Below are 113,572 nucleotides of genomic sequence, written 5' to 3'. Positions count from 1 at the left end.
GAATAGAGAATATGCTATTTATATAATTTATTTTACATATGCAATTAACAAGTCTTATACTTATCAACTAGATTAGAACCCGCGGTACACCGCGGAGCAAAATTATTTATAATTAAAATATTAAAACTATAAATTATATTTGTTTGTTAAATATGTTATAATTATATAATAATTGTTAAATAAGCCATATAATACCGCAATAAAAATTATTTTTTATAGAAAATTTATTTAAATTTAATTACATATGTCTATTCTCTGATACTGACAGTGTTAACAAAATAATGAAATGATGTTTTACCCGTGTAACACCGAATTACTGATATTTTTTAATTTATATAAATATCGATAAAACCTGTCCTGCTATATAACTTCGTCCGGAGATATTTTAACTCACACTATATCATCTTAATTTTTAATATTTATTGTGTATCTACGGTATAATATTTATCATATTTAACTTTTAAAAAGTTTTAAATATTTTTCATATTTAAACTTTTTAAAAATCTTTAAAATAAAGAACCGGAATAAACCAAATAAAAGTTTTTAAAGTTTGAATGTCTGATAAATCAAGGGTGTACTCATTTGTATTCAGAATCATTTTGGCAATTGAGAATATCATTAATGTCATAGTTATTTCAATGTAATTTTCCAGAAATTTTGTCTACAAATTCATTTTCCGGAAATGTCTAGATTATTAGCAAAAGAGTATATTTTCGTAGGTCCTATGAAATTTTGGACATCGTTTTGTCTACAACCTAAATAAATGGAGACCCTTAAATTATAAATTATCAAGAGGCCCATAAAATAATAAGAGGTCCATATAAAATTGCTAGAGGGACAGAATTAATTGCATTAGTAGCATTAATTACAAAAACTTTCCTTATTAGTATTTTTGAGCAAAAACTGCTGCAAAAATACTAGTATAGATTTCTTATACTATAGTATAAGCAATGGAGAGTTAATGCATTGATTTAACTATTTTCAATTAAAATAAAATATATAAATAATAAATGGGACAAGCTAAAGGTGTCAAGTTTCTACTAAGCATCCTTCAACTATTATAATATAGGATTGGATGAAACAAATTCATCAAAAGGTACATATACAAACATATATCTACGAAGGGTAAGAAACTTAACAACCAAATTTAAATTCCACAATCGCGGTTTTAAACTAATTTGCGCACGTACATTCTTATAAAATTTTGTCTTAAAGTATTAATAATAAAACAGAATTATACTAAATATGTCATATGTGGATCGTTAGAAATGGTTGTTCCTAGCTAGCTATGAATGTTAAGAGCAGCTACTTTGTAAGATGTTTTCGGCATATGTGACTCAGTGAAATAGTGGTAGCATTATATAGTCGAGATAGCTTATGTGGTGCGTCACACCTTTTAAGAGCAGCGTGGTTAGCATGGTCGAATGACATCCACATCCCCCATAATATATACTCATTTACAAGTTTTTCATGATCCAAATGAAGAAGATGAGATTGTTGTTTCATGATTCTTTTGGAGTCATGGGGAGAGGTCATGTGGCCCTTGAATTCTTAAACTCTATCCGTTAACTTGGACGTGTCATTGAATCACTGGTTTTTTTCTTAGTAGTCAAAAAAAAACACATCATAGTAATGAAGAGTTTTTGAAAAGATATATTACTATTGAACTATATCTATATGGAAAAATGCCAAAAAAAACCCGAAGTTATTTTTATTTGGACGTTTAATAACCAATGGTTTTGCATTGGAATAAAAATACACCAAATAATAAAATGGTGTCATTTAAAACCCAAAATAATAATTGTTGTTATTTTCATACCTACGATTTTTCAACAAAATCAAAATTCCAATTTTATCCCTGATTTCCAATTAATTATTAAGATTTAACTGAAAAATTTTCGGTTTTCTGTTAACCATATCAAACCGAGAATTAATCCCGGTTATCTATTTTTTTCTCTCTTCTTCCTCCTCTTTCTCTTTTCTTAATCGTCCTCTTGTTTCTGGAAATTTTCTGCTTTCTAAAGCAAAAGAAACTTAATCTTTTTTTGACTGTGTGTGCCCGCGTAGGGGAGAAGATTAGGTGTTTTAGAGAAGTGATAACGTTTGCAGAATGTGACAACAATTATTATATTCAAAGGTATCAGTCAGATTTTGCTCTGATTTTTTTTGTTATAGCGTCTCTCTCTTTTTTTTTTTAATTTCGTTTTCTTATTCTCTGTAGCAGAAATTACTTGATGGTGTTTATGTTTTCGTGTTGGTGCTTGGTCTGAATTTGACGGAAACCCAAAAAATAATATGAAATTCAAACAATCTTAGAACAAACAATGAATCGAATTTATCGTAGGGTGTTTGGGATCCAAAGCAGACGTAACCCAAAAAGGAATCGAACTCCAATCTCAGATTCCGATTCTTCGTCCGAGTATCCATCCCAGACGAGCCAACATTGTCGTCAAGTTCCAGGATCTGTACGCATCGTTAGAAGGAGATGAAACGACGACGATTAGAGAGAGGAGGAGGAAGAAAAAAAGAAAGAAGTAGAATTCCCGGTTTAAAAAGGAATCGATTAAGTTTCTTTTGCTTTAAAAAGCAGAAAATTTCCAGAAACAAGAGGACGATGATGAAGAGAGAAAGAGGAGGAAGAAGAGAGAAAAAAAAAAGATAACCGGGATTAATTCTCGGTTTGATATGGTTAACAGAAAACCGAAAATTTTTCAGTTAGATCTTAATAATTAATTGGAAATCAGGGATAAAATTGGAATTTTGATTTTGTTGAAAAATCGTGGGTATGAAAATAACAACACTTATTATTTTGGGTTTTAAATGACACATTTTTATTATTTGATGTATTTTTATTTCAATGCAAAACCATTGGGTATTAAACGTCCAAATAAAAATAAATTCGGGTTTTTTTTGGCATTTTTCCCTATATCTATATAGTTCAGCTCTTTTTTCTCTTTGGTTTGATATCTTAATATTTATTTTATTCGAGAAAGATGATACAATATGAAACAAAAGAGCAGACGAAAAGGAACAGTGCACGCCCATATCCTAGTCAGGGACGTGACTATGAGAACCTCTGTTTTTTTTGTTCACTCCCCCCAGCCAGAAACTAAATTTATGAAAATTTTCTTATCAGGAAACATTGTTCATCAGCAGATTCAGGACAGTAGTAAAGAAAAAACAGGAAATATATATATATATATATATATTATTTTTTTCTGTAAGAACAAATCACTTGTGAAAATGGAGCCCACAAGCCATACCTAGCTAGCTTTGATCTCTTTTTCGTTTAGGTTTCTCTTCTTTCTTTTTTTTTTTTTTTGCAATTCTTTAAAAAAAAATTCACTTCTCCCAACCCAATCTCTTCTTCTGTCTTTCTCTTCCTCCTTTTGAAACAACAACATTTCAAGAAAATAGAAAAAAAGATCTCTCTGAAAGAAAGAGAAAAGAGAAAAGAGAAAGAGAGAGTGTGTGCTGTGTGTTTTTGTGATTTGACAGTGCCCATGTTTCTGTTTATTGGATAAGGACCTCTAAATTTACTTACTTTCTCTAGATACTTTTTTTAAAAAAGAACACCTTACTATTTCTCTCAGTGCTTGAATTGAAACTCAAACTGGTAAGTCTTTATCTAATTGTGTTCTCACTTCTTGCGGTAATTGAACATAACAAGTCCAAATCTTTAAGGGTTAATTTAACTTCTGGGTTTTGAGAAACATGTTTTGTTCTCTTCTGGGTATATTAATCAAAATTTATTTATTTTGAATATTCCATTATAAAAATCTAAACTTTTTTTTTTTTTGTCTCCCCTGTTTTAAATTTTTTAAACTCCCCTGTTTAAAAAAAAAAAAAAAATTAGAGAGTCCTTTTCAATGTCTATCTGTAAATGGCGATGCATTCGACTACTCTTATGAAAGCTCTCTAGTGTTCTTCTTCTTATTCTCTCTTTAAACTCCTCTCACTTTCATCTCCTTTCTCTTTGATTGTTACTTGAATTTACAAAAACCTCGTTTTAATTGAGTCTTCTTCTTCTTCTTCTTCTTCTTCTTCAGGAGATAGTGCTCTGTTAAACCCTTCTTGCATACTTAATCTTCTGAAGTTGTTTTTGTTTGTTTAAAGATGATCTTGGTGATGGTTGTTTATTCAAGAAGATGCCGAGCTATGTAAGTTTCTCAGATCTGAATCCTCTGTACGAAAATGTATATATTCATTTTTATTAAAATTTTTTTTTAATATTATGATTATTATATTTCCCTTTCTGCTTAGATCTGCAATGTCCTCAAAATCAATTATTTTCCTTAAAAGAAAAAAAATCATGATTTCTTCTATTTTTCCCTTATTTGTGAAAAGAAAAAGAAAAAACTATCCTTTTTAACTATTCAAGATTTTCAAAAATCATCATTTCAACTATTCAAAGAAACAAGCTTTTTGGTATATATACTCTAGAAGATTTCATTGCCGTTAACTTTCATTTCTTACCAAATTTGATTCTAAAGCTGTGTAACCCTTTTTCTAGGGTTCTTCGTATGTCTAAATCTTGAATCTTGAATCATTTTATCTCAATCTTGAAATCTTGAAAAATCCAAAAATCTCTCCTTTTCAACACTCTCTGTTTTGACTTTTTTTTTTGGTTTTCTTGAATCAGATTGGCTTCAATGGATTATTCATAGGCTACATTTATGGGATTTGATAGATTGTTAATTAAGGCAAAGTTGTGGTTATGGATTCTCGAGGTGACGACAGTTCTTCTAGGTTCGGTCAATATCCGACAAAGCCTTGTAGAAACATGTCTTCATCTTCATCAGCTGCTTTCTTCTCAGCTAACCAGTCTCCCTTCTTCTCACCAAGATCTCCTAAACCCAATCAAGAACTCTCTGAATCCACTCGTTCCGATGATCAATGCGATAGCTTTGATCCTCTTAGCTCCAGCTCTGGCTTTCAAGACCCTGAGCTCGGTTTTTTAGCCGCCGCCGCCGCGGCCTCGCCACCACCTCCTCCTCCTCAGTGTCAGAATCTTGAAGCTGCTGATAGAATCGCTTCGAGTAGTGTGATCTCTTGCACTCCTTCTAGATATGGAAGAGGGCAAGGGCAAGGGCAAGACTCTTCGTCGTATACTCAGACATCTTCTGTTTCTGTTTCTTATAACAGGTTGAGATGTTGTGACGTGTTTATAGGGTTGCATGGTCAGAAGCCTTCTTTGCTTAGGTTTGCTGATTGGCTTAGAGCTGAGTTGGAGTTTCAAGGGATGAGTTGTTTTATGTCGGATAGAGGAAGATGTAGGAGTACTAGGAAACAGAGAATAGTCGAAAGAGCCATGGACGGTGCATCGTTCGGAGTTATCATTCTAACGAGAAAGGCTTTCAAGAACCCTTACACGATCGAGGAGCTACGGTTTTTCGCAAACAAGAAGAATCTGGTTCCTGTTTTCTTTGATCTGTCTCCTGGAGACTGTCTTGTGAGAGATATAGTTGAGAAGAGAGGTGACTTGTGGGAGAAACATGGAGGGGAGTTGTGGGTTTTGTATGGTGGGATTGAGAAAGAGTGGAGAGAAGCGGTTCACGGGCTATCTCGGGTTGATGATTGGAAGCTTGAAGCTCATGAAGGTAACTGGAGAGATTGTGTTTTCAGAGCGGTTACGTTGTTGGCAATGCGGTTAGGGAGGAGGAGTATAGTGGAGAGGTTAACGAAATGGCGAGATAAAGCTGAGAAAGAGGAGTTCCCGTATCCGAGGAACGAGAGTTTTGTTGGGAGGAAGAAGGAGTTATCAGAGTTAGAGTTTGTTTTGTTTGGAGACGTTGCTGGAGATTCTGAAAGGGATTACTTTGAGCTTAAGGCAAGGCCGAGTAGGAGGAAGAAGAATGTGACGTTAGGGTGGAACAAAAGCGGTTCAGCGGAAGAACGAAGGAAGAAAGGGAAAGAGAAAGTTGTGTGGAAAGAGTCTGAGAAAGAGATTGAGATGCAAAGTACTGAGTTGCCTTTAAGGAATCAAGTTAAAGTTGGCAGGAGCACGAGGAGGAAACGGTCGATGAAGGTTGTTTACGGGAAAGGTGTTGCTTGTGTCTCGGGCGAGTCAGGGATTGGCAAAACTGAGCTGCTTCTTGAATTTGCTTATAGACATCACCAGAGGTATAAGATGGTTCTTTGGATAGGAGGTGAGAGCCGTTACATAAGACAGAACTATCTAAATCTTTATCAGTATTTGGAAGTTGATGTTGGGATAGAGAATGGTTCGGATAAAACGCGGATGAAGAGTTTCGAGGAGCAAGAAGATGCTGCTGTTTCCAAGATTAGAAAAGAGCTGATGAGGAATATACCATTCTTGGTTGTGATTGATAACTTGGAGAGTGAAAAAGACTGGTGGGACTCGAAGATGGTGATGGATCTTCTCCCTCGGTTTGGAGGCGGGACTCATATCTTGATATCTACGAGACTCTCTCAAGTTATGAATATGGAGCCGTTGAAACTGTCTTACCTTTCTGGTGCTGAAGCTATGTCGTTAATGCAGGGGAATGTGAAAGACTATCCTGTTACGGAAATGGATCCATTGAGAACGATTGAAGAGAAACTTGGGAGGTTAACGTTGGGATTAGCTGTTGTGGGAGCTATATTGTCTGAGCTTCCTATAAACCCTAGCCGGCTTTTGGATACTATAAATAGAATGCCTTTGAGAGAGATGATCTGTAGTGGTAGGGATGGGAGTTTGTTGAGAAGAAACGGGTTTCTGTTGCAGCTGTTTGAAGTGTGTTTTTCGATCTTTGACCACGCGGATGGACCGAGAAGTTTGGCTACAAGAATGGTTGTTGCTAGTGGGTGGTTAGCTCCAGCACCCGTTCCAGCTTCTTTATTAGCTTTGGCTGCTTATAAGCTCCCTGAGAAGCACAGAGGTCCTAAGCGACTATGGAGAAGACTAAGACGAGCTATAAGCTGCGGTTTTAAGTCTTCGAACTCTAAGAGATCAGGAACTGAAGCTGCTTCTATGCTACTTAGATTCAACATTGCTCGAACCAGCAGCATCAAGCTAGGGTTTATACAAATCCACGAGCTAGTGAAACTCTATGCAAGAAATCGAGTACTGGTCAACGAGAATGCGCCAGCAATGGTTCAGGCAGTGATAAGCCGCGGCTCGACGGTTGAAACAGCAGAGCAGATCTGGGCGGTATGTTTCTTGCTGTTTGGTTTCAGCAACGAAGCTCCGACTATTCAGCTAAAGATAACAGAGCTGCTGATTCTTGTGAAGCAAGTAATCTTGCCTCTAGCGATCAGAACGTTCATAACGTTTTCACGGTGCAGCGCAGCTGTGGAGCTACTCAGGGTCTGCACAAACGCTCTTGAAGCAGCTGACCAAACGCTAGTGACGCCTGTGGAGAAGTGGCTAGACAAGTCACTTTGCTGGAGACCAGTTCAGACAAGCGCACAGCTAAACCCTATTCTATGGGAAGAACTAGCTCTGGCTCGAGCCACCGTGCTAGAGACTCGGTCTAAGCTGATGTTACGAGGCGGGCAATTCGGTTTTGCCGATGATTTGATAAGAAAAGCTATCTTCATAAGGACTTCAATCTCAGGAGAGGATCATCCTGGGACTGTGTCTGCTCGAGAGACGTTAAGTAAGTTAACGAGGCTTTTATCCAATGTTCATCAGATTCATAACACTTCACCGTAATAGAATTTAGGACTTTCTTGTTGTAAAAGTTAAAAAAAGGTTAGAGAGTTTCTTGGTTCTTTTTTATTATCATTATTTTTAGCCATAAGAGTTAGATTTATACAGAGGAATCTAGTAATAAAAAAGCTGTTATGTAAGAAATTTGTCAGAGAGTCCTTTTTTTTTTTTACACAGTAAAATCTCTGAACTTTAACAGGCTCTTCTAAAACTGCACTTTTAACTTTTTCCTTGAAGTAATTCAGGTTGAGGAAACAACTCGTGAATATAGAGTTCTTCAAAGAATATCAAACAATCAAAATATAATTTCTACATTAAGAAGAAAAAAAGCAATAGAAAGAACACAAAGCTTGAGAATAATGTTGCAAACGTAACAATGAATGTTCATTATACCACCAGGCTAGCTAACTCCTAATGATGCAAGTTTAATCAAATATTTTGTACCATTTTTCGCACTTCTTGTGTTTGTTCTCTCTGATTATGATTCAGGGAGTACCAATTCCTGTGGAAATAATACAAAAAAAAACACAAGACTCTTTAGTGATTAGGGAAGTCGAAACTGTATGTGAAAAAGGCGGATACAAACCTTGTCGCAAACAGGACACGCCTCGCTTCTTTCCATCCAATCAAGAATGCATGCGAGATGGAAATCATGGCCACATTTAGTGAGCAACTTCGGGTTTTCAATATCATATTCTGCAAACAAAACAAAAACAAATGAACTAAGATATTTACCAAAAGCTAAATTTTTAGTATGTAACTTTGAATGATAAAACAAATATACCTTCTAAGCAAATTGGACATTCATCGATTGTTTCTCGATCCTTTTTCTTTAGATCAAGATCAGTTTTATGGTCATCAACAGGCCATGTTTGCTTCTCTGGAGCAACCTGTGTGATTCCAGGGGCACCTCCTCCGCTCGAATTGCTCTGAACTATTGGTAATTTCTGTGGAGTAGTTTGAAGATTTCTATTCGAGAAGGCTAGAGGAATAGGCGGCGAAAGCGGTGAAGTGTATGTATTAGAGAGAGAGGAAGGCGGCGCAAGAGATAAGGGAACATGCTCATCTATAGTTCTAGAGTTCTGCAGACAACAATCAAAAACATAAGAAAACACAAAACCTTTCATTTGTGTTCTTTAACAATAAAGAAGAAGAAGAAGAAGCTTTACTTCAGGTATACTCGGTAGACAACAACAACAACCCATTGATCTTTAGTATTATAAAGATTTCGAGACAGTTCGAAAGATCAGTGAGTGTATGGCAGCTCAAGACACCTGAAATTGACAAAATTTTATAAAACTCCAGCTTTGTGATCATAATTTGTTACTGGAAAAACCAAACTCAAACACCACAAATATGCAACTTCAAATACACTCAAACCCCTAAAAAGACTATATGATCCTAAGAACACCATGGAGCTTATTTATAAAAAGAATCAAATAGCTTGATTCAGCACAACAGTATATTAAACCCCAAACTAGGTTTACCAAAACAGAGATACTACAGTTACCAAAAAAATACAATCCAAACCCTAGTAGACAAAGAACAGGAAACAGAGTGATTTAAAAATAGAAGACAGAAGAATCAAGAAACTAAACAAGTGGGTTTGAAACAGAACAAAATAATAAAAGAAGAAGCTATTTCCTCAGAAAGACCAAACATAACAAACCAAAACAGAAGAGAAGAGAAGAAGCAAACGAACAGAGTTTGTGATCATACGAAACAAAAAAAATAAAGTGACTTTTGTAACGGAGAGAAAAGGAAGAAGATGAAAAGGGGAAAAGATGAATAAATTACCCAAAACAGAGAAAATAAGCTATGATCTTTGGAAGCTCTTGAGGTTTTGGTGTTGAATTAAGAAAAAATATATGTGAGAATTTTCTGATGGCGAAGACTAAGCTGCGACGAAAGAAGCGACTTTATCAGAGAGAGAGAGAGATAAAATCAAGGGGATCACAATTACTTTAATTGTTATTTTTTGGTTTGTTAATCAAACTTTTTTTTTTAAATTCATAAATCACAAACCATATCGTACAAGGAAACTCCCCAGATATTTTTTTAAATATTTCCTCCTTTTAATCTATAAGGATTGTATGATTTGACCACCAATGGTTATTATTTTATGGGATGTTTGTAATAATAAGCATATATAGGTACTTTATAGCTATTTAAGCAAATTTTAAATTAAATGATTGTATAAGGGATAATCTTAAATCTTAAAGTTATGATTCATATTTATTCTTTTATGAGAATTAAATTAGCAAAATTATGTTATTAGTAAACCAGGAAAAAAACTTTTGTAAATATTTAGTAAAAAATATTGGATATGATTTATTAAAATATTATCTGGAGATAAACTAATACTATAAGAATCTTGGTGGGGCCAAAGACTAATTAATTTATTTAGTGACATATCTTTTGATAACTTTGTGTAGTATTTCAATTTTCAAGTCTCTATTATCTTATAAAAACTAAAAACAATAATAGTAAAGTATGAAAAAACAGCTATTAGAGTTACATAATTATTAATACGTTACTAAAGCTTGCTTAGTATTGTGATGGCTCCTGAATCAACATATATTCGGTGGCATTTCTTCAATCTCACGTTACGTTACTACTCTCAAGTTTAAAATTTTCAATTTGTTTTGATTTTGAAGTTTATTTAATAATCAATCAGTAATTGTAATTACAAGAATAGTTTCATTTAAGCGATTTTGTAACCGAATGTTAGAGAGAATCATGGTTGGTTGCTACGTCGCACTACGGGCCCTTTATCCATCTACTTATTATCTGTTGCTAAGAAAATACCAAATTTTTTCAAATACTAATATGTATAGTATTAGTTTACGTGTACGAATCTCTTCGCTCCACTACGACTACGAGCGACCCTTTTTGATTTCATGTCGGTCACTAAAACACTGAATAGCATTTTTCTGATAATAATAACTATGTCATCATCACACTATTTAATCATCCTTTTTGGACATATACGCAACAACACAAATCAAAGCTCTTTCGAGAAACGAGTGGGGTTCTCCAATACAAAAAAATTAGAAACAAAGAAGTGAGTAACAAGCATCACTTTACTACATACACTAAAAGAAGAAAAGGGGAATCATATTGGTTACCTTTTTGACAGTGTAAAATCAAAATCTCAAGACTTGAAGAGAATGTCGACGGCTTCAAAGAAGAGAGGAGCGATCTCGGGTGTTGGAGTCTTGACCGCACATTTCAAACCAGTATGACCCACCATGGCCGTTAGTTCGATCAAGAGCGGTATGCCTCTAGGGACTTTGGCTGAAAGATACAGCACGTCTTGGTTTCCGTTCTTACGCTTCGCTATAAAGAACATATTTGATGCGGCGAGCATGTCAAGTGTTGACTCTACGCCTGTGATGGTTATCCCAGGGAATTCCTTCTGCACCTCGTTTGAATCCGGTAACGATCTCCATGTCTAATCAAAAAGAACAAATGTTTTATAACTCAGAAGAACTGGTGTTTAAGGCTATGACATATTGGTATGATCAGAAATGGATCAATATCTTCCTTCAACTATTAATGAATCTAGAATCTTAAATCAATAAAATCATATCCTATGTTAAGTTCTAGAGCACCCTAACTCTCCCAGGCTTCTTAAGGCACAAACATCAAACCTGTGACTAATTACTTAACAATCTTAATAGTTAATACCATAAGACCTTTTCAACTTTTACTCAATGTAGCATGTTGTGGCATTGTTATTGAACTCTTTATCATATATTATTGTCATTTACCTCGAGGAAGGTTCCGCGTTCCATCCTACCATCTTCTGAGAAAAGAGCGTGAAGTACAATCTTATCCTCGAAGTACCAGACAGGCTGCTGGTTGTTTTTGACGGCAACTTGCAAAACCGAACTGGTTGGCCCAGCAGAAATGTTCTGGGACAATGCCATTGTCAACATTGTCCTGGCAGATGCTCCTGGTTGCAGAGGCGGAACCTATAATAGTAGAAAACCTAGACATCAGTTTCAGGAATCCAGGATAATAGGCGTGGATGTATATCATATTCAACTAGTAGTACCTGAAGAACTCCAACACCTGCAAGCCCGAATGAGTTTTTGTTGAACTGAATCATGAAGCCATCAAGAAGTGACTGCGAGTTGTTCTCAAGGAGCATACTGTAGAATACTTGACCATCTTGTCGGGTTAATTGAGCGCTGATCTGCAAGCCTTGACCTTTTGAAGCTGGCAGGACAACAGGCAATGGACGACTGCAATCAAATGATCCAACAAGTTTAAATTGTTAAAAGCTAATCCAAATATGTATGATTGAAGAAAACCAGTCCATCGCACAAACAAAATGCGGCCTAAAAAGACTTTCAATGCAATATATTTTGTTCACCATTTAAGCCAAACTCACCCTGACGGAGCTGTGGGTTCATCTACAGGGACAATTGCAGCATCATCTGACCCCATTAGGTCACCTAGCAGATCAGGCACAGGAGCAGGGGCAACTGCTGGCTTAGGGACATAGCCTGTCGTGGCTGGAGGGGAAGCCGCACCATCAACCGGATTACCAGATGTCTCAGGATATCCTGTTTCGCTCCCTTCTATATAGTCCTCATCTTCTGTTTTCTGAACTGTGGTTTTCAAGCGGGTTACAAAAGCCTCTGGCGGCTTGTGATACACAGAGGACAAGGTGGCAATATTTGTAAGCAGCTCATCCAGGAGTGACGGGTCAAGTTGGTTTGAGTCGTCAGTAATCACAGGCTTTTCAGCTAAAACAACATCTTTGGCCGCCTAGTCAAAAGAAGTACACTGATGATTGTTGTTCATTGTCCAATGTGCTTGAACTAGTTAAGTAGTAATGTCGTATAACATATCAAGAAAACATACCTCGGGATCAGTAGATAGAAGACGCCAGTAGATGTATGCACGATCCCTGAGATCAGGATTATCTGTCTCAACAGTAGCATTATTCAAGACAACCTGAAAAATTGAAAACATGGCAAAAGTCAGGCCTGTCATCATACACATGCACTTTTTATCGATTAGAAGCGCAAAAGGGTTTTTCATAATGGTCATGGCAGAACCTGAATCATATGTTGTGGGCCATCAGTTGGCTTCTTCAGAAACAGTTTGACTGTAGCTGTAAGAAGCTGCAGCTGGACCTGTGCTGGTTCCTCAGGGAAATTCTCCAAGAAGCTTTCAAGAAGTTCATCCGCATTGTCGATTCTTTCAGCATATTCACCAATGATCCAAATCATAGATGCCTTTCAAGATGCCAGCAAATGCAAGGGTACAAATTCACTGATTTAAGATTTATTTCGGATGGGAAGCTTACAGCTACTTTACACTATGCAAACGACAAATTTTATTACCTTAGCTTCTGGTTCATCCAATGTATCAAGACTCTCACAGAGTGTTGCAATTATGGACTCATACCTGTACGTTATTTTGAATAACATAGCCGAGATTGAAGGAATATCAGCACTTTCAGAAGCCACAACCAAGAAAATTAACATATATCAAACTTACGTGTTTGGATATCTTCTAAAGATATCTTTGATGACTATAATGGCCTCCTGAACAACATAGTTTACTTTGATCTTGATCAGCTCAAGTAAAACACTGATGCACCGTTCAGCTGCTCTTTCTAGTTTGATGGCACATCGGCCTATTGCACGAACAGCCTTCCGAACAAAATCAACATCTACTTCCGTGGCATATTCTTTGAACTCCAGAAGAACCTGGCACGGTCCAGAAACCATCATGATTTGCACCAAAACAAAATAATTTGAGTAAACTGCAGTGAGAAAAGTGTAGTAAAGATTACCTGGTCTATGTTTCTGTCAGATGCAAGTTTTATCATAATCTCTAACTTCTCCATCTTGACATAAATCGGATCATTATACTTGCAGAAGAATACCTAGAAAAAAAAACATGATAGCATTATCAATAAATATAAGAATATATTTATTGCTTATTGCTTATTCCGAGAGTCTGTCTACAAGACAGGATAAAGCTACCTTGATTTCATGGGCAAGAATAGTGGGTCTCTTTTGGACAATAAGGTTAATGTTACGAAGAGCGACATACTGTATCTCAGGTTCTGCAGAAAGCAATGTAACTAGGGGAGGAGCCATCTTCTTGCAAAGATTTCGAATCACATCTGTACTAGTTATAAGCTCCATCTGCTGAAGGATCATCTAGAAAGCTCGGGAGAAAATGAAAAGACGAGGATACCATTAGAAAACTAAGGGAAATATAGCTGACACTTCACAAACAACTTTGCTAACAGATGACATTCCAGTGAGATATATTTTTTTAAAGTGTCACCTTAACAGCTGAAAGCACAACAGCACAGTTAGCATGTTGCAACCTTGGAGTGACTCGCTCAACAATATTTTCAGCTTCACGAGGATCAGTTGCTTTATACCTCGACAAAGCATCTAATATAAAAACTTGACCCCATCTGCAGTATTATTAAATTTGAAAAGTATAAATATGTATCGAGCAAGCAAGCAAGGAAAAATAGTCGTTTCATGGGTCCCGTTCCCCAAAGTTCAAAACCATGACTCCATTATCCACACAGAAAACCCTCAACTTCAGTAACAACAAAGACATCCTAAACTGCCACAATATTAGGTTTAATACACAGTAAAATGCATAAATAAACTGATGCTATAACACAAGAAGCAAGCCCGCAACTCAACAGACTATCCTATTGTCAATATTTAGGCCAGCGTGTACGTTCTCCAAAAACAGATGATCTGAATAAAATTAGTCAATCAGACACAATCTGAGTGAAAGTAGGATACGGAAATTAGGAACCACTTACTCAGTACATTCATTCAAAGCTGTAAGGAGCTTTGTGAGGGTGGTACTATTGATTTCAAATACGGGACTAGTACTATTCTCTTGTATCTCTGCAAGGGCTGCTACAGCATTAGCTACAACCATTGGATTATTGTCTGATATTAAATCCTTTAAGGCTTCAAGGAACCCCCTATCCTCAACTAATTCAGCATTTATGTCAAACAGTTTAGCAACACAAATAGCTGCTGTCTTGCGGACATATGGATCATCATCCTGAAAAATGAAAATTGCGAAAGGCCAGGAAATACAGAAATATGTCTTCAGTCAAGATAAAAAAAAGTTCTTGAGGGACAAATGTTTTGCTACAAGTGGAGGGACAAGGTAGCTTAAAAAAAAAACTCAACCTTTAGGCATTTCTGAAGAGGATCACACAAATATTCTGTGATCTTATCAACACGAATACATCCCATTGTTCGCACAGCCAAAGCCCGGATCAATGGATTTGGGTCTTGCGAATCCTGCCAAATACAATGCGAAAGTTTGATAATGATGAGTTTCTTTCTTATATTAGGTATTTTTGTTTTGGGTAGGCTATATGACAAAAGTAGCTCAAGTGTTACCTTTACAAAAGTATTTACTGCGAGGATAGCAAGATCCGGCTGGCTTTTTGCATAGTTAATCAGATACAAGTAAACAAGCTTCTTCAACTCTAGATTCTCCGTTTGCATGCAATTGACAACATCAGTGAAAAGTGATGAAACATCCTTTCCAACAGTCATCGCCGCAATAACCTTCTTAACAGCATCTTTCCTCTTATCCTAAAGAAACATAATAAAGAAAAGTGAGGTTAGAAAACTGAAGCAAAATAAGAGAAACGCATGCCATCATCTTGAATCAGTACCATTAGCATCTTATTAAAAAAAACTGTAAACTTGTGCTAGACATTATACCGAATATTTCATACTTGAAGATTACTGTAATCCTACATTTCTAGAGACATTTACATTGAAAGAAGGAAGATGAAATTTTAATTTGATAATCACTGATCGTCCAACCAATGCATTGATCCAGATTCAAAACTTATAAGATCCAACGCCCGAAAAGTGTCTAAGAGATTGCACACATATACGCACTAGCTATTCAGCACATAACTATAATGTACAACCATCATCAATCTTTGCCAATTAAAACAAAAAACCATATCTCCCACCTCAACAATATATACCGATCAATTCGAATCGAGAATCATACAGATCTACCAGAGTAAAGAGTTACGGAAATCACAAAAATTGGCGGATCACAGATCACAAATCGAAAATATGAAATTAGACGATAGAGAAGAAGGAGGAACCTTGTACTGAGAATTAAGCTCTTCCTTGAGCTCAGGGATCTCTCCCTTCTTCGTAGTCGAGAAGTATTTAGAATCGTGGCCGCTCATTTCTCCCTTCTTCTTCTTCAACCACCTCCACACTTCTCCTCCGACACAGAGAGAGACGAAGACGCGAAATTGCTAAAACAAACGACCTTTTGGTAATTTTAGTCCAGCTCTGGGTAGTTTTTGTAATTAACAAAAGTAATAGACCATTTCAAAATAAAACATTAATTACAGTTTGACCCTAATAGTTATAATATTTCTTCAAATTGCCTCATAACTTCTCTAGTCAACGCCAGTCGCCACCCTGGGAGAAGACTGACGGGTTTGAGAGGGATGAAGTTAGAAACACGTTTGTGAGAGAAAAAAAAGTTTTAGATGTGATTTGATCAGATTCTCAAAAGACTTTTTAGCAAGTCTCTGGAGGATCCTTATCGCTTCTCTTTCTCTCTCTCTCTCTCTGGCTTGACCTCACGTCGTCATCGGAATAATCAGATCCGTGAGAAAATGGCGCCGAAGTACGATATGGAGAAGATGGAGCTCCGTAAGAACTTCCGTAACGTTTGGCATACCGATCTCTCCCACAGTATCCAGAACGATACTCCCTGTAATTTCTCACTCCCTCTCTCTCTCTCTCTCTTTAACATTTTTTTGCGTTTGATTAGTTTTTCTTGGGTGTTGATCCGAGCCATTTCTGTGTTGTTGTTCGCAGATTGCTGCTTCGCATTGTGGTGGTAAGCTTCGATTGATCTGAATTTTATTTTCTTAGCTTACTCTCTCTGTATTTGGAATTGACCAAGATTGACTTCGAATTAGGTTGTTAGATCGGCTTGGTTTATGTATTTGTGCTCATCTTTGAGATTGGTACTAGTAGAGAATGTGTAACATGACTTTGACATTGTATGATTTTGTATGGTTTTGGGGTTTGATATGTTTCATGCACATGGATATGCATTGTTTTTATTCTTCTTGCAGTGCCCCTTGTGCATCATATTTGCTTCGCAAGCGTGCTCTTTACAATGACATGTCAAGGTATTTCACACATTCAATAACCTTCAGAGAGATCAATTCTAGTTTGATTTGCTTAGTTTTACAATATCTTCTTTTTGGTGTCTCGCAGGTACATTTGCTGCGCTGGTTACATGCCTTGTAGTGGTCGCTGTGGAGAAACCAAATGTCCTCAATTTTGTCTTGCCACTGAGGTACAGATCTTCTTTAAACCACTAGCTTAGCTTTAAATGAAGTCTTTTCTATAGACCTAGTTAGGCTAGAGATTTCAATTTCAGCATCTGAAAGCTTCCTGTAAAACATATGCATTACAATCTCAGTCATGCCTAGTTATGACTTGTTGTGAGGCAACATCATGAACTGTTAGCACATTTCCGGTCTTCTAAATAGCAGAACAATCGCAGGTCTTCTGCTGCTTTGGAACCTCTGTGGCCTCCACTCGTTTTCTTCTGCAAGATGAGTTCCAAATTCAGACGACACAATGTGACAACTGCATCATTGTAAGTATCCTCATTGCTCAGACCATGCTGGTTACTGACAATCACAAGCAATGTAGAATTGAAACAAACAAGACTATGAATCACGTGTTGTAATATATGCTGTCTTTTTGGCTTTGTAGGGTTTCATGGTTTGCCTCAGCCAAGTTGCTTGCATATTCTCCATAGTTGCTTGTATAGTCGGTATTGATGAGCTTTCTGAAGCTTCACAGTTGCTCTCTTGTTTAGCAGACATGGTGTACTGCACGTAAGAATCCCCCCCAATCCATAGTTTCATTCTTATAAGTATATTTGATCAAAACCCGATTGTAACCTTATATTCCTGACTTATTGTATATTGCTTGTCTGCAGAGTTTGCGCATGTATGCAGGTAAGAGTGATGATATCAACCATTCTGATCTCTCCCTACTTATAAGTCCTGCTTTTAGAGACTCCTGAATAGTATCTTATAACGTCTATGATGCTTCTGCAGACACAACACAAGATGGAAATGGACAAGAGAGACGGTAAGTTCGGCCCACAGCCAATGGCAGTGCCTCCGCCTCAGCAAATGTCACGGTTTGATCAAGCCATCCCACCCACAGTCGGTTACCCTCCACAGCAAGGTTATCCACCTTCTGGTTATCCTCAACACCCTCCACAACAAGGTTATCCTCAACACCCTCCACAAGGTTATCCACCTTCTGGCTATCCTCAACACCCAGCTCCACCAGGTTATTCTCAATACCCTCCAGGGGCTTATCCTCCTCCCGCTTACCCAAAGTAAATCACTCTTTGCCTGGTTTCTATACCGACTTGGAATTTAAATTTCCATCTTTCTTGATTCACTTTCACGTCGTTAATATATATGTTCACTTTCTGGTTACGGGGTCACGCGTTGAACGTTCGCTGATTGTTTTGAGGTCGTTGTTTGTATGAGATTTTGACCTCACACGTTGTTCTTGTTGTTTTCTGAAACGTCCCTCTCGGACTGAGAGATCCGATGAATTTTTCCTTTCCTTTTGAATTATCTCTTTTTCGAACGTTGAGTACTATACAATTTTCTACAAACCGTATATTCTGGAATAAACAACACATGTCCGCAATACTCATAAAAGAAGTATAAGTAACTTTGTGGTTGTGAATTGTATATTATTTGAGAAAATATTGTATGAACTATCAAATACTGCGAGAAGAACTTGGACGAATGGGGGGACTGGATCTCAAAGAATAAATTTTTAATAAGGTGGCAAGAAATTACGAGGGCTAATAAACTCTAATTTTTCTTCCCTTTCAAAAATAAAACAAAATTAATACAAAAACTATATTTAAAAAAAAATTACTTAAGTTCAGTAACTTCACCTGCTCTACATACACCAACATTGATCCATAAAGTATTATTCCTCTTTGTTTGTAACACTCTGCAACAGTTCCTCCTAGGTGACTGTACAAAACAAAACACAAGAATCATTACTTCATAAACATTTACTAACGATTTAATCATATTCTAAATATGATATTAAACATGTTGCTTACCCTCTCCCATAGATGAGGGTCTGGTTTCTTGTAGACGACGATGGTGCTTATCTCAGCTGGGTTAGTCATCTTCCACCGGCAAGACGGATGGGAAACACGGTGTATTTTGTATACGCTAACGGTCGTGTTCAGCTGCTTGTCGAATTTAGTTCCCGACATGTAAAACACAAACGGTTTCTGGCACGGGTTACGACTAACCGGCCTTGTGTTGAATGCGTAAGCAGTGTAATCCGCCCGTTTGTACCAATTCAAGAAAGTTCTAGAAGGCATTTCCATTTCCCGTGGAGAGAATATTCCACGGAAGATTTGAACAGCGTATCCCCACGATACCGAGACAGTCCAGCTCTTGTGCTTATCATAACATATCGACTGCTGTAGAAGCCCGGCCGAGTCGAGCTTCATAGGTTCCGTTAGCTTCTTTAGAGCATTGACACGAGTCATGTTCGGGAAAATCGGTTCCACCACGTCGAGATGGTGCATTGAGACGAACGGCGTCACTGGATGTGCAGCGAGGAGGCCGAAGAGGTTCCCGTATACGTCATACTGAAAACACAAAATAAGTTTCAGATGTTAAAACTTAAAACGGATCGTGGATTACACGCATCAAGAGGTACGCGTAGGTGTAATATGAGGAACAGGTCATTAAGTGTAAAAACAGAAACGCGGGTCCCATTCATTACAATTAGCAATTTAAAGCTTAAGTGAATTGGACGGACATTGAACTACTCACGCGCCGATTTGTCGGTACCAAACCACGGAAATTTTTTTGCCAATATTAGCATCCAAACAAAATAAAATAGAACAAAGAAACAAAACTGTAATTATCAAACATTAAAACGTTGAAAGCTTATTCTAAAATCTTCAAACTTTGAAAGTTTGGTACTACTAAACCCATTCCTCCTAAAACTAGAAACAAAACTCTAAAAGTCTTAAACTTTGTTGTGTTAGATGGATTCCTTTTCCAATGTTGCCACTCAATCATCAAAATTGCTTAAACAAACCAATCAAAGCTATCAAATTTAAGTTCTAGACTCAACATCATCAATACCAACATCATTAACTCCTCAAGAATCTATAATTCCATCCTTAAAACATCAGCAATTACTACCCATTTTGACCAATTGGTAACAAAACCAACAACAATCCGAGTTGTTACCTGATGAAAGCCAAGTTCTTTAGTGAGGGGAACACCAAGTTCAGCCATACAAGCTTGCATGCGATCATCAGAACCATACAAAGCAGGATACCTCTGTATACACCGATCTTGCATCTTACTCAAAGCTTTAGCCAATGGATAGCTAATAGCAAAACCACCTCCACCATAAGCCATACCATACGAGAAAAAAATGTTCTGTAAATGAGATTCCGACAAGCTCCCAATGTAATACATCTGCTCATGGTCATACTTCCTCAACACTCTTATCAGATTATCAGTGACAAACACCGTATCATCATCACCCATCACAAACCACCTCACATTCTTCGGACCTAAACGAAGCATTTCAGACACAATCCTCGAAATCCGTAACGCCGAGCGTTGCCCTTGTTTGTTCGTGTAAGGAAACGAAGCAGTCCCGGCGGAGATTTTCACCGGAGGAAGAAGCTTATCGTCTTAGTCTTCGTTATCATCATCGTCATCATCATTAACACTCTTCTTCACCTCTTTATCTAACCAAACGTAGCCACGCATGTGTTTCGGTTTATACCAGATCTTGATATACTCTTTCCTCTGTTTCCATAGCTTAGATGACGCAGCGATCCCAAACACGACGTGGTTAAGATCCGTAGGCTCATCAACCCCTGTTTCTTCTTCTTCACGCCGCCGTGAAGCAGCAACAGAGGAGGAGGAAGGTAAAGAAGAGACGTTGGAGGAAACGTTGGTGGAGAGAGCAGAGACGGTGGTGAAAGGAGTTGAATCGTCACAGGAGCGTGAGGTGGAGACGAGTTTAAGCATGTAGATAATGTAAGTGAAGACAATGAAACAGATTAGCCAAACCATAAGTTTTGGACCGGGTCGGGTTAAAGACCACATTCCGGGTATTGAAGCACTCGATGAGCTTCGATCCCATATTGGTTTCTCCGACGAATCTTTCTGGTTACCTTTCATCCAAATTACAGAAAAAGTAAACAAAAAAGATCCAAAATTTGAAGAAATAAAACTAACCCTAGTGTGTGAATCTTTAGGAGAAGAAGGAAACAGAGTGTGTGTGTGTGTGTTCTTGAGCTTTGGATTCGTAATCCCAGAAGAGAAACGAACCGAAAAAAATGGATCTTTCTAGCTACAAAAGGGAAAGATCAATGAGAATGAGAATGTTGATGCCAGAGAAATCGAGAAAATAAGGGAAAGACAAAGTTTTTTTTTTTTTTTGTTTTTTTTCAATTTTTGTTGTTGTGAGCTTTCTTTCTCTCTATGGAAGACAGATAAAAGGTGAGAGAGAACGCAAAATACTCCCACTAGAAAGTAGAAACTCCATAAACGCAATTAAAAAATAAAAAAAGGTAAAATAATATTATTGAAAATTAATACAATGTGGTTGTTGTCTTTAATTAAAAAAAAAAAAAAATCAGATTTATTTCTAAATCTAAAGTATTTTGTTCATGTTTTTAATGGTGTTATTACCGTGTATAAAACTGAAAAGGTTTGTGTAAGAGGAAGCGGTCGGATCCATGAATGAGTTTATGGGTCCTGCTCTTTATCGTCTGCCCACGTGGGCCACTAGGAACTATCTACGTGTCACTTTCTGTCCTAAATTTAAAAGCTAAACGTTAAAGCTATGTCGTTTCATAGGTTCGTTTCTCAGATAATGAATAGTTATTTAGTAATAATTAGTGCTAATAAGAGGCTATTATTAACATTGGCTTCATCATCATCACTCATTTGTTTCGGTTGTGATTGTGATACTGTTCATGTTCAATGCTTATATTAGGTTCGTTCTATAGTTAAAAGGAAATACAATAGAAAGATAAGTAAGTTCAAATAATGAAATAAATACTGTTAGATTTGAGTCTCTCCACGTGTTTGTTATATTTCACTCTAGATTTGGTTCTCTTCTGTTGGAAATAACTAGGTATTCGCTTTAGACTGGTTATTTAAAATTTGGACATCTGCATCTAGAAAATTGAAAATCTAGCCTTAGATTTACTCATATCAACGTATTGATTGAGAATATGATGCCCATAAATGTACATTAATAGAACTTCAACATTATAACGCGTTAATGATCAGTGCAATCTTACTAATACTGTACATAGTATATTTATATATAATTATGCCAAGTAATAATATGTAAACATTTACTGTCCTTTGAAATTGCGGAAAATTAAAACTTGAGCTTTTAGATTAAAAGAAAACTAGGTAACACAACCCGCACTATGTGTGGTATTAAATAATTATTAAATATTTTTACTGTAATTTTTATTTACAAAATCTATAATATTTATCGGTAATTGGAATCTAAAATTCGATTGTGTATAATAATTAAAATTTAACCCGTGAGAATTATTATAATATTAATATTATATTATTATATCATATGAACAAAGAGTTCTTAAAATTCATTTTAAAAATTTTATGAAAATATAATTTAAGGATAATGTATAATTAAGTTAAAAAGAGAATATAAGAATTTAAATTTGGGTGTTAATTATATTTTTGGAAAACTGATGTAAATATTATTAGAAACTAATAACAAATAAAGGAAATAGTGTTTGGAGCTCTGTGAGTACGACACGTCATCATTTTGTGTGAGAATGTTTCTGTTTTTAATATATAGGGGATATATATATATATTTACAAATTTATAAAGAATTTGTATAATAATTAAAATTTTACCCGTGAGAATTATTATAATATCAATATTATATTATCATATCATATGAACAAAGAGTTCTCAAAAATTCATTTTAAAGATTTTATGAAAATGTAATTTAAGGATACTGTATAAAAAGAGAATATAAGAATTTAAATTTGGGTGTTAATTATATTTTTGGAAAATTGATGTAAATATTGTTATAAACTAATGACAAATAAAGGAAATAGTGTATGGAGCTCTATGAGTGCCACACGTCATCATTTTGTGTGAGAATGTTTCTCTTTTAATATATAGAGGATATTAGACAATATCCCATATTGAGAGAAATAAGATTTTTGGGGCAATATAAATAATACATTAATCTCTCCACTCATTGCCAATTGGTTTTGGGTTGAATATACATGTTTACTAATATGGTATCAGAGCTTATGGTTAGGTCCAACAAGCATTTCACCACAAAAAATGGTTTCCCACCTATGTGGTCCATATAAGTGGTATGTCTTATCGTGGATTAAAAAATTCTCTCGATTGTGGGTTCACCCGTGGATGTCCAGTTCCATAAACTTCACGCTACAGATGTCTAATCCTGACGTAAGGGGGATGTATTAGATAATATCCCACATTGAAAGAAATAATATTTGTAGAGCAATATAAATAATATATTAATCCTTCTATTCATTGCAAATTAGTTTTGGGTTTGATATTCATGTTTTACTAATAGAAAATAAAGTGGAGAAATATGAAAGTAGAGCAATGATTAGTATGTTGTTGTTGGAGAAGGTGACTGATAATTGTAACCACTACTAATTTTGGTGTTTGACGTTTGTAAAAGGTGTATTAGATGTATTTGGTATGTTTTTGCTGTTAGCTCCATATGAATATGCTTGATTGGAAAAGGAATCCAATATCAAACTTCTCCCATAACCAACTCGTAAAGAATACGATTGGACTCTTTTTTGATTTGGTTCTTTGAATTTCAATAACTATGAACTAAAGAAGATAAATAAATAAGAAGGATTTGCCCCCATTAAATTATTTCATAACATTCTTCTTTGGATTCTTGATTAATACAGTTTTTTGTCCTCTTGTTAATTTGGTTAATCTTAAAATGGAATTATGAAATAAAATAATAAAAAGCTGCCTATACTACCTGCTCTATATTCTCTAATTATTATATTTAGAGATCTTTGGTCCCAGCATTAGGGGCTACAGGGATATCATATTCTATTGTCCACTTCACATCACATGATTTGGTTTATAAATAAATGTTCCCTAGCTATCATTGTTTGCTCCATTTTTTTTTAATTTAAGTATTTAACAATTAGGCTCATAAGTTGATGGATCTGATTTAGGCCAAAGCCCATTAGCTCTGTATGAAACACTAAGCTCATACAGCTCAGCTCTGAATGAGATTGAGAGCACTTGTAAAATCATGACTCAGCTCTTACAGTTTAAGGTCAATCGTTTCTCCAACCTGCAGTAAGAGACAAAAACCAAGTGGCTTGCGGGAAACTGGTATTGGTTTGGTCGTTTGGAGCTAGGGCACATGCCAGCTACAACTTGCAAGTGGTTGCTACAAGATAAAATAGAGGAATATCTAATGGGCTTATTTATGTGTTTTGCTTGCATAAACAATGTAATTTTGATCTTCAGTCTTTATAAAATTGGTGGACAAAATCACTAGTGAATGGAACCATATCAGTTATTTACTTGATGCATATAAAGTATAAACTAGACATTAGTACAAAATTCATCATTTGATCACCATATAATTCACAAAGCACACATGATGCTTCTAAAATACCAAACCAAGTGATCGACTTAAAAACAGCACCAAACTACACAATGTCTACTAAACATCTTACAAGGGTTTATCACGCTAATTAAAGACTCGGTTATTACTTATCAGAGACGATTTATATTAAGAGATTCTTATTAAGAAAGAAAAGTTTGGCAGATGCATGCAACTAGCCATCTTCATCGTGGCTAGACCATGATTGAAGAAGGGAATACATGAGCAGTGGACCAACAAATGGTGAATAAGGCGGTGGTCTACTGAAGGCAACCATAGGCTCTACCGTTTCCTCGATCTTCTTCATAGTTTCTCTTTCCCTAATGTTCCCGTTCACAGGTTTCTTGGGTACAATGGTTCTTACCACTTTACCTGCTTCTCATAAAAACAGAGTCACTCTTTTCGTTTTCTTCCTCATGATAAATCAAAAATCATATGAAAATGTGGAATTTTAGATAAAACGAGTTTACCTTTTGATCCTGAGACCTGGAAGATCGGTTTGAGCTTGTCTATAAGAGCAGGAACACGTCGCATGAGGTTATGATCTATGTTGGTCTCTCTCTATAGCTTCACCTATCTGGAAACCAAATTCGTGAATGTCATGAAGCAAGCAAGAACAGTAGAGTAACGTATCTATCTAATCACTGCAACATCTGAGCAACTCTAAACCATCAACACAAATCAATGATTTATGTATAAATTCTTATCATCAAGAACTTCAAGAAACGATTGATTTTGCAACAGGAATCAAGAACTCATCAAGCAAAATAAGAGCAGGATAAAACATTAAACAACTGAAGTTAATCTTCCTAGTAATCTAAAAACAGAGCAAACTTGATTTTAAGCAAAAAATAAATTAAGATTATAAAGACAACAATAATCAAATGAGAAAAAATAATAATCAGAAATTGTGATCAACGTAAAAGAATACGACCACTTACCAGATTTATAAAAAACTGAGCAAAATCAAATGAGTGTCTCAATTTCTCCTTTTGCAAGAGCGTTTGCTTCAGACTGTGTAGATTTGTTCTAGTTGGGATAATTCAATGTCAGTCTTGGCAGAGGAAGGTTTGAGAAGGTCCGAGACTCTTGGGTTAAGTTACATAATTTTATAAAATAGCCTCTCACTTTTTCATTAATTCTTATTTGCCCCATATATTAAATATATATTTTCATACTGGTCCAGACATATATAGTCTAGGGATGTCAATCTGGCTGGTCCTGCCTGAAAGCCGTAAAGCCCACATATGTTTGAGTCCGGTCCAGTCTAACCCGAAATATTTCCAAACCTATATTTCAAAATCCGAGCCCGACCCTAATAGGGCTACAGAGTTTTTCGGGCTTTTCCGAGCTTATCTTACAAATCAAAAATTTCAAATTTATAAGTCTTGAAAACCATTGTTTAAAGGTGCATTATAAAACAAATCAATCAAAATTTTAATAATTTTATTATATAAAGTTGGGTTTTGAAAATTAGCCATTAACAAGATTTTGACATGTGTCAAATTATTAATTTCAGATTTTGACATGTATAAAAGTAAATATTTAATAGAAGAAATTTGATTACAACAAAAATCAAATATTTTGTTATAAAAAATATTAATAATAGAAAAAGATAATTATCAAAAACTACAGAATTTATTTAAAAAAATACAAAGTTTTTTAAAATAATTATAAGTAGATTATATATATATATATACATATTTCATAAAATTCGAAATTATAATATTATTTACTTATTTTTAATTTTAATTTATTAATTCTACAAAAAAATAGAAAAAGAATTAAGAAAAATATACAGTTAATTATTATTTCTAAATTTTGTAAATACTCACTTCTATATAAACATAGATCGTCTCACTTTTAAATAATTTATTTAAAATATTGCTTTCAACTTTGTTTATTTGGACAATTTTCTTTAATGGAAAGGTAAATTTTTCTTATTTTTTTAAACCAAAATTTTCTCCTACTTTCTTCTTTTTTCAGTTGGGAATAGGTAATAATTAATTTTCTTCTAATTTTTCAACCTTGATTGGTTGGTCATAAACCCTTCCTTTTTTTGCAAACATAATTGTTACCATTATTCATTCAATCCCAAAGTGAGATAATGAGCAGAAGCTCGTCAACCTAATGGATGGATAAAATAGGCTAATAAAACACAAGTTTACAATAAACATAGATAAATAGATTGGAAAAACATAAATCGTTGTTGATAGATCCATAGGAGCTCAAAGACTGTAACACCTACGTTTGTGGAAAGGTTTAAAAGAATTGATTTGGCCACATATGTCACTAAAATGCACTTATTTTTTTGGTCAAGAGTCCTGAGAGAACTTCATGATGAGTGACCTTCCTAGAAGTGATTGTTGGAACTGTGAAAGTAAGGACAAAACACAGGCAAAGATCATTTGTTGATTTGTAGGATCAGTAAACATGTTTTTAAAGCCTCTCAGACATAACAAACCGCTCATCGAATATGGGTCGGTCCACGGGCTGGGAATAGATATAAGGGCAACTTAGGAAGGTGGACCCATGGACTGAAAGTGGACATGTGCTCACTAAGCAAGGTGGCGGTTGAGGTATTACAGAGACAGAGGCTACATCATGGTGTGTCAAAGACATTTCTACGAATACATTGAGAAATTTAATATTAGTTACTATCAAAAGATTTTGTGACGTTAGAAAAAAGTTTTTAATTTCATTGGTTGTTGGAGAAAGCCATTTTGAGATAGCAAGAAGACGTGATCATGTTCTCTCCACACAGGTGTATGGCAGATTTGAGGTTCTCTCTATGGTGGAGAAGGTTGGACACAAGGTTATCTCCCCAAAAGAGGAAGGTGGAGGAGGTTAGACGCAAGGTTCTCTACATAAAGGATGAAAGCGGAACCGAGGTTTTCTCCATGGTGGTCATACATTATTGTGATGATACATCATTGATTAGTATATTATGTAATATATTTTTTATTCAAAATGTTGTTTGAGCCAACAATTTTAGTAATTAAAAAAACTATACATAAGTGAAAGTAAAATAGTTGGCTTAATGTGTTCATATAGACATTTTCAAGGTGGTGATAAAGAATATATTTGTAACACAAAGTATATTTAGGTGTAAAAAACCACACTTTTAAAAGTTATATAATTAAAAAAATTTGTAAATGGATATAAATCAGTGTATTATAACAAAATAAAATTTAGAAATAACATACAACAAATTTTAATATATTTTTGTCAAATTTAATTTAATTTATAAAACTTTAAATCCGCACATCGGGTGGGTCCTCATCTAGTTTATCTATAATCACTACAACCAACTTAATTTAAAAGAAAATTTTTATATCTAAATAAAAATTTTATACTTTAACCAAATAAAACAATATATAATTCATATAAAATATCATAGATAAAAAAATTATAAGTATTAAGTAAGGTTATTAAGTAAATATAAAATTTTTAAACTTTATCTAAAAATAAATAACTAATCAAATATTGCAATCAAACAAAAATATTAACAAAAAAATATAAATATATTTGTTAAAGAGCTTTTCAGGCTGGTTCAAGTCTAGTCGGACTAAGTCTGAAAAACTCTATAACCTGAATGGGCTGAGCCCAAGAAATCTGATTTTTATGGACATATATTTAAGTCTGACCTAATATTTTCCTGAGCTGAATCGGGTCAGCTTGTAGATTTTGACCCTAATTGAGATGTCTAAATAGTCTATTGATTTGCTGGTTTGATTTTTTTGATAAACTACATTTAAATGAAAACATTTCAAAGCTTTTTCAAATTTCTAAACAACTTGCATTAAACGTGGGGAGAGAAACAAGTTTCTTTAATAAAATTATCTTTATAAATTCAAGATTTCAAGTCCGTATCTGAATTATGTATGACAAGAGGGTCCAAAAAACTTAAAAGAGCACATCATTTATATTCTTGTTTAAAGGATTTAGGAAAGAAAACATTAGAACATAAAGGGCCATCATGAAGAAAGTATTTTAAACAAAAGACACATACAAAAACCTTGTTTGTTCTTAAATTTTTTTTTTTTTTAAATTGTCTTTATCTTTGTTTTTTTTTTTTCAAGACTCATTTATTGTACTCAAATTCACGGTTTAGTTTATTTTTGTTACTATATTTTAAGTTTATAATTTTGTGATATTTCAACACCACAGAAATAAAGGTCTAACTTTTATATTTTGCTTAGAACAGTCAAAATACTTTGATCAACCCTCATCTACTGTGACTATATTGATGTTGTAGATACAACGTAATTTCTTGTTGTAGGATACAACGTAATTCCTTGTTGTAAATATCACGAATTGTCCGAGTTATATGATTTAGTTGCATACCCATGTGCAAAAGAAGAAGCTTCACTTTCCGAATTATTAAAAAGGAAGAAACTTCGCTTTGATCCAAATGCAAGCTCAAGGAGTGTCCAAATGTTCAATATATATTTATATATATATTACTGAAAATATCGACTAGAAAGTAGAAACCATTTATATATATTCCACAAGTGGAAAGAAATTAACTGCAAACTCAAACCACACATTCCGTACGTAAATATAATAAAATTACTAAACTGTAGAGATCTCGATAGGGATATCTCTACAATATATATTATATATAAAGATATAGTAAAAGCCGATCACTAGAGCAAGATACAAACCCTAGTTTTATATCTTCACAATTTATTCCTTTACTTTATCTCCGAACAAGTATCCAAGAGATGAGCCTCCACCAGGAACCGATTTCACTTTCGTCGTTGGACGATCCTGAAATTTTAATTCTTAGAACCCTTATTTAATCTGTTTTCTTAAATGTATATATTACATATATACCGGAAAAATCAAACCTGAAGAATCAAGAAAGAGATAGAGTTTAAAGAATTAAAGAATAAGAAGGAAAATAAAGACTTACGGTGACGAAGTTGCCGGAGTTTTGGCCCTGAACTCTTTGGTAGTTGTTGTTGTTAGAGATCTTGGGCTTCTGGTCAGCTCCATCTTCCTCGGTGGAATCTACGCCGTACGGTGGTGCAGGCTTTGGGGCTACCGGTTGAGGAGTTTTTGGAATCTCATCGTCTGACCCAAAAAGATAACCTAACGAGCTTTGTCCGCCTCCAGAGCTCCCACCTCGGCTCATTGTCCGATTGATAGATTATTTAATTTTTAACCAAACCCTAATTAATTAGCAAACAACTCGTTTCGTACGTACGACAGTTTTTGCAGGCAACACTGAGTACTAAACAATAAGTTATAAGAAAGAGATGCTTAAATAGAGGAGGCGGAGAGATTGTAAAGGATTGTGTAAGAGGTGTAAAGTATATAATACATACTCAAATCATCAAATTAGTGATTTTGGTAAGCTTTTAGAGATGATTTTAATCAATTTACAACATTTTGTTATATATTTTTTTCCTATAAAAATCACCTAAACCTTCATTTTCATTGATTTTTTTATAATTTTCACTAAAACTAAATATCTCTCTAAACACACCTTTAAAATAATACTGATATTGGTAAATATTTTATAAATCACCATTTGAATAATCTTAATTAGAAATATTGTAAAACAATTATCAAAATACCACATTTTTAGGTTTAGCAAGGGTTCAAAAACTAAAACATGTGGTAGTTTCAAATATTATGACCAATAGCATGATCAAAATTTTGAAGACTTTTTAAACATTCATAACTATTTAACATAAAATCTTCTTTTTTTGACAATATTTAACATAAATTCTGTGATCAGCACAATATATATATATATATAGTTGATGAACCCACTCAAACCTATATGTTCTCAGCATATGCGCATTTCTTATATACAACCAATATGCTCATGAAAATATGATTTTAAACGTTTACATTTATATTTTTTTTTTTCTTATATGAACTATATACTCTTAGATTTACCTTGGACCAAAGGGCGTAATTTAATATCTAATATACATAACAAAAAATTATGGTTGCCTCTTTGGAAAAAACGAAATGAAAAACACTATATAGTTTTCAGATGTTATCCATGTTGTGGAAATTGGATTTTATATTGATGGTTCATATGTGATGTCAAATCTAAATACTACGAGTTAAGAAAAAAAAAATATAATTATATTTTTCAAAGTCATCGGTTGAAACTGAAAAATATGACTTTGGAAAATATGTATACCTGAATCTATATTTGATGCATTACCTCTTTCCTAAATTACCTCTTTACAAGAAATTAAACTCGTATTCTTCTAAACATCTACGTTTTCGACGTGTTTATATTCAATCAATCATTAGGATCCAATTCTATATCGGTAAGTGTAATATATTTAAGAATCACATATTATGTACATAGATTAAAAATGAATCACGTGATTAATTAGACTCATAAATTTTTTTGTATACATATGTTAATTTTTTTTATCAGTACATGTTAACTATTTGTATTCGTTTGTCCGAACTTGAACTCAATATGCTGGCTGTCTATCTCATCGAATATTTTTTACTATTGGAGAATTTTAAAACCTGCACCAATAGGAAAGGCGGTTAAACTCGTTTGTGACATATATAAAACTTATAGACACACACAATATTCCAAAATAAAATGAAAATTATGTTACCTATAATAAGCCCGTCATGTATCTTAATCGACAAACCCAGGTGGGTTGGGGCCAAAACTTTATTAAATTATTTAATTTTCATGTCAGTCTTTTTATCATTTAGTGAAGGGACGAGAAAATAAAGTATCGTAAATAGTGGGGTTAAATCGAAGAGTGTGATTGCAACTTAAAACAAATGGGAATGGCTACTACTATAACGAAAGATAAAATTACTAAAAAAGTAACATTTCCTGATTATCTCTAAAGGCCAAAAGTCTAACTAAAGAAAAATTTCCTACACATATATGTACTAAACCATCATTTCTTATTAGGACCTTCATTGTCTATTTGAATGATTGTGTTTGGGTTTATTGTTCATATTTCATTTGTAAAATATATTTATAATAATCGTTTTATCTTTTAACTGCATGGCTGAATCATTTTGACTATCCCATTTTATATTTAATAAGTGGTAATGTCTGGTAGTAGTATGAGAGATTGGTTGTTGTGGATCTCATATTCAATCCTTAATACAAACGTTTAAAAGAAAATTTATAATATCTAAAATCTGATTCTAGATACTAAAAAAATATGGACCAAAGTTTGGAACAATAAAGCTCTTTTGATTAATCAGACAAATATCCTGTTTCATCCACATGTTTGATTGAAAATTCGAGGAGACTGTTTACTTCCACTCACCTCCTATACTTCCATTCAGAACCATATAATAACGAGAGAAGTATCAAACTATCAATATATAGTAAAAGGTTACATAAATGTTTCCAACTCTGGTCGGCTGCAGAGCAATCTAGGAAAACAACACAAAACCTTCGAACAAAATTAACAAAATAGGATAGGTCAATTCTAAAACTCCTTCTCTCTCTAGAATTTCTCTCCTCCTTCTCTCTAGACAACTTTTTCTGGGCTCGTCGTTTGCCTTTCCGGTTTGCCCTTCCGGCGACGGAGAGGGCTTCTCCTTTTTAATTTTTCTTTCTTTTAAGCCTTCCTTCTCCGTCCCATCCTCCCTATGCTTAGCTGTCCTTCGTCTTCGGTCTGGTCTTTGGTCTTCTTAGCGGTGGTTTCCGGTGAAAGTCTCGGCGCGTGAAGCGAAGTCTCGTCGGGGTGGGGTCGCTAGAGCTTCTACGGTGAAGTTGCTTGAAGACGGTGACGAATCTATGGATAGATCTGGCAGATCTGGGTTGGCGACTTCGTGCTCCGGTGGTCTCTCTGGTGGGTTTGTTTGTCTGTGGTGAGTCGTGAGAGTCGGAGGGCTTCTTGTGCTCTCCGTGGATCGGTTTTTGGTGTCTCTTACGCCGGATCTGGTCCTCTCTCCTCCAGCCGAGGCGTGGCTTTGTTGTAGGGTTTGGTTCGGTGAAAGGTAAGGTTGGCCGGCGCTTAATGGAGGTCTTGAAAATGCAAGGAGAAGGTAGTGGTGGGTAAGTCTTCTTCTCCGGCGACTGCGGTGTGGTTGTGTCTCCTCCCCGATGCGGCTGTGGCTTCATTTTTTGGTGGGTCAAGAAGCTTCTGATCAAGTCGCGTTTGTTCGCGGTGGAGCTTCTTTCGGGGCTCACTCACCCAATCGAAGCTGCGGTTCGCGGCGGAAGTCGGTGGGAGACAGGAGGGTGTGTTGCTTTGTTGTGGTGGTTAGCCAAGGATGTTATATCTCTTGGGCTTTCGTGGGTTTTGGTTTGTGGAGGGTGAAATGAGCCACCATCCTCTATTAGCTGCCACGAATTTGCCTCCCCGTGACCGGATCTGAAGAGTCTTACCTGGGGTCGCGGTGGTCGCTGTAAGAAGAAGAAGGGTGTTAGTTCTGAGTGAGCGGGTTGCTAGGTTGGGACCTGTCTTCGCGGAGCCTTTGATCGGTGGCTTGAGCATGCCGGAAGATCGGTAGCGGGTCAGGAGGGTCACCGGAGAAGAAGCTGCGATGGAATTTGGTTGCTTCCGTCAAGGTTTTTATCTGGTGTTCCCGACGCAAAGCTGTCGTTCTTGCACCCACTGGCATTAGTGTTTGAGCCTCTGTCATCGGTTATCAGCAAGTTCCGATCCCCTTTTCCGGCAACAGATTTGATTTTCCGATGTACCTCTTTTTGTAACTATTGGATACTTTGTAATTTTTCAAGGCCTAGCCCACTTTCGTGAGAGGCTCATTAATGTGAATATAAGTTAAAAAAAAAAAAAAAAAAAAAAAACAAAATAGAAAGAAAAAAAAAAGATTATTAAGAAAATATGATGGGACCGTACAAAGGCGTATAAGCTTTGTTCCACTACAATTAGTTGGGTAGGAAGGGCACTGGTAGGACATCAGTAGACTATATGAGTGAACCGTTACATTAACTACATTATTTATTTGTTAATCTCCTTAATAATTAACATATTTGTAGGTAGATATGTACCTAATTACACCTAACTAGTCTTTATTAAAGCCACTTTAACCACCTAATTACTCTATATATTTAATATTAAGAGTCAAACCATATATCATGTCATATTTAGGTTTTTTTACTTTGAATGCAAATACGATAGTTTCAATTCAAATCTTTTGATTTTTTTTAGAAAACGGACGGAATGAACTGAATTCATAGAGCAAACAAACAAAATTCTTGTTTTGACATATTAAAAAAAGTTTATATAGAAAAAATCAATTGATATGAAAATATATATTTTTAATGACCAATATATATATATATATATATATATATATTGAAGTGAAAAAATCTAGTTAAATCGGATCGGGCTAGTTGTATGACATTAGAAGATTGACTCCAACATGGTTGGGCAGATGAGACGTTATATTGATATTCTTAACGTGACTATTTGGCACAGTGGTGTGTAATGCCATTCGAGCTAAGGAGTGTGCTTGATATTGCCAAAACGAATGAGTTATTCTATATGGTTATAGTTTTAAATTTTGGTGGTCGGTTACGTGAGAGGTTGTTTTTGCACAAGCTAGCTTAACTGATGGCCCCAATTGAAAATTATTCAAGATAATCAATTTATAAATGGGCCTAACTTTTAATCAGTGTGGCCTAACATTATAATGCTGGATCGTACGAGCCTTTAACTACATCTGTCCATGTATGCCGATCAGTTTTTGGATATAAGATGCATTTTCGTGTTATTGCAAAAACATTTCACATTTTAGATTAGGAAAACATTTACAATAAACTCAGTTTACTATTTGCGATGCAAAGAAAACTACAAATTATATTTGAAGTAAGTTACTCATACAGTCATACTTATGAAGTTTTACGAGGGGAAAAAAGGGAGAAAAAAATCGCGTTAAGGTTGGGCCGCATAATGGAATGTTTTTTTGTTTCTTTTCCTTTTCTATAATATAATATTAGAATTATTATATCTCTTTATCTCTCGTGCACTCCACCACCATCGATCAAAACGCTTAGGTCGGTTGCTTCCAAATTTCCCGTGACGTGAATTTCCCTTTTCCCAATTATCATTATACCAACCCCACTTTCGTTATACGATATATAATACATTCCAAAAGAGAATCAAGATTCTATATCTGTAAATGCTTATGTGACATTATTCCGTTAATTAATGTATATCGATATAATATAGTTCCACTATGTTTTGTGTTAAATATAATTTTTTGGTTAAAGTTTTGTCATGTAAAAATATGCACATATATCCCATATAAGAGAGAGAGAGAAAAGAAATTACAAAAAGAAAACGTAAAATTCTCTATAAAAATATGAAAATGCCGAGAAAATTGCGTAGCCGTGAACTATACAATATAGAAAAAAGTGAAAATGAAGGCATGGTGATATTTGATATTTCCTTTGGTTGTACTTTATCAAAGATACTATTAGACATCTTGCAGATGATGGAAGATTGGATAACTACAAACAAAATAGATATTCATGGGATCATGCTATTGCTGAGGCTAGCTCACGGATAATGGGCAGAGTAATCGTGGCGTGCAAGCCGACATAAAAAGCACACATCATGAATCAGTATAATTTACGGTCCCTTTTCAGGCTATTTTTTCTCCCACTTCTAAAATTGCAGTTTCTCATTTATCAGATTCATCCATCTCATGACTTCTAATTTATCCAAGGTTGTCTATTAGGTATAAAATTAGACATTGTTGATACATAATCACATATAATTAAACACATAATCTATAAATTATAGACTATAATCATATATTGAAGGCATGAAGTGTATATGAATTCTGATTTAGTCGGATCACCAGCTTAATTAAACTAATCATACTTGACAATATTATAGTTTCTCATAATTATTTTTTCCTACGGTTTACATTATCTACTGTCAGTTTGTGTATATGTGTGTTAGTTTTAATTCGTTGATTCCCTTGCGTCTATTTTGCTAGCCATTTATTTAGATTGACTAGGTTAAATTTAGTCTATTAGGTTTAGTTTGGTGTTCTCTTTGACCTTTGAGTTTTGACATTTTTGATAGGTTGTTAGAGGGATTAGTTAGAGATTTTGACTAGGAGGCTTTTAGTTAGAGATAAAAAGTCTCAACCACCAATAACTTATCTCGTTTAATATAGTACATACAATTGTTCTCATAGACACATGTGCATACGTAATATGATATTTAAAACCGTTACAGAGTTTGGCAAACGACATTGGACGATTAGGCCGTAATATATATATATATATATATATATATATATATATATCATTAGTGTATCTTTTTATAAGTTACAGTTAAAAAGGTTTGGCTATTTTGTAAGGTTTGCATGTGCAGTGAGAATCTGATCGGTCACATATACATGCCAATGACATGCGAACATTTTGAGATTAACGGGGTTGGTGTGCCGTGAACAATATTTTGGATTATGATCAATTCTTATATATTCTTTTATTCTGCCTCGATTGGCAGCCACGTATTTTTTTTTTACGTATTTAAACATTTATTACCATCATGATATGTTAAGTTTAGAAATTGAGGAAAGGTTATATCAGAGTATAGTGAACCGGGATTAATTAACTGGTTTATATATTGTATTGTTTATGTAGGATTAAGCTTCCTTTTACTTAATCTTAATCTAGTACATATACAGCTGTAATCATTCATTTACAGATTAATGAGAATAACAAACTTTCTCTCACTAAGCTCAGCTTTCTCTTCACTCTCTCTCTAGTTCTTGCTCGATTCTGTGTTCATCTTCTTCTTCTGTTCAATCCTGATATGGTATCAGAGCATCATCGATCATGAGCGCTTCTTCAGCTGAGCTTATTCTCATTCACATCATCTCTTTCATCATCTCTTTCTTTTTTGATTTTTGTTGTTTCATCGTATTAGCGATTCTTCAACTCGTGTTCGCATACGATTCTCTCTGAGTTCTTCTTTCTTTGACCTAATTGTTTTTCCGATTCTTATTTTGCTTTCAATCGGAACAATCTCTTATACTCAATTCGATTCTTCATCAATATGGGATCAAATCAACGTCCGACTACTTCGACGAATCAAAATTTGCGAAATCTGGGTGATGCAGGTACGGATCTCTACGAGAATCCTTATTTCCTTCATAGTACTGATCATGCTGGGTTGCAATTGGTTTCGGATCGACTTGTTTCGGGTTCAGATTTTCATTCTTGGCGTAGATCAGTACGGATGGGTTTGAATTTTAGGAATAAATTGGGATTTGTTGATGGTTCGATTCAAAAACCTCCCGTAGATCATCCGAGTCATGGTTCTTGGTCACGTTGCAACGATATGGTTTCCACTTGGTTGATGAGTTCAGTTTCAAAGAAGATTGGAGCTAGCTTTTTGTACATTCCAACTGCAGAAGGTATCTGGAAGAATCTCTTGTCTCGTTTCAAGCAAGATGATGCGCCTCAGGTTTATGAGATTGAACAGAGGCTTACTTGTATTCAACAAGGTTCTTTGGATGTTAGTGCGTACTACACTGAGTTAGTAACACTTTGGGAAGAGTACAAGAATTACATAGAACTTCCTGTTTGCACTTGTGGTCATTGCGAATGTGATGCAGCTGTTCTTTGGGAACGTTTGCAGGATCGTAGTAGAGTAACTAAATTCTTGATGGGGTTAAATGAGAGTTATGAACAGACGAGAAGACACATCTTGATGCTGAAACCAATACCAAGTATGGAGGAAGCATACAACATGGTTACTCAAGATGAAAGACAACGCACTGTTTCTCTCAAGCCTCTTGTCAAGTCTGATAATGTCTCTTTTCAGACGACTGGTAGTTATGAAGGTGATCCTTCTAATGGATCGTATATGGTGGAACCGTGTGAGTATGTGGCAGCTTACAACACTTATAGACCAAGGGGTAATAGACCGATGTGTACTCATTGTGGGAAGATGGGACACACGATTCAAACATGTTTCAAGGGTCATGGTTATCCACCTGGTTACAAATATCCGACTCAGAACAACTCAGGTCAAGGACAGAATACTCAGAGACCTTCCTTTGTGCCTCGTGGTCAGGCTAATCAAAACAATCAAGGTCAACATTATCCTCAAGGTCAGTCTAATCAGAATTTTGGTCCACGATCTGGTATGTCATAACCAAGGATGGTGGCGAATGTTCAGGTTGATGGAGGCATGCCGTATTATCCTCCTGCTCCGGTTAATGCTTTTAATCTGGATGTGAGTCAGTTGACTTAGAGTCAAGCTCAGGATCTGATCAGTCAACTTTCTCGAGTTCAGATTACAGAACCAATGGTCAATCAACTATCACATGTTCAGGTTTCCGAAGCTTCAGCGCCTAAAGTTTCTTCTTCTCGTGCATCTATTACAGAATTAGGGGTTATGGCTCCTCAATCGTCTTCTGGTACAGTCTTCAATATCTCTTCTAATCTTAGATATGAGAATAGTAATCTCACATATAAACATCACGTTCTCTCTTCTCTTCATAGTGTTTTGCCTAATGGTGCTTGAATTATTGATAGTGGGGCAACTAGTCATGTTTGTTGTGATCTCTCTAAGTTTAGTGAAACTTTTTTAGTCTCTGGCATCACAGTAGCTTTACCTAATGGAACTAGACTCCCTATTAACCAAACTGGCACCATTCATTTGTCTGATTCATTGATTCTTTATAATGTTTTCTATGTTCCATCCTTTCGTTTTAATCTCATTAGTGTTTCGACTTTGCTGCATGATAATCAATGCTCTGCCCATTTTTATCCTACATCATGTTTCTTACAGGAGTCTTCTCAGGGATGGATGATTGGGAGTGCTAATCTTTTTCACAATCTTTACATCTTGAATGAACACTCCCTATCTACACCTGCTAAGTCTCCTGTCATCAATCAAGTCTCTGGATCCTTTGTGGATGAAGGAATTCTTTGGCATCAACGCCTTGGGCATCCTTCAAACGCCAAGTTACAGCTTATGTCGGGTAATATTTCTCTTAATAAAACAAGTGTCTCTCGTCTAGATCATTGTCCAGTTTGTCCATTAGCTAAACAAAAACGTTTGTCTTTTCCTTTTCATAATCATGTCTCTGAGAAACCATTTGATTTGATACATCTAGATATATGGGGTTCTTTCTCGGTAGAGTCTATAGAAGGATACAAGTATTTTCTTACCATAGTTGATGATTGTACAAGAGTGACTTGGATATATATGTTGAAAAATAAAAGTGAAGTTACTCATGTCTTTCCTACGTTTATGAAACTTATTGCAACTGAATTCAATACAAAGATAAAAGCAATTAGAACTGATAATGCCCCAGAATTAGCTTTTAAGGATCTTGTTAAAGAACATGGCATGTTTCATTTCTTCTCTTGTGCTTATACTCCGCAACAAAACTCAGTAGTGGAAAGAAAACATCAACATTTGTTAAATGTGGCTAGAGCTTTGCTTTTTCAATCAAATATTCCTCTTGTCTATTGGAGTGATTGCATTACTACTGCTGCTTTTATCATAAATAGAATACCATCTCCTTTACTTGATAATGTTTCTCCTTTTGAAAAGTTAATGCATAAGAAACCGGATTATAAAGCTTTTAAGTCATTTGGTTGTCTTTGCTATGTTAGTACACTGCAAAAGGATAGAACAAAGTTTACACCGAGAGCACAGTCTAGTGTCTTTTTGGGATATCCTTCAGGATACAAAGTTTTGGATCTAACTACGAATGTTATTTCCATTAGCCGTAATGTTGTTTTTCATGAACATATTTTTCCATATCTTGCTTCCGAACCACACACTGCTGATCTATTTTCGCATACCATTCTACCATATCCAATTCCTTTTGTTCCTGATATGCCATCTACATCTATTACTTCAACTGGTTTGCCTGATGTCATTAATTCTGCACCGCATCCTATACATTCATCATCATCACCATCAGTGCCAAGTAGGGAGAATAGGGAGCCTAGGGAACATAGGGAACCTGTTACTGTTTTACCATATACTACATCTGTTTCTTTACCTACGGAGAGACCAAAACGAAATGCTAAAGTCCCTAGTTACTTATCTGAGTATCATTGTGCATTGGCTACTGTCTCATCTATTCTTCCCCCTAATCATACTACCCCATATCCACTATCTTGTGTTCTATCATATGATTGCTTCAACCCAAATTATTGTTCCTATATCTTATCCTATTCAATGGAGACTGAACCAAAGACCTTTGAAGAAGCCATGGCGTCTGATATATGGAAAGGTACCGTTAATGAGGAACTGGATGCGATGGAGATAAATGGAATCTGGTATGTTACTTCTTTACCCCTGGAAAGAATGTTGTTGGCTGTAAATGGGTATTTACCATCAAATATAATTCTGATGGTACTATTAAGAGGTATAAGGCACGTTTGGTGGCTAAGGGATATACTCAGCAGGAAGGTGTTGATTTCAATGAGACTTTCTCTCCTGTGGTGAAGCTAACGAGTGTCAAACTTATGTTAGAACTGGCAGCTACACATGGATGGGAGTTATCTCAAATGGACGTCTCTAATGCATTTCTGCACAGTGAACTTGATGAGGAGATATATATGAGTTTACCTCAAGGCTATACTCCAGGTAATTCACAAGTCTTACCTCCAAATGCTGTATGCCGCCTTCGTAAGTCAATATATGGGTTAAAACAAGCTTCTAGGCAGTGGAATCGCTTGTTTACCTCAGTCTTACTTGATGATGGATTCTTACAATCTCAGGCAGATACATCTTTATTTGTTAAGTTCACAGCAACCAGTTTTCTAGCAGTCTTAGTGTATGTTGATGACATTGCTATTGCTAGTAATAATGCTGAGGATTTGGCTGCACTTAAGGCTGTCTTTGCTCGCGCTTTTAAAATCAAGGACTTAGGTCCTCTGCGATTTTTTCTTGGGCTGGAGATAACAAGAACGAGCAAGGGTATATCTGTTTGTCAGCGAAAGTATGCTCTGGACTTACTGGAGAACACTGGATTATTAGCGTGCAAGCCGGCTATTGTTCCCATGGATCCATATGTTCACCTTACGAAGGACACAAGTACTCTTTTGGATTCGGCACGGCCTTACAGGGAGATTATTGGACGCCTTCTTTACCTCACGATCACAAGACCTGACATCACATTTGCAGTACATCATCTCAGTCAGTTCTTACAATTCCCTACTGATGCTCATATGCAAGCTGCACATCGGATTCTCAAGTACATCAAAGGTAGTCCAGGTCAAGGTCTGTTATACTCTACATCTAATGAGACTTGTGTGAATGCTTTTGCGGATGCGGATTGGGGAACCTGCACTGATACAAGGCGTTCGATTACTGGATTTTATGTTTACATTGGTAAGTCACTTGTCTCTTGGAAAACCAAGAAACAGCATGTTGCGAGCCATAGCAGTACGGAGTCTGAGTATAGGAGCATGGCTGAGGTTACTCGGGAGGTCCTATGGATTCAGCAACTTCTTCGGGATTTTCGAGCTCCAGTTACCTCGATTGCTAAGCTCTTCTGTGACAACAAATCTGCAGTGTACATCGCCACAAATCCAGTGTTCCATGAAAGAACGAAGCACATAGAGATTGATTGCCACATTGTGCGAGATCAGATCAAGCTTGGGAACCTGAAGACACTGCACATTGGAACAGAGAACCAACTTGCTGATATCCTGACTAAGCCTTTGCAGACACGACAATTCCATTCTTTACTTAATCGAATGGGTTTGTCAAACCTTTACAATCCTTCTATGGATCCGGATTGAAAGGTTTGAGGGGGTGTATCAGAGTATAGTGAACCGAGATTAATTAACTGGTTTATATATTGTATAGTTTATGTAGGATTAAGCTTCATTTTACTTAATCCTAATCTAGTACATATACAGCTGTAATCATTCATTTACAGATTAATGAGAATAACAAACTTTCTCTCACTAAGCTCAGCTCTCTCTTCACTCTCTCTCTAGTTCTTGCTCGATTCTGTGTTCATTTTCTTCATCTGTTCAATCCTGATAGATTAGGTTGGTGGGAGTGACTCAGTAAACCATATACCCCAAAGTAGATCAGAAGGCCGTGCTCTAGTTGTATAGTTTTTTAAGTCAATAGTCTATTACTTAATGTATATATCTATGTCCATGCCAAATGATGAAGTAGTCTAGCTTATTTAGCCAACATAGTATAGTACAAAGGAATTTGATGAAATACTATTTTTCATGGACCACTTTTTCAAAAGTAGGATTAAGGTAAAATGTATAATAATTAATACAATACTCTACCATAATGTTTTTTAGGGAGTGAAACTCTTAACTTATAAAGAAAAGATTAAAAGGGTTGTTTATTTATTTTTTACGATCAATGAAATTGAGTGTTTTTCATAAATTTTGTCAAAATAAGTACTATCATCCATCTTATTTGTTTTGTATCAACTTTTTGTTTCACAAGAACTTTTACCTGAAATCACAATTTTTATCAAAACAGATATTGATATGTTTAGTGATCTGGGGTAATTAACGACATTCTCAGTTAACAATATTTAATTGTTGTTCTTTAAGAGATGGCAGACAATAATAAAATCTTCAACGCATTTGCTCAAATTGGGGAAATCTCATCCTACACTGCTGGTTTCAAAGTCAAAAGAAGTTAGTGGTCACATTTTCCAAATTTGTTGTTGCTCAATCAATTGAAACTTTACGTAGAGTACTGTTAATTATAGTAGTTCTGTTATGTTTTTAAGACGATAACGTCGCCTTGTAAGGCATAGTTGTATTTAATAAAAACATAAATTCTTGATAAGAGGGTTATTTATTTTGATGATCCAAAAATAATTTAATATTTTTAGATTTTGAAATATTTATTTACTTATTAGGCTAGCTCAAATTCCACTACATTTATGATACAACATTCTCTAAAAAATTCCAAAATATATACACCGTCAGTCCGTTACCCTATATAAAATTAAAACCAATAATGATGTTATCAAAAATCGAATTATTTATGTTTGTCCCTTATATAAATAAACTCCTCCTTTCATAACAACAACAAAAAATACATTTTCATTTCTCCCCTAGAAAAAACCGCCATGCCAACCTCTCTCTCCACCTTTGGTTTCCTTCTCCTCCTTCTCTTCATCAGCCACGAGGGTGGCTTCATAGGAACCGCCGATGCCGAACATGACCTCATAGCCACTGATTCCCATAACCATCGGGTCCATCGCCATCGTCGTCACCGTGGCCACCGTCGTGGAGAAGAGTTTGAGTACTCAGCAATATCGTGTAGAGCTTACTCAGCCTCCTTGGACGAGTTTGGCGCCGTGGGAGACGGTGTGACCTCAAATACGGCGGCGTTTCGTGACGCGGTCTCACAACTTAGCCGTTTCGCTGATCACGGTGGCTCATTGTTATTTGTTCCCGCTGGACGGTGGCTCACCGGAAGCTTTAACCTCACCAGCCATTTCACGCTCTTTCTCCACCCTGATGCTGTTATCCTCGCCTCTCAAGTAAGTTTTATGTAAAAAAAAAAAAAAAGTAAGTTTTATGTAACCATTATAAAATTGTTCATTAGTCTATTATAATTATATAAAAAATTAACTAGGAACACCCGTGACACAAAACTCCATAAACGTCTTAGATGAAATGGTATTCTTTCTCTGTTGCTAATTTTGTGTTGTTGCAATTCATACATACAAATTAAACATTCACGTGACATTTGCTGGCCAGCTTCTTCTTATGTGGTTGGGCCATTCAAGCTATGCTTTTTTTCGTTATACCAACAAAAAAAAAAAGTCATGGTTCTATTAATTAGTAAATAGTTTGTGTACATAAAAAGTAGTACACATTCGTAATTGTGAGATTTGAAAAACATTAAAAAACATTTATTAGAATGCGTTACTCTAAATTCTAAAAGTAGAGGGTATAGGGTAAAGTGGTGGTTACGCAAAGACAAAAAATAGGCAAACGTAGTGGGGATCAATATTGGACGGTTTTAACTTTTAAGAGTATGTGACCCATACTTGTTTGGAAGATCTCACTCGTCCATTTCGATTCCAAAACTGAGCCACATGTTACTTTTGGCCTTAGCCTAAAGTAGTTCTTTTTATTTCCTAGGCCTAAAGCTAACCAAAATTAAGAGAGACCCTTTTCAGGATTATACTTGTTGAAACTTATTCTAAAGTTGTTGTAAATGTCATATTGTTAAATAGACAAAGTTTGACTTGAAAGCTAACTATGAAATAATTGTTGGTTCTAACGTTATTAATAGGAAGAGAGTGACTATGAAGTGATAGAGCCATTGCCTTCGTACGGGCGAGGGAGAGACACAGATGGTGGAAGATTCATCAGTCTACTTTTCGGTTCAAACTTAACCGACGTGGTTATCACCGGTTAGTACTTCCGAACCAACTAAAATATCTGAAAAAAACTACACCTTAGCAAACTGATAAAAATTGTGATTATTGAATTTTGAAAGGTGAGAATGGGACAATTGATGGACAAGGAGAGCCATGGTGGGGAAAATTCAAGAGAGGAGAACTAAAATACACAAGACCCTATTTGATTGAGATCATGCATTCTGATGGTATCCAAATCTCCAATCTCACTTTCTTGAATTCTCCTTCTTGGCATATTCACCCGGTCTACAGCAGGTTAAAAAAAAAACAACCCGGTTTAACCATTCGGTTATCAAATTATTAACCTATTATAAACCGGTTTTAATTATTTTCTTGTAAAATGCAGCAATATATTAATCCAAGGTTTGACAATATTAGCACCGGTCACGGTACCAAATACCGACGGAATCAACCCCGGTACGAACTCATTTAACTTCCAATAACCGGTTTTTCTAAAGAGCTGGCTGAAATTAACTAATTAGTACCGGTTTTGTATCAGATTCTTGTACCAACACGAGGATCGAGGACTGCTACATAGTCTCCGGTGACGATTGTATCGCCGTAAAGAGTGGATGGGATCAGTACGGAATCGCATACGGCATGCCTACGAAACAGCTTTTGATCCGACGGCTCACATGCATTTCCCCAGACAGTGCCGTGATCGCTCTCGGCAGCGAGATGTCCGGTGGAATTGAAGATGTTCGAGCTGAAGATATCGTCGCCATTGACTCTGAATCTGGAATCAGGTATGTAACCACCCGGTTCACTTAAATCAACCGGTTTAGTTTGGTTTTGGTTAACAAGATACCGTTATTTCAATCTCTACAGGATCAAAACAGCTATTGGACGAGGCGGATACGTGAAGGATGTGTACGTAAGAGGAATGACAATGAAGACAATGAAGTATGTGTTTTGGATGACCGGGAGTTACGGTTCTCATCCGGACGAGCATTACGATCCGAAGGCGTTACCAGTGATTCAGAACATCAACTACCAAGACATGGTAGCGGAGAACGTGACGATGCCAGCTCAGTTGGCTGGTATATCAGGAGACCAGTTTACAGGAATCTGTATCTCTAACGTGACGATCACTCTATCCAAGAAACCTAAGAAAGTGCTTTGGAATTGTACTGATATTTCTGGTTACACCAGTGGAGTGACTCCTGCGCCGTGTCAGTTGTTGCCGGAGAAGCAGCCGGGGACGATTGTGCCGTGTAACTTCCCGGAAGATCCGATGCCTATTGATGAAGTGAAGCTTCAACGTTGCTACTCTAGAAGAAGGAATATGTGATTATGTTTTTTTCTTACATATATATTTCTTGGGTTATAAGTAAAACGTGTTATCAAATTTGGACAGATTTGATTGAATAACAGACAAAGCTTTATTCGAAACGTGTTATCAAACGTGTTATCAGAGCAAAAGGACAAGGCTCGTGATAAAGCCAGTGAGTCCTGGATACGTCCCTCTCTCCCGCGGGATTCTAAGACAGCACATAAGGTGATTCAACAAACTTCTTCTCAATCATCTAGGAATCCTCCTAGGGAGCAGAAAAAGAAAAATGCTCAAAAATCAAATTAAATGTCCTTGTTTTTTTGGAATGTAAGCGGTCTAAATAAATCTACAAAGCATTCCATAATAAAGAAGTGGGTGGATGATAGTAAATTTCAGTTTGGATGTCTGTTGGAAACTCGAGTAACAGAAGGAAAAGCTATGCGGCTGAGGAAAAAGGTGTTCAAAGACTGGTCTTTATTGACTAACTATGAGCATCATCCTTTGGGGCGTATTTGGGTTGTTTGGAGGGGTAATGTAAGACTTACTCCGTTTTATAAAAGTAGTAAACTTATAACGTGTTCCGTCAAACTAGAAGAGCAGGAGGAGGAATTTTTTTGCTCTTTTGTTCATGCGGCAAACAGTGTAGAAGGAAGGAAGGAGTTGTGGACAGATTTGAGAGCACATTACGCTTCTCCAATTGTTCGTAACAGACCTTGGTTGGTTCTGGGAGATTTTAATGTGACTTTGGAGCTAGACGAGCATTCGGGAGTGGACACTCGACCTACTCTCTTTCCGGGGATGCATGATTTCGTTCAGTGGTGAATGACTGTCAGCTTAAGGATTTGGCCTATCATGGCCCTTTATTTACATGGAGTAACAAACAGGATGGTAACTTGATTTCGAAAAAACTGAATCAAGTTTTGGTCAATGACAACTGGTCCTCCTCTTTTCTGCAATCTTACAGTGTGTTCGAAGCTGGAGGAATATCGGATCATTTACGATGTAGAGTTCATTTAAGTGGGGTTGCAGGTACAAGTATCTCCCGACGACCATTCAAGTTTGTGAATGGTATTGCTGAAATGGAGGAGTTTAAGCCTCTTGTCAAAGAGTTATGGGAGCGCACGGATGGGATTTATTTGTCAACTTCATCGCTCTACCGGTTTTCAAAAAAGCTCAAGCTTTTAAAACCGCGTATCTGATGTTTGGCAAGGAAGAAGATGAGTAACTTGTACAAACGGACTAAGGATGCGTTGGAGGAGTTGTGCCGGAAGCAGGAGGCCAATTTAGCTTCCCCTTCTGTTTCTGCTATGGAAAAGGAGAAAGAGGTTTACGTATGATGGGATCATGTCTCTGTTCTTCAGGAGAAGTTTTTGAAACAGAGATCAATATTGCACTGGCTCCAAGTGGGCGATCGGAACAACAAGGCATTCCATCGTGCTGTGGCCACTCGAGAGGCTGTGAATACGATGAGGGAAATTGTAACTCAGAATGGGCGAATGCTAAAGACCACAGAGGATATTAAAGCGGAGGCTGTGTCTTTTTTTCAATCCTTTCTCCAAACTATATCTGCTGACTATGAGGAGATGTCAGTGGACTGTCTTGCTGATTTGTTGCCATTCCGTTGTTCAGAGGCAGATTGTCGCTGGCTCACTAGGGTTGTCACGGGGGAGGAAATTAAAAAAGTTTTGTTTGCTATGCCAAGTGACAAGTCACCGGGCCCAGATGGCTACACAGTCGAATTTTATAAAGTCGCTTGGGACATCATTGGTTATGAATTCGTTGTTGCGGTCCAGTATTTTTTTGCCAAAGGCTTTCTACCAAAGGGACTCAATGCCACGATACTAGCTTTCATACCGAAGAAAAAGGATGCTAAAGAGATGAGAGATTATCGACCGATCTCCTGCTGTAATGTTCTTTACAAGGTTATCTCGAAGGTTATTACCAATAGACTTAAACGCATCTTGCCTGAGTTTATTGATGGGAACCAATCAGCGTTTGTGGCGGATCGGTTACTTATTGAAAACGTACTCCTTGCAACAGAGCTGGTGAAGGACTATCATGCGAATAATATCTCTACAAGGTGTGCGGTGAAAGTGGATATTTCAAAGGCCTTTGATTCAGTTCAGTGGTCTTTTCTGTTCAATGTTTTAAGCACTTTGTAGTTCCCTCCTGTCTTTATCCATTGGATCTCTCTATGTGTCACTATGGCTTCATTCTCGGCTCAGGTGAATGGAGAGCTTTCGGGTTACTTTCGCAGTGCTAGGGGACTGGGTCAAGGCTGCTCGCTCTCGCCCTACCTGTTTGTCATTTGTATGGATGTTCTATCCAAGATGTTGGACAAAGCCGCTGACTCGCAGGACATTGGATATCACCCGCGATGCAAAAATCGTCGGTTAATGCATCTTTGTTTTGCCGACGACCTCATGATATTATTGGATGGTAAAGTTAGATCAGTTGATGGTATTGTCCAGGTTTTGAATATTTTCGCTAAGCGTTCAGGCCTAACCATAAGTATGGAGAAAACAACTTTGTATCTTGGAGGAGTTTCCCTGGATAATACTGCACTTTTGGGCAATTGGTATGGTTTCGGATTGGGACAGCTCCCTGTTAGATATCTTGGACTCCCCTTAATACCTCACAGACTCACTACAGCAGAACTCTCCCCTTTGTTTGATCAAATTTGTAACAGGGTAAAAACGTGGATGGCATGCAACCTCTCCTTTGCGGGTCGTCTCGACCTCATACGCTTGGTGTTATGGTGTACAGCAAGCTTCTGGATGAGTGCTTTCAGGCTTCCGCGGGAGAGTATTCGAGAATTTGACAGTATATGCTCTGCTTTCTTATGGTCTGGTCCGGCTCTGAATGCTAAGAAGGAAAAGTTGTCATGGACTGATGTATGTAAACCTAAGTGTGAGGGTGGATTAGGATTGAGATCACTGAAGGAGACGAATGACGTGAGTTGCTTAAAGTTGATTTGGCGGTTGGTCTCTGGTGGGGATTCGTTATGGGTTAAATGGTCTCGCATGAATTTATTTAAGGATGGCTGTTTCTGGTCTGTTAAACCTGCATCTCTCTCGGGCTCCTGGATGTGAAAATGTTTGCTGAAATATAGAGACTTGGCAGAAACTTTTGTAAAAGTGGAGGTTAATAATGGGGCTCTCACATCGTTCTGGTATGACAACTGGTCGAGCCATGAATATTTGTTGGATAAAGTTGGTTCAGGAGGCATGATTGATTTAGGGATAAGAGAACATATGTCTCTTCATGATGCTTGGTATAATCGGAGACGACGGCGTCACCGTGTTGAGTTGTTCAACGAAATTGAGGATGCTCTGCATCAAGCGTTTCAGACTAGAACTACTTCTCAGGCTTATCGTGTCTTATGGCGAGGTAAAGGTGATGTTTATAAGGCCACCTTTTCGACTAGGGATACATGGAACCATATTAAAACAACCTCCAACCTGGTTGCTTGGCATAAGGGCGTTTGGTTTGCTCATGAAACACCTAAATATTCCTTCTGTACTTGGCTTGCAGTACACAACCGACTGTCCACAGCCACAGGTGATCGAATGGTTTATTGCATACAAAAATGGAGAAGGAGAAGATGTTTCTTGGACATTAAATATACTTAGGTCAACACACCAAAGTCTCTCTTTGGGGTTTTTATTATTATTTTCTCTTACCTGATGTCCGCGGTTAAGAAAGTCATGGGTCAATTTGTGCAAGGCTTGCCTTGAAATTTCAAATGCCTAAAACGACAGAAGAAGAAAATGTAGGGAAATTGCATGTGTTATATTTGTTCATCTTAGTTGAGTTATATAATGTGCATGTGTAAATCAGTAAATGTACCACATTAACATTTTACTGTTATTTATCTGTTCCAAACATCCAACTCATCAAAATTGTATTTTCTTCAACAATTTACTGTTATTAAAATTGAAGTTTCTTTTAATATTTTACTGTTGAAATGTTATGAAAAGTGAAGTTTCTAGTAAAATGTATTTAAAATTTCATATGAAAATTGAAGTTTTTTTTGTCTCCATCTTGCATTTTCAACTACTACATCAATTACAAACTAGGGTTCACACCTCTGAATTGAAATTTCAATGTAGTTGCAAAATGAAATGTGTCGTTATACAGAAGTTTCATAGAAGAAATGTGTTGTGTAATGCATGTAGATGTATATTATGGAGACTTTGGTCTTTTGGCCATACACAATAATATTGCAACCGATCGAGTATTTCTTCATCTTACATATATGTTTGTCAACCAATCCTTCTTTGTGTTATTCATTTTGGCCAAATTGTATGTTTTATATTGGTCCAAAATGCACATAAAGGATCCATATTTTTGGTATAAAGGAATCAACACTTAATTTTTTTTTTTTTTTGAATAAAATGTAAATCAACACTTAATCGATCTACTCAGGCAAATAGAGTGTTTAATTTAGATTCATATTTGTGCTGATTTTTTGAACTTATGAAACTTTTGATGTCAGGAAGATATCACACACAAAAACACATGTTTGATAGCAGTTGATAGTTAAGCCTCGAACTCTCTTTTATCATATATTATTTTATTTTCGACGTACAACTAAATTGATATAGCTAAATCCTAACAAGGTATTACACTAGCAGACAACAGTCATCGCTAAACATATAGTTTGATAATGAAAAACTCAAGTAAAAGAAACAAACATAGTTTTATGAGAAAGTAACGCAACAAAAGCGAAGTACATAACTCAAATCTTCTTGATTCAGAATGTCACATTTTCTTATGATAACCGGATTTTGACCCGGGTAGATTTCATCTGCCGGATTAAGAATTCAAGTCGTTCTTCACTAGCTAGCCCAAACTACGAAAATTTATATCTCAAAGATCTGAACTTACAAGGCAAAGGTTAAAATCGATCTCTGTTGCCAATATTCTATCTGTAGGCGGCTTATGTTTTAACTTCTGATCCCATGTATCTACTTTGACAACGGAAGGCTTCAAAATAACATCATGTGGAGTCTCCTATTCATAAGCATACACATCAAAAACAGAAGAGGTTCCTAGAAAAAAAGAACTCGGATAGAGGCAGAGAGACAAATGGAGTTACTCTATTATAGCCCTTGAGTATCTGAGATATATCTTTTTTTTTTTTTTTTTTCTTCTAGTAGCTAGATGATACTGGTTTTGGCGATTTAGAGCGAAGTAGAGATACCGACTCAATTGGCTATAATCGAGAGACCAGTTTACTGAAATCTGTATCTCTAACGAGACCATCACTATCTCGAAGAAAGAGCTAAGAAAAGTGCTTGCTAAGATCCCTTGTATAAAATAATATTAATAATCTAAAGCCCCCAAAAAAAAAGAAACAAATTATAAATAAAGAGCTTCGGGTCCTCTATAATCCCTAAATCTGAAAACCCTAGAACTGGTATCTTTTGTCCATGTGTTAATAATATTATCCTGCAGAGTAATCCAATAACGAATGTCATGACATGAGAAGTTAAAAGGAAAAGAGCGTTATCCCCCTGAAAAAGATAAAAGTAAAAAATAATATAAATAAAGAGCTTCGAGTCCTATGAAATCCCAAAATCTGAAAACCCTAGATCTGATATCTCTTGTCAACCTCTCTCTCTCTCTCTCTCAATGCATAACGTGAACAACTACTCTGCCGGGAAACTCCCCGACGGCATGGACAACGAAACCCCGTACCCTAGCGGTGGCTTCCCGGTAATCATCCTCTCCTTATTGCTCTCTTTAATTCTCTAATTAATGATAAAATTATTTTATCTTTGAAAAACTCTAATAAATCTCATATCTATTGTCATCCTAACGTGAATCAGTTCGCTTCCACGAATTTCGGCTATTACGCAATCCCGCCGGTAATCATCCTCTCCTTTGATTCTCTAATTAATATGATAAATGATTTGTAGTTTTCAAATCCCTACCTCTGATATCTCTTCTTTTCATGTATAACTCTAGAAGTGTACGTGTAACGCATACCAGGTAATCCTTCTGGCTCTTTGATTGATTCTCTAATAATAATCGTTTTCTTCATAAATTTAATTTTTACCTACCTACCTACCTATATCATGTGACAAAATTATTACACCTTTTGTACTGATTATTAGGGTTCTGGGTTAAAGTTCTCCTTTACGAGAGGACAACAGTGGTAACTTTACTACGCTTTTTTAATTTCGAGATTTTTATATATATATATAATATATGAGGATGTATGTACGATGTGTTAATTACATTAATAATAAAATTTGTTATCCAACAGTTGGGTTATTGGTGTTGATGGATTCGACACCTCCCTTCCTGCGGATGAAATCAAGAAGGCGTTGAAGGATCACTTCCGTTCATGTGGAGTAATCCTTAAAGTTGAATTGCCCGGACTCACCAGGTTTGTTTTGTTTTTTTTTTCTTTCTTTTTGCGATAACAAAACCTTTTAAGCTCGAACGAAACCAGTTTGTGAAATGTCTTTTTGTTTGTTTTTTGTTTTGTTAACAGTCCTGCTTCTGTTATTATCGTCGGAGATGACGCAAATGACAAGGCCTTGGAACTTAACGGAAGTGAAGTGGGAGGACGGAAGCTAGTTGTTACTGCTGAGGTTTGGCCAATGGTGAAAATATCGGATGGTCCTCTTTCTTTCGGCGCGGCTAATCAGATGACGGAGGACTAGAAAGCTTCTTAGACGAAGCTCAGAATCTCTGCTCTTTGGTGTTTTCAGATCGTGTGATACAATGCATAAAATAATCGTCAAACGCACATATATATATTTTGCATATATCCGCCTATATATATTATTAATTAATTATTTGTGAACAGAACAAAACAGAGTCTTAAGTCTTAACTTGACACCTAAGTAACCAAATAACAAGTGCTTCTTTTGCGCCCTGTCTTTAACTGAAATCATCTGAAATTAAGTGTTTATCCGGTTCTGTCACATTTGTATCAACTGTGTCAGTTTCAGTTTAAGATATATTCAAGTAGGTCCACCCAAACTGATGGCACCTGAAGGATTCCAAGCAAAAACCCTGCAGAATGATATTAAGTAAATAATGTCATGACAAATTGACAAGCCACAGAAGACTCTTGAGATTAAGATAAGAAATTTAGAGGGTTGGGGAACCAACATTTGTAAGGAATTTGAGTGAGTCCGAACACTGAAATCCGACTAGAAGTTCAGGACTCAACTTGAGAAACACTAGATTAGGAAGCTACACGTTCAGGACTCAACTTGAGAGTGGACTTCCTTTAACCTCGCATTTATCCTTGAAAATATTGATATCACCGATCTCATCTAATTTTTGCTTTAGGAAGCTCATCAATGTGTTTCGTAGATCTCACCCCTAAAATTTATGAACAGTTGAGGCTTCCGCGACCGCGACTGAGAAGATTTTGTCATTTAGGTTAGGATTATGGTTAAAATATGAATGTTGAAGAGTTAGACAAAGCTTGGTTGCAGAGAAAAATGACAACACACCAAAGTCTCTCTTCTATGTTTTCATAATTTTATATTACCAAATGTCCAAAACGCGATTAATAATAAGTCCACATGGGTCACTGTCAGTTTATATATGTGGAAGTGGAATGTGGTAGTAATGAAATTCAGAGACCAATGTAACTCTGCTATGGTTCAAAATATGAATTTACTACACAGATTTACAAACGAGTGAACGACTAATGTTAAATTTATACACTTGATTCGTACAAAAATCTTCTTATTTTACATTGATATAAATTCTATATATACAAATCTACCTTAGTAAAAGAAGTTTATATCTAAGAGATATTATCTCCAATCCAACAATGTAGACGTTTTAGATAATTGTGTCCATCTTGCATCTTTAACTGCTACATTAAAAAAATTAGGTTCTTTACCTTAATTGATTAGTGTGACAACGAGAAAATCTGTCGTTACGCAGGATAAATTATGTAATCGAAGAATTATATATTGCTTCATGTTTATTATGGAGTCTCTGGTCTTTTGGTCATCATAAACAAATAATATTGTAACCACTGAGTCTTTCTTTTTTTTTTGTCAACCAAATCTTTCATTGTCTTTATTCATTTTGGCTAATGGATTATATATTATATGATAACGCTGTCCACAAATGCGTACCAAAGGATCAATTTGTTTGGTAGCTAGGGAATTAAGGCTTACTCTACTCTGAAACATATGTTTGATCGCAGTTGACTAGTTAGGCTTCACAGATCAGAAATTACAGGTAGCAAACAAAGCTTCAACGGGATAAATGAAGAAACTACTCATATACACGTAGATTGTTTTAATATATCCGTCCACGTTCATGATTATTTGAGAGGCTTAACTTGATACCCAAGGAAGCAAAGAAGAAGTGTTTTATGAGCCTCATCTCTCCAACTAAATCCATCTGAAAACATTTGTTTCTGCCAAAATTGTATCATCTGTTAATTTTAGTTTAAGATGAAGCATTAATACTTGAAGCATAGTAATTATTTAATGTGGTACGCATTTTAAGACCATTGCTGAGATTGATAGGACTCTAATGCCAAGGCCAGAGAAGGCTCGCTAAATCTGATAACATCCATAGAATTCAAAGCAAAAGCCTGGAAGAGTAATAAAGACTGAAGAAAGTCATGAGAAGCCACAAAAGTTGTTTGAGACTAAGAGAAGAAAATTAGGGTTGGAGAGAAACCTCTGTAATGGATTTGAATGAGTCAGAACTCTGAAACCGAACAAGATTTTCATGAGAACTCAGTTTGAGGAACACTAGATTAGTCTGTCCTTTAAGCCTCAGGAGTACAAGATCATTGGGGATATCTGTGAAGCCTTCAAAGTCTGTAATGTCACGGTTTAAAGCTTGTAAAAACGAATTTTTGGAGTAGAATAAGTCAGCATCAGGGGATTTGACTAGTGTTGTTGCTGCTTTTGTCTTCTGTTTCTCCCTAGAGGCAAATAGCTCCTTGACCTTAGTCACAATATCACTGACGAACACGTCATCAGTGCTGCAAAAAAGATAGCACACTAGTGAGACAATGAAACAAGTTCGTAGTTCATAGAAGCAACACACACACATGCATATATTTGTATACCTAAGTTCATAGCTCAGACCCGGTCTTGAGGCAATGGATGAGATCGCTTCTCTCCATCCCCAGATTTTTTTTTCAGTTTCAATCACAGACTTATCATCTCTCGTCTTGATGTTGTTACGCACTTCATTCTCTATCTTGAGAAGCCTATTAAGGAAACATCCGTTCAGTTTCCTAACTGGTTCATGCTTCAAGCCGTAAAAAACAGGGAAGGCATCGATTTGCCCTGCGTCCATCAGTTTCTTGATCTCAACGAGCTCATCAAGACACTTTTCTGACTTAGGGTACTTATTTGAGAAGAATACTACTGCAACCCCTGACTCTTGGATCCTGCTCCTCGTCTCATCCTCTAAATAGTACACTATTATCTGGTTCGTTTCCAATTCTCTTTTCAAAGAGGTCACTAGGAACTTTCCTAGATGCTTTTCTCCGAGACCGATGAACACTCTTGGAGATGGAGGGTCTTCGATTTTCATTTCAGTACGTTTTAGTATGTTACATAAGAATGACAAGCAGCAGGTCAAAGCAGCATCAGAGTAGCTTACTTGGGGATTATTACGCAGATTGTCATTACTCTCTACCATATCAGAGTAGCTTACTTGAGGTTTCTTAGGTAGAAAGAGACGGTCAAAAGTAAATCCCTGCAGAGCAATAATACGAATTAACTTGCTACAACAATTCAGAAAAATGTTTTTTTTTGAGAGTTTGAGGAAACTAACATTATTGTAGTATTCTAGAGAACCTAACAACACCAAGAGAATCTTTCTAGCTTGAACTAGCTCCATTAGTCGTTGAGTAAGGATAGGATTCTGAAGAGAGATCAGGTCAAGAAACACCAAACGATCAGTGCCTTGGGAAACCACGCCATTGATATCTTCAAGATCAGATTCCTTAAGGTTTAAAGCTTGTAACAACGAGTACGACGTTACTTCTTCCTGAGGATGCATCTGAGGTCTCTTTATGATTGTAAGACCATTTCTTGGAGACAAATTGGCTAACAATAACATTTTCTTGACCTGGACCACAATATCATCAACGAAATCGGAGTCACACTTATGATTATAAGTTAACCCCATTATGCCGCCTATGGAAACTAAAGCTTGCCTCCATCCCCAAATCATATCCTCTGTTTCAAGTATTGACCTAGTGTTTCTCCGGTCAACGTTTTTGCGAATGGCATCTTCAGTCTTGAGGAGATTATTACCGAAGGGACCAGTCTGGTACTTGACGGACTCAGGTTTCACTTTGTAGAAAATTGGAAAAGGAACGATAGATCCTTTGTCCATTTGGTTCTTGATCTCAACGAGCTCGTCTAAGCACCAGCATGACTCGGTGTACTTGTCTGAGAAGATGACTAGTGCGATACTTGACTCTCTGATTCGTTCGAAGAGTGTTGTGATTGGCTTCCCTCTAATCTCGTCAGCGTCCATGAAAACTTTGATTTCTCTGATTGCCTCTAGTTTTGGCTTTAGAAAGCTCACCAGGTTTTTTCTTTGAGCTTTACCCCTGAAATTGATGAACACTTGAGGCTTCTGAGACTTGGAAGAGTTCTTCATTTTTGGTTATGGTTGCAGTATGAATATTGAAGACCGGAGAGTAGTTACACAGAGCTTGATTGTACAAGGAGAAGGTGTATGTATTGTAATGTGTCTTGGATGTTATAACTATTGAAAGTCAAACACTGAAAGTGTCTCAAGTTTTTGTAATTTTTTATTACCAAATGTCCAGATGTGGGTGATACGTGCACATGGGTCCATTTATGTAGCAACCGTAGCTCTGCTGAAACGTGTCATCCTCAATAATAAAAAAAAAAAGATAAACAAACGGTACAGTTTGAAATCTCTACACTTGATAAATTGTCACACACTATTTTGGATCTACATTTGCTTGTTAGGGAGAGAATCCTTAATTATTCTAGAATCAAGCAGTTCTTCTATTAGATGTAATCATATAACCGAAAAGGTTGGAGAGTGACAGAAAAAAGTCAACCAAATAATGAAGGTTTCATATATATATATATATACTTGAATATTACGAAACAAAAATAATAATCATGCAGCAGTTTTATCTTATAATTAAAGAATCTGATCTAGTTTGAGCTGTGCTAGACTAATGTAATCACACAATGCAAATAAGTTAGTAGAGGAAACAACTATTAAAATCATAAACTAAAACAAAACATAATTAATTCATCAGTTAGATAAGCTTACCATTAAAGTAATATATAAAGTATTGAGAGTGATGATGATCGATAAAAGTCTTCCAGAAAGTCTCTACTAACTAAAGCTTAGTTAATTACTATTAATTTATTATTAGTGGTATAGTTAATTATTTAGAAGATCGTATTTGCTTTGACCATGTTAATTACCGAGTGAAACTGGGACTCCAAACAGGACTAAACACACTTTGACTCCATAAAAAAAAAAAAAAAAAAAAAAATCTCATAACCAAATTGTTTTACTTCAAATTAAAAAAAAAATGTGACTGTTTGCAAAAAAAATCGCTTCAAAATCTAGTTATGAATTGTCTCCAGATTTGCAAACTCGTAGATTTTGGGATTTTAGGATCATGTAACATATGTGTTGTATGACCATTATTAAGGTTATCACACTTCTACCAAATCACGTTGCCATTACTCAAACTAGGTGATCCAATAACAATGTTTAGACTCATTTGAGCAAAGATTGGATTCTCTATCATATCTCACTACTTAGTTAGTTACGTCTCTTTCAACCTCTACTCTAGCATTCTCTATTTGCAGCTTCTTCTGTTAAATCTTCAAAGTCAAACTTTCCTTATTGATATGAACTAGAAAGAGAGAAAAAAAAACTCTCTCAAGACGGTAGTACATAGCCTTTGCTTAAGAAACAAGTAAAAATAAATCAGATGCTCAGTTGCTTGCAACAGAAGGTTCATTTCCGCGATTTCTTTTGGATCATCTTTTGCTCCGCATCATGTAAGACACAAACAAAGCTCCGAACAGTAACGCAGAGACGAAATGCAAGTTGTCCCACGTCTTTATTTTTTTGGGGAAAATATTGGCAATGCTCAGTTGATTCTCTTTCTGCCTTGGAACCATGAGCGCTTCAACTGTCGATTTTTAAAGTCAAGTGGTTAGTAAAATATCCAGACGACATATGCAGGTCTATGTAATGAGCTGAGCTTACAAGGAAATGGGCCATATTGATCTCTATGGTCAAGATCTGAGGCGGTGCGTCTAAGAGTAGGGGACGAAGGCTTCAAATCAATACTCTGTATCGGTCACAAAACGTAGTTATATGAAGTTTATAGACAAAACAAAACAAAAACAAAAAAATTCTCAGAGAGACACTAAGAGAGAGACCTTGTTATGGCCTTCAGAATTATAGCTCCGTCTTAGAGCTTCCGAGCTCTTTGAACGATGGAGCTGGATGTTTATGTTTAACTGATTGACATTATAAATAATCTGGTTTGATTGAGTTCCTAGTGATGTCTGCAATAAAGAGGTTTAACACTTACACAATGTCTGCTTTAAGGCAAAAAACTACTCATTTAAAGAAGTAAGAACACACCTCAGTAGTTTCCGTAGTACTATTACGTCCTTCCTCTGTTGCAATATTGGCTAGATTCATATTCACCTTTTCAACGACTTTCTCCACAAAAGCCAACTCAGGACTGCAAACAAACAGTTTAAGTTAAAGATGTAATTAACTAAACACTTCGGTCATGTCCCAAATCATACCTTTTCCTGTCATAAGTCAAACCAGCCATTCCAGTGACGATCTTCAAAGCTTTCTTCCATCTCTTGATCCTGGAATTAATAAGCTTAATCTTCTTCTTATTGACTTCTTCAGCAAGCAAAGAGTTTTGCAAAGCTAGAAACTTCTCTCCAAATTTCCCGCTCTGTTTCTTAACACTCGAAACCTTAACCTTATGGAAGATTGGTATGACTGCGTTGAGCTTCTCCGTCTCTATGCATTTCTTGATCATCACTAGCTCGTCCAAACACCAAACTGACTCCGCATAGCTCTTGGAGAAGATCACAATCGCGATCCTTGACTTTCGGATGTGTCCGAAAAGATTGTCGAGCCGTTAAGTCCAGTCACATTGTCGTCGGTGAACACTTTCACATTGCGATCTACCAGCTTCTGTTTGAGATGAGTTAGTAATCCGTTCCGTTCGTCTTTTCCACGGAAACTGATGAACACTTGATCCTTGTTGTAATTCGTAATCTCCATCTTGAACAATGTATTTAGGATCTCACTATGCTTGTTAGAGTGGATACAAAGTTTGAGAATGATAAAGATAATTAATTCAACCAAAGAGTCTATACTTACACTACTAACCTTGGTTACTTAAATAGTATATCAAAATTTATCCATTAAACTTTGACCCGCCTCACATTACGCGTTTCACCATCTAATTTTCCTAGGAAACACCATATATATGATTTTTTTATATCTATCCTTGATCTGTTTAATTATGTCCTAGTCAAACAAACTGAACGTGGGAAAAAGAAGACAAAGCAAAATTGATTTAGGTGAGCAGCATAGTGTTGCTAATATGCTCATGGATATCGGTTAAATACTTAAATGGTACTACGTACCAAATATTTAATCAATGATTCTGTTCATAAACAATAATAGTTCGCGCTCTTTTATCGATCGAGTCTTTCTTTACAATATGTTGTTTGTCAACCAATCTTACTATATATCTTTGATATAATGATATGTTATATATTAAATTAAATGATGACGTGGTCCGATATTGGACACTAATCTACATTAAACGACCAAATGATATGCTACATTAAGGGCCTAATAAGCCTTTTTTTACTAAATGGGAATAGTATGGGCCGTATGGCACATCTGAATAAAACATCTAAAATTTTCCATGCACTCATTACAGTTTACTCAAACGTACACATGGTTACTTAATCTCATGCTTAGGAAGTCGGACTCTTGATAGGGTATGAAGCAACCATCGCAATCCCACATAGACCTGTTGGATTTACAAAGTTACGAGCAAACTTAGCGTAGCCAGCCTCTCCCCACACCGTGCCCCACGAGTTTCTCACGATCCAATAGTCTTGACCATTCTCACTACCATACCCGACGATAACAACTGCATGGTCAAGATCTGTCCCGCATGGTCCAGTAAATATACCCTGAATGACATCAAACATGTAAACGTACGTATATACAAGTTTATTGATTAATTGATATATTCGGATTCAACTAACCAAAAACAATGAATTTTAAAGGTGGGATAAAAATACCGATTTGTAGAGCATAAATTCTTGGGATTTTTTGTCAACTCCAACACTCACAGGCTGGTGAGCAACCGCCTTTTGTAGGGAAATCTCGTCATTTGCTGGCACATCCTCGTAGCTGTTAATAGTGATGATCTTGTTTGATGTAGACTAAAACGTACCAAAAACAAAAATTGGAATTAGGTACTGAAGTATATAAGCATTTATATATTATATATATATGTGAGTGTTTTTAGTTACGATAGCTCTAATATATAGGTGAACCTGTTTGCGGCTACAGTAGCCTTGAACGGCCTGGTATGGATAATCTAATTCTGAATCAAGACCATTGTTATTGATAAGGAACTGGAAAGCTTTGTCCATTAGGCCGCCTCCATTACAACCGTGGTTGTCCACGTTGCAGTCGACCAATTCTTGCTCGGACAATGATATTAACTCTCCTGTCACGATCTTGTTTATACCCTCCACTGCTGCCACAGCTGAGAATGCCCAGCAGCTATCTACAAGCAAAAAAAAAAACGATTAAGCCTATATTTTTGCTAAACGATTAAGCCTATATTACATTTAACGTAGGAGTATTTGGGTATGAATGTTAAGACAAGTAAAAGTACTCACTGCAGTTGCCTTGGTCTTTAATCTCCGACACTGCACCTTGTTGCCTCCAGTCAACTGACTCAGGAAGCTGATCTCCGGCGAGTGGTACATACCTACGACTAATTCTGAGGGGCCTTTGTTTCTGTATAGGGCGTCCAGGGAATAGGTCTTGGTACTCTTGGACGGTTAGGTCAGCAAACTGAGTCAAACCAAGACGGTAAGAGAGGTTCTTAGCATTGTGCTGGTCAATGAAACGGAGGTTGTCCTTGAAGTTTTGAAAACGCCGTTCTCTGTCTCCGAGAGCATTGGTATAAGTCTTCCCGTGCTTCGACATCCACGTTTGGAAGATAAACCCAACCTCCTCGTTGCTCCGGCGCGGGATACCGCTGGTTGTGACGGGAAGGTCCATGGCCGAAGACGGCGAAAGAAGGAATGATATCAAAAGAGAAAAGATTATCATGCAAACAAGTCGAACGATGCCCATTTGTACGTGTTTTCTTCTTAATGATTATGAGATGTTACAAAATGGTCAGAGCCAAATGAAATATGGGTTTTATGGTAGCTAAGTTGGTGACGGGAAGGCGAAAGAAGGAATAAATTCTCATATATATATATATATATATAAGTAATTACCTAAAAGTCAATTACATATACAGTATCTTCAAAATCTTGAGTCAAAGTTTGGATTTCGTTTTCTATACTACAGATAAATGAATATTCGAGAATTTATTTATAAGGATAGATTTTAATCTTTTATTAAAGACAGTAATAAGTAAATATATATTTCTACCATATTATTATTCATTAATAGAGATAGGATCGGATCTACAATTATTTCTTGTTTATTACAAGGATTAGATTATATTATTACTTTGATACAGTCTCAAAATATCGCCAATCAGTAAATGACAGCTTTATATGCTGTGATTAGTAAGAGGGGGTATTGAACTTGATTTTCAAAGGATTCTGTAGGATTTTAATATATTAAAATTTTGAAAGATTTTAATGAGATTTTAGAAGATTTGATTATTTTAAAGATTTTAAATTAAAAAGAAAGAAAATGAAATGTGATTTTGTGAGATTTTATTATAAACTTTGGATGACTTTAGAATATTTCACAATACAAAAAAAGGAAAATTTGACTCAAATATTTTCAACGACACATACAAAATTGTGATATTTTGGTTTACTTTGTGAAAGCATGGGATGTGTAGAGAGGGGAGAGAAGTAGACGTCATGGAGCTTTTGGGAACACTGGTGGGGTCTGTTTATCCATGTCATGGCCGTGGAAAGCCTCGGTGGTGGTGGAGGAGCAACGCCGGAGTAAGTGGAAGGTGGAGAAAAGAAGAACAAGAAAGAGTTAAGAAGGAAATAAGAACAGTTTGAAGAGGCGACTTTGGAGGCTCCTCGGACGCCGGATTTGACATCGGTTTATCAATCTAAAATCACCAGCGCGTTCAATATCAAGCCATGAGCTCGTAGAAACTGACGGAAGTCCGATTGGAGTTATATTCAAGAAGTTATGTGGTTTGCTTCCTGCGTAAGAAATATCTGAAACAGTACGAACCTGCAACCCTAGAAATCAAATTCGAGGTTATCTCCTTGGAACAGCGTTTGGTGGTCCAAAACTTACCTGATCGAGCTGAGATTTGGTGGGGAGCTTCACGGTACGACAACCTAAATATTCAACGGTGAGATCGTGATTTTAACGGTTAGTTAAGGTTTTACCACAATTCAGGATATAAAACATGCAAAATAAACCAAAATATCACAAAATTGTGTCTTTTCATCGGTTTTGATGCAGAGCACAAATGAAGTAGCAAAATAACCCAGAAATTATGAAATTTGGTGGAAATATCAACAAAAGTCATACTAAAACACAGGAAAAAGCAGATGATGATTTCGATTTACAGTTTAAAAGTTACGGCCACTTTCCCAGAACATATCCAAAATAATGCAATATGCAAGTAGCCAACTTTGAGCCCAATTTCCCAGAGAACGACAGCAGCATCAAACATACTTCATCAAGTCCGACCGTTCTATAGACAGTTTCCTCGTTTTTGCAAACTGCAACATTGTACTTCCAGCTATCGACTGCACATAATCTGGATCACCGCATGATTGCACATCTGCAGGACTCGTGCCAGGAGGAACTCTTTGACCAGACTCAGCACCCCCATTTCTTTCATAATGCTTTCCAGGTGGTATTCGGCTCTTCTCACTTCTAGCAGAATGAGCATCTGAATATAAAAGTAAACCTGTGACAAATGATCCAAAGTTGTCGAATGCACATAAAAACGTAAATTACTTGTAACTTCAAAAACTAAGAGAGGCTCTCATAGCAAAAGAAGCCGATACTACAAAAACAAGTAACTATCATTTCAGTCAAAGCACATACCATCAGTCTTATTCAGCACCTCACAACCTATTCCAAGATGAGGCCCTTGCCTTGAGCTCCGTACCTGACTCTTTTGCCTCCTCCGTCTGAATTTTTTTGAACTGTCATATATTGAAGAATTATTTATGGTCTGGAAGACTGACTGTCAAACAAATGTGTGAGAGCGAGAGAGAATACGCACCTAAAGCGACGAACGCAGCTAGCTTACCAAACAGAGATGTTGGTGTTTTGATTCATGAATGTAATCGATCCTTCTCTCCCAGAAAAATATATTTTGATTGAAGGTTTGCAGAAATCGTTCATCTCTTTTTTTTTTTTAATCCTTCAAAATTCTACTTCAAAGGATATGATTTTGAGAGTGGTATTTATCAACTAAAAAACAAAAGAAAGTCTCCTAAAATCATTCAAAGTATCATTCTAAAAAAAAGTTGTGATATTTTGAATAACAGAAGATTTAAGGTTGGTTTTATAAATTGTTGATTGAATAACAAGGGATTCTGAATTATTTTAAAGGAATTTACATAAATCTTAGTTGAATAACATTGGATTTCATAAGATTTTTAAAAATTCTTAATTGAATAACAAAAGATTTTAAGAATCCTCTGCAATCCTTTAAAATATTAGTTCAATACCCCTCCTCTAAATATATGTTGGCAACAATATCGGTGTAATGGAAATAGTGGTTTCAAATCAAAAGGGCTGGATAAAGCTACCATAATAACAAAAGAAAATTCGATTAGGAACTCTTTGAGCAATATATAGCATGATCAAATCATGAATTGAGGGAAGTTCATGGCAGTAAAGTAAAGTAGTGTTATGTGGGGTGGGACGATCGCCAAAAGTCATGAAGACATGACCCGTTTATATGATGAATCTCCAGGATTGAGAAATATGGTGCAAGTCTAGGCCTTATCACGATTTAGCCCGGCCCATCGTTAAAAGATTTATTCAATTAAGTTCCATTTTTTTTCTTGTTAATTTTGTTATCCAATTTAACTTGTTGAAAATGAAAAACCTCTGCCTAATCATTTACCAACTTTTCACTGATTAAAAAGAAAGTAAAATCACATGCAGGTGCAGCCAAGAAAAAAAAAATGCACCCAACCCTATCAATCTGCCGTTACTTACAGTGTATTTTTCTTTGACCTTGACTACATCTTGTAGTGTGTTAGAACAAAACTATTATCAACGAAATGACTAATATAATGTTGCTATTTTATCCATTAATCAAATTCCTCTTAAAACTCCAAAAGAACGCGTTTAATTTCCTTTTCGTGGTTGCCATGTGACGGCAAAAAACAAAAAAAAATTAGCAACTATACTAATAATAAATCTTAATTGTCGCTTTTGGTTTGTTAAAATGCTTTTGTGACAATGATACGATGAATAATTCATTTTTGTTCTGTATACTTATTAGATTGAAGATATGATATTTTGATTATGCGCGTTATCTGTGGAACTATAAGAATATAGTACTGTATATGGTTTAAAGTTTAATAACTAATTAATTTTCTTGAATAAAAAGCTAATGATCACTTTTTGCCACGGCATTCTCATCATTGCTCTCTAGTGTGTAAGAGATACAAATCGAAAAAGTGATGCAAGAAAATAGTATTTGAGTAAACAATAGTACAAAATTGGACCGACAATGTTATAAAACTGTTTTATGTTCTATTCTAACCGTCATTAACGGTTAACTCAACCGACCATATTAAATTACTTTAAAATGAGCGTATAAAAGGAGTAAAGGACCAAGGTCTTGACACCCGTAATTATCGCTTCCACTTATCTGACGACATTAATTTTCGCAATCCTATGATTTCGTGAAACTCAGTGGGGAATCATACGTTTGTGTTGAATTTGAGATTTCGAAAGAATAAAGTACGTTGATGCATCAGCATCTCTGATTCTTTCTTTTTTTTTTGTATGCTTTTAACTTTTTGAGATTTCTTCTTTTAATTATAATCCAGATAGTGTGATCTTCAGACTAAACTAGCTTAGTGAAGTCCCGAGTTTTTAACTAATTGCTGTTACTGAAACTATCATCATAACTGACAAAAAAAACTTCAAAACCTATCAACATCCTTGAATTTTTACTAATAGCTGCAAAATGGGTATAACATTTTCTCACAATTATAACTTTTTCTCTAGATCGTATGTTACTTTTTTTTATATATAGATCATATGTTACTTGATTTTTTTCTCTTGTTTTTTTTTTCTCTTGTTACTTGATACATTATGTGTAATGAATTGGTACAACCTTTTATTCATATTCTTCTTTTCTCATATATAATTTCGTCAATTATAAGGAATATTAATTGAAATGCGATATAAAATTACTGTATATGATAAAGAATCAAAACTTCGAAAACAGAAATAAACAAATGATTCCAACAGCTAAAAAACCAAGATGTGATAGTCACTTTTGTCGAAGGCTCAAAGCATTCCGTTTGTTCTCACTGCTTTTTACTTTGCATCAATTAGTTCCCAAAAGATAAGTACAATATTTTTTTAAAAGGAGCTGCTTTTATAGAATATATAATAGTATGATCTTGTCATCTTGAGCCTCACTGCTTTTATAGAATATACAGTATAATATAATCTTGTCACCTGATAGTCTAATCATGTGTTTGATAGCGTACTAAGAAAAATTACTGACGATGATTCGTATCGGTGGCTTCTCTAGAGATAGTACATGCTTTCAAATATGTCACATTCGACAAGACAAATACATGGTCTATGCACTTATGGTACATTCTAAGTAATAGGTGACCGACAGAAATGTCAAGCTGTTCATTAGCGAAAAACAGAAATATAAAGCTGTTTGTGTTATTGTGTAAACAATTGACCCTGCTGTGATAATAGAGTGATTGTTACAGTTTTGACAAATCATGAACCAGTGAGTCTTGTTACAGTTGAATCCACATTGAAGAATCTTTAAAATGCACTCACTACTTACGATTAACCGATTATTATTTTTTCTACTTTTGTCATAAGTTGCCACATGCGAAAGCTCAAAAATCATGTCCACGAGACTTTTTTTTAGGTGAAACATAAATTACCAAATTAAATTTTCAATAAATCCAAATTTTAAATATGTTATAAATTTTTAACTGACTATCACCGCTTTAGTGACAAATACGTTAGAAATTTAATTAGAGAGACGGTTGGATGTCACTATGTCAGAAAGTATTTGTTTCTTTGCATATCGTTCACCCTAACATGCTTTTTCCTTCATATTATCCTTTTATTATTTGATTATTCTGATGAACAAACTAATCAAAATAAAATAAAAAATGACGTATCATACGACTTAACGAATGTGACATCAGTAGTCAAAAAAATAAACATTTAGGACAAAGTATAAATCCAATTATTTCACTTTTTTTTTTTGAAATATATTTATATGAGAAATATGACTTTCACGTATATTATTTAGACTCCTATCGAATGATATGCAGTGAAAAAAAAAGACTTTTTCCTCTTCCTAAATACCAATTTTATTTTTACGATTTTGGAAATAAATGATGTCACGAGGATATAAAAATAGAAAAGGTCCTAAAAGAGACCAAAGACGAATATTCTTCACTTCTCGAGTCCCCAAAAATGAAAAATAAACAAATAAAAGAGCTACTAATTAATTGTCTTCTCTCTCCGACAAGACATGTTTAGCACCATTTCGGTTCCTTCCTTAAATTAAATATCATCATCGTCATCACTTTCATCTTAAAATCCCAAAACCCCTTTTTTGCCCCATTCTTCTTCACAAAAAAAAAAAAAAAAAATCTCTCCTTTATCTCCGGAATCCATTTATTCTCACTCACTGTTGCTTCATTTGATTCATATCACAACACAGACTACACGCTAAGATGGCTCCGGCGACTGATTACCAAGGCTCATTTCTGAGTCGAATCAGCATCCGCCGCAACCAGATCGTCTCCATGGACGTTAACCACGAGCAAGAACTCGAAGAAATCGAGTATTTCCAGAAACACGTCGCTGAGCGTTTCTCTGAGTTAATCCCATCTCAACCGCCGCCTTCTTCTTCCTCCGACGCTGTCTCTCAGCCGATTCTTTCGATCCCTTGGTTACAGAGTCTCCTAGATGTTTTAATGTCCTGTGACGCTGAGTTCAAGGCGGTGTTGAGCATGACCCAGATCTCGAAATCTCCGTTTTTAGAAAGGGCTTTGTCGGAATTGCTTGATCGGATTCTAAAGGCGTTGGATTTATGTAACGCCGTTGTTGCCGGGATTGATTCCGTTAGACAGAGTCGACGTTTCGCTGAGATTGCTGTCATGGCGTTTAAGCAACGGCCGTTATGTGAAGGAGGCGTTCGTAGAGCTAAGCGTGCGTTGACGAGTCTCCTCGTTGGGTTAAACGCTGAAGAGAGGAGAGATAGAAACAGCGGAGGAAGTGGTAGTGGTGGCAGTAGTAACCAACGTAGGACAACGTCGAGGTCTTGGTCGTTTGGACCGCGCAGCAACGTCACTGGAGGAGGTGGATCATCTGGCCACGTCGGCAAGAATTGGTCTGCGACGAAGCAGATTCAGGCGATGGCGGCCAATCTAGTGCTGCCACGTGGAGCGGAAGCTTCTGGACCGGCAATGCCGGTTTACATAATGAGCAGTGTTATGGTTCTGGTGATGTGGGTGTTTGTGGCGGCGGTTCCTTGTCAGACAAGCAGCCTTCCTGCGGCGCCGTTGCCACTTCCGAAACACCAGAGTTGGGCTAGCGCTGCTGTTTATATTCAGGAGAGGATTGGTGAAGAGATGAAACGTAAGGAGAAGCGTTGTGGTGGTGGTGGATTGATGGAGGAGATGCAGAGGATGGAGAGGATTGGGGTATCTTTACTGGAGTTCACCGAGAGGTTTAGGTTTCCGGCAGATAAAGAAGAGGAGGTGGAAGTTGCGGAGAAGGTGGATGAGTTGGAGGAGGTTTGCTTGGGAATGGAAGTGGGATTGGATGATTTGCAGGTACAAGTGAGGCAAGTGTTCCATAGATTGGTGAGAAGCAGGATTGAGATTGTTTCAGTGCTTGATCAAGCTCCTGCAATCTAGTCTGTAAATCTTCAATAAGAGTAACAAAAAGCTTTTCTTTGGCCATTTTTAGTCTTAAAAACTAATCTTTCAAAAATCTTGATGTGTATAATCTACAAATCGTATACATACACACCAATGTTACTGTTTCCGGTATATGATAACTGCAAAAACTCTATTGACTGAGATTATAGATTCATTGTGCTTTCCTGAATCTGTTCTTCTGTGGCTTTCGTGTATCTTTTCCTGACTTGTGATTGTTTCCAGAAGCTTCCCTATGTTTTCCGAAGCTTCTGTTACCATAACGCTGTTGTCCTGTTCTACTTCCACTAATGTCGGAAGCAGGTGTGTGTCGTTGATGTGTTCCCTTTTGCCGTTTGAATTTGTTGCCGTCTTGTTTGGCTGTAGTTTCTGATGAAGCTTCTCTGTAATTTCTTTTCCGCGGCCTGTAAAAAAACGAACCAATTATTATTTATGCATATAATGAGCAAGCAATGATTTGATTAGATGTGTTCTTGATCTCGGATTATTATTGCTGTTCTAAATGTTCTTACTCTCTGGATGGATCAGTGGATGTAGTCTGTGAATCATTGGTCTCTTCTTTGTCTCTCGATTTCCCCGAACGGTTCTGCACATTAAGATGAAAGTTCCAAGATGATGGAAAACGTTTCTTTCAATTGATTCAATTTGAGATCTTCAAGAAAATTAGCAGAGGGTGAGAGAAAAAACCTCTAAAACTGTCTGGATGAAACTCTTGTGCTTGTCTGGTGTGGCTAATTGGACTGCGCGGGTGCCGCACTTCCTTACCATAATCTCAACTATGATCGTTACCTAAATGCACATTTTTCGTAAGGCAAATTATACGTTTTGTAGGAGTTGAACTGAAAATCACTTGGAAACTAGAGTCAAGGACTATTCTCATTATTACCTTTGACTTAAAATAGTGTCTCGAAACAGACGACCAGGGGAGAATTTCGTATAAGAGGTTCTGCAGTAGACTCTGCAAGTCCTGGGCTTGCGATGTTGAGACTAAAACTTTCACAAAACCCAAAACAGCCTGGAGATATATGAAGACGTATGAGAAAAACCAAAAGTACATAATACGTAGAGTAACAACATCTTGGGGTCAGACTAAAAAGGCATAAGGTAGACTTACTTTTATAATCTCAATGGATTTGGTGTGAAGCAACGATAAAACAGATGAAAGAATCTCAGGTGACGATAGGCAGATCTCAGGGTCTTTGTATATCAAAGCAGATAATGCAGACACTGCTCCACTCCTTATGTGCGGCGATGATCCATCAATATAACCCGTTATCTGAAAAATCATGGATGCTGATTGGTCATTTGAGAAATAATGAAGTGAACTGAAAAATGTTATGGCGAGCTCATCTCATGCACTTACCATGTTAATCAATTTGGGACAAAGTTCATCACTGCTGATAGAGGATGAATTTTTCAGGGTGGTATATACCATAACCAGTGCATCACAAGCTGCTTTCCTATGTTCTTCTTTGCCCTGTATATGCAAAACGCAAGATAATGCACAAGAATGTTAATTTTGTTGAGAAATTGTATTGTCTCCTAAGCACCAAGAAACTGAAACATCAACGAAGCAAACAGTATGTTTACATCTTTAAGTGTCAGGATTATCTCGTTCAGAATAAGGAACGCTTTCTCATTCTCCTCCTCGGTGCTTGACTGCAGAAAACATCGAAATATCAGTAATTTTCTCCAAAAGCCAAGACCGAATTATAAGTTTTATAAAACAGAGCATGGATATATATACTCAAGAGTTTGCACAAAAAAAAGAAGGATATATATACTCAAGCAATGGATATTTACTGATATCAAGTTAGAATTTATACAAAAGTAAAAAAATTCCACCTGAATTCCATGAGCCATTAGAACGTGGAGACATGCAAATCGACTTATAGAAGACGCTGCATCCTCTGGAGTTTTATGGCTGAGTAACATCTCTATCACCTCTGCAAAATGAGATGAACAAAACGAACCATGTTCCTGCACGAACAAGGGCAAAGCCACATAAGCATGAGGAGCACCCAGTGAACAGTATAAGAGCTACTGTAACAAGCTTCGATGAAGTTAACCAACCTGTAGAACTCTGCTCAGAGTATCATATGCCCCACAAAGATCAGCCTCGTCGGTGGCCTAAAATCAAAAAAGCTCATGGACTAGCCTCTACATTGGAAAATTCTCTACGCTCAAGTTTAGAAACATACCTGAAAACTTTGGCGAACAAGATTATAAATCAACTCAATAAGGTCTTCCTGGGCTCCTTCAACAAATGAAGATGCAAGATCCAGCACAGCACTCCTGCAAGCAAATGCCATTAAAAAAGGTCGTACGAGTTATAGGAGAAGAGGAAATTTAACTTGATATACACATGGATTTCATGCTATAACAGTGGCTAATGGTATTAAGAAATTTAACAAGTCGAACAAGAGATTTTACGAGGATTAGTTTCATGATAAAAGTAAATCTAACAGGGCACATATTATAAGTTGAATTGTACCTCTTTAACTGTGTCTTTGTGGCACTGCAGGTTTCTTTTTCTTCATCGATTGAATCATTCGATTGATTGACCTTCCCCTCAGTCTCGCTTTCACCAGCAGGATCAAACTTATTTAGCAAAGAAATTAGAATCTTTTTCCTAACTGACGAATCCAGAGTAGAAGCTAAGCATCCAATTGCAGCCTGCCATTACAAGAACATTAACTATAAAATATTGTCTTCGGTCAATCAAAAGTTCATTCTCTCAAGTTAAAAGACCACATAGAACTGTGCCGACGAAATTGACAGATATAGAAGCCAAAAATTCTTTGAAAATGCTTTTCCCTAGCAAAAGATATCTACGATATGTGTGAAGTTTTTTTCTCTAATCCGACTACAATGGAGGACCTTAAACCAATTTGTTATAAGTTTGAAATGCAGAGAATAACAAGGAAATTTGTAAACCTTAAAGTCTGCACTGATCTCTGTGTCTGAAGCAGTGAATACATCAACAAGAGTCTGAAGCAACTCTGTCGAGCTTGATGCCAAAGCCTTCATGTTTTTCGTTGAAGCTTTCTTCGAATAGTGGAATCTACTTTCCAGTTCTGTTGTTGCATCTTCACTTATGGCTGTTGCTTCGTCCATATCTGTACTGGGCTTAGGCATTCTTTTATTCTGATTTACAAGGATCTAAACAAGGAAAATTTCAATGAGATTGCCAAGCTGTCAGCTCACCCTAACATTAATGAAATACAAAGGAACTCACCTGTAGAGAAAGGGCCACGGCTTCATGCATGAAAGATTTATTTTTAATAAATTTAACCATCAGTTTGGCCAACGATCCAAATTGTTGGGGCACATCAACTGGATAGTTACAAAAGGCAGGTAACAGTCTCAGAAGTTCATGACCATAGGCCCGCAACTCTTTGCCGTGAGCTGACTTTTTAGCTAACAAACAAGCATATGAATAAATGTTAGTGAAAAATCACCAAACACATAGAGAAATTATCAACTGATCGTGCCCTCGGTTAACTACATTCTCGCATGATGTTAAAGCAAGTGGCAGAATAGTATACTAAGCCCTGATATGCAAACAAAAACCCAAAGGACGAGAAGATAGGAAAAGTCTGTTCCATCTAATGTAAATGCAATTCTTATTGTCGGTATAGATGAGTACCTCCTTTAGAAGCAAGCATCAGTGATTTTGCAAGTGGAACAATGTGATCGACATAATACTCAAGAGATGCTCCAATGATATATTTTCTTAAGACAGGAATTAGCCAAGCATTTGTGCATGAGTGGCTCTCAGCATGAAGAGTGATAGGAAGAAGTTTCAGTAGCCTTACTGGTCCCATTGCAACCACTGCAGACCCAATGCATTGCTGAAGCTGCAGATAAGTCCAATCTAGTATAAATCAAATAGTATAGATAGACTCTTTATATCGTAAAAAACTGCTAACATAGATATACGATGAGGATCAAGATGTCTTTTTCTCGATTCCAAATCATAGAATGTAACTGAATACAGCATTGAGTATCACTATTATCCACTGGGACGTTCAAAAATAACTCACAAATTTCTGAACCAACCATATTCTTCAAGTAAGAAACCAGTACCATAAGTCCATAACTGTATAGAATAGGCACTTTCGTAACTTACATATTGTGAGCTAGACATATCTCCAGTTGCATGTTCCATCAAGTCAGCAAGCTTTAATATGATATTCTTTGCAAGAATATATGAACGCTCTCCTGAAACAATGGAAGATAGAATTAAAATATTTCGATAAGGAGATGTGTAGATAACATGTTCAGGATGACAAAATATAGCACCGAGTGAAAGTACACCTACCAAGTTTCTCGATCAAAAGATTTATGACAGTTAAAATGTGCTCCTTTGGAATTCCATCACATGAGTTTAGGGCACTCTGAAAGACAGAGCATACAGACATTGCTGCATTTATATCGTCCCCACTCGTTACATTATCCTCATCTTCACAAGACAAGCTTCCCTCGATTAGAAGTTCATTTGTATCGATGTGGCTACTGATCAAGTCTTTTAATATAACTGAGGCTTGGGATGCAACGTCGTCCGTGGAAGTCAAAAGGCCTACAGCAGAGGAATTGAACGTTGGAATTCATCATAACATATATACAGAAATCCAAGCACACAATGAAGAACAAAAGAGATATATGCTGAAAGCTAGAGAGTGAACAAACCTGCCAATGACCCACAAACTAGCGGAAGTTTCTTTAGACATAATGTTGGTTCGACTGAGTAGGCTTTCTCCAACGCACTTTTTAATAGGGTGGTCACATGCACGATCGTGTCAGCAGGATTCTTGTCGTGTAAAGATAAATAACTAGTCAAAGAAGTTACAAGTCCTTCTATCTCAGGAACAACAGTTGTATCTTCTGAATTCTTGAAGATAGTGTCAATCGCTTTGAGAATTTGCCTCGTCAACGGCGAAAACTGAGAACCCATAAGCTTACAAAGTTCCGAAAAAACTCTAGAACTAACTTTGGCAGAGAGAAACGGAATAGTAGCACTGAGCACATTTAGCACATGGGCAGCCTCTGCGTCCTCAGACCTCATTGTTGAGTCAACCTTAGCACCCTCATCAATCTTTTTTGAGCTTAAGTCAGATAGAACAGGCTTATACTCTTTAAGTAAAGCATAAACTGTATTACTTGCTTCCTTTACAACAGTAGATGATTGTAGAGAACCAAATAGCTTCTCCAAACACTCTTGAGCACATCTTCTAACCTAACAGACCAAAACACACAAACCAAGATTATCATCACAATATGATAGCAATACAACTGCAAAGCTCAACACTTTAACAGAATTAATCAAGAAAACGGTCATTCTATAGACAGTAGTGATTCATTCCAGCAATTCTAGGAAGTGGGAAACCCAAAAGTGAATACCTTGGGACGTTTATCAATGGCGAACTTGAGAAGTAAACCAAACCCAATTTGAAGAGATTCCCAATCATCCAAATCACAGAAACCAATAAGCAAAGTCCCAATGCACTTCACGCCAGCTCTCAAACTCGCAACACCTAATTTATCAACCCCACCATCAATTGGGTTTACCAAAACAGCTACAGCATCTCGAGCCATAGTAGCTGAAATTTCTCCTGAAGGAACCAGAGGAAGGACTATGGACAGGAAAGTAAGCAAAGCAGAAACCGCCATGGGGTCCTCCGTGGAAGAATCCACTGAGGATATAGCAGCTGCGAAGAAAGCAGGAGGAGACGGCGGAAGAGACTCAGAGGTGAGAATGGAGCGCATAGCGACGGCGGTGGCGACGAGATGACGGTGCTGCGAGGCTGAGGACTTGCCGTAACGGTCCATAAGCTGTTGGGAGATATCAGTGTTGCCATCTTTGAAGGAAATTTCATCGTTTTCATCTGCTCTGTCTTCAGAGGCCGCCATAGCTTCAAGAAGGGAGAGATTTTTTATTAGGGTTTAAGGAAGACGATGAATGACGTTGACGGAAGAACAAAAAGAGCACGACTAAATAAACCAGTGGGTTTAATTAACCGGAAAACTAATCCGGTTTAATTTATCAATGTCTAAATCCTCAATTTTACCGGTTTGATACTTATGTTTTGAGGATTTTTATCAAGAATGCCATTTTCCCCTTAAAACTCGTCGAAAATGCCAGTTTTTTTTTTCTTGTTCAAATTGCCAGTTTCGTAGGGACCACTACGTGCAAGATTACGAAATTGCCCTTTGTCTACAAACACAATAACACACACGTGAGAGAATTCAAATGGAGTAGAAATTAGTAGAGTGGAGGGGAGACATTAATGGCTGTGCGGTTGTGGACTACGAGCATGAACAGATAGACAAAAATAATAGGTAAGTAGGCTTCTGTTAAATCATACAGAAGCCGATAGACAAAATTATACAACGAAACACAAGTCCATCGGAACACAAGTTGACAGAGAATCATACAGTAGTCGATAGACAAACTCATACAACAAACATACATGTCTGCCTCATAAGGTTGTTGGTTGTGGTACAAAAGAAAAAGTTGAATTTTGATTGACCACAAATTGAGATAGACAGATAGGTAGGTAGGCTTCTGTTAATCATACAGAAGCCGATAGACAAAACATACAGCGAAACACATGTCCATCGGACCACAAGCGGACATGAATACATACAGCAGACGATAGACAAACTCATACAGCGAAACACATGTCCATCACAAATACCCTTGTGCAGAAAAACATACAAATTACAAACAAAAGGTCGACAAAAAGCTGAAAGACAACAAACATACATGTCTACCTCGTAAGGTTGTTGATTGTGGTACCGAATGCCAGGAGGAAGGAAAGAATGCCGAGAGCAGTTGAGAAAATAACAGCAAACTCATACATATTGCATCTTGGGGGTGTAGGAGGAGGTTCGAATCCTTGAACATGGGCAGTATCAATAGATGGACATCGACCTTTGGTTTGGGTTTGGTCCACCGAAGACAAAACATGGACAGTATCAATATTCTGAATGGTTTCCTCCGGAAACTGGTCCGCAGAAGACATGACATTCCTAGAGTCTTGATCAGACCTGCAATGTAGAGGAGGTTTGTAATGATGTCAACATGAAGTAGACAAAATAGCAACATGTCAAACAAAAGATAGACATCTACCTTTGGTTTTGGATTTGGTCCACCGAAGGGAAACAATGGCCAGTATTTGCATCCTTAGCCGAAACGCAACCCGGAGAAGTGTCTGCGACATCAGTTGAACTGCAAGGAGGAGAAGTTAGTTTGCTGCAAACAATATAACCACAACTGAAAAGGTATATGTCCAAACAATTGAAAATGCCACTTTTAAGTTTCCTTCTAAGAAATGCCATTTTCCAAGTGAGGGGGAGATGTAAGAAGACTAAATTAGTCTTGCCTTAATAAGGAAACATGTACTTTGACATTGCATTAATTTTGGTCTATAAAGCACATGTACTATGGTGTTAGTAAGGCACATAAAGCCAGTTAGATGGACAAAAGCTTGATGGACTTGTACGTCGAATGCAGATCATGGTCCATCAATGGATCACCGCTCCCAGATGGGCCTGCTGCGTTAGGAGACCTGCATTAATAAAAACGAGGAGAAAGACGGTGAGTTCTTGTGTTAAAAGGGAGGCACAATAAAGGTTGACAACAAAATGAGTAAACAACTAAATTGGTCTATCTCATTTTTCTAGTAATACACAACATAGGTGGACAACATAATGGATAGACAACTAAATTGGTCTATCTAGGCATACACAATATAGGTGGACAACTGAATAGATAGACAAGTACATATGTCTATCTAGTATCTTCAGGTCATACACAGTATATGTAGACATTAAATGTTGAGAAAAACTTGGCTTCAGATCTATATAGGCTTTTCTAGACGTGGTGGTGGACAAGCTTGGCTTTACTCCATCGCTTTTCTAAACGTAATCCTCAAAGGACAAACGTGGTGGACAACAAAATGAGTAAACAACTAAAATTGGTTTATCTAGTCTTTTCTAGTAATACATAATATAAGTGGACAACATAATGGATAGACAACTAAATTGGTCTATCAGGGCTCTTCAAGTCAAACACATTATAGGTAGACAATATGATGTGCCTTATGACTAGAAGGACATGTTTGGTGGACAACAAAATGAGTAAACAACAAAATATGGTCTATCTAGGCTCTTCTAGGCATACACGATATATGTAGACAATAGAATGGGTCGTGGTGATAGACAATATTAGTGGAAAACGTTTTTTTTGGTTGATGTTTAATTCGAGTAAATACGGATGGACATCACAATTATGCTTCATCTACCCTAACAGTTTTCCAACATAACAACCAACAAAAACCAAATAACGCAGAGGACAAGTGATGGTGGATGGACAACAGATTTACCTTTGTCCAGCGGCGTTCGTAAGATCTCTCTTAATAATATTGACATCTAGTAAGTCCAAGTCACGACTGAAACAATAAAAGTCAGGGTAAATAGAAGAAAACAAGAGGAAAAAACGATTAAGATCAGTTTCAGTTAAAATCTACCAAGCGTCGGGTGGCTGCAGATCGGAACGCAATTCCGGAACTTCCCCCGTCGCGGTGGCTGAAGGCAAAGGAGGAGCATTAGCCCGATGAAGGGTCTGGATAATGAAATTCATCACTTCCAGTCGAGATCTCTGATTTTGTGAGAAGAGAATGAGGAGGACTTGTCGACTTGTCGAGATCTCTGATTTTGTGAGAAGAAAACGAAGAGAACGAGGAGGACCAGTCGAGATCTCTTTATTTTTCTTCACTATTAAATTTCGAGAATATTGGATAGAGAGAATGGAGGAGAGCATAATATTATTATCACAATCTCTTTGTGGCAGGCGGGAGAAGAGAAACGGGTAAGTGGCATTGGAGAGAAACAATGTTACTGTTCATGGCATTATTCGCAATATTCTCTTTTTTTTTGCATCTCTTGTGCCGTCCATCTTCTGGGGATTGATCGGTTTGGAAGGGTAGAAAGATCGGTTTGATTTTAGATTCAAGTTTACCTTGGCGACGATTAAATTGAAAAGCAAATCGACTCATCCGGTTTGTTGACTGGTTGATCAAGGTTTAGCCAATTCAGATTATCAACTTCAATCCATTATATATCTTCTTCACTCGGGTCTATCCCATTCTCTTTTCGAGATTCTAAACTTACCTAAAGCAGCTAAGATCATTGAGAGATAAGAATGAGTGGTTAAGACTTAAGAGTTTGTCGGAATACTCAAGAACTATCTCAAACTAAGTTCTAGATTTGCTCATTTGACAAACTCAAATTCTTTCTGTAGAACTCTAAATGATTTTATGACCAATAATGGTCAAGCTGTCTGAACGTCTGTGAAAGAACATTCACGCGGCGACCTCTAAGTCAAGCAAGCTCATAAAGGTGTATGTGGACAGGCATTACAAAGAGAGAACAAGCCATGCATCATTGAATCCTTATCATGAGTCGTACAATATATATATATATTCACTTAAGAGTACTTGAAGTTCTTTTCTTATTAGTATATATAGTTTTAGCAAAGTATCAAACTAAGAGTTTGTGAGAGTAATTATACAAGTATGAAGAGTATTACACTATTAAATATTAGTTTGAATAATTAGACGAAAAACTTTGGTGGATATGAGTATATGTGCCAATACTTGGATAATTAAAATTTTTTTCCTATTAATTAAATGTTTTGTTTGAATAATTAGACGAAAAACTTCGGATATTTTTGTCGCAGAGGTTTGAATGGTGACCAAAATTTATAAATTATAATAATATTCTAGTTAGTAGTTTATGTTGGTGTTTTAACTCTCCCATCAATCATTCAGGTTCAAATTCATATCTTGCATTATCTGACCAAAAAAACAATTATTTAGATATTCTGTTCTATTTTTAGTACTCTCAATAACTTGATTAACAAAATATACAAATGATACAACCAATACAATAAAATAAAGAGGTGTTTCTTATGCGGTGTTGACACATCAGCCTCAACATTCAAAGTTGAGGTCGACACCTCAGTTAAATTCTCTAACCTATCAAATTATAACATTAATACATGTCAGCGTCGCCGGTCCGACTGTGCTCAATTTCTTCTTTTTTGTCGATTTGTTTTTGATAGGTTTTTTTGTTCTCGATTTTGTTGAAAGTTTTGTGTTTGGTCTTAGAATTTTCAAATTTGTTGGTTTGGGTTTGGTTCTTGAAAGGGTTTTTGTGTTATCTGTTTTGAATTTATCATCATCTTCATCATTAATAATTTGACATTTTGTTTATACAAACCAAAATATTCTCATTTTATCGATCTGTGAGTGTCTCTTTTTTTTGCTCAACGTTTGATCTGTAATGTTCTTTTAGTTCAAAGATCGAAGGTTTTTTTTTTTCCTTTGAAGAGTTGTTGTTTGATCTTTTTGGTGGACTGTTATATATTATACAGGTTTGTGACTAATGTTGAAGGTTTGTAGGAGAGCTATTTTTATGTGGTAAAAAGCTGTGTAACATTTGTAAAGATCTTTTGCTCGTTCTTTGCAGCGAGCCAGAAAAATATATCAACAAGATATTTACTCAATTTATGACGATGAATCATTGTTTTTTCTTTTGTATATTCCAAGTATGATTACTTTTTAACAGTGGTGTCAATCAAGGTGAATCTTTTGCCTCTGTGAATTTTTGTTTCTTTACAGAGTTGCCACGTCTTTAGCAAAACTGAGCTAAACTGGAGAAACATTAGAACATATTAGAAGTGGAGGAGCGAAGCAGAAGAAAGAATAAGGAAGATAAATAAGCAAAAGGAAGCAAATCTGAGTTCATGTTTTGTGAGACAGATTCTCGTCGAACTTGAAGGGATCATATCTCAAATAAATTTTCTTTGGAAAGGTCTTGCTGTCAAGAATCTACAGCCGCTGATGGAGATTGAATCGGGATCATATTCATGAAGCTATGCATGTTTTTTTCTTGGTAAAGTAATTGCAGGAATCCAGAAAAAAAAAATTCTATTGCAGAAACTTCAGGAACACATTTGGAGGCCCGAGGGTATTCCGATTGGGAAAAAAATTGGTGGAGAGATTTATGGTACTTTCTGAATAGATAATGAACGGTGGAATTACTTTTTCAATGGTTAGTTCTTGATTTATTCGTATGTTTCAGAGACTGATTTGGCATAGAGTAAATTGTGAAAAATTGCATTGTTTGTAAGTCTTCAACTAGTTAAGGCTAAGGTGAGGATGGTATTTGCGGATATGCAATAATTTCATTATTTATTTACTCTTTAATAGTTGCTGAGTGTATGCTCGACAATTGTCTATGTTGTAAAATTTTCTATGATGCGTTTGAATTACCAGGATTAGAGATATGTAGAACTTATTTTGGATCTTTTGATTGAGTTTTCAGAGTTTTATTAAATGAGACTATGCTTTTGAACTCTCTTTATTTGAAGTGGTTTAGTATATTGAGTTTATTATTTGAATTCGTATAATGATGGATAATGATTGAATTTTTTCACTGAAGACTGAATTATGAGCTTGAATGTATTATGAGTATTGTCTTATAAGGGCATTAGCAAGTGTGAGTTACTTTTAACGGTGATTTGTACTCCTCAGCTGGGGACGAGGCCCAAATGCCATAAAAAAAAAAAAAAATTTGGCATGCTAGTGTTTAATCTGAATGCCATAAAAATATGATATTCTTAAATTACCCTTAATGAAATCAGAGACGAGATACAACTAGAATAACTGAGGGAAAATTGGACAACTGGTACAATAGGACAAGTAATACAATTGGTACAACTGAGATATAATATTATAATGAGTACAACTGATAGAGAATAGAAAAATTAGTACAACTAATATATAAAAGTACAACAAGTACAAATGATATATACAGCAGGTACAACTGGTACCAAACCAACTAATTATTCTACCCTAGCACCGCCGTCGCCAATTCTGCACCATCAACCTTCCATTACTCTTCCTCACTAATTCCTCCGCCATCAACCCCCGATTTTAACCTCTCCATGGCTTCATCCGCCGTCCATTTACTCCCCTAGATCTTCCTTCTTCATCACCAACTCGTTTTACACCATCTTTGTCGTTCCTCTCCACTTTCTCCTTCGACGCAAATCCTCATATCTGCCGCAAATCATCATCTCCGCTGCAACTAAACGAGAACCGAGATAAGCTTTGGCTATGGCGGCACACACACGACGATTAGAAGAGAAATCTAAGAACAATAAAAAAAATCGATCTTTTTGTTTTTTTTTTCAGATCTGTCTGCGAGAGAGAGAGAAAAATGAAGGGAAAAGAAATAAATGAATATTAAGTTAAAGGTTTTTGGTTTTTTCCAAACATTTTAATTTAAATAAATTGAAAAATAAATAAATAAACGTGATATGGCATTCTAGTTTTTTTTTTTGTCTGATATATGGTATTTTTGACATTGATCCTCCTCAGCTTTATGAGGAGGGGCTGTTTAAATGTCTGTCTTATACATGTTGGTCTATTTGAAAATTTTTAGGATTTGTAATGATTGTCCATAAGTTGTATGAGATGTGATGAGAAAGCTAACATAACTAAAATTACACAGAACATACACAAAATAAACATAAAAATATATAATAAAAAATATAAAAAACAATTTCGCAGGGTAGCGCGGTTACCATTCTAGTCAATACAATAAAATTATGATGTGTTTCTTTCCAATGTTGACATCTTAATTTTAACATTTAAACTAGTGTTGATACATCAGCTAAAATTACTAACCTATCAAATTATAACAATTAATATAGCTAAACATTTTTTGCCCAATAAAATTATTTTTCTTCCACATCACTTTCTTCTCTTCAAATTCATTAGCGAACACGGCTTTCTGTTGTCGTGTTCTTTTCGTCAACATCAGGTAGCCATGTTTTTTTGTTGTTTCATATACTCGATGTTGAAGATTTTAGGCTTGCATGATTATTAGATCAAGAAGTCTGCTCTTTGCAAGATCTACTTTCCTCTGCCTTAATATGCTTCGCCGTTGAGGTTTTGCTTTAGGCTCCGATGTGATTTCCAGCGATGTTACGTGGTTATGCTTGGATAAGAAAAATTTTAATTGCCTTTTGCTGCTTTGCAAAATTAAGAAATTCAATTGAAAAAGGTTTAGGTACTCATTTTCTAATTTCTTTTGCCCGATTCGCTTATTCTAACGTTGAATAAGGCGGGTTTAGGGTTGGTGAATTTAGTAGGCTTTGTGTAACTAGCTTGTATAATTTTTAAATTATTTTTGCCAAATGTGGTATTTCAGTCGGACTGTGACTCAATATATTCCACCATTGGTCCTGTATTACCTGTGATATATTCGAAGAATGCGAGGTCTTTTTGGCTTTAAACTTTTAGTAAGAGCCAAGAGGAGTAATGTCATCTTTGCTTCTGACTTTTTGGAATATTCTTACAGGTTTGCTCTTCTCTTTTGACAAGAGGCAGGTTTTTTACAGAGAATCACTTTCACAAAAAAATTGAGGTATCGCACTCACAAAGCTCTTGTGTTTTTTTAATAAATGCTCTTATTTCACATTAAGTCATTATTATTTACATAAATATATCATTAAAATATATGAGACAATGTTTTTTCTTTTAGTTTTTAAAAATGAAAGAATTTAATCAACTATTAAAATCCAAAAATGTATTTAATTATCACTTTTATAACCTATTTAATTTTTAAAAGTAAATTACATTTCACAAAAAAATATAAACTATTTATTTAATTTTTTGAAATGCTAAAGTTATTCTCTTATTTTGAAAAAGACTGATGACTATTCAATTATATTTAGAAAAATTAATTGAATAAATTATCACAATAATTGTAAAAGTAAATCTCAGTTCAACGACCCCTCTCTCTCTCTCTCTCTCTCTCTCTCTCTCTCTCTCTCTCTCTCTATCTGCGACGCTTAAGAAGAAGAAACCGTTTTTCGATCTCCTCAGTTTCTGGCCGGCGCTGGTTTCTCTGGCGTCGGTCGGCCCCTTCTCTCTTTTCACTTTCTTAATTTATCTTTCTTTACAGTTTTTAGTTAGTTATTTCTGCAAATCCAGTTTCCAAATCTCCATCCTTTGCTCCTTTGGAAAGATGGTGTGGTCAGATCTGAGTCCGTCAATTCTACTGACACCATTCTCAACTTGTGTGGCGTTTAATCACACCCAAAGTTCATCGGGAGTTCTGTTTTTGAGACGGAAAAGGATTCTGTCGGTTCGTCTCTGTCGCGGTTGGCGTTCTATCCAAACACGTGTTTTGATTCTCTTCTTGTCGAAGAGTATATCTCTGACCTTACTCAAGCCTCAGCCCAAGAGTAATTGCGTCAGTTTATTTCCATCTCCGATTGATGGTTCTCACTTCGTCTCCTCTGTATGTCTGTTTCAATCTTATTTGTCTCTTCCCTACATGAAAAACAGAGGTGAGATTAGGATTTGGGATCCGGGAAGGATTGTTAGTGATGCCAGTGTTTGGGTCATGGATTTAAGACTGCATCGGTTTGGCTTTTGTTTTATTGGCATAGAGAATTTGAATGAGGACTTGATCACATTAAGGCGACAATATGATATTGGGTCAAAAGAAATTTGGTTTGATGATGTTCATGTCAAGATGTTGATCAAGTCTGTACAAGAGTTGGAGACGTTTTGGTTTATTCTCGTGGCAAGGATCTTATATTTGCATAGTCAAAAATTATTGACTCTGACTATTCACATATATCGTTTATTGGGTGCTGTTATTGATGATGGTGTCGAGCAAAGTGTGAGGTCAAACAAAGAATTGGGGTCTCCATTGAGTTTTAGAGTTTTGTTGAAGTTTATCAAGAAGATCTCTTCAAAGGAAGGTACGGTGGAGATTATTTTTAAATTGAACCTATTTGTGAAGAATATTACAAAATCGAGATATCTCAAAAAGACTTTGGTACGGAAGCTTTGGTGCCATTATGTCTATATTCCAGAATTATGTTTGGACGCATTGGGTTTACAGTTATGGTTCGCAAAAATAAAGTTCAGCCACAAGATGCTGCAAGCAAATCATAACAGAGAAAAATCAAATATGAAGTTGGACAATAACAGATCTTATGAACGGTTAGCGAGTAAGGCTACTCTTCGGAAAGCATTGTTAATCTCCCTTCTGCTGTATTTTTCTTAGTGTATGACGCATACATTTGTGTATGTAATAATTGTGTTACAATAATTCTGTATAATGTTTTGTAATTACATTTCTTTGAATTTAATGAAAGTTTGATTTGCGGAAAAAAAAAATTGTAAAAGTAAATTACATACCACAAACAATTTAAATTATTATCTATTTTAACTTTTTGAAATGCAAAACTTAATAACTTATTCTCCAGATTAAAAAAAAAATCCTATAACTATTCAAGTATATTTAAAATTAATTATCACAATATAATCTTAAAAATAAATAACATTTTACAAACAATCTTTTTTTTTTTTTTTTTTTCAACCAAACTTTAATAAAATTAAAAAGTAACTCCAAAGTTAGTTGCCCAACCTGGAGGAAAAGTGTTTACAAATGAACTTTCAGAAAACAAAGATCTAGACGAACGGGCAAGACAATCTGCTCTAACGTTGAGGTCACGAGGAATCTTGGTGAGAGCGAAGGAAAGAAATGATGTTTTGAGCAAGAGAAACTCCTCCAATAGGTTCGAAAAAGCGGGCCAATCATCAGGCATCTGCACCATCGCTACTAGTTCTGCACAATCCGTCTCGAAGATCTGACAGTCAACTCCAGCCGCCAACAAGGACTCCATGGCCCAGATCAACGCTTGTACCTCTGCATGTAAGGATGTAGAATCCCGTCTAATACTCCGTGCACCGAGAAGAAGCGTCGAGTCTTCACTACTAAAGCACCACCAACCCAAACCCTGTAGAGGGTCTAAACCTTTCCATGACCCATCAATCTGACACCGAGGGAAAGGCCCCCTGTCCTCCAACACAGCCGGAGGATGCAGATAACTCTCCGAGAAAGATTTGGCCTCCTCCCATAACAATTTATCATTATGCGCCTGATTTAATATATCTACCGGCTCAGCCGCTAAACCCTGGAAAACCTTTTTATTCCGATCTTTCCATAATGACCATAAAATCCAGGGAAGCCGAGAGGCTATATCAGGATCCCCTGATTGGGAAGTCGCACGCCAGAAGATAAAATCTAAATTTGCATAGATTGAACCATATGGGAAGCCGTCTGGAACTGACGAAACCGAGGACAGTGCCCAGACATCACGCGAACGAGGACACTCAAAAAGAGCGTGATTTATAGTTTCTGGTGCAGACTCACATCGTTTACACAAAGGATCGCACCGGACACCCCTATGCACAAGCCGTTCTAGCACTGGAAGAGAGCCCGAGGCAACCTGCCAGAAGAAATGTTGGATCTTCGGGGGAACGTCAAGTTTCCACGAATGGGCCCTAAGGGCCATACATGTCGGCCCATACTCAACCTCCGCCATTAAATCCCGAGCTAGCCGATATCCGGATCTAACCGTATACTTCCCTGATTTGGTAAAGTGCCATACTAATCTATCCGGTTTCAGGACTTTACTGACCGTCATACCTCGAATAATCGCTACATCCTCTGGATCCAAAAACTCCTCCAGGGTAGGCAAATGCCAATCCTTCGTAACAGGATTAATTAGGTGATTAACCATCAAGCTTGGTAGCCAAAGTCTTCCCTGACCGTTTGCTGGACGTGGTCGAGTATCAGGTATCCAAGGATCTCGCCAAACCGAGATAGAACAACCCGAACCAACTGCCCACCGCGCACCCTGCGCTACTAATTCCTTGGTAGAGAAAATACTTCTCCAAGCGAAGGAAGGGTTATATGGTTTAGTGGCCATCAAAGGATGTTTATTCCAGAAATATCGCCCTTTCAGCACCCTAGCCATTAAGGACGTCGGGTAGTGAATTAACCGCCAATACTGTTTCGCTAGCATGGCATCATTAAACTGTTCCAGAGCTCTGAAACCTAGACCCCCTTCACAGTTATCTTTACATAATTTATCCCAAGCCACCCAATGTAAACCTCTAGCCTTATCATTGGATTTCCACCAAAAAGTTGAAATAGCACTCGTTAGTTTAGACATTAACTCCTGCGGCAATTTATAACATGACATCACGTGAGTGGGCAGAGCTAACGCCACCGATTTAATCATAATCTCCTTACCACCTTTTGATAAATACTTTGCGTTCCAACCATTAACACGATCATCTAGCCTATCCTTGACATAACCAAAAACCTTTGTTTTTGAACCTTGGAGGCTTTCAGGAATTCCCAAATAAGAACCCATACCGCCCTCTTTAGATATACCAATAATTGATTTCAACTGATCCCTCACCTCAGGAGGAACCTTCTTACCAAACATTATAGAAGATTTCGCTAAATTAACCTCTTGCCCTGAAGCTTTGCCATAATTACTAATAATTTCCATAACCGTCTGGCATTCAGTCGCCTCTGCTTTACAGAAAACAGACTATCATCAGCAAACAGCAAGTGCGAAACGGTAGGGCTACCGCGAGCGATTGAGATACCCGTCAATTTTTTCTCCCGTTCTGCCTTTTTTATATTCGCTATCAGGACCTCAGTACAAAGTATGAACAAATACGGTGACAAAGGGTCCCCCTGACACAATCCCCTATGCGGAATAATAGAACCCCGAGGCTGACCATTCATAAGAACTTGATACGACACTGAAGAAACACACCACATGATCCATGATATCCATTTCCTATCAAATCCCAATCTAAGCATGACCGCTTCCAAAAAATCCCATTCAACCCGATCATAAGCCTTACTCATATCCGTTTTAAAAGCCAGAAACTCCGAATTACACCGGCGATTAGTATTGAGCCCATGAAACATCTCTTGAGCAACCAGAATATTATCCGTAATTAACCTACCAGAAACAAAAGCCGACTGTGTTTCCGAAACCAGGAGAGGCAAGAACCGTTTAAGCCTAAAGCACAGCACTTTAGATATTATTTTGTAGCTCACATTACATAGACTGATCGGCCTAAACTCAGTCATACGCTGCGGCCTATCAACTTTAGGAATTAGACAAATATTGGTCTCATTTAGCCGGGGGTCAAAACCACCCGTTCGAAAAAACTCTCTAACCAGAGCCACCAAGTCCCCTTTCAAGGAAGGCCAGAAACGTTGGAAAAATAAAGCTGTCATTCCGTCCGGTCCTGGAGTTTTCTCCGGATGCATGGCAAACAAAGCCTTCCTGACTTCCGCTTCAGAAATGTCTCTAATTAGGTCCCTGTTCATGCTATCCGTGATGATTGGGGTAACTTCCTGTAACATCTCTGAAATACCTCTACTATCCTATTGTTTGAAAAGATCCTCAAAGTATTTTGTAGCAATATTCTCCATATCCTTCGGGGATTCAACCCATATGTTATCCCTATCGAACAAGCCCACAATCCTATTCCTCACCCGCCTCTGTTTAGTAGAGGCATGAAAATACTTAGTGTTTTTGTCCCCAACCCTCAGCCAGAACTTCCTGCTTTTTTGTTGCCAATAAATTTCCTCATCACGATAGGCCTCTTTTAATTTTCTTTCAATACCCCGTATTTCCTCCTGAGAAATCGCGTCATCCATTTTTGCCTCCTGCAAAGCCGCCTTCAATGAAGAGATAAGTGAAGGGCCAGAGCTTACATTATTTTTCCGCCACCAAGATATTGAGTTCCTACAATTCTTTATCTTATCCACAAAACCCGGGACCCGAAAATTTCGTGTACGATTCCATCCTGATTCAACTGCGTCACCAATCCCCTCCTTTCCCAACCAACGTTTATCGAAACGAAACTGACGATGTCGTCTCCTAGCCGTCGTCAAACAGGTCGCTAAAATTGGACAGTGGTCAGATCCAATCATCTCTAGATAATCTACCTTCGAGTTAGGATAAAAACCATGCCACTCCTCATTCCCCAATGCTCGATCCAAGCGACAGCGAATCACCTGGTTATTGCATCGATTCCCTCGCCAGGATAGTTGTTCACCATAACATGGAAATTCTAGCATTCCACAATGTCGAAGCATTGAAATAAAAGGCATGAAAGATGAAGCTGAGCGCACTGCACCACCTTGCTTCTCATGATTACCCACTAATTCATTAAAATCACCAATTAAAAACCAAGAGTCAATCCGAAAAGAACCAATATCCATTAATTTATCCCAAACTTCTCCTCGATGTTGAGGAACTGGGTCACCATAAACAAAAGACATGAAAACCATTTGTTGACCGATTGAAACTTGTGTATCTATAATACGATTGCTATGAAACAAAATTGAAAGATTAATCTCATCCATGAAAAACAAAGCAAGACCACCACTAGCCCCGCGGGGATCAACAGTATACAAATTATTATAACCAAACTTATTCTTAAATTTTTGTAAATAAGAAGAACATTTTTTTGTTTCTGATAAAAATAAAATGTCTGGTCGGTGTTTCCTCCATAAATCACCCAAATAATTCTCTGTCAGGTCCGTCCCAATGCCCTGACAGTTCCAGCTTAGTATCTTCACGTTTGAGCCGGGGGTTTCGGGAGAGCCCCCATCCCTTTCTGAATAGGACGACTTCCTCCTCCCCTAGGAATGCCGTCTTTAGCCTTTTGGCCTTGCTTACTCACTGCCGCCTGATCATTGCCTTTGCCTACAGATTTTAAAGAGAGAGCTTTAGCTAATAGTCGCTTCCCAGGTGAAGCCAACGGCAAAACAGCTTTCTTTGCAACATGAACTCTTTGTCTAACCTGAGGACTACCCACTCTACCTCTAGCACTAACCGCTTTCCCCAAAGTAACAGATTCCATAGCAGAATGTATATCTTTCAATCCCAAAGCTAAGGGATCAGAAACATGATTACCTTGAATATTGGTATCCTCGTCTGCTACAACCGTCCCAATATCAGAAACTAGAGACGGCTCCGATACTGTCCCTGAGTCCGCTGGGTTAACACCATCATCAAACTCCCCATCCTCTAGCAGATCATCAGTACTCTCATTAAAGGCCGGGTCCTCAGCATCCTCACCCCCATGCTCAACGGACATCTCAGCATCCTCCATAGAATGGTTCTCGACCACTACAGTAGTATCCTCAAACTGAGCCGTCTTCTCACCCGAGGCCTGCTTGGCCTTATACATTGGTTTCGGCCACACTGGCTTTAGACCTTTTCTTTGTGGTGGTAAACCGGGAAAAGAATCCATCATATCCCCTCCACCCAACTGCGAACCAGGAAGAGCGTATCCCAGACTGTTACTCGAACCATTACTCTGGTATCTCTTCTTCTGACCCCAACTATAGCCCTGATTCCTCGCTTGAAGAGGGAGACCAGAAGAACTACTCTCACCACCCCGAAACTGAGCCTGTCTCCTCTCAGTGGACTGTTCTGAATGGAAGTCCAAAGCCCTCTTCACATGTTTCCTTGGTTTTTCCCACCCACCATCATGCTGAGGAGCACCTTGTTTCACTAAAACCTGCTGCCGCTGGACACCTCTCTTATCCGCATGATCCACCAACCCCCGATTAGCCTGAGCTTTCTTCAGTTCAGGACAGACTAGCACGTCGTGAGTTAACCTGAGACAGTGCTTGCAGTATCCAACTAACTTCTCGTATTCGATAGAGATTATCACCTCATCCCCTGTATCGAATGGGACCACCAGGTTGAAAAGCAGAGGGTTGAACCCATTAACCGTTACACAAACACTTCCTGATTCCTCATCTAATTCCTTGATCCTCCCTACCTTCTTCCCAATAGCCTCCAGAGTTGCTAACTCCCACAGATGCATGGGAATGCCTCCCACCTTCACCCAGAAACTGATGGCCGAGGGATAAGTATCAGCCACAATAGGTTCCCATTTAACCAGCGAGATCATCCACCCATCAAAATGATAAGGGCCATTGAACAGAACTTCCTGAAGATCCTCTTCCTCTTCAAAGTTAAAATGAAAGTATTCTGACCCAAGTCTGCCCCTGTGACTCTTGCTTCCAACTTCCAAATCTTAGGGAGATTAGCAAGAAGAGATTCCATCCGCTGGACTGCTGGGTTCATCAACCTCCCAATTAGAGTGAGTGAGAATTGTTGAATCCGCTGAGCGAACACAGAGTTTGAGATTTTCACGACCTCAGTACGGATCAACGCTGCCTTGCCTTTGTTGAGCGCTAGCTGAGCCATAACCAGTCGCAAGTGAGAACAAAAAGAAGGACTCTGCAACACCGAGAGAAAAGCTGCAACAGACCAGACTTTTAGAAAACGCTGAGCGATATCGTGAAGAAAGATGCCTCGCAACCATAGTAATATATGAGGAAAAGGCACGACAATCAGCCCAAGAAGGATCAAAGACCAAATCTGCTTACTTTCCAAAATCCCCATAGAGCGTAAATGACCGAATATTTGATTTCCAATCAACCCCCGACGACAAAGTAATAGAGACATAATACCAAAATCCACCAATATCAGATGAGAGATAACAAAGATCACCCGAATCCCCAGGATCAAAACATGATACGAATCAATCCGTTGATCCACAAAAGGAAATTGCAGATTCCCTCGACCTAATATATACAAACAATCTTATATATATATATATATATATTTGTCAACAAAAGAATCTGCTCAAATGAGCCAATTTGGAGGAATATTGTTTACAAACAAAACATGATATGGAGATAAGCGCGCATAGCGTGCCAAAATATCCGATTTTACATTTGCATTTCGAGAAATATAAAATAAAGAGAAAGAAGAAAACTCCCCCCTATCTGTCGTGATGCCATCTAATTAAGTGGCGAAGGGCCGAAGGCCGGACAGTCGTGAGGAGAAGACACCATTTTCACCAAGTCCGAACAAAAAATCTTATAACTATTCACCAATTTAAATTTTTGAAAAACAAAACCTTTTTCTCTTATTTAAAAATTCTAATGATTATTTAAATATATGTCACTCAGCAATCTTAACATGGTATCCATGTTATTGAATTTTTTGAAAACTCTAGACAATCATTTTTCCCTATAACTTTCCACCAGAACTACACTTTTTTGATTATTTACCACTTTTTATACAGTTTTCTCATTGCATTTTTACACTTAGGATTAGTTTAAATTAAATCAGTTAGTCTAAAAAATATCTATTTATCTATTAAACGGCATAGTGATGTAGATAACAATGTGAACCATAAAAGATTTGAATTTGATTTTAGAAACACAAAAATACATCAAAACTTTCTCCGCTATGTTGAAATTTTTTTTCACGTTTAAATATTTTACGGATGAAACATATTTTTACACAAAATAAACGCAAACTTGAATAAACAAAAAAAAAACAAAATTTTACTTACAGATTTTGTTTATACAAACAAATATTAAATCTTAAATAATAATATTATTCTTAACTTTATTTGAATCGATTTATCCCGCACATGTTAGTATCTAGTGTTATATTATTACTTCTAACACCATGATCTACTTCACCTTATTACATCTTCTCATTTTCTTGATATATGACTGTATTTTGATTTTTCCTAAATTAAGAACATTTTACAAACGACTGAACAAAAAATTCTCTGACGTAATGCGGATCGGATATCAACCTAGTAGTTAGTAATGACACGAACATGTCACATCAATTTAAATCCAAAGTAATTTAACAGAAGAGAAATAATAATAATGAACTATAGTTTTGTTGACTTCCATATTGAATAATTAAACTCAGTTATAATATTATAAACAACAACAACTCTAGTGGACCAAAAATTGTATTGAGTGACAAAGTGATCTTACCACGTTATACAAAAAGATGAATTCGTGCATCAAGTACGACATGTCACATCTGTTTAAATCCAAAGTAATTTAACAGAAGAGGACTAATAATAATTAACTATAGTTTTATTGACTTCCATATTGAATAATTAAACTCAGTTATAATATTATAAACAATAATATCTCTAGTCGACCAAAAAGTGTATGAGTGTCAAAGTGATCTTACCACGTTATACACAAAAATGAATTCGTGCATCAATAAGTACGACCCACCACCATACCTTCGTACGGAACAGAGCCGTCTCTATGTTTTTGGAGGCCAAGCAACATAGAGAGGATGGAACTACAGATATCTCACATTTTGCAAGCAAGACCATGACCACTAAACTAAAAAACATTTTTGAGATTTACAATCGAAAATTGTTTATATTTTTGGCAGCCCCAAGCTAATGCTTCATGGGCATGGCCTTTGGGTTAATTTCTTCTTTTATTAATATTTTAGTTTTCTTTTAATTGATTATTTATTTATTTCCCTAGATAAATTAGGTTATATTTTATTTTTGCCCTAAGCCTCAAAAAGCATGGGTATGGCACTGCCCACGTTGTAAGAGGCGGCAGTAACAAACAACAATACATTATCAAAATAATAATAACAATAAAAAGAGATACGGCTCTGTTCCGATGTCGCATTTTACCGACACTTGCATTGCTGCTGTAGATTTCTAATGTGGGGATAAATTTCGGATTACTTACAGCTATCTGGACCAAACACTACAAGAAAACAGGTGATTTACGACTACACTATTAGTCACTAAATAGTCGCTAAATCATACATAATGACTAATTTACGACTAATATTTGTTGTCGTAAATTGGTAGTCGGTAAGGAAATTCAGTCGTAACATAGTCGGTAAATAGCGACAATATTACAACTACGGCTTGTAGTCGTAACCATAGTCGTAAGTTAGTCGTTACTAGTTACGACTATTGGATGACTATGTTACGATTAATAAAATATTGACAGAAGTAGTTTACGACTAGTTTGAAAATAGTTATGAATTTGTCGTTAAATTATACGACTCTGTGGCTACTATTTAGCGACTATTTGACGACTATGTTACGACGACTATAAGTCAGATTTAAAATCAAAATTGTTTTGTTTTGTTTTATAAATCAAATTTCTAATCAAACAGAAACCTAAAATTCATATTTTTAATAACCAAAAGTTCACCACAATAGTAATTTGTTCACCACATTAGCAATTACAAAAAGAGAACCAAAAGTGATCAATCAAAAACTATGATTGACACACCATCCCAAAGTGACAAGTTCATAATAACCAAAAGAGAATCTAAACCATAATAAGTAGCCGAATAAGTAGCCTAAGAAGTAACCTAAGAAGGAGATTGTTGTGTTGGAGTGGCGGTGGATGCATCACTTGATTCAGACTCTTGGAATTCGACATAGGCCGGACACATCGTACGGATGAACTTTTCAAAGTGCTCTATCTTCTTCTATTGTGCAGCCTGAACTTTGGAGTGTTCTGCTTCACGAGCAGCTTGTTCTTCAATTATACGATGAGCTTCCTTCACTTGCTCTTGTAATGCTACAAACGATGACGACTCTCCTCGTTGATAGCTCTTGCCATTGAGAAGATCATGAAGATGATCCTTAAGGCTTCCAAGTCCAAAAATATTACCTCGTGAATCCTTCTCAGTGGACTTAGAAAAGAAAAAATGAAACTGTTAGTTCTGAAAATGAAAGTTTTGAAGACTCTTTAAATATAGATTGTGAAAATGGTACTTTACCTGAAGAAAGATGGTCGTATAATCTTCTACTGTGAGCTCCTGAGCTCGTGAAGGATCTGACTCGATCTCAGATATCTTAGCTTGTAAGTTTTCTCATAAGTTGAGAAGATCTTCTTGGCTTTTCGATCGACATACGTACCATCTGGCCTTGTATGTGTCTCTTTGAAAACCTCACCAAGACTCACCGGTCTCCCAAGTTTCTCTTCCAGGAATGTTACAAAAAAAAAAAAAGTTAAGACATAAGATAAAGTTACAAAAGAAAGGTTAAGACATAAGTTAAAGTTACTCACCAAGCCTTGTTTGACTTGTTGATACAATGTTGGCCCAGATAAATGCGAGTGTGGACCGAGACCATTACGGTCTGACATACGAGCATTGGAATAGATTCGACTCATTTCTTGTGCTTCTTCAGTATCCCACTGCGCAACCATTGTTTTCCAGAGTTCACCCTCGATCTATTTAGGTTGCACTCGACTAGTCCTAACGTCGCTTACCATGTTCTTCATCCGGCGTTGACATATCTCATTGAAAAAATGTTGCACTGTCCCTGTAATCAATGGATCCCAAGTGTGTGTTTTCTAGGAAAAAGAAAATAGAATTAAGTTAGTGATAAGCAACAATTAAAACCTATCTATAAATGATATATGACAGAAAACTATACCTCAAACTCAAGGAAGTATCTTTCTCTTCTATCCGGAGGCACACATGACCAATTGTAGAATGGACCATCAAATTTGTTTGTAAGAACCTTTGTAATCTTCCGCACAAGTTGTGATCTGGCATCCCGAGTAAACCTCATAACATAAGAATCAAGTCAGACTCGTGAATGACAAAACAATAAACAATAGTTCATGAATAAACACATATACTCTTGTAGTTACTACTAAATGATGAGAGACTTGGGAATGACAAACACAATAAACAATAGTTCATGAAAAAACACATATACTCTTCTAGTTACTACTAAATGATGAGAGACTTGGGAATGACAAACACAATAAACAATAGTTCATGTACTCACAATAAACAATAGTTCATGACAAAACACATATACTCTTCTAGTTACTACTAAATGATGAGAGACTTGGGAATGACAAACACAATAAACAATAGTTCATGTACTCACAATAAACAATAGTTCATGTACTCACAATAAACAATAGTTCATGACAAAACACATATACTCTTATAGTTACTACTAAATGATGAGAGACTTGGGAATGACAAACACAATAAACAATAGTTCATGTACTCGACAAAACACATGTACTCGACAAAACAATAAACAATAGTGATGTTGTGTGTCATCTAAAATCAACGAAGTCATCGACTCTAATCTAGAAAACAAACTCTAATCTAGAAGAAAACATATGAAAACATGTTCTGAGCTGGAGATTTATACGTGTTTACATACCAAGTCATGTTAGGCTTTGGTTCCGGAGAGAGGACGGTGGTAAAAGTATGACGGTCCGGCACCATAAGTATGGCGTTAAGAGCCCTCAACGTGTCCTCCCGGAGTTCCGGCAACACTGGATCTGACTCATCAAAGTTGTTACCGTGAGAAAAAGGATGACTTTGAGCTGGAGAGTTCTGAGCTGCAGATCTCGCAGAATCATGCAATGGATTCGATCGAACCGGAGGATTGTTCTGAGCTGGAGATCTTTCAGAATCATGCAAAGGATTCGATCTCACCGGAGGATTATTCTGAACTTCTGGTAATGACCGAGTTGGTTGGTCATCAACGCTTCGATTCACGGAGTTCTGAAATAGAGTCTATGGTGGTGGATAGTTTCTGACCTGCGGTGCGGCTGACGTTGAAAGTTGGGGGGAAACGCGGACTGGTACTTGTGGCGTCTGAGGCGTAGGATTTTGAGCCGCCGGCGTGAAGTTTTATTGAGGCGGTAGAGGGTTGACTCTTCTCACCTTCGACGGAGGGTTAGAGCCACCGACTCTGAGAGTAGCGTTGGCGACAACATTCCTCTTTCGTCCAGGCTTCTTAAGAGGAGGCATCGTGAGAATTGGTAGGAGGAAGATGAAGGATGGTGAGAAATAAGATTGAGAGATTAGGGTTTCGGCGATTGAGAGAGGATCGGCAGAAGAAAGATGAAGGATGGTGAGAAATGAGAGATTAAGGTTGAAAAATTAGGGTTATCTCGTTTGTTAGGGTTATGGACTGGACCACGTAAATGGATTCCCGGGTTTAATTAACCCAAAATGTTTTAAACTTAGTCGCTTATTAGTCGCGGATCAGTTGGTGCAAAATATTTTAAACAATTGGGCTTGTTTTGGAGTCCAAAATCTGGTCCAAGACGTAATAACAATTTTTTTGAATTTAGTCACTTGTTTGTCGCCAGTCAGTAGCCAACATTAATTTTATAAAAAACATATAATTTAATTTACTTTACATATTATTTAAAGCATACTACTTATATATACACTACATAATATATTGATCACTTTAAATTTACAAACATTATATACATATATACTTACTATAATAAAAATTACATTTTCTATTTTTAAATTAAAATTACATTTTATGACTTAGCATAAATGAAGATACTAATTTTAAAAGATCAGACCTACTGATTCATATACATTTTCTTGAGCTTCACCTTTCATAGGTATTTTTTCACTTTGCAACCAATTCACAACTGTACTAATGGAAAACAAAAGCTCAAATCTAAAACAATTAACAATTAATAATTAATAATAAGTATAGATATGGTAAAGCAAGCATAAAAAATTGATATTACTTACATATATTTGGTTTGTGCCTTTGAAAATAAGATTAATATGAGAATGCCACAACATGATGCATGTATTTATAGTTTATATATATGTAAAGAATGCCAAAACATTAGTCACTACTTAGTAGCCAAATTACCGACTATTAGAAAGAGTTGCTACGTAGTCGCCAAATTAGCTGCTTTGATCCAACAAAATTAAGTTCTTCCCATTTAGTCGTATAATGGTCGTCAATCAGTGACTACAATACCGACTATTGTATTTGGTCGGCAAATAACGTCTGAGTTACGACTAATGTTACGCAGTTGTAAAATAGTCGTAAGATAGTTGGCAAATAGTCGCTTAATTTCCCGACTACGCATTTAGTCGCCAAACGTAGTCGTAAATACCCTGTTTTCTTGTAGTGAAACCAATTCAACATAGCTAGGAATGGAGACTTTCTACATATTTACTACTATTGGTGGAATGGGCTCCAAATGTCATATGGAGTAATTTTTATTTTTAATCAAAAAGTTATAATCTTAGACCCGTAAATTCTTTTATACTAGGGACCCAAATATTTTATATGTATCACATTTGACTCTACGTTATAAATTATATGTTCTTTTTAGCCTCAAACAAAATTTAATAGCTTTGGCAGATCTAAATGAGGATTATTTAACGTTCAAATACATAAAAATATGGTGTACGTCAGATATTTTTGGTACACTTAGTTGTAGTGCTGGTACACTTTGCCGTCGACGTAGATGGTACACTTAGTTGTAGTGTTGGTACACTTATCGGTGGACGTATATGTGTATCAAAAACGAAGTGTACCAAAAATATCTGATGTACACCTTCAACAGTCAATATGACCCAAAAGATATTTATGGTAGACTAATGGCCTGTTGCGACATATTTATTCGACAGCCTTCTCTCGTTTCAAATATTTTTGGTATACTTGTTTGTTTTTTTGAAATAGTTTTTGGACTGTGATGGTAGGTTTCTTGTCTGTGGTAGATTTAGTAAGCATTTTTGACAGCTGTAAAGTCTTACCAGAATAACACGAATTTGTTTGAGCTGTCAAAGACAGTCTAGCGTTGCGATAGACTTATTGGAGGTAGATCTAAACACGTTTGCTGTTCTTCCGATCTATGGTGTTCATGTAATAACGTTTGTAGCAGATTCATCAATCATACTCTGTTTGTCGGCCGGAGCAAACGTCTTTTTCCTACTCTGTTTCGTTAATCTTTCCTCTGGGTTCATCCATGGAAGAGCTAGATATCTGTTCGAAAATCTATATAACTCACTTTTTATAGGTTTTTAATTTAGAAATCAGATGTTGAGATGAAAATCTATAATAGTTGAGTAAAAAACCCACAAGTGAAACCAAAAAAATAGACATAAGTCGTGAAAAAATAAAGTGAGGCAGGGAAAATTAGGGTTTGCAGTCGTATGTTAGAGGTAGAAGACAAGAATATTCTGGTAATTTCGGGTTCATTAAACCTAAAATCAAACGTGTACGTACATATAAACGTATACGTATATATGAACGCATACGTACATAATGTTCTTGAGATTAGAGTACGTACATAACGTTCTTTTGCTTAGTGTAGGTCCATAAATCCGTTTTAATGAACAATATTATTGTAATTTTGTAGTCATCTTCAACATATCTTCTTCTATAACCCTAGCTAATATTGTCGTTGTTGTTCACCGGAAATGGAACAAGTAAGAGATGTTACTAGAAAAAGTAAGAGATGTTACTAGAACAACCTATGTAATTCGTAATTGTTTATTTATCATATTTTCGAGAGGTAATGAACAATAACCATACAAAATTACATTTTAACTATAGAGGGTAATATTTAGATAACATAAATATATAATACTTAGTTCAACTAGGTACAACTAAATATATATTTAGATTTGCATTTATATTTAAAATATGAAAATGATAATTAAGGTTTATAAGAATTTCTAAAACATATTGAACTATTAAAGAACCATGTTTAATCAACAATACAAGAATTTATCTAATATATACTATCGTTTTCACATAAAACACTCTTTATAGTATAGGAAGACTTAGTAAGTGATCACCTCAAATGAAGCAAAAGAGGTGAAACCCAAGTTTTTATGAACATTGTGTTATGAAAACCTTGTATATGCTAATTAATACTGATAAATCTTGTGCCCAACTGCTAATTAATAATTTATATTATAGTCCAACTGGAAATACGAAAAAAACGCAAAAGTTCAACTATGGATATGAGAGTACAACTGGATAACTATGTATAATTATGTGTATACCAAATAATTTTTTACTAATATCATGTTGTCTTTGGTTCATTTTTCCATAGAGTTATGATTTTAAATGAATATTCTGCCGCCAAAATCTATTTTTTATTCGTTTTCACATGATCCATATTGAAATTTATTTTAATAATTCTAGTACAGTTGCACCAAGTAGTTCAAGTTATAATGAAATTTTCTACCTAAGTGATCTAGTTATACATAAGATCTCACATTCACTCTAAAATTATATTAATTACAACCAAACAAATCTCTCTCTGTTGTAACTCTTTTATCTTCTGCAAAGGCTCCATCTTCTACTCCTTATAGTTTCTAAGTAGATATTACAGGATACCTTAAGCAATCATGAGGGACCTAAACTTGCAAAACTGGCTACACTCAAGTGATAGCGACAGAGAATTAGTGATGATGAAACTATTATGGAAAGAGAATAAAAGTGGAATTAGTGATGATGAAACTATTAGGAGAAGTGGGGTATTGACGGCGAATTGATAGCTCTGTTAAATTTGGATTTACGAGAGATATGATTAATGTTAATTAGTGGTGGTTAATTTGATCGGGGCGTTTTGGTTTGGATTAGACTTCTCTTTTCGTCTCTCCATGCAAATAGTTACTAGTACATATACAATCCACATATGTGTAGACTATGTACATGTTCTTATATACGTACATTACACATAACAATCATCATGATGACTGTGTATAATTAATAGCCACTAACTGAATGAGGTATGGTTAAAATCTTAATTATAGATCATTGCCAAGCTTTTTTTATTCTTCTATATTATCAATGACGTAACCAAAAAAAGGTTTTTATATTCCATTTCCACAAAAGAAACGATCCAAAAGCCAAAGAGATTTTGAGTCCTTAATTAGGGTGTCTGAGAAACCGTTTGGAAGAAGAGTTAGTAGCAAAACCTCTGCTTCTACTCTTTCGATGTCTTGGAATTGTAACTTTCTCAAGAAGAGACAAGATCTCAGGCATCGATGGTCTACCTTTAACCTCTCCAATACATTGTAAAGCCAAGAAAGACATCATAAACGCTGCTTTCTGAGGGTATTGACCCACAAGCTTCGTGTCCATTATCCTAAACACTTTTCGCTTGTCTCGCAAGTAAGGTGTCGCCCATTCCACTAAATATTCTTCTTGTCGAGCTTTAGTTTTGTCTATTGCTCTACGTCCAAATAGAATCTCTAGCAAGACGACACCAAAGCTGTAGACGTCACATTTCGTAGTTAGATGACCTGACAGAGACCAAAAGCAGAGACCAATCAATGTGTTTTTAGAAATTTCATGTTTTGTTAGTTGAAATTGGAACAAATGAACCATCAAACAAAGAGAAAACTGTTGCTAGATATTCTGGAGCTGCGTAACCTTCTGTACCGATGACTTGGGTTGTCACATGTGAACGGTTGTCTTTTGGACCTTCTTTTGCCAATCCAAAGTCTGAGAGTTTTGGGTTGAATCCTGAATTAAGAAGGATATTTGCTGCTTTGAAGTCTCTGTAAATGACTTGATCCTTAGCTTCGTGCAAAAAACAAAGCCCTCTAGCAGCACCAATCGCCACTTCCATACGCAGTGACCAAGAAAGCACATTAGAACCCCCTAGAATAAATAAGATTCATCAGGTCATGAACAATGCCAAGTAACATAAACATAAATGTTGGATCTTAATTCTTACTTACTTTCAAACAAATGATTTTCAAGACTACCATTAGGCATATACTCGTAAACCAAAAGACGTTGTTCGTCTTCCAAGGAGTACCCAATCAATTTCACCAGATTCGGATGATGCAATCTTACAAGAGAAGTTGAGAAACCAACCTTTTTGTTTATTTTCCATTGCAGCAGTCGCCGGTTTGGCCCTGTCGACGACGATGACCATTGAACGTAGCTCACAATTAGCAAAGCTGCAAATCAAATGCAAATTAATAAAACCTCACTTATAATTTGAAAATTCCTCACGAAGGGTGTGGATCTTACTGGCCGCAAATTTCCTTCTTAACATCTGGATGGCACTCGCTTTGTAGTGCATTCAATGTGTGAAACAAGAAACCACTGTGTGTCACAATAGCTATCTCTTTTTCTTTCCTTGTCCATAGCTTACAAATCCAAAACAAGCCATATGCAGTTCTGTCCCATCAGCATTTTCGATAAGTCAACAGGACTAATGGAGATTACTTAAATTCTACATGGAACAATAGTATATTGAAAGAATCTTCTTTCATCAGAGATTGATTCTATTTGATGCCAACTTCTACTTATCAAACTAACAGTGTCGAGGAAGCAAAGAGGATGCTTCTCTAAGTTTTCACGTTCTGGACATAAGGGAAAAGAGAAAATACCAGTTCAGGAACTATTTTCCTCTAGCAGCAAGTTCTTCAATTGTTTCTCTAACATCAGCCTTCCATAACTTGTCTTCATCGCTTTCTATCTGAAGGCAAATTCAAATGTGAGGAGTCATTTGGAAGCACAAATAAGTTGTTTGGCGTAGCTGTACGCTGCACATTGCTAGTAGTCAATTGGGCAACCAGAAGATTACAAGTAATAATCAATGCCAGGCACAGTTAAGCATCACTTACGTTTATAAGTCTGATGGAGTTATGGATTTAAAGAAATATTTACGGATGACCAAGTCGAATATATGCATTACTATGAAATGAATTTTTCTTCAAAAATGCCTTTTTCCAATTCTCCCATATTAATACGTTGACACAGACCAAAGAAACATCAACTACATCCATGATCTTTCCGAGAAAACCTTACAGTCGCTCCCACTCTGAAACACTTTTTACTTCACACATGTAATATAGCATTTCTGGCGTGGAACTCAGTGACTATTATTTCTTGCGCAGTCATCTGAATCACAATTGATATCCATGAATCAAAAATTAGAAAACTCTTGATCACCAGCCTACCAATCATTGCAAGTTTTATCCTTATCTGTGGAAGCATATAGTTTAATAAATGAGTTTCATCATACACCACATCTTGACAACATATATTTGTTTAATCATATTGAGCATATCTCTTCAACTAACCTTTTTTCTGGAAAAATATCTCTTCAATTAACCATGTCTCTCTATCTCTCTCTGTCTCTACCTTTGCATTAACGAAAATTAAAGCAGGTTAGTAAGAAACTGAAGGGATCGTCATAGAAAGTAAGAGTCATATTTGTTATCTTACCTCATCACTCATCAGAGAAGCGTTTGAATATCTAAGAGGCCACCCTTCCTAATTTCGTCTCCCATCAAATATGGAAGGTTAATTAATGCCATATGTTTGAAGATAATAAAACCCATGGAGCAATTCTTCTAAGGTTTTTACCAAGAATATGTGGATAGGAAAAATGTCGAACCTCAAAGACTTGTTGTTAGGCTTAAATTTGGTAAAGATAATGCTCACTTGTGTGCAGATCAGAAATCACTCCAAAAGAATGTCATGGCTTGAAAGTTAAACCCCACGACCTGCAAATAAATGAATTACATGGAGCTCATGTAGCTTAGCAAAAGCTGGGGATAAAGAAAGATCAAACCAGACATGAGGAATATACTTAAATTAATGATACTGAATTATGAGACGGTCATATATACACATATCTGACCTTCTCAATGTTCTCCATCATATATAACACCCATCACCTCGAGCCTTAACCTTGGCAAGTTTGCTAATCTCTTTAGGATGATCCACAAAGTACTACATGTGCTCCTTAAGTTTAGACCTGAAGGTACAACAAAATTCGCTAAAATCATAATCACAAAGACTTAAAGAAGGAAGGTTTTGTTTCCACATTCTGATAGTAGAGCTTAAAGTACCCAAACTCTCTGTTCAAGCTGTTGGCTTGAGCAGTGGTAGCCTTACCACCACCATATTTCTTGCTAAAATCCTCCTTTACTCTCTCAAGGAAGGCCATTGGAACCTACCTCCCAACAGATGCAACAGCAAGAATACAATAAAGATGACCTTTTGGCATGTCGATGGACAAATATGATACACAATTCGCGGCAGTTACAGAGGCTGACGTCTCACCCAAACCACCTGTAACCTGGATCCGCGACAGCCAACAAAATCCAAAGGATTGAGCCATTAACCACCATGACAAAACAGTACTCCCCACCACTCGCCCTTTGGCTTCCGCTGTAGCTACGGCGACCAGTTGAACGGATGAGCCGAGAAGCCCCAAAGATAACCCACCGGCGTCCTCAAACCAGGGGCCTTTACTCCGGATCTTCTGCACCATTAAACCGGAGCCACCACTACACCAAAGAGAGAGAGCCATACCACAACTGTCGGCATAAGAGGTCACTTGCTCACTTTTGGATCTTCTCTGCAAATCCTCAGCCTTCAATTAAGCGCAGAATGCAAAAGAAAAAAGAGGAAGAACGAGATCTACTTTTTTGTGAACAGGAGGAGAGAGAAGAGAGAGAAAGAGGGAACGATTGTCCCTCAAAAACTTTAAAACATGCTATGGTAGAAACTGTAGATAATCGGAGCTTTCACCCGTCGATCTGTCCGAAAATGTGACCGCTTTTTTGCTTCTCCGGTAGGCCTTCATGCTTCAATGCGCTTTTGGCTTTTTTTATGGATTTCAAAGCAGAGAATAAAATAAAAACTAGATCTGAAACTTTGTTCTTGAGAGACAAAGTGAATCAAATTAGAAGGAATCAATATGATGATTTTTGTCCACCCAAATTTAAGATAATCCAAAGAAAAAGTAATCGATCATTCAAGTATTTTGTGTTTCTTTCTCTCCAAAATCAAAGACAAATTAAAAGTAAGAGCATAAGATCTCGAGAACAAGAGCATCAAATCTCAAGTTTTTTTTTCTGACCAAATTTAATTATAAATGGCATAAATCGTAATAAAACACACAACTCAGGTATAGAAGTAATTTGCAAACTTTTATGTGTTATTCTAGTAAGTCGAAAATCTCAACGTGTTAGTCTAGTAATAAACCTACTTTTATGTAATATTCTAGGTAATTTCCCTAAATATAATCATTCAAACTTTTGAGTATAATTTTACTAAGTGATATATAATATATATATATGTATATATTGTTGAAGATAATATTTCTTTGTTATATCTATTTGTGCGATATTTTAGTTTAGTTTTTTTAATCAATATAAATCATTGAATATATATATATATATATATATAATTATTTGAAGGTTAAAAGATAAATATATATATCAAGTAGTTACATCACCGCCTCTGCGAATGATTCCACCGGAGTTCGATTCTACTAAGTTGCATTACCCGCGTAGTAAGGATTGACTATGAATCGGGACTTGTCGATTCAATGATGACAAAAAAAAACCTATATAAACGTCATACTTATTTTACTAATCTATATATAACATATATTGTCTAATGTCGCCATAATTTTTTCTTGGCAAATCAATAATAAATCGCATGATAACAAAAAATAACTTAAGAATCTCACTGGAAGAGTCGTCAATCTTCTGACATTTTATTCCTAAAAGAGTTAATTCCACATTCAAAATAATATTGATTTCTTAAAATTAATATAAATATTGATTTCTTAAAATTAATATAATTATTGATTTCTTAAAATCAATATAAGTAAAATATTCTAAAAAGGCTATAAAAACATATCAATTAGTATAAAGTTAATAAAAATAAAGAACATATAACTTATTAAACATAGAAATTATTAACATAATCATATAAAAACAAAATATTATTTTTTATGTTAGTATTATTACCATAATAATTTAAATAACAAGCTTTCAATAGTTATTAAAATGGATTATAAAAAGAAGTATATTACCCCTGAAATATCTCTAACTCATTAAAAAAAAACTTAATTCCCAATAAATATAAATTTATATATATTCATAAATAAATATAAAAACGACAAATTAGGGGATATCATGATGTGTGATTATTTATATATATATATATATATATATATATATATATCTAAGTATGTAAACTAATTTTAGTGTGATTATTTATTAGAAAATGGAAATATTGATAACCGAATATTCGTTCTAATTTGTATATTCATTTATGTGCTATTAAAAATGAATGAGACAATAACCCTTATCATTATAAATAAACTTAGTACTCAAAAAAAATTCATAATATATTTAAAATGAGTGATTATTAGATTATACAAAATTGTTATAGTTACTCGACAAACCATAAATATAAATTTGATTTTTAAAACACACAAAAATATATATTGCCATAAATTGTAACATTTTATAAATATTTTCTTTACCACGTTCACATATTTCACAGGTGAAATGTATTCTTACACAAATACGTTGATTTTGGAATTTTATTAATTTTTCATTAATGGCTTTTTTGGTAATAATCTGTCATTTATAAAAAATATTAACAAATCGATTAACTCAAAAGATTTAAATAGAATCAAAAATATTAAAGCAATAAATTAGATTATCTTCAAAAAATTTAGTTTAGAATCCGATTATTACTAACAAATAATAAAATTGAATAGTTAAACTACCGAGTAATTTAGTATATGTTGTTATGGTTACATAAGAAACATGAAAAATTGTTATGATTACAAAATAAAACATAAGAAGATATGAATTTGATTTTTAAACCACACAAAAGATATGTTGCAATAAATAGTAACATTTTATCAATATTTTCTCTACCATAAAACCTCTTACACATTCAAAGATTTCACGGGTGAAATATATTTTTTACACGGAAAAACGCAGCTTTGAATAAATAAATAAAAAACTTAAGTTACATATTATGTTCGACACAAATAGATATTGGTTTTAGGATAATAATTTTCTTTAAATCGATTTATCCTGCATATAGTATGGGTTGTTACCTAGTCCCACATTAAATACTATACAAATTTTCATGAACATTTTTAGTGCTATGTCGCTACAACGAAGTTATCCAAATGCATCACCTGCGATAATAGAATTTCCAACCAAGTCAAGAATGCTTAGATGGTGAAACGGTTGAACCCGAAAATGAATATCTGTTCACTAATCTAATTTACATATTTTTCTAAAAGCTCATATGTTATATTCAGATATTAATTTTGTGATGCAATCTGAGCTTCGTCTTCTTAAAAAAACATAGTGTAATTTAAATATGCTGTTTCTGCCAATGTTTTGGGTTAAAAGCATTTGATAAAATTGATGAAATCTCAAGCTTGTTTTATATTTTAAACTTTTATAATGTTATAGAATTGTAGCTTTAGTTAATAATATGTCTTATGAGATGTGCTGCACAAATCATATATCACTTTTTGTAACAGTTTATATATTATTTTTCTATATTTTGTGACCATTGATTTTGTTTTCTTATATGAATTATTTTTTCAAGAGTTTTTCATAATCTTCCCAAAAAAAGTATGACCCTTGCAATGTCTTCATTTTTTAACAAAATTTTTAAGTTGAGTTGAGTAATTAATCTTTTATTTTTCTTTTAAGTGAAATTTAATAATAAATCTTTGTAGTATATGTTTCTTAGAAACTAATGTCTCACTTCAATTTTATTTTTATGTTTAAACTTTTATAAATACAATTACATAAATTATATTTTTACTCCACCATGCATTAAAATCTTATTTCCATTCTAAAACTCATTAACTCATTCTAAATTTTGGAATATGATCATTTTTTGGTTAAATTTGAATAATAACATTATTAGTAAAACAAATTCATAGTATTGTTTTTACTATTTAAAATTTTTCATTTATGTTACTTAATTCATTTTTATATAGTTATTATTTTATTATTTACTAAAAAATATATTATTGTGTTTACAATTTTAAAATTTTATTAATTTTACTTAATTTATTATTTATATATTTTTTACTATTATTAATTATGAGTAATAAATATGCAATGAATGAATATTTAAAATAATAATTTCTAATGTAAAAAAGTATATATAGCATTGCTTAGGTGGATGCTGATGTGAAAGAAAGAAAAAAGAAAAAAGTTAATTTTATATGTATAAATATTTGATATAAACATATTAATAATGATAACTGCATGCAACATATACATTATAATAAAAAGTTTCGACAAACAATTTTTACATGATGCAAATCTTTCAGTAACATTCAGATTTATGACAAACGATTTTTCATATACAACATGTTTCAAGATGAAAAAGCTCTCCTTGCAATATACATGGAGACCATGATGGACGGTTTTGAAAGCAATATATACTCAAACTTCGTATAAGTTTTGCACCATAATATGTAAGAAATTGCAATATTTGGGACTCGAACTACAGATGCAAAAATATTAGTAAATTTGATCAACTATTTGATTAAGGGTACTTTTAAGTAAATTAAATTAAATTAATGTTTTTTAACAACAACCACAACAATATTTTAATTCCGTGAATTACAACAATATATTATTCGATCAAAATAACCGTTTCCCATCACCCACCAACGACGACTTTTATTTTCCAAACGAAATGAGAAATTATTTATGCTAGTAAATAATTGACTATCGGCTCCAATTGAGCTTTTGAACGATCTTTCATCGCTATTGACTATTGTGGTCATAGTTTATTCTCTAGTATAATATATAGACATATACGAACAATATACATACAAATTAACTCGTGCAAGTGGAACCCTACGCATGATGTTACCACGAATAGAATTCGGATGTAGTTTGCAGATATTCGGATGTAGTGATGTCATATTTAGGGTACAAAGAGTTATTTATTCATGGACAAATGTATACCGTTAAGAGAATAAGCAGTACAAAAAAATATTTGATTAGTGAAAACTATTTGCGGTGCTGATTTTATATTATTTTAGTAATAATTAGTATAATTATATGTTTTAATTTGTTTTATTTAGTCAAACACTGAAGAAATACATCTGATTTTTAAAAATTTGTTGTTATGAAAACTATAGTTTATTTATCAATTTGTATTGAAAGTTTTTTCTTAATGTTATATAAAGTAAAAATTTAATCATACATATATATTTATTACTAAATTAATTAACGAGTGCAAAAATAAAATAAAAAGTACAAGACAATAAAAAATCTATTATTGAATTTTTTGATTTTACAAATTCACTCATAAAGTTAAGCTGTATTTGGAAAAGGCCTATGATCAAATCAGGTGGGACTTCTTAGAAAATACATTGTATGCTGCTAGTTTTGAGGAATGTTGGGTAACTTGGATTCTTCGGTGTGTTAAAGATCCTAGGATGACAATCATGTGGAATGGGGAATAGACAACAGCTTTTAAACCATCTCGTGGACTGAGGCAAGAGGACCCATTGTCCCCATATCTCTTTGTCTTGTGTCTTGAACGCTTGTGTCATATGATAGCCAGGTCTATGATTGATGGTGACTGGAAACATATATCTTTGGCACAGGGTGGTCCAAAATTATCACCCATTTGCTTAACCGATGATTTAATTCTTTTTTCAGAAGCCTCAATATTGAGTTATTCGCCAGGTATTGGAGAGGTTCTTTATAGCCTTAGGTCAGAAGGTCAGTCTCGATAAATCCAAGATTTTATTCTCAGGGAATGTCTCGCGGGAGTTAGGAAAACAGATAAGTGATGAGAGTGGTATCAAATCAACGAAGAATTTGGGGAAGTATCTAGGGATGCCTGTACTTAAAAAAAGGATTAATAAGGAAACGTTTGGAGAAGTGTTACAACGAGTTTCATCGCGACTCGCAGGTTGGAAAGGCAGAATATTAAGTCAAGCAGGGAGACTAACCTTGACGAAATCAGTGCTCTCTAGATAAAATATGCAGAATTTTTGTGGGGCAGCTCATCTGATCAGCAAAAGCAACACTTAATTGTGTGGGATAGGGTTTGCTTGACTTGTGCAGAAGGTGGTCTCGGGATTAGGAAGGCTTAGGACATGAACAAAGCTTTATTGACCAAATAGGTTTGCGCCTGCTTAAGGATCAGACCAGTTTGTGGGCAAAAGTTTTGTGCAGTAAGTATAAAGTTAAGGGGGTCATGATCAGAGTTGGATGAGTGCAAAGAGACCGGGCTCATCCACGTCAAGAAGTGTGAAAGTAGGGCAGCGAGAAGTGGTTAAGCAAGGTTTGAGATGGGCAGTTGGAGATGGTACGAACATCCGGTTCTGGGAAGACAAATGGGTATCTAACATACCATTGGCAACAAGTACATTAACGGGTTTACCATTAGGATACAATGAGATGCTGGTTAAAGAATTGTGGCGGGATGGTTCATGATGGATCAGCGGAGGGTGTTTGGTCAACGTTGTTTGCCATGGGATTGTGGTGGATTTGAAAATGGCGGTGTGGGTCTGTTTTTGGGGAAGTTAGTCGCTGTCGAGATAAAGTGAAATTTGTGAGAGGTTTAGTGTGTTGGGATTTAAGCGGAAGAGATTGAAAAGAAGAGAGTTGTCGGCAAAGAGAATGAGATAAAAGTTATATTTCATTAGTATTTCTTACAAAGGTTTACAAAAGTCTATTTATACTAAGAGAAACTAGGGCTACACCCTTTACAGCCGATCGCATAAGAGATAAGGAAAGAGAATTGGTTCTTCCCAAGAGTGAAAGCGACCCCTCCTTGTTTCCTTAAACGAAGCACAACCCGTGACTCCACTCTCTCTTCTTCTCTAATGGCTACGAGGAGGATCTCGAACCTTCTCATGGGCTTTAATGCAACCAGGCCTCCTCACTACTCCATATATTCATAGATGACTCGGCCTTATAGCATAATTGTACGGACGCCCTTAGCATAGTTGTACGGACGACCAATACTTGTTCGGACTAGCATGACCACTTGTCAATACTCCCCCTCAAGCTTAGCCAGGTGAAGCGGCTAGGCTTGGAACCCATGAGAGATCACCTCATTAAAAACCTTAACATAGAAAACCACATGGGACAAAACTATGCTAAGGAAAAGAGTGTGATCTCCATAGGTTAGAGGAGTTTCTCACGGATGTGTTGGATCTACTAGTCCAAGCTTGCTGGAAATGTATTCGCAAATCTGAGGACTAGTAGCTTTGGTGAAAATGTCTGCCAGTTGGTCTTTGCTTGGAGTGTAACACGGCAAGACTACACCTTCTTCAATCTTTTCTCGCACTTTATGGCAATCTACCTCAATATGCTTAGTCCTTTCATGGAAGACCGAGTTGGTTGCTATTTGAATCACTGCCATATTGTCACAATGCAAAGTGATTGGTTGATCAGACTCCACTCCAAGATCCTTGAGGAGGCCTTTGAGCCATGTGAGCTCGTTGGTTAGCTTCTTCATAGCCCTATATTCCGACTTGGCACTTGATTGAGATACAACCTTCTGTTTCTTTGACTTCCAGGTTACTAGGTTGCCTCCAACAGATGTGCAATACCCTGTTGTAGACCTCCTATCAATCGTATCACCCGTGTAGTCCGCGTCACAGTAACCAACAAGTTCAGTGTTATCATTCTTTCCCATCCAAATGCCTCGCCCCGGACTGCCTTGAGATAACATAGGATCCGCTTGAGTGTTTGCCAGTTAAAGTTCGTTGGAGCCTTCATGTGTTGGCTAACTTGGTTCACCGCATAGCATATGTCCGGCCTCGTGATCATGAGATAGATAAGTTTGCCCACCAACCTACGGTAGCGTCCCACATCTTCATATGGCTCGTGCGACTTGTTAACTGGAGCACCGGGTATTGGCTTCTCCCCCTTTCGCTTGACCTGGTAACCTTCCTCAAGTGGCGTCGACACTGGTTTGGCTCCCATCTTACCTGTCTCATGTAAAAGGTCAAGTGTATACTTCCTTTGAGAAAGAAACAATCCCTCTGGAGAGCGAGAGATTTCTATCCCAAGGAAGTATTTAAGTTCACCCAAATCTTTAATATCAAAGGTAGAGTTAAGAAGAGCCTTAGTGGTACAAATACCCTCCTTATCATCACCGGTGATAATAATGTCATCGACATAGACGAGAACGACGACTCGGCCACCGTTGGTGCGGAGAGTGAACAGCGTATGATCAGCCTCAGAGCGCTTGAAACCATTCGTGCGTAGGGTAGAGCTGATCTTGTGGTACCACGCCCTTGGAGATTGCTTGAGACCGTAGATCGCCTTGTGGAGCCGGAGAACTTTACCCAGAGCAACAATGTGCTCTAAACCCGGTGGAGAATGCATGTAAACTTCCTCGGTCAGCTTCCCCTGAAGAAAGGCGTTCTTGACGTCCATTTGACAGAGCTCCCAAGTGAGGTTAGTGGCCAAGGACAAGACGACCTGGACTGTATGGAGTTTGTCCACCAGAGCAAAAGTGTCCGTATAGTCAAGTCCATAGGTTAGAGTGAAGCCGCGTGCGACCAAGCGGGCTTTGTAGCGCTCGATCTCTCCAGTGCTAAGATATTTAATAGTGAATACCCACTTGGAGCTGACAGCCTTTTTACCTTTAGGGAGATCAGCCTCGTCCCAAGTTTGATTCCGGATCATAGCCGCCGTTTAATCGTCCACTGCATCAAGCCAGTCCTTATATTGCCTAGCTTCGTCGTAGGTTTGAGGAACAAAGTGCTCATCAAGCTTACCGAGGAAGGCAGCGTGATCCGAGGAGATAAGGTCAAGCGAACACACGGCCTGAATAGGGTGGGCGACAGCCTGATTGTTGTAGTAGACTCGTTGATTCTTTAACCTTTCACTACGCCGAGGTTGTTTTAAACGTTCACTGCACCAAAGTGGTGGTGGAGATGGTGTGGGCTGGCCTGTCTCAGTTGTACTATCTTCAGGTGATAGATCAGGTGGTGTAGTCAAGGCTCCTCCGGATTGTGTCTCTCTTGGCTCTTGAATAGTGTCCTCCAAACGAGAAAGAGAAGCATCATGAGTTCCCGGAGGTTCCGGTAATATTGTAGGCCCATCGGAGGGTGGTTTTGGTAGAGACGCCTCGGGATATGGTGGTTTGGTGAAGCCCAAATGGTCAAGGAGGAAACTCAAGTTGGCTGCCCGGTCAGTATTGGATTGAGATAAGTCTTTTAGGCCTTCCCAGTCCTTCTTATCATAATACCCTTGTTGTTCAAGAAACTTCACATCTCTAGAGACTAGTGTGCGGCCAGTGATCGGATCGTAACACTTGTACCCCTTCTGACTTGTTGAGTAGCCAATGAACATACTTCTAGTGCTTTTGGCCTCAAGTTTATTCCTTTGTTCTCCGGGCACTAAAACAAAACAAACACACCCGAACACGCGTAAGTGATCAAGAGAAGGTTTAACTTTGTTTAGTACCTCATAGGGTGATATGTCATTTAAAACTTTTGTCGGTGTCCGATTGATCAAGTAGCACGCCGTCATGATTGCATCCCCCCAAAACCGCTTAGTGACATTCGTATGAAACATCATTGACCGAGCCACCTCCATCAAATGTCGATTCTTCCTCTCGGCCACTCCATTTTGTTGAGGCGTGTATGGACAACTAGTCTGTTGGAGGATTCCATGCTTAGTTAGGTGCTCTTTGAGTTTGTGGCTTGTATATTCACCTCCATTATCTGATCTTAGTACCTTTATTTTTGCATTAAATTGATTAGTAACATAATTCTGAAAATTGACAAAGGCATCATAGACTCTATCTTTAGATGGTAACAAGTATATTTAGATTTCTCATCAATAAAGGTCACAAAATACTTGTTATTATCCCTAGATAGGCATGGAGATGTCCACACATCAGAATGTACTAAACCAAAACAATGTTCATAAATAGTACTTAATTTAGGGAAAATAGTCTTGCAATGTTTACCAAGGATACAAGACTCACAAGTGGAGTTATCAAATGAAACATTAGGCAACATTAATTCAAACGCACGAGAGTGAGGATGGCCTAATCTAGCATGCCACACATCACTTAAACTACTACTAAGATTTGAAGCAAAAGAAAAGGAATTAGAAGGACTTGAAGCTTTCTCTAGGACATAGAGATCTCCTCTACCATCTCCTTCTCCAAGGACTTTTCCACTCTCAATATCCTGAAAATGTACACTATTAGGTCCAAAAATCGCATAACAATTCAAATCTTTAGTAGCTTTCTTTACCGATAAGAGATTCGAAGTAAATGAAGGCATAAAGAAGGCTTTAGAGCTTTTATCAAACAATTTTAGTTCTCCTATTCCTTTAACCTGTACTCGATCTCCATTAGCTATAATAACATTACCTAGTGCCGGTTTTATGTTGTGTATAAGACTAGGGTTACTAATCATATGGTGAGAAGCACCCGAGTCAACAACAAGCGAAGTACTAGGTTTTGAAGCAAAGAAAGTGGTACCGGAGTCCTTTAGTGTGGCAATGGACTTGATGAGGGCCTCTAGGTCCGATTTCCTCACCAGGTCTCCAAGGGAAGCTGCCATGGCCATGGCTGCTGCGTCTCCTTGATTCGCTGCTCCGGTGCCTTGACCGCTTGGTCCTCCTTGCGATAGGTTAGCCTTGAACTTTGCCGGCTTGAGATGTGAGTGAAGGATCCAACATTTATCTTTCAGATGGCCCCTCTTCTTACAATGGTCGCATACCATCATTTTCCGGTCCTCATGCTTGTACACTCCCTTGTTAGCTGTAGCCAAGTCCTCCTTACCGCTAAACAGGCCTAGCGATCCTTGCTCCTTTTGAACTTGAGAACACACATCTTCAAGGGTCGGAAGCTTGTCACCACAGAGGATGTGCTTGATAAGGTCGCTGAACGCCGGATTCAGAGTGAGAAGGAGACCGAAGACCTTGTCTTGTTCCTTTCTCTCGTTGAGGATGGCCGGATCTATGGTTCTTGGCCGAAGCATCTCTAGTTCGGCCCAAAGAGACCTAAACTTGCCGAAGTGCTTTGTGAACTCCAAGTCTTCTTGGTGAAGACAGTTGATAGCCTTTTTGACTTCAAACACCCTGGTCAAGTTAGACACGTTCCCATATACGTTCGCAAGTGTCTCCCATAGTTCCTTGGCCGTCTCACAGTAAGAGTATGCTTCAAGGATTGGTGCATCAAGCGAATTCTGAAGAATGGCAAGCACGGTATGATCTTCTTGGAACCATTTGATTTCCTTCTCGAGTTCAGCCTCCTTGTCTTCTTCCTTTTCTTCTTTACCGTCGTTCTTGGTGGCTTTCTTGGGGAGCTGGTTCGTTTCAACGTGAATCCATAGTCCCTGGCCACTCAACGCGGTCTTTGTGGTTCTTTTCCACAACAAATTGTTGGCCCCCTTTAAGACCACCGGAGTAACAATAGGTTTGGTAGTGTCCATGAGCCAGATTTGCGAGAGATAGAGAGAAAAAGGACTAAGTATGTCGAGTAGCGAGTATAAAACAAGAGTATACCGAGAATAGAGAAAAAGAATGAGAAGAGAATAGAGTATAAAGAAGAATAAGAGTAGGTTTAGAGAATCAAAGATCGAAAAATTGCTCTGATACCATGTTGGGATTTAAGCAGAAGAGATTGAAAAGAAGAGAGTTGTCGGCAAAGAGAATGAGATAAAAGTTATATTCCATTAGTATTTCTTACAAAAGTTTACAAAAGTCTATTTATACTAATAGAAACTAGGGCTACACCCTTTACAGCCGATCGGATAAGAGATAAGGAAAGAGAATTGGTTCTTCCCAAGAGTGAAAGCAACCCCTCCTTGTTTCCTTAAACGAAGCACAACCCATGACTCCACTCTCTCTTCTTCTCTAACGGCTACAAGGAGGATCTCGAACCTTCTCATGGGCTTTAATGCAACCAGGCCTCCTCACTACTCCATATATTCGTAGATGACTCGGCCTTATAGCATAATTGTAGGGACGCCCTTAGCATAGTTGTACGGACGACCAATACTTGTTCGGACTAGCATGATCACTTGTCAATATAGTGCAGGAAGTTCGTAAAGCGCATATGATGGCTCGTGATGAGGTGGGAAACCTGCACGAGTTGAACGAATGATAGCTTGGATACCTCCTGCGCAAGTATGGATAAAACTGAACACGGACGGTGTGTTGCATGGTAATCCGGGGTTGGCTACAGCAGGGGGTGTGATACGAGACTTTACAAGGTGTTAGCGTGGGGGTTTTGTACTAAATATTGGGATATGCTCGGCTTCGTTAGCAGAATTATGGGGCAACTACTACGGATTAGGCCATCTTTATAGGCATAACACCAAGGGTGTTCTTAGCCCAAAAAAATTAGAAAAATAATGAATAGTGGCATAAGAACACCAAGATCAGTTCTTAATGTAGAACTGTTCTTGGCTCAGTTCTAAGCTGATGTGGCAAGCTGTGAATGGATATTATTTTTTGTAAACAATTTTTCATAAATTAAAAGAGGATTTGATTGAGAATATATAGAATAAATTTGGACATTAAACTATATATTAATTAAATAAAATGTTTGTGTGCTTTAATTAAGTAAAATGTTTTTTTTTTTCTTTTTTTAATGTTTTTTTGTTTCATAAATTTTTGGTATTGTATTCTGAATTTTAGTAAAAGTTTTATAAGTTTGCAATTTAAATGTTATTTTATAAGTTTTTATAATTGTAATATGTTTAACATTATTATAT

General features: G+C 36.4%; 19 protein-coding genes, 1 long non-coding RNA gene, 1 other non-coding gene and 1 pseudogene across 42 annotated transcripts; 8 read left to right on the top strand and 14 right to left on the bottom strand.

Annotated features, from left to right (window-relative positions):
- The first annotated feature begins 3,222 nt into the window (after nt 1-3,222).
- LOC104731135 (uncharacterized) lies at nt 3,223-7,798 on the top strand. Its single transcript, XM_087479307.1, has 3 exons — nt 3,223-3,616; nt 4,050-4,160; nt 4,643-7,798. Exon 3 carries the CDS (start codon nt 4,718-4,720, stop codon nt 7,655-7,657), a length of 2,940 nt encoding a protein of 979 aa, XP_087335433.1. The 5' UTR covers nt 3,223-3,616; nt 4,050-4,160; nt 4,643-4,717; the 3' UTR covers nt 7,658-7,798.
- A 59-nt stretch (nt 7,799-7,857) lies between these two features.
- LOC104731131 (E3 ubiquitin-protein ligase AIRP1) lies at nt 7,858-9,654 on the bottom strand. Its single transcript, XM_010450403.3, has 5 exons — nt 9,452-9,654; nt 8,824-8,928; nt 8,439-8,736; nt 8,241-8,350; nt 7,858-8,156 (listed from the first exon to the last, which is right to left on the bottom strand). The coding sequence occupies exons 2-5, from the start codon at nt 8,857-8,859 to the stop codon at nt 8,133-8,135; spliced, it is 468 nt and encodes a 155-aa protein (XP_010448705.1). The 5' UTR covers nt 8,860-8,928; nt 9,452-9,654; the 3' UTR covers nt 7,858-8,132.
- Nucleotides 9,655-10,582: 928 nt separating this feature from the next.
- Nucleotides 10,583-16,398, bottom strand: LOC104731130 (beta-adaptin-like protein C). The gene is made up of 15 exons (XM_010450402.3): nt 15,804-16,398; nt 15,073-15,270; nt 14,857-14,970; nt 14,475-14,725; nt 13,973-14,108; nt 13,663-13,842; nt 13,470-13,562; nt 13,172-13,383; nt 13,015-13,078; nt 12,727-12,906; nt 12,530-12,622; nt 12,054-12,433; nt 11,715-11,904; nt 11,428-11,631; nt 10,583-11,108 (listed from the first exon to the last, which is right to left on the bottom strand). The coding sequence occupies exons 1-15, from the start codon at nt 15,888-15,890 to the stop codon at nt 10,809-10,811; spliced, it is 2,682 nt and encodes an 893-aa protein (XP_010448704.1). The 5' UTR covers nt 15,891-16,398; the 3' UTR covers nt 10,583-10,808.
- On the top strand, nt 16,296-18,351 carry LOC104731129 (uncharacterized). Its single transcript, XM_010450400.3, has 8 exons — nt 16,296-16,431; nt 16,537-16,558; nt 16,800-16,856; nt 16,945-17,026; nt 17,237-17,332; nt 17,452-17,576; nt 17,681-17,699; nt 17,802-18,351. The coding sequence occupies exons 1-8, from the start codon at nt 16,332-16,334 to the stop codon at nt 18,093-18,095; spliced, it is 795 nt and encodes a 264-aa protein (XP_010448702.1). The 5' UTR covers nt 16,296-16,331; the 3' UTR covers nt 18,096-18,351.
- Nucleotides 18,352-18,525: 174 nt separating this feature from the next.
- Nucleotides 18,526-21,462, bottom strand: LOC104731128 (uncharacterized). Its single transcript, XM_087479305.1, has 3 exons — nt 20,001-21,462; nt 18,845-19,387; nt 18,526-18,752 (listed from the first exon to the last, which is right to left on the bottom strand). The coding sequence occupies exons 1-3, from the start codon at nt 20,343-20,345 to the stop codon at nt 18,648-18,650; spliced, it is 993 nt and encodes a 330-aa protein (XP_087335431.1). The 5' UTR covers nt 20,346-21,462; the 3' UTR covers nt 18,526-18,647.
- Nucleotides 20,457-20,951, bottom strand: LOC147930317 (uncharacterized). Its single transcript, XM_087476812.1, has one exon. It carries the CDS (start codon nt 20,949-20,951, stop codon nt 20,457-20,459), a length of 495 nt encoding a protein of 164 aa, XP_087332938.1.
- A 2,932-nt stretch (nt 21,463-24,394) lies between the features above and the next one.
- On the bottom strand, nt 24,395-25,543 carry LOC104731127 (uncharacterized). The gene is made up of 3 exons (XM_010450399.3): nt 25,390-25,543; nt 24,919-25,025; nt 24,395-24,820 (listed from the first exon to the last, which is right to left on the bottom strand). The coding sequence occupies exons 2-3, from the start codon at nt 24,980-24,982 to the stop codon at nt 24,624-24,626; spliced, it is 261 nt and encodes an 86-aa protein (XP_010448701.1). The 5' UTR covers nt 24,983-25,025; nt 25,390-25,543; the 3' UTR covers nt 24,395-24,623.
- A 3,335-nt stretch (nt 25,544-28,878) lies between these two features.
- Nucleotides 28,879-29,753, bottom strand: LOC104731126 (protein SPIRAL1-like 5). The gene is made up of 2 exons (XM_010450398.3): nt 29,367-29,753; nt 28,879-29,221 (listed from the first exon to the last, which is right to left on the bottom strand). The coding sequence occupies exons 1-2, from the start codon at nt 29,586-29,588 to the stop codon at nt 29,138-29,140; spliced, it is 306 nt and encodes a 101-aa protein (XP_010448700.1). The 5' UTR covers nt 29,589-29,753; the 3' UTR covers nt 28,879-29,137.
- A 6,376-nt stretch (nt 29,754-36,129) lies between these two features.
- LOC147930316 (uncharacterized) lies at nt 36,130-38,651 on the top strand. The gene has a single exon (XM_087479871.1). It carries the CDS (start codon nt 36,457-36,459, stop codon nt 37,558-37,560), a length of 1,104 nt encoding a protein of 367 aa, XP_087335997.1. The 5' UTR covers nt 36,130-36,456; the 3' UTR covers nt 37,561-38,651.
- Nucleotides 38,652-42,168: 3,517 nt separating this feature from the next.
- LOC104731125 (putative polygalacturonase) lies at nt 42,169-45,187 on the top strand. The gene is made up of 6 exons (XM_010450397.2): nt 42,169-42,907; nt 43,669-43,789; nt 43,876-44,050; nt 44,142-44,212; nt 44,295-44,541; nt 44,624-45,187. Exons 1-6 carry the CDS (start codon nt 42,491-42,493, stop codon nt 45,084-45,086), a joined length of 1,494 nt encoding a protein of 497 aa, XP_010448699.2. The 5' UTR covers nt 42,169-42,490; the 3' UTR covers nt 45,087-45,187.
- Nucleotides 45,188-45,506: 319 nt separating this feature from the next.
- Nucleotides 45,507-47,230, top strand: LOC147930315 (uncharacterized). The gene is made up of 4 exons (XM_087476811.1): nt 45,507-45,886; nt 46,033-46,227; nt 46,279-46,399; nt 46,448-47,230. Exons 1-4 carry the CDS (start codon nt 45,507-45,509, stop codon nt 47,228-47,230), a joined length of 1,479 nt encoding a protein of 492 aa, XP_087332937.1.
- A 3,395-nt stretch (nt 47,231-50,625) lies between these two features.
- Nucleotides 50,626-51,898, top strand: LOC104731124 (nucleolin 1-like). Of its 2 annotated transcripts, none has more exons than XM_087479929.1 (6): nt 50,626-50,789; nt 50,903-50,941; nt 51,045-51,065; nt 51,191-51,231; nt 51,343-51,465; nt 51,574-51,898. In XM_087479929.1, exons 1-6 carry the CDS (start codon nt 50,706-50,708, stop codon nt 51,743-51,745), a joined length of 480 nt encoding a protein of 159 aa, XP_087336055.1. In that variant the 5' UTR covers nt 50,626-50,705; the 3' UTR covers nt 51,746-51,898. The 2 variants fall into 2 exon arrangements, with proteins under 2 accessions (XP_087336055.1, XP_087336054.1); XM_087479928.1 differs by having other exon boundaries at nt 51,042-51,065.
- A 1,238-nt stretch (nt 51,899-53,136) lies between these two features.
- On the bottom strand, nt 53,137-55,870 carry LOC104731123 (uncharacterized). 2 transcript variants are annotated; one of them, XM_019234073.2, is made up of 5 exons: nt 54,858-55,870; nt 54,142-54,779; nt 53,745-54,054; nt 53,570-53,655; nt 53,137-53,475 (listed from the first exon to the last, which is right to left on the bottom strand). In XM_019234073.2, coding segments are annotated over exons 1-5 (1,872 nt in total). In that variant the 5' UTR covers nt 55,695-55,870; the 3' UTR covers nt 53,137-53,474. The 2 variants fall into 2 exon arrangements, with proteins under 2 accessions (XP_019089618.2, XP_010448697.2); XM_010450395.2 differs by having other exon boundaries at nt 53,428-53,655.
- Nucleotides 55,871-56,908: 1,038 nt separating this feature from the next.
- On the bottom strand, nt 56,909-58,422 carry LOC104731122 (protein PHLOEM PROTEIN 2-LIKE A8-like; annotated as a pseudogene). The gene is made up of 5 exons (XR_015575503.1): nt 57,860-58,422; nt 57,690-57,792; nt 57,482-57,610; nt 57,306-57,390; nt 56,909-57,228 (listed from the first exon to the last, which is right to left on the bottom strand). The product of XR_015575503.1 is annotated as a protein PHLOEM PROTEIN 2-LIKE A8-like (transcript).
- A 410-nt stretch (nt 58,423-58,832) lies between these two features.
- Nucleotides 58,833-60,685, bottom strand: LOC104731121 (putative cysteine protease RDL6). Its single transcript, XM_010450390.3, has 4 exons — nt 60,005-60,685; nt 59,654-59,889; nt 59,396-59,539; nt 58,833-59,284 (listed from the first exon to the last, which is right to left on the bottom strand). The coding sequence occupies exons 1-4, from the start codon at nt 60,465-60,467 to the stop codon at nt 59,063-59,065; spliced, it is 1,065 nt and encodes a 354-aa protein (XP_010448692.2). The 5' UTR covers nt 60,468-60,685; the 3' UTR covers nt 58,833-59,062.
- A 397-nt stretch (nt 60,686-61,082) lies between these two features.
- Nucleotides 61,083-62,482, top strand: LOC147930314 (uncharacterized). Its single transcript, XR_015575568.1, has 2 exons — nt 61,083-61,694; nt 61,788-62,482. It is a non-coding gene; the product is annotated as an uncharacterized LOC147930314 (long non-coding RNA).
- A 3,768-nt stretch (nt 62,483-66,250) lies between these two features.
- LOC104731118 (protein ROH1A) lies at nt 66,251-67,631 on the top strand. The gene has a single exon (XR_015574770.1). It is a non-coding gene; the product is annotated as a protein ROH1A (transcript).
- On the bottom strand, nt 67,484-73,520 carry LOC104731119 (uncharacterized). The gene is made up of 18 exons (XM_010450389.3): nt 72,863-73,520; nt 72,152-72,698; nt 71,784-72,041; nt 71,592-71,683; nt 71,109-71,319; nt 70,698-70,879; nt 70,397-70,621; nt 69,954-70,135; nt 69,661-69,754; nt 69,533-69,589; nt 69,305-69,439; nt 69,050-69,118; nt 68,823-68,936; nt 68,574-68,735; nt 68,346-68,474; nt 68,147-68,248; nt 67,972-68,045; nt 67,484-67,863 (listed from the first exon to the last, which is right to left on the bottom strand). Exons 1-18 carry the CDS (start codon nt 73,370-73,372, stop codon nt 67,614-67,616), a joined length of 3,393 nt encoding a protein of 1,130 aa, XP_010448691.2. The 5' UTR covers nt 73,373-73,520; the 3' UTR covers nt 67,484-67,613.
- Nucleotides 73,521-82,949: 9,429 nt separating this feature from the next.
- Nucleotides 82,950-85,795, bottom strand: LOC104733339 (uncharacterized). Its single transcript, XM_010452923.2, has 2 exons — nt 85,021-85,795; nt 82,950-84,943 (listed from the first exon to the last, which is right to left on the bottom strand). The coding sequence occupies exons 1-2, from the start codon at nt 85,793-85,795 to the stop codon at nt 82,950-82,952; spliced, it is 2,769 nt and encodes a 922-aa protein (XP_010451225.2).
- A 21-nt stretch (nt 85,796-85,816) lies between these two features.
- LOC147930313 (uncharacterized) lies at nt 85,817-86,728 on the bottom strand. The gene has a single exon (XM_087476810.1). It carries the CDS (start codon nt 86,726-86,728, stop codon nt 85,817-85,819), a length of 912 nt encoding a protein of 303 aa, XP_087332936.1.
- Nucleotides 86,729-97,846: 11,118 nt separating this feature from the next.
- On the bottom strand, nt 97,847-101,980 carry LOC104731117 (putative serine/threonine-protein kinase PBL3). Of its 19 annotated transcripts, none has more exons than XM_087477970.1 (12): nt 100,911-101,980; nt 100,700-100,816; nt 100,423-100,562; nt 100,282-100,329; nt 100,137-100,197; nt 99,678-100,038; nt 99,441-99,529; nt 99,079-99,228; nt 98,920-99,005; nt 98,781-98,846; nt 98,470-98,700; nt 97,847-98,339 (listed from the first exon to the last, which is right to left on the bottom strand). In XM_087477970.1, the coding sequence occupies exons 9-12, from the start codon at nt 98,978-98,980 to the stop codon at nt 97,963-97,965; spliced, it is 735 nt and encodes a 244-aa protein (XP_087334096.1). In that variant the 5' UTR covers nt 98,981-99,005; nt 99,079-99,228; nt 99,441-99,529; nt 99,678-100,038; nt 100,137-100,197; nt 100,282-100,329; nt 100,423-100,562; nt 100,700-100,816; nt 100,911-101,980; the 3' UTR covers nt 97,847-97,962. The 19 variants fall into 19 exon arrangements, with proteins under 19 accessions (XP_087334096.1, XP_087334093.1, XP_087334097.1 ...); XM_087477967.1 differs by having other exon boundaries at nt 100,454-100,562; XM_087477971.1 differs by having other exon boundaries at nt 99,079-99,197; nt 100,454-100,562.
- A 7,546-nt stretch (nt 101,981-109,526) lies between these two features.
- Nucleotides 109,527-112,285, bottom strand: LOC147930312 (uncharacterized). The gene is made up of 4 exons (XM_087476809.1): nt 112,132-112,285; nt 111,293-112,011; nt 110,998-111,184; nt 109,527-110,233 (listed from the first exon to the last, which is right to left on the bottom strand). The coding sequence occupies exons 1-4, from the start codon at nt 112,283-112,285 to the stop codon at nt 109,527-109,529; spliced, it is 1,767 nt and encodes a 588-aa protein (XP_087332935.1).
- Between the last annotated feature and the right edge of the window lie 1,287 nt (nt 112,286-113,572).

This window comes from Camelina sativa, chromosome 12, assembly GCF_030686135.1.
Source record: "Camelina sativa cultivar CO46 ecotype springtype chromosome 12, ASM3068613v1".
NCBI classification, from domain to species: Eukaryota; Viridiplantae; Streptophyta; class Magnoliopsida; order Brassicales; family Brassicaceae; genus Camelina; species Camelina sativa.
Note: the sequence above shows the minus strand (reverse complement) of the source record. Positions and strands in the feature narration are given on the sequence as shown.

What these genes read in the sequence shown, in the direction of transcription:
- LOC104731135 (XM_087479307.1), top strand. Translation starts at nt 4,718, where the DNA reads ATGGATTCTCGAGGTGACGACAGTTCTTCTAGGTTCGGTCAATATCCG.
- LOC104731131 (XM_010450403.3), bottom strand. Translation starts at nt 8,859, where the DNA reads ATGGGTTGTTGTTGTTGTCTACCGAGTATACCTGAA. An exon ending in ATGTCCAATTTGCTTAGAAG is followed by an intron (nt 8,351 to 8,438) that starts GTATATTTGTTT and finishes TTTTGTTTGCAG; the next exon opens with AATATGATATTGAAAACCCG. An exon ending in CGTGTCCTGTTTGCGACAAG is followed by an intron (nt 8,157 to 8,240) that starts GTTTGTATCCGC and finishes TTATTTCCACAG; the next exon opens with GAATTGGTACTCCCTGAATC.
- LOC104731130 (XM_010450402.3), bottom strand. Translation starts at nt 15,890, where the DNA reads ATGAGCGGCCACGATTCTAAATACTTCTCGACTACGAAGAAGGGAGAG. An exon ending in AGCTTAATTCTCAGTACAAG is followed by an intron (nt 15,271 to 15,803) that starts GTTCCTCCTTCT and finishes ATGTTTCTTTAG; the next exon opens with GATAAGAGGAAAGATGCTGT. An exon ending in TTGTGCTTTCAGCTGTTAAG is followed by an intron (nt 13,843 to 13,972) that starts GTGACACTTTAA and finishes CGAGCTTTCTAG; the next exon opens with ATGATCCTTCAGCAGATGGA.
- LOC104731129 (XM_010450400.3), top strand. Translation starts at nt 16,332, where the DNA reads ATGGCGCCGAAGTACGATATGGAGAAGATGGAGCTCCGTAAGAACTTC. An exon ending in CTTTACAATGACATGTCAAG is followed by an intron (nt 16,857 to 16,944) that starts GTATTTCACACA and finishes GGTGTCTCGCAG; the next exon opens with GTACATTTGCTGCGCTGGTT. An exon ending in AATGTGACAACTGCATCATT is followed by an intron (nt 17,333 to 17,451) that starts GTAAGTATCCTC and finishes TTGGCTTTGTAG; the next exon opens with GGTTTCATGGTTTGCCTCAG.
- LOC104731128 (XM_087479305.1), bottom strand. Translation starts at nt 20,345, where the DNA reads ATGCTTCGTTTAGGTCCGAAGAATGTGAGGTGGTTTGTGATGGGTGAT. An exon ending in AAGAACTTGGCTTTCATCAG is followed by an intron (nt 19,388 to 20,000) that starts GTAACAACTCGG and finishes TTGTGTTTTCAG; the next exon opens with TATGACGTATACGGGAACCT. An exon ending in ACCCTCATCTATGGGAGAGG is followed by an intron (nt 18,753 to 18,844) that starts GTAAGCAACATG and finishes TGTTTTGTACAG; the next exon opens with TCACCTAGGAGGAACTGTTG.
- LOC147930317 (XM_087476812.1), bottom strand. Translation starts at nt 20,951, where the DNA reads ATGAAAGGTAACCAGAAAGATTCGTCGGAGAAACCAATATGGGATCGA.
- LOC104731127 (XM_010450399.3), bottom strand. Translation starts at nt 24,982, where the DNA reads ATGCGACGTGTTCCTGCTCTTATAGACAAGCTCAAACCGATCTTCCAG. An exon ending in CCAGGTCTCAGGATCAAAAG is followed by an intron (nt 24,821 to 24,918) that starts GTAAACTCGTTT and finishes TATGAGAAGCAG; the next exon opens with GTAAAGTGGTAAGAACCATT.
- LOC104731126 (XM_010450398.3), bottom strand. Translation starts at nt 29,588, where the DNA reads ATGAGCCGAGGTGGGAGCTCTGGAGGCGGACAAAGCTCGTTAGGTTAT. An exon ending in ACTCCGGCAACTTCGTCACC is followed by an intron (nt 29,222 to 29,366) that starts GTAAGTCTTTAT and finishes TTAAAATTTCAG; the next exon opens with GATCGTCCAACGACGAAAGT.
- LOC147930316 (XM_087479871.1), top strand. Translation starts at nt 36,457, where the DNA reads ATGGGATCAAATCAACGTCCGACTACTTCGACGAATCAAAATTTGCGA.
- LOC104731125 (XM_010450397.2), top strand. Translation starts at nt 42,491, where the DNA reads ATGCCAACCTCTCTCTCCACCTTTGGTTTCCTTCTCCTCCTTCTCTTC. An exon ending in AACCGACGTGGTTATCACCG is followed by an intron (nt 43,790 to 43,875) that starts GTTAGTACTTCC and finishes GAATTTTGAAAG; the next exon opens with GTGAGAATGGGACAATTGAT. An exon ending in GACTCTGAATCTGGAATCAG is followed by an intron (nt 44,542 to 44,623) that starts GTATGTAACCAC and finishes CAATCTCTACAG; the next exon opens with GATCAAAACAGCTATTGGAC.
- LOC147930315 (XM_087476811.1), top strand. Translation starts at nt 45,507, where the DNA reads ATGCGGCTGAGGAAAAAGGTGTTCAAAGACTGGTCTTTATTGACTAAC. An exon ending in ATGCATGATTTCGTTCAGTG is followed by an intron (nt 45,887 to 46,032) that starts GTGAATGACTGT and finishes GCAATCTTACAG; the next exon opens with TGTGTTCGAAGCTGGAGGAA. An exon ending in AAAAGGAGAAAGAGGTTTAC is followed by an intron (nt 46,400 to 46,447) that starts GTATGATGGGAT and finishes TTTTTGAAACAG; the next exon opens with AGATCAATATTGCACTGGCT.
- LOC104731124 (XM_087479928.1), top strand. Translation starts at nt 50,706, where the DNA reads ATGCATAACGTGAACAACTACTCTGCCGGGAAACTCCCCGACGGCATG. An exon ending in TTTACGAGAGGACAACAGTG is followed by an intron (nt 51,232 to 51,342) that starts GTAACTTTACTA and finishes GTTATCCAACAG; the next exon opens with TTGGGTTATTGGTGTTGATG. An exon ending in GAATTGCCCGGACTCACCAG is followed by an intron (nt 51,466 to 51,573) that starts GTTTGTTTTGTT and finishes TTTTGTTAACAG; the next exon opens with TCCTGCTTCTGTTATTATCG.
- LOC104731123 (XM_010450395.2), bottom strand. Translation starts at nt 55,694, where the DNA reads ATGAAGAACTCTTCCAAGTCTCAGAAGCCTCAAGTGTTCATCAATTTC. An exon ending in GGTCTGAGCTATGAACTTAG is followed by an intron (nt 54,055 to 54,141) that starts GTATACAAATAT and finishes TCTTTTTTGCAG; the next exon opens with CACTGATGACGTGTTCGTCA. An exon ending in CATTCAAATCCATTACAGAG is followed by an intron (nt 53,656 to 53,744) that starts GTTTCTCTCCAA and finishes TTACTCTTCCAG; the next exon opens with GCTTTTGCTTTGAATTCTAT.
- LOC104731121 (XM_010450390.3), bottom strand. Translation starts at nt 60,467, where the DNA reads ATGGGCATCGTTCGACTTGTTTGCATGATAATCTTTTCTCTTTTGATA. An exon ending in TAAAGACCAAGGCAACTGCA is followed by an intron (nt 59,890 to 60,004) that starts GTGAGTACTTTT and finishes TTTTGCTTGTAG; the next exon opens with ATAGCTGCTGGGCATTCTCA. An exon ending in GCTACTGTAGCCGCAAACAG is followed by an intron (nt 59,540 to 59,653) that starts GTTCACCTATAT and finishes GGTACGTTTTAG; the next exon opens with TCTACATCAAACAAGATCAT.
- LOC104731119 (XM_010450389.3), bottom strand. Translation starts at nt 73,372, where the DNA reads ATGGCGGCCTCTGAAGACAGAGCAGATGAAAACGATGAAATTTCCTTC. An exon ending in AATCCATTGAGATTATAAAA is followed by an intron (nt 68,475 to 68,573) that starts GTAAGTCTACCT and finishes ATATATCTCCAG; the next exon opens with GCTGTTTTGGGTTTTGTGAA. An exon ending in TCCACTGATCCATCCAGAGA is followed by an intron (nt 67,864 to 67,971) that starts GTAAGAACATTT and finishes GTTTTTTTACAG; the next exon opens with GCCGCGGAAAAGAAATTACA.
- LOC104733339 (XM_010452923.2), bottom strand. Translation starts at nt 85,795, where the DNA reads ATGTTACAGGAAGTTACCCCAATCATCACGGATAGCATGAACAGGGAC. An exon ending in ACGGGAGAAAAAATTGACGG is followed by an intron (nt 84,944 to 85,020) that starts GTATCTCAATCG and finishes TCTGTAAAGCAG; the next exon opens with AGGCGACTGAATGCCAGACG.
- LOC147930313 (XM_087476810.1), bottom strand. Translation starts at nt 86,728, where the DNA reads ATGGTTTTCATGTCTTTTGTTTATGGTGACCCAGTTCCTCAACATCGA.
- LOC104731117 (XM_087477973.1), bottom strand. Translation starts at nt 98,980, where the DNA reads ATGGTCATCGTCGTCGACAGGGCCAAACCGGCGACTGCTGCAATGGAA. An exon ending in AATGGAAAATAAACAAAAAG is followed by an intron (nt 98,847 to 98,919) that starts GTTGGTTTCTCA and finishes ACTCCTTGGAAG; the next exon opens with ACGAACAACGTCTTTTGGTT. An exon ending in TGAAAATCATTTGTTTGAAA is followed by an intron (nt 98,701 to 98,780) that starts GTAAGTAAGAAT and finishes TATTTATTCTAG; the next exon opens with GGGGTTCTAATGTGCTTTCT.
- LOC147930312 (XM_087476809.1), bottom strand. Translation starts at nt 112,285, where the DNA reads ATGGACACTACCAAACCTATTGTTACTCCGGTGGTCTTAAAGGGGGCC. An exon ending in GAAAGCCACCAAGAACGACG is followed by an intron (nt 112,012 to 112,131) that starts GTAAAGAAGAAA and finishes CAATCCTTGAAG; the next exon opens with CATACTCTTACTGTGAGACG. An exon ending in AGTCCTTGGAGAAGGAGATG is followed by an intron (nt 110,234 to 110,997) that starts GTAGAGGAGATC and finishes GTTTTGTTTTAG; the next exon opens with TGCCCGGAGAACAAAGGAAT.